Genomic DNA, 144,179 nt, shown 5'->3' on the forward strand with positions numbered 1-144,179 from the left:
TTGTTGTTTGCTTTCCACTTAAAAACTAAATATATTCACTGTTGCTGTCGAAGTAATTCCTAAGGGTAGGTTTAACACGTGACCATACTTGATCACTTATACAGTAGGCTTTATCACCAATTATGTTATTTAGGCTTATATAGCATTTGCAAAGTCATCAAGAGTTAGTTTCAATTCAACCCAGAATTTAAAAAAAAAATTGACAAAACAATATGCCAGGGGTTTCAAGCTTTCAAATGTTATGATATTTTGTGATATTGAATTGTGTTTGGTTGCCAACAACCAAATATCTACCTTTGAAGGAGATGCATATTCTGCTTGGATAGTTACACCTGTGCCACCGACTTAGTCTGGCTTTAATTCCATTTTCTCTGCAAATGAATCATTGATATGTTGCATCTCAACCAAAAAATCAAAGTTAAAGAAAAGGACTGAATCAAATCAAACTTTGATTAAAGCACATGTATAGTTTGTTTTGATTTGATCCTATTCTTTAACTTAGATTTTTTGTTGAGATGGAGACTTGAAAAAAACATAGGCCTATCAATGATTAATTTGTAGACAAATTGGAATTAAAGCCAGACTAAATCAGTGGTACAGATGGAACTATCCAAGCAGGAGATTAATAATGTCCTTCAAATGTTGATATTTTGTTGCTTTGACAACCAAACACACTTCAATATCACTTTTGAAATGCAATAAATAGCCAATTAACTTGTTAACAAATGATATGTTGGATTCACTTCTCCAACTCAACCAAAATGTAAATTGAAGAATGGGATTAAGCCAGTAGCTCAAATGGAACTATGCAAACAGTAGATACAACTCCTTTAATTAAATGTTTATATGTTGTCACATTGTCAACTAAATTCAATATTGCTTTTATAGTAGGCCTAAATAGCCTAAAGTTAAGGCGATCTTACAAACTAATGTAACATTCAACATTAAAATGAGTAACACATCCATGGCCACAATTTGAGGTTACTGTAACTATACATTTCTTCTGTAGGCTAATTATATAAATGGTTCATGTTCAAGATAGCATGTATAGGTTGTCGCAGGTCAGTGAAGTCTTCTCAATTGCTGTAATAATCTGCTCAGAATCTTGAACTGCACACTCCAGCATCCAAACAGTTCACCGTGTACCCACCATTTAATGAATGGAAATAGACATCTGTTACAAAACACCAAAAAGTGATATGCCATTCTGTGATTGTCATTAGGCCTACGGTCTTGGTAGCCTGAATTGATTGATGTGTCTTGCTGACAAGTGGACCTTTCTTGTAAAAAGAAAAGTTGGGACACCTGAAAAGGGTCTGGAATAGCCTATGGGACACAAATACAGCTGTGTCTGTCTGGAGGTCATTGTTGCGGGGAGTAGAGAGTAGAATGTGATTGAAAGACACAGAGCCAACTATCCCTGGTTTAAACCATGAGAGAGAGGTGAGGGGGTTGGTTTAATTTGGAATACGCTTTTGTTTTAATATTTACCACTGTAGCAGTACAACATTGTATTTTAAACAAATAGGATAATGATTCAAATTCGAGAACCCCCCCTCACCCCTTCCACATTGTGTCAATTTCAATGTGATGTAAGAAGCAGGAAAACCATTACCTAGGCTATAGATCTAGGTCTGTCATTCATTTTCTATTTTGTTGTTAGCCTGTAATTTCTGTTTTGCAGGCCTACTGTGTACCCTGATTAAAAATGTAATTAACTTTGTAATGTACTTAAACAAGCATTGTGAGAGTTCATTATTTACCCCAAACATAACACTTTGTATTCAGGACAAAAAGTGAATTGCTTTGCAACATTTTTTGCAGTAATACTTTAGTGATTTGTTGCAAACAGGATGCATTTGGAATATGTTTTATTCTGTACAGCCTTCCTTCTTTTCACTCTGTCAATTAGGTTAGTATTGTGGAGAACCATCCTCTGTTTTCTCCTGTCATAGCCATTACACTCGGTAACTGTTTTAAAGTCCCCATTGGCCTCATGTGCTTCTACATCTGCATTGCTTGTGGTTTGGGGTTTTAGGTTGGATATCTGTATAGGACTTTGTGACATCTACTGATGTAAAAAGGGCTTTGTTAAAAAATTGATTGATTGATGGTGAAATCCCTGAGTGGTTTTCCTCCTCTCCGGCAACTGAGTTAGGAAGGACACCTGTATCTTTCTAGTGACTGGGTGTATTGACACAATATCCAAAGTGTAATTAATACAATGCTCCAAGGGATATTAAATGTCTGTTTTTTTTCCTTGACTTTTTACCCATCTACCAATAGGTGCCATTCTTTGCGAGGTATTCGAAAACGTCCCTGATCTTTGGTTGAATCTGAGTTTAAATTCACTGCTCGGCTGAGGGACTTTACAGACAATTGTATGTCTGAGGTACAGAGATGAGGTAGTAATTTAAAAATCATGTTAAAAACTGTTATTGCACACAGAGTGAGTCCATTTTGACTCAATAGTAAACTTTGTGATAAAAGCACTAAATTTGGCACAGGTAGATGTAGGTAGATGTAAGTACCCTGAAAATATATACAGTTGAAGTCGGAAGTTTACATACACCTTAGCCAAATACATTTGAACTAAGTTTTTCACAATTCCTGACATTTAATCCTAGTAAAAATTCCCTGTTTTAGGTCAGTTAAGGTCACCACTTGATTTTAAGAATGTGAAATGTCAGTCTAATAGTAGAGAGAATGATTTATTTCAGCTTTTATGTCTTTCATCACATTCCCAGTGGGTCAGAAGTTTACATACACTCAATTACTATTTGGTAGCATTGCCTAAAAATAGTTTAACTTGTGTCAAACATTTCGGTTAGCCTTCCACAAGCTTCCCACAATATATTGGGTGAATTTTGGCCCATTCCTCCTGGCAGAGCTGGTGTAACTGAGTCAGGTTTGTAGGCCTCCTTGCTCGCACATGCTTTTTCAGTTCTGCCCACACATTTGCCATAGGACTGAAGTCAGGGCTTTGTGATGGCCACTCCAATACCTTGACTTTGTTGTCCTTAAGCCATTTTTCCACAACTTTGGAAGTATGCTTGGGGTCATTGTCCATTTGGAAGACCCATTTGCGACCAAGCTTTAACTTCCTCATTGAGATGTTGCTTCAATATATCCACATAATTTCCCTTCCTGTTTCCTTCCTGCCTAAACAATTGTTGGAAAGATTACTTGTGTCATGCAAAAAGTAGATGTCCTAACCGACTTGCCAAAACTATAGTTTGTTAACAAGAAATTTGTGGAGTGGTTGAAAAACGAGTTTTACTGACTCCAACCTAAGTGTATGTAAACGTCTGACTTCAACTGTAGATATGGAGCCAACCCCAAAAAATACAATTATAAATAAATATTTAGCTTTCAGCCAATGCTTCTATACCAAGTTGAGAGTGTCATCTTTCAGATGATATTGGAACTGAGTTGATAGCCTATAGCGTTCCAAAATTAGAGATAAAAGATTGATGGCACCGGTGCCCATATTGCATATATCGCCCACATGGGCGGTCATCTTAGGTCATACCGGTATATCAGATGAGCTCAATCACCAATTTCTCAGCCTCTGAGTATCACAGAAACACAAAACTTTCAACAAATAACAGAAAAATGTTCATGACAAGTTGCTATGGATGAAATATATAAAAATATATATCAAAACCTTTTAAAATATATATATATATTTTACATCAAATGTGTCTATAAATATGTGAACATTTAAAAATATATGCTAATTTGGGGAATTAAAACCATTTACTTGTGTTACCAAAGATTAATCCAAGAAAAGGTGTTACTGCTTGACAGACAGTATCTCTGCAATCATTACCAATATGGGGTAAACAATGACCCTTGTTGCCACTTTTAGGGTCATAAATATAATGGCGCTTTTAGGGTCATAATAAACATGAAAATGTTAATGCAACTAATTTGCCACTAGATCTCTTCGCATTAGGATAGCCTACATCTATTCCGGATCCATAGGCCTAAAAGAAAACTGAATTCCGTTTTAATAGGCTTGTAGTTTGGTGAACTGGAAAAGTTCTTAAATGCTCAATATTTAATCAACAAATTAAATAAATTATTTAGATATCTTTTCAAATGGTATTGGCTTTATATTTTTGGTTCATACATATTTAAATTCTAAGTTCATGTTTACGGTTGCCAAAATAATTCACATATGCCTACCACTATTTATGCAATTAATGATCCAATAAAAATCTATTGTAGTCTACAACTAAATACACCAAGATTATGTTTACGGAACATCACATAATTCTAAAGCATGCAAGTTGTATTGATGTCTGTATATGGCAAAATGCTCTAGCTTGATATCAAATAGAACATGTTTAGTATTTGGTCAACTTGCATCTGTACACGTGAAATCAGCCCAAACGTTTGACAAGAAGTCCCTTGGCAAAAGATAATGCAGTCAGGTAAAGTTGTAAAAATTAAGGATGAAATCAAAGTAACTGTGGTAGGCTAATATAAAATACTTTTAAAAAATCTGTGCATTCATTCAAAATCCATTCAGCAAACAAATAATCTTTCAAACATAGCTTAGGTTTAAGAGCAATTTAATCTGATACTGACCAAAAGGCTCATTAACAGTTTCTACCCCCAAGCCATAATCAAATAGCTGTCTTAACTATTTGCATTGACCCCATATTTATTTGCACTGAATCTCTTGCACTGGCTCTATCCACACACTCACACATACTACACTGACAATCCAACACACACACTCACACATACTACACTGACAATACACACACACGCACACACACACACACACACACACACACACACACACACACACACACACACACACACACACACACACACACACACACACACACACACACACACACACACACACACACACACACACACACACGCACACACACACACACACACACACACACACACAGATTACATATGACTACACACACATAAACACTCTTTCACACTCTTCACATACGCTGCTGCTACTTTGTTTATTATCTATTCTTATTACCTAGTCACTTTTACCCCTACCTACATCGACATATGACCTCAATTAACTAAACTACCTCGTATACCAACACGTTGACTCTGTAACCACTAACCCTGTGTCCTCACCAATGTGCCAGCTTCAACAAAAATGCTGAATATGGTTTTCATACCTGGCACACTACTGTACCGCTCACATGAAAGAGCTGTGCGAACTGGAAGCAGTCATGTTGCAGGACTGTGTGTGTGTATTTTTTTTATTTACCTTTATTTTATTAGGCAGGTCAATTTTTAAAAAATCCAATGCACATAGAAGACTCCGCAACGCCTCTCATCTTTCCCTAACCTGACATTTAACACATTATCACACATATGGCACTATAACATGAGATGGATAATTGCTCCTTGAGAAAAGAAAACATGGGAGTCCTTCATCCCTTCAGTTCTTCACAGTGTGAAGTGCAGGCTTTTGAAAAGGGCCTAATCAGCTCATTTATTTATGTTCCAGTGTTGGCTGTGATACTCAGGCTATCGCTTTCTGCCTGGCTGTCACCCGCTGATGGATTAACAGAGCGCTGTGCCGATATGGAAAATCCTGCTGGAAGAGGAACTTGGAGTAGACGCTAAAGGCCAACACTTGTGGTTTCCCCCATCTGCCCGCACGATTGTCTCGCCCTCCCCATCCAATACGTCCATCTATGTTCCTGGACTGGCCAATGTGGATCTATTGGACTCTAGAATAACTGTGAATGGAGGATAGTGAGTTTTACTGCCTGGAGCTGGGATTGGCAACCCCTTTTTGAAGGCCCTTGGATTTATTTGTATTTTTTCTTTAGGAACTCAGTCGCAGTCTCAACTTACTGTTGCGAGTTAGAATAGTAGAATACACTAAGGCTGAATTTTTTTATTTTGTTTTGCATCATCAGTTTTTCTCTTGCTATGTCAGTCATTGATAGTGACTAAATTAGCCTATTTCAGCTAAAAAAATATTGATTGGTAAATTAGTCTAGTGGTCAGCTATCCAAACTTAGTAATCGTGGTTGAATAACGAGCTGGGGCCCCCACTGATTTTGTTAGTTAGTTTCACTCAGATATCATATTAAAAATTGCAATCATTTCTCTCCACCATATGGCAAAATGTGTAGAATTGCAGGGAATTAGTTAAGAAATTACAAGTCTCTCCGCCCCATGGCAAAATGTGTAGAATTGCAGCAAACTTGCTTTAAAACAGCCACATTTTCTCTATGTCCCATGGCAAAATGTGCAGAATTGCACAAAACTAACTCTAAAACTTCAAATGTTTTCTCTCCAATGTCAAGAGGGGGGAAGCTAAAATGTTTTGCTCTCAATGTGGGGGAGGTGGGGTATGGATGTGGGTACACAGACCAGCGAGCAACTGCTGCCCCTCATGATGAGCTCAGATTTTTTGTGGTCACCACCTCCGTAAAAGTTGCCCATCCCTGGCCTGGAGGGTGTGAGGGTGCAAAACCAAGCTGTGTTCCAAGATAAAATGTGATCCCAGCAGTCATCACCCTACATGTTGTACTAAGACAGAAACTAAAACAAGAAGCTCCCACGCTGAGGTCTGTTCAACGCTGGTCTGACCAAGCTGACTCCACACTCCAAGACTGCTTCCATCACGTGGACTGGGAGATGTTTCGTATTGCGTCAGACAACAACATTGACGAATACGCTGATTCGGTGTGCGAGTTCATTAGAACGTGCGTTGAAGATGTCGTTCCCATAGCAAAGATTAAAACATTCCCTAACCAGAAACCTTGGATTGATGGCAGCATTCGTGTGAAACTGAAAGCTCGAACCACTGCTTTTAATCAGGGCAAGGTGCCTGGTGACATGACTGAATACAAACAGTGCAGCTATTCCCTCCGCAAGGCTATTAAACAAGCTAAGCGTCAGTACAGAGACAAAGTAGAATCTCAATTCAACGGCTCAGACACAAGAGGCATGTGGCAGGGTCTACAGTCAATCACGGACTACAGGAAGAAATCCAGCCCAGTCACGGACCAGGATGTCTTGCTCCCAGGCAGACTAAATAACTTTTTTGCCCGCTTTGAGGACAATACAGTGCCACTGACACGGCCTGCAATGAAAACATGCGGTCTCTCCTTCACTGCAGCCGAGGTGAGTAAGACATTTAAACGTGTTAACCCTCGCAAGGCTGCAGGCCCAGACGGCATCCCCAGCCGCACCCTCAGAGCATGCGCAGACCAGCTGGCCGGTGTGTTTACGGACATATTCAATCAATCCCTATACCAGTCTGCTGTTCCCACATGCTTCAAGAGGGCCACCATTGTTCCTGTTCCCAAAAAAGCTAAGGTAACTGAACTAAACGACTACCGCCCCGTAGCACTCACATTCGTCATCATGAAGTGCTTTGAGAGACTAGTCAAGGACCATATCACCTCCACCCTACCTGACACCCTAGACCCACTCCAATTTGCTTACCGCCCAAATAGGTCCACAGACGATGCAATCTCAACCACACTGCACACTGCCCTAACCCATCTGGACAAGAGGAATACCTATGTGAGAATGCTGTTCATCGACTACAGCTCGGCATTCAACACCATAGTACCCTCCAAGCTCGTCATCAAGCTCGAGACCCTGGGTCTCGACCCCGACCTGTGCAACTGGGTACTGGACTTCCTGACGGGCCGCCCCCAGGTGGTGAGGGTAGGCAACAACATCTCCTCCCCGCTGATCCTCAACACTGGGGCCCCACAAGGGTGCGTTCTGAGCCCTCTCCTGTACTCCCTGTTCACCCACGAATGCGTGGCCACGCACGCCTCCAACTCAATCATCAAGTTTGCGGACGACACAACAGTGGTAGGCTTGATTACCAACAACGACGAGACGGCCTACAGGGAGGAGGTGAGGGCCCTCGGAGTGTGGTGTCAGGAAAACAACCTCACACTCAACGTCAACAAAACTAAGGAGATGATTGTGGACTTCAGGAAACAGCAGAGGGAACACCCCCTATCCACATCGATGGAACAGTAGTGGAGAGGGTAGCAAGTTTTAAGTTCCTCGGCATACACATCACAGACAAACTGAATTGGTCCACTCACACAGACAGCATCGTGAAGAAGGCGCAGCAGCGCCTCTTCAACCTCAGGAGGCTGAAGAAATTCGGCTTGTCACCAAAAGCACTCACAAACTTCTACAGATGCACAATCGAGAGCATCCTGGCGGGCTGTATCACCGCCTGGTACGGCAACTGCTCCGCCCTCAACCGTAAGGCTCTCCAGAGGGTAGTGAGGTCTGCACAACGCATCACCGGGGGCAAACTACCTGCCCTCCAGGACACCTACACCACCCGATGTTACAGGAAGGCCATAAAGATCATCAAGGACATCAACCACCCGAGCCACTGCCTGTTCACCCCGCTATCATCCAGAAGGCGAGGTCAGTACAGATGCATCAAAGCTGGGACCGAGAGACTGAAAAACAGCTTCTATCTCAAGGCCATCAGACTGTTAAACAGCCACCACTAACATTGAGTGGCTGCTGCCAACACACTGACACTGACACTGACTCAACTCCAGCCACTTTAATAATGGGAATTGATGGGAAATGATGTAAATATATCACTAGTCACTTTAAACAATGCTACCTTATATAATGTTTACATACCCTACATTATTCATCTCATATGCATACGTATATACTGTACTCTATATCATCGACTGCATCCTTATGTAATACATGTATCACTAGCCACTTTAACTATGCCACTTTGTTTACATACTCATCTCATATGTATATACTGTACTCGATATCATCTACTGTATCTTGCCTATGCTGCTCTGTACCATCACTCATTCATATATCCTTATGTACATATTCTTTATCCCCTTACACTGTGTATAAGACAGTAGTTTTGGAATTGTTAGTTAGATTACTTGTTGGTTATTACTGCACTGTCGGAACTAGAAGCACAAGCATTTCGCTACACTCGCATTAACATCTGCTAACCATGTGTATGTGACAAATAAAATTTGATTTGATTTGAAGACACTAACTTGAATAAAAGTCTGATAAGTAGGTGTGTGTGTGTGTGTGTGTGTGTGTGTGTGTGTGTGTGTGTGTGTGTGTGTGTGTGTGTGTGTGTGTGTGTGTGTGTGTGTGTGTGTGTGTGTGTGTGTGTGTGTGTGTGTGTCACGCCCTGATACATTTCACCTGTCCTTGTGATTGTCTCCACCCTCTCCAGGTGTCACTTATTTTCCATGGTGTATTTATCCCTGTGTTTCCTGTCTCTCTGTGCCAGTTTGTCAAATCAACCAGTGGGGTTTTCCCATGCTCCTGTTTGTCTATTCTCTTTTACTAGTCCTCCCAGTTTTGACCCTTGTCTGTTTTTCTGGACTCCATTCCCACCTGCCTGACCATTCTGGAACTCTGAACTGGTTTTGTCCTTTTGCCTGTCCACGCCCATTCTCTTGCCTACCCCTTTTGGATTGTTAATAAACATCCTGGACTCTAACCATCTGCCTTCTGTGTCTGTATCTGGGTCTCACCTTGTGCCCTTATAGTGTGTGTGTAAGAGGGAGCGAGTAACAGAGGAAGCTTGAAGAGTGCTGGAGAATGAAATGGAGCAGAGAAGGTGAGTAGATTAACCCCTTATTAACCTCTGTTTGGGGAATTTTATACACTAATTTAACTTTCACACTTCCATGTGTGCAGCTCCTGCCCAGGTCATTGTGTTCACAGCAGCCTCTGAGCTTAGCCTCACCTCACCTCAACCTGATATCACACAGACTACTGCACACACACCAACATTCAACAAGTACAGCCAATATGAACCACAGTACTACAGCCCTTGTATCAGCAGAATATCATTCTATATAAATTAGTTATGCGATGTTACAGAAATGTGGATTGTCCACATGCTGTAACACCCGTCGGAAGAATTGGACCAAGGTGCAGCGTGGTACGTGTTCATGATTCTTTATTTCTCAGAACACCAAACAAAAGAATAACAAACGTCACGTTCTGTAGGCTTCACAGAGCTAAACAAAAACATCCCACAAAACTAAGGTGTCAAAACAGGCTGCCTAAGTATGATTCCCAATCAGAGACAACGATAGACAGCTGTCCCTGATTGAGAACCATACGCTGCCAAAACATAGAAATAAAGAACATAGAGTTTCCCACCCAAACAGAGAATAAAAAGATCTCTACGGTCAGGGCGTGACACACGCTCCTATTCCATACTACATTATTTTCGACTACAGTTAATAATGAGCATGCAAGTTGAAGGATATGTTTGGGACAACATAAATATTATTACGTTCTAATGTCACTCACTGTGGTAGCAGATTGTTACAAAGAAGCACATTACAATATTTGGAGCAGCTCAATAAATCGAAACGTGTGGAGAAATGGCCATGGAAATGTACATGTAATTTTACATTATTTAGTACCATATCACTTTTATAAAAGAGTGAATTCATTTGGATTGTCCCGCTCACATGAGATGTTTTTTTTCTCGAGGGTTTCCATGCTGTCAATGTTTATCTCATTGACATTCAGATTAATTGAGGTGGAACACATTGCTTATTATTTAGTTTAGGCTGGTGGGGAATAATATAAAATAGATTATGAAAATAAATAGTGCATAAAAAGAAACAGCCGGGAGGGATGAGTGATGAGGATACAAAATGGGGCTAAATGGTATTCGTATGCACTTTGCTTTCCCCTAGTCAGTCTTCTCTCAGATTGCATTTTAGGCTGCCTTCACTCACTAATGCAGAAAGGTTGTTTTTCACCAGTAAGTAAAGTAAAATCCAATTCTGGCAAGAGGAACATGTTCCCTTGAGACTTGATTCGTACATCATTGAGTTCTGGGCATATAGTCTCTACTGCAGGAAACTGTTGCTGCTGTAGTTTGAAGGAACAAAGATTGGCTACTTATGGAGTTTAACTACAAAGGAAACATTTAAACAGTTCTGCTCAGTTAGTTTCACTAAAGACAGTGTTGGAGTGCAAAGGTGAATTGGAAAGTGTGCAATTCCCAACATTTTAAATGAGAGAGCTTTACAAGTTTGACTCTGACTGCAGTAAATGTTGTTGAAGCTTTATAGTGAACACCGGCAACCCAGGGACCCCCATCATACAATAGCAAAACAGTTTTTTCTCACATCTTGTCTTAACTTCAGGTGAATGATAATGGAAAGAAGTAATCAACATTTTAAAAATGAATAGATTTGGTAGATCATTTTATAATTATTTTGACCTCCCAACACTATAACATAGCCTATTAGCTAGAAATGTAACTCCAAACACATTTTCAATAAGAGCGGCTGTTTAGCTGGTTAAACAAAGGTTAGCCTTTTTGTGTTAGCAAAAATGTATGTCCAAGTAAAAAAAAAAATGCTTACCAGCAGAACTTGCCACATTTGTAGCCTATTCACAGCTGCTTTTTCAAAGTCTACGTCAGATACTCCAGTGAGTGTAATTTGTTCCAATGACTGTAATTGGCTCAATATTACACGATTAGATAAAAAGGTGCTATCTTGAAACTTAATAAAGGGTTCTTCGGCTGTCCCCATAGGAGAACCCTTTGAAGAACCCGTTTGGATTCCAGGTATAACCCTTTTGAAAGAAGATACACACTCTGCATAGACTTCATTTCATAGTGTAGTTTTGGTTTAAATTTGATTGAGTTGTCAACTAACATAAATTTAAAAAAATATGGAATTCCCTAACTTTTTGAAAATCCAATCAGTTTTCCACGTTGATTCAACGTCATCAAATTCCTTTTTTTGGTTGAAATGACGTGGAAACAACATTAATTCAACCAGTTTTTGCCCCGTGGGTATTCTCATCTTTTCTACTGTAGGTACAGTACCCGTCAAAAGTTTAGACACACCTACTCATTCAAGGGTTTTTCTTAATTTTTTTTTTTTTTTTTTTTTTTTTTTTGTAGATTAATGGTGAAGATTACAAAACTGAAATAACACATGGAATCATTTCGTAACCAAAAACATGTTAAACAATCAAAATATATTTTAGATTTTAGATTCTTCGAAGTAGCCACCCTTTGCCTTGATGATCAGCTTCACCTGGAATGCTTTTCCAACAGTCTTGGAGTTCCCACATATGCTGAGCACTTGTTGGCTGCTTTTCCTTCACTCTGCGGTACAACTCATCCCAAACCATCTCATTTGGGTTGAGGTCGGGTGATTGTGGAGGCCAGGTCATCTGATGCAGCACACCATCACTCTCCTTCTTGGTCAAAGAGCCCTAACAGAGCCATCCATTCACCTACTCAGTGTATCACAAAGACACAGTGGTTAGAACAGTAAATCTCAAATTTGGACTCATCAGACCAAAGGACATATTTCCATTGGTCTAATGTCCATTGCTCGTGTTTCTTGACCCAAGCAAGTCTCTTCTTCTTATTGGTGTCCTTTAGTAGTGGTTTCTTCTTCTTCGACCATGAAGGCCAGATTCACGCAGTCTCCTCTGAACAGTTGATGTTGAGATGTGTCTGTTACTTGAACTCTGTGAAGCATTTATTTGGGCTGGAATTTCTGAGTCTGGTAACTCTAATGAACCTATTCTCTGCAGCAGAGGTAACTCTGGGTCTTCCATTCCTGTGGCGGTCCTCATGAGAGACAGTTTCATCATAGTGCTTGAATGGTTTTGCGACTGCACTTGAAGAAACTTTCAAAGTTCTTGAAATGTTCTGTATTGACTGACCTTCATGTCTTAAAGTAATTTCTCTTTGCTTATTTGAGCTGTTCTTGCCATAATATGGACTTGGTCTTCTACCAAATTGGGCTATATTCTGTATAGCAACCCTACCTTGTCACAACACAACTGATTGGCTAAAATGCATTAAGAAGGAAAGAAATTCCACAAATAAACTTTTTAAAAGGCTCCAGAGTGGCGCAAGCCACTGCATTTCAGTTCTCATTGCTAGAGGCTTCACTACAGACCCTGATTCGATCTCGGGCTGTATCACAACCGGCTGTGATTGGGAGTCCCATAGGGCAGCGCACAATTGGCCCAGCGTCGTTAGGGTTGGGCCGGGGTAGGCCGTCATTGTAAAATAACAACATTCCTAGTTTAATAAATAAATAAATAAACCTGTTAATTGAAATGCATTCCAGGTGACTACCTCATGAAGCTGGTTGAGAGAATGCCAAGAGTGTACAAAGCTGTCATCAAGGCAAGGGGTGGCTACTTTGAAGAATCTCACATTTGAAATATATTTTGATTTGATTAACACTTTTTTAGTTACTAGTTGATTCCATATGTGTTATTTCATAGTTTGATGTCTTCACTATTATTCTACAATGTAGAAAATAGTAAAAATAAAGGAAAACCCTTGAATGAGTAGATGTGTCCAAACATTTGACTTGTACTGTATGTAATTCAAAAACATTTTATTATTTTGTTGCTTGTGATATTCATAAAAGCATTGAAATATATATATATATATTTTTCACGGACCGCCTGCAGTACCTCAGGGCCGAGGACCTCCTGTTGAATACTCCTGATGTACACTGCTCAAAAAAATAAAGGGAACACTTAAACAACACAATGTAACTCCAAGTCAATCACACTTCTGTGAAATCAAACTGTCCACTTAGGAAGCAACAATGATTGACAATAAATTTCACATGCTGTTGTGCAAATGGAATAGACAACAGGTGGAAATTACAGGCACGTAGCAAGACACCCCCAATAAAGGAGTGGTTCTGCAGGTGGTGACAACAGACCACTTCTCAGTTCTTCTCACTTCTCAGAGCACTGCCAGAGCCCTGCAAAATGACCTCCAGCAGGCCACAAATGTGCATGTGTCTGCTCAAACGGTCAGAAACAGACTCCATGAGGGTGGTATGAGGGCCTGACGTCCACAGGTGGGGGTTGTGCTTACAGCCCAACACCGTGCAGGACGTTTGACATTTGCCAGAGAACACCAAGATTGACAAATTCACCACTGGCACCCTGTGCTCTTCACAGATGAAAGCAGGTTCACACTGAGCACATGTGACAGACGTGACAGTCTGGAGACGCCGTGGAGAACATTCTGCTGCCTGCAACATCCTCCAGCATGACCGGTTTGGCGGTGGGTCAGTCATGGTGTGGGGTGGTTTTCTTTGGGGGGCGCACAGCCCTCCATGTGCTCGCCAGAGGTAGCCTGACTGCCATTAGATACTGAGATGAGATCCTCAGACCCCTTGTGAGACCATATGCTGGTGCGGTTGGCCCTGGGTTCCTCCTAATGCAAGACAATGCTAGACCTCATGTGGCTGGAGTGTGTCAGCAGTTCCTGCAAGAGGAAGGCATTGATGCTATGGACTGGCCCGCCCGTTCCCCAGACCTGAATCCAATTGAGCACATCTGGGACATCATGTCTCGCTCCATCCACCAATGCCACGTTGCACCACAGACTGTCCAGGAGTTGGCGGATGCTTTAGTCCAGGTCTGGGAGGAGATCCCTCAGGAGACCATCCGCCACCTCATCAGGAGCATGCCCAGGCGTTGTAGGGAGGTCATACAGGCACGTGGAGGCCACACACACTTCTGAGCCTCATTTTGACTTGTTCTAAGGACATTACATCAAAGCTGGATCAGCCTGTAGTGGTTTTCCACTTTAATTTTGAGTGTGACTCCAAATCCAGACCTCCATGGGTTGATCAATTTGATTTCCATTGATCATTTTTGTGTGATTTTGTTGTCAGCACATTCAACTATGTAAAGAAAAAAGTATTTAATAATATTTCATTCATTCAGATCTAGGATGTGTTATTTTAGTGTTCCCTTTATTTTTTTGAGCAGTGTACATATACGATAGTTAATGTAGTAAGCCTAAACGTCTTTAGAATTTTAATACTGTACGTTTATTTCCTACATTTTTTTTTTTAGCCTAAAAACCTTTTGAATACAGCAAAACAACTTCCATCTTGGTCAAAGTAAGCAGTGGGGTAAACACGCATATGCCCAGTTCGATCAGGACGTCTCTCTGGTTCTCGGGTGAATTTGTTTGAAAAACGAAATATACGAGCCATCGGGGAGTGAGATGATTGATGATATATGACTGGGTTTGATTCCCAAATGAACATCTGGAGATCATTCTCCCCCCCATCAACACTTTATTTCCTGTTATGCTTATCTTGCAATAATGGAGCATGTGCGCCCTGCTGAGCCATAGGGTCCATGGGAGCCGAGCACTCCTATAATTACACTCTACAGTGCCTGTTGTGGATTCCGAAGGAGCTTGTTTTAGAATGGTGGATCTTTAGACTAGGCCTAAGATATGCAAAGACAGCCTGGGTATAGCCTACTGTATCCTGTGGAGCTGCAGAGAATTACTAGAGAATTATTATGAGCAAATTCCGTGTTCATTTTACCAGAAATTGAATTCAACTGACTGTACCTTTGCTATGGAATTCTGTATGGTTTATTAGGTACATGGCCAGAAGATTAGTGGTGGTCATTTTTTCCTCCCACCTTTATTTAACCAGGTAAGCTAGTTGAGAACAAGTTCTCATTTGCAACTGCGACCTGGCCAAGATGAAGCATAGCAGTTCGACACATACAACAACACAGAGTTACACATGGAGTAAAACAAACATACAGTCAATAATACAGTAGAAAAAAAGAAAAAGTCTATATACAGTGAGTGCAAATTAGGCAAAATTAGGGAGTTAAGGCAATAAATAGGCCATGGTGGCGAAGTAATTACAATATGGCAATTAAACACTGGAATGGTAGATGTGCAAAAGATGGATGTGCAAGTAGAGATACTGTGGTGCAAAAGGAGCAAAATAAATACAGTATGGGGATGAGGTAGATAGTGTATGGTGATGGTTAATGTATGGTGATGGTTAATTGGTTTTTAGCACAGATGGCTGGAGAGGGTGAGAGATCAGAGATGGAGAATGGCACAGTGTGTGACAGCAGGCAGGTCACCCATGATACAAATCAGTATTCGACATCCATCCCTTTCAGAGGACATCGGGAGATGACGTGGAAACTGGCCACTAGGGGCAACAGTGAGCGCTGTTACCTTCGTGTAGACTTTGGTTTTTGCTAGGGACGGGATGGAGAATGAGAGTAAGCACTTGCCACTGGTTCCAAAGGTTGCATGTTTAAATCCTGCGATAGGAAGTTATTTTTGTTTTCAAGCCTTTCCCAAACCTTAACCCTGATCTTTACCATTCGGAGTTAATGCCTAACCTTAAGAATTCGGTGTTAATGTCTAAACTTATCCTTGGAACGATACAGAGAAGGAACCAAACACTTAGAAATTTGACGTTTGGAATACATGAGAAACAGACTGTGAGAGCTTGTTAGAATAAAATCCATCAATTTAAAAAAAACACATATACACACAGTACACACATTTTAAAAATGTGACAGAGATATCTCAAAAAAGTTAGACTTATTTCCATTGTGGTCCCTAAATGAAAAGTGGTCCTCTTTGATGGTGAGGAGGATTGAAAAGTCATTCTAGCAGTCGGTTCCGGGTGATGTAAATGGAGTTGGAAAATGAGTCTGGAAAAGCAGTATAGCTTGAGTGGAAGGGGCATCGATGGTACAGCCAGAGAGAAACATAGACAGTCTAACAAACAGGCCCTGAGCTCTTTGTCAGTGCACCACACCTGCTTCTCCGACATTCAGTTCCTGCACAGGTACTGGTCATCCATTTCTGAAAATGTGGCAGCCACTTGGGTGATGCCACGGCTGCTGAAAAACTGTTCAAAAGCCATCACGCATCGACAGTGGTTAGGAACAGTCCCTTCTCTGCTATCCCCGGACACTACATGTATTTGTTGTTGTCATTCTCAGCAAATGAAATAAAAAAAGCCAGTGCTGCATTATTTAAATCCAAATACCCTAGCAAGCTATCAAACCAAACAAATAGGCGCTCTCTCGCTCTCTCTCGCTCTCTTGCTCGCTCTCTCTCCCAAACTCTCTCTCTCTCTCTCTCTCTCACTTTTTGCCCAGCTAAGTCTTGCTGTAGATCTCGTTTTAAGGTTATAGGAGTGGTTTGGAGTGGTAATAGGAATGTTTTTGGGTGGTTGTAGGGGGTTGACTTGACTCACCGTCCTGCTGGTGATGGGACAGAGAAAAGTAAAAAGATTTCAGGTACCATGGCCATCGCACAGCCTGTAAACTTAGATGCGCCACTAATTATGAAAACAGACATAAGCCTATTGCTGGATAACTGATGTTATATTCCTACGCAAGATCTTGTGAGCCACTTTACATAGCTAATTCTGAGGTGCTTGATTTCCCATCACAAACTTCTCACAAATGCTTGTCTGAGGATAGGTCAACCAAATAAATCAATAACTTGTCAGTTATGAAAGACTGTTTCCTGAAGAACTGGTGGTTTCGTGGAATGGAATTGTACTGTAATTTGAAAGAGTTTGTATTTTGAAGGTGTTGAGTGTTTGTTAGTTTGTATAACACCATTGCATCCTATGAGGGGACACAATTCCGTCCAATGGTTTCAAAAGTGCAAAGTTCTTCTAACATCTAGAGTTGGACTGGTTCAGATACAGAACATCAGCAGGCAAAGATAAGATGTTGCTATTGTAGGAAAATAAGTTTATGTATGTTTTCCACTATTAGAAACAAGAAATCTGTAGCCTAAGATAATATTTCTACAAGGCCATAAAGTACCGTGAGAAAACAGTACAGTCCCACCGGCCACAGATACCAGTTCAACGTCTAGTTTTGATTTACATTTCGTTGAGTTGTCAACTAATGTGAATTCAATGTGAAATCAATAAAACATTTCACCATGTCATTGGATTTAGGTTAAAAATTGGGTGAAAGATAAAATAATTTTACGTTGATGTTATCCACATTGATTTAACGTCATCCCATTACATTTTTTTGGTTGCAATGATGTGGAAACAATGTTGATTGAACCATTTTTTGCCCAGTGGTGTAAGATTGCTGTATTACTGCTAGTCTCTTCCATTGAAGAAATTCATTCCTCAAGTCATTCTGAAGGCGAGGGCAGAAACTGAATATGACGCAGACTATCTGGGAAGTCTCTATGTGTTCCCCTCCATGATGTAAAGACCCCAAAGTATCAGGCAGCCCTGACTTGCCACATCCACAGACACATAGAGCCATCTGCACCCGCATGACGTTGGGGGCATCTGTAACCTCTCCAAGGGGCCTCCCTTTAAATACTCAACGTTGCCGAACAGCCGAAAACTCACTTTTTGACTAAAGATTCTTATGCCCCTCTAGTTGCATGTGTGGCATTTCTCAGTCACACATTATCAGCAAGACTGGAAATTGGTGCTTATGTGTGTCAGATTTCCCTGAGGAAACGTCTTCACAGTCCTGTGAGAAAGAGAAGGTCTTCGTACACTCACTCACTCATTCCTGCTGCATGCAACCCACCCCATTCATACTGTACGGACCAACTGGCCTAATAGAAAAACAGAAAGTTCCTTGAGCAAATATCAACAAAGAATACCTGAGTGAATTAAATTATTTTGAAAATGCAATTAAGGGAATTAACTGGAATGAACTCTTGGCCTACATACACAGATGTGGAAGCTGATAGTCAGGTTTTTCTATCCACAATCCAGACTACAATAAATGGCTTCCTAAAGAAAATCAAATCCAAACCTGGCCAAAAGAGCACTCTTCCTTGGCTAAATGGAGAAATCTGGAAATTTATGAAAGAACGAGATTATGCTCTAAAAACAGACCTACAATCCAAATTAGAGCATGACAGACGTAGGTTTACCATGTTGAGAAATAAGGTGATGAAAGAAATCAGACAGGCCAAGGCAAACTTTTTTTATTAACATAATTGGTGAAGCAAAGGGAAATTCTTAATTGGTCTGGGAGAATCTAAAAAAGTGAACAGGGAAAGACCATAGTAACACTTCAAAAAGACTAGAAATCATGGTGAATAACAATCTAACACAGGATACAGTCGAAATAGCAATAGCCTTCAATTCCTACTTTATTGACTCTGTCAGGGAACTGACACAGAACCCCTCCACTAGTTTCTTGGGCTCAGTGCTAGCGAACGACGCTCAACCTGTCTTCATCATAAAGGAGGTTTCTGAGTCAAAGGTGAACGACTTGATTAGCTCACTAAAGAACTCTAAAGCCAAAGATGTGTTTGGGCTGTATTCTACCTTTCTTAAAAACTACAAAGAGTCACTCATTGGCACCATTACTAAGGTCATCAACAAATCTATTGGTCAGGGGGTGTTTCCAAGGGTATGGAAGTCAGCCATAATGACGGCCATCTTTAAATCGGTTGACCCTGCTGACGTGAGTAACTACAGGTCCGTTAGTATACTACCTGTGGTGTCGAAGGTTGTTGAAAAGTGTGTAGCAGAACATCTGATTACCCACCTCAACAACAGCCCCTTCACATTACACTCCATGCAGTTTGGCTTCAGAGCGAAACACTCCACAGAAACGGCCAACTGCTTTCTTCTGGAAAATGTGAATCCCAATATGGACAAAGGGGGCGTTGTTGGGGCTGTGTTTCTAGACCTAAGGAAGGATTTTGATACTGTTAACCATGAGGTTCTCATCACAAAATTGTCTAAGCTCAACTTTTCCCCCGATGCCTTGATATGGATGAAATCATACCTTGAAGGCAGAACTCAGTGTCTCAGAGTGAGCAATGAGCTGTCACCCACTCTTAGCTATGATGTGAGCGTGCCCCAAGGGTCAATACTGGGGCCCCTCCTGTTCAGCCTGTACATTAATGATCTGCCTTCTGTCTGTACTGGGTCTGACGTTCAAATGTATGCAGACGATAGTGCATGCAAAGAGCAAACAACAAGCTGCACAAGAACTCACTACTGTATTGGTTCAGGTTACAAAGTGGCTCAGTGACCCGTGTTTGCATCTCAATGTGAAAAAAACTGCATGTTCTTCACAAAGAGGGCAACAGATGCTACTGAGCCAGATGTCTATGTGTCAGGGGAGAAGCTCCAGGTGGTATCTTATTTTAAGTACCTTTACATCATACTTGATTCCAACCTCTCTTATAAAAAGCAGGTGAAAAATGTATTTCAAATAACCAAATTCAACCTAGCTAATTTCGATTTATATGAAATTGTTTGACTACAGACGTAGCAAAAATGTACTTCAAATCTACGATACTCCTCCACTTAACATACTGCTTGACTAGTTTGGGCCAAGCTTGCTGTACAACATTAAAGCCCATTCAGTCTGTCTACAAACAGGCTCTCAAAGTGCTTGATAGGAAGCCCAAAGCCATCATCACCGTTACATCCTCAGAAAGCATGAGCTCCCGAGTTGGGAAAATCTTGTGCAATACACCGACGCATGTCTTGTATTCAAGATCCTAAAAGGCCTGGCTCCCCCTCCACTCAGTACTTTTGTTAAACAGAAAACCCAAACATGTGGCAGCAGATCCACAAGGTCTGCCATGAGATGTGACTGTATAGTTCCCTTAAGGAAAAACACCTTTAGTCAATCTGCTTTCTCTGTGAGAGCTTCCCATGTCTGGAATGCACTGCCATCAGACACACAACTGCACCACCTACCACACTTTCACAAAAAACATGAAGACATGGCTAAAGGTCAATCAGATTTGTGAACCTAATCCATAGCTGTGTATTGCCGCTTTCCATGTTGTCTGTAGCTTGTGAGGGGTGGAAACACTTTGTTGCTTTTATGGATTTTGTTTGGTTGCTTTTTGTGCTATGTTGCTCTGTCTGCATGCTACGTCTTGCTTGTCCTATGTCGCTCTGCATGTGCTCACTGCTCAATGATTGTCTGTATTGTAATTGTTTTTAATAACCTGCCCAGGGACTGCGGTTGAAAATTAGCCGGCTGACTAAAACCATCACTTTTACTAAAACATTAATTCATGTGCACTGTCTCTGTAAAAAATAAACTCAAACTCAAAGGATGAAATACAGGCAGTCCAATGACACAGTTAGAAGAAAACGCAATACTACAAAACTTTCCTAAGCAGGATTTTTTGAAATACCTTTTTTGAGTCTCCGGGGTCCAAGAGTTGAGTCCATTAACAATGTCCATTCCTGCTGTAATGCAGCCCACAGGGTATGAGTATGTAATTTAGCTTGTGTGAAGTCTTGGAGGAATCATACGTACAGCTCTGGCAAGTCAGGGATGTCAAAACGCTTCCTGGTGATAGTGGGGAATGTTCCTCTATACTTGAACTTGACTGATTACACACAGTTGGCCCTTCCTGTGGTTGAATACCAAGGAAATAGCCCCATGACAGTACCAGAAAGTTAAGTCAATATTTGATTTGAAAGGTTATAATATTTGTCATAAAATCTGCATCCGGCAACTGAAAACATTTTTAAAGTAAAGATTGATGTATATGTTGTTTGTATTCTGGGACTGTTCACATGATTTGCATCTGTCCAATAGCTCCTGTAAATTTAGGGGCATGGCATTTGACAAGGGTAACGGTTTAGTGTGTGGCAATATTATAGATAGCCTTCAAGCATCCTCCTCTGTTTCAATGGATGATGATCCATGTGGAATTAATTAATTAAAAGAGTTAGACATAACAAGAAAGATTGGAGATATGTTTCAGTTCTAAAGGGAGAAAATATCTCTCTTTCTAAACACACACACACACGGTGATCCCCAGGGTAGTTTTATTAAAACCTTTTAGAAAATTAGCCAAGTTTATATCGATAATAATTGCACAGCTGCAATCCCAGTTTGCAAGGAAGATTCTTCCATAAATGACCTCGAACAGAGACACTATGCTCTCCTGTAAACATGGATATTGGACAAACAATAATCAGTCTTTCTCACTGAAAGGTTCAATTTACCAAAGTAATGCAAAGGTATTTAACGCATAGAGGGTATTCGGCTTTAATGAACTTTTCTCTAATTTGAAATGTAATTTCTAGGTTACATGAAATCATGCACCACATGATTTAAACTTTTGCGCCTCAGTTGACTTTTGTTTGAATGTGTCCATATATAACTCTTAAATGTAAACTGTGCTGAAATGTAGTGACAACGTCTTTGCACACCTGTGGACACAGGAGTAGCCTACTTCCAGAGAGAGGTCAAATTATCTATGTGAACTGTAAACTTTTCCGCAGTCTGCTGTGTCAGCTAGGCAAGGCCTACATTGCGCAGTGATTCATTAGTGCGATTTTACAACAGTCATTGTGTCGGAAATTATGTAGGCCTTGTTGACGTATAATTCCGATGTAGCCCTGTAGAGCTAGGCTATATTTTGGCGAACATTGACTTTGACCATACACTCAAGCATCGACTTTGACCATACACTCAAGCATCGACTTTGACCATACACTCAAGCATTGACTTTGACCATACACTCAAGGAATGTCCTCTTATGTATATAATTTCACACACAATGGGCCTGTATTAATTAATACTTTAAAATAATACATTTCTAGATCATTTAAAAAAAATATATATAGTCCATTTAAGCTATAAAAAGTCACAAATCCGATGCAGAATTTAAATGTTTGCATAATTTAGGCCACTTTTTGGAGCTACTGATTTTACACAAAGGATATAACTTCACATAAACTGAATATTAACTTAAAGGGTTGAAAATAATGCATGCATTAGATATTTTTTCACATCACATAAATCCATGGTTTTACTTGTGGAAAAAGTATTTTTCTGTATTACATTGACTAAATTGTTCAACTTTAACAATTACATGAATAATAAATAGTGATGGTAAAATAATAACAAACAATGATCCTGATGATTTAGACTAATATACTATTATTATTGTTATTATTAATATTGTTATTATTATTATTATATCTTACTAATAATATTGGTAATATAGCCCAATGCTTCTGTAATAGTGCTGATGTAGGCTACTATAGCCTTGTTAATAATCCACATTCTTGTGTCTAACTTTTGATATCCATTTTTATTGAGTTTAGATTAGAGACAGCCTTCAGTTCCATCTCAGCCTCTGGCCAACCCTGACAGTGCAGCACAGTAGCCCACTTATCCACACTACACCAATTCACATGCTCATCAATAAGGTAAGATAAAGAAAATAAATAAATGCTTGCTCAAGTGTTCTTACTCAGGATTCTGACTTCATGGTGGGTAGGCTATAGATTTGTACTACTTTGGATAGTCCTAAATCAGTGATTGAACGGGATCAGTGAGGTCAAATTGAACATTAGGCCACTGATAAGTGGCCACTGATTAGGCCACTGATAAGCCTTGTGGCAGTATTTCTGGTGCTTTTCAAAGATGCCCATTCAAGTTTTATCAAATGTGCTATCAGTTATGAAACATTGTGAATGATGGTATATAACTGGCTACTGCACACACACATGCATACACTGACACTTTTCTTGAAGTTTTTATTTTAAAAAAATACAAATGTAAAAGCAATATTCCAAGTATAAAGTATTGTACTCACACTAAAGGTAAAAAATCTATATGTTTTGATAAAAATAGCGTTTTTTAGACACACCTGCAAACTTCAAGGAGTAGGGCATTCAATGAGTTGGTCTGATGGTGACTAATGTCATCAGCTTGAGGAACGATAAAGGAGCAATATAGAAGAAAAGAGGAAAGGCCCCCCCCCCCACGTCATGACATACCTGGACCACCTGTTGAGATGTGCCTTTTGTTATGTAAATCAGGTGTTACATGAGGTGAAAAGGAGACTGGAGTAGGACTTTAAACAGTACTTTAAACAAGGGTTCCCCCTAGTGGATACAACGTTCATAATAGCCTCTTATGAAATACATTTTACTGTATTCGGGCATTGTCAATAAATCCACTACTCTTTCATCTTTAATAGGGTAAATGTTTGGAGATCAACATCACATGTTCAACTGCACACAATGTCATAATTGTGGCCTGGAAATCTGATAATGATCCTCATTTAATTGTTACAGAATCATATGACTTGAACTGAGTAATTCCACAAGAGCCAACTTTTGCTGTTTTCCTGGGCAAAACTCATACCACCCTTTTATACCCCTTACACCACGGGTAGGCAGCCCTGTTCCTGGAGTGTCGCAAGTACAGTACTGAAGGATTTTCTTCCAACTAGGCACCACGCCTGGCTAATTGATCAGTTCAGTGATTGCCTAAATTCAACACACCTGGTCTTCCAGGTCAGTTCCATCAAAAACAAGAACTGGCACTCCAGGACAAGGGTTGCCTACCCATGCCTTATACCCTTTTCACATTACTGATCCAAACCTAGCCAACCCAAGTTGAGCTACTGAGCTGGCCTGGTTAAGCATCTGCCATAGTTGCTGTAATCGTGCTGGGAAGAACAATGTGAAAATAAGGCCTATGAGTGACGAACACGTCTGATTGTCTATACACTCTTTTTGTTTCAGTTTCAACCTCTATATTGCCTAGAGGGGGTTGTTAGGTCACCATGCCTCACCTTAGTGTCTCATCAGATAAAACAACTCTCTCGCTCTCTTGGAATGAGTTGGCTGCCTTAATGGTTTTGTCGTTCTGGCGTCCACCATGTTGCTTTTGCCGCCCTCCAGACCCGTGAACACATAAAATAAGCAAAACATGGCTATGTAATGTGGTTATTACAAGCTGTGTTAGTGATGCATTTACCCATCTATTAATCCTAATGATTAGCTAATAGACTGTGCCATGCCTTCCTGGGCCTCAGTGCTAAAGAGCTCCATTGGCTGTTTACGCAGCCATACAAGTGGTCACGGTTTGTTTTTGAACCATTACACTGGTCATTTAGGGTCGTTTGATGAACCTTAAGTGGTTTGCGCCTAATGTTGCAACGCACGCGTTCGTGACCGATAACTAGGTGCTTGGTCGATTTTTCCAATGATGCGGTATTAATTCTCCATAAAGAGTGTCATTTAATTGAAGTCATTAATTCACTAAAGGGATGTAATGAGTAGAAATGTATGGCAGGTCAGGTTTGCACCTGTGCCGTATTATAGGCCCTTTCATGTGCGTGTTGAGACATGCCTGCAGGCTGCAGTGAGGGTTGGGTTTATTGGGGCTGGCCAGCTGGCTTGTGTTGGGTGTTACAGGGTGGACCTCTTTCTCTCTCTCCCTTGCACTCTTTTTCTCTCAAACACACAACCTCTCTCCCTCTCTTACACAAAACACATTCTCTTGTGTCTTTCTCTCACACAAGTTCTCTTTATCTCAGGGAGGTCGATGTCCCTCATCTCACAATGTTAGAGGTGGTAGCCCATCTGTGGAGCATGTGGAACACATTTAGAGCTCAGGCTGTGGAAATCCTGTGTGAATCCAGAACCAGCGCTTTGCCTCTGAACCAACCCATGTGCAAAGCCCTGTCTAATTAGCCTTACTTAACCTCGCCGACGGGGAGTGTGTTTTCACAGACCACAGGCTATTAACGCACACAGAGACACACACAGACACACCATCACACAGGTACACCCAAACTCCACATGCCAGTGTCCAAATGACTCAGGCACTGATCAGAGAGCAGACGACGGCAGCCAGAGCTGAATAAATTGTTTCCCGAATCAGAAGGGAAAATAAGGGAAAAGGAGAAAGACAAATCCTGAAATGAAAGAATGTTTTCATTAGCCCTGCCACACACACACACACTCTGATTGCTGAAGAAAAAAATAGTCACTGGTAACTAATTGTCACTGGTATAACATTTAACAAGTGGTCCTTTCTCTGCGAAGAGCTGGAGAGCTATTAGTTCTGATGAAATCCAGACCCTCCTATCAATACTCTACGGGATGGAAGACTTGCTCTGGAAAATGAAGTTCTGCATCTATAATATTGTGGCCTCTGTTTGATCCTGGGGCCCATACACCCTGGGGAATAATAGTTCTTAGTCAGTTAGGGGGCCCCTAGACCCTGCTCTCCTCCCGATGGCAGACATAGGGCTTCCAGTTTTTTGTGCGCCATACAACAGATGTCATCTTTGGGCAAAGCAGCCCATAAATGAACTCACAGATATCCATGGTGTCTTCATCACTGAAATAGATAAACTCTTGCGCTTATAAACAGGTTTATCAGACTGTTTTAGGATTTATAGAAGAGAAGAAAAAAAATCATTTCGAGCTTATCAATTTAAAAATGCACAAACTCAGATTTATTTTATGTTTATAAACTGTACCTTTAAAAAAAGTAGGTGTGTGGATCAGAAAACCAGTCAGTATCTGGTGTGACCACTATTTGCCTCATGCAATGCGACACATCTCCTTTCCATAAAGTTGATCAGGCTGTTGATTGTGGCCTGTGGAATGTTGTCCGACACTTCTTCAATGGCTGTGCGAAGTTGCTGGATATTGTTGGGAACTGGAACACGCTGTCATACACATCAACCCTGAGCATCCCAAACATTCTCAATGGGTGACATGTCTAGTGAGTAGCAGGCCATGGAAAAACTGGCAAATGTTCAGCTTTCAGGAATTGTGTGCAAATCCTTGAGACATGGGGCCGTGCATTATTATCCTGAAACATGAGGTGACGGTGGCAGATGAATGGCACGACAATGAACCTCAGGATCTCGTCACAGTGTCTCTGTGCATTCAAATTGCCATCAATAAAATGCAATTGTGTTTGTTGTCCGTAGCTCATGCCTGCCCATACCATAACCCCTACGCCACTATGGGCACTCTGTTCACAACATTGACAGCAGCAAACCGCTCACCCACACAACACCATACATGCTGTCTGCCATCTACCCAGTACAGTTGGGATTCATCGGTGAAGAGAACACTTCTCCAGCGTGCCAATGGCATTCGAAGGTGAGCTTTTGCTGCAATCAGGTCAAACTCTGGTGAGGACGAGGCAGATGAGCTTCCCTGAGACGGTTTCTGACAGTTTGTGCAGAAATTCTTTGATTTGTCTGGTCTCAGATGATCCTGCAGGTGAAGAAGCTTGATGTGGAGGTCCTGTGCTGGTGTGGTTACACCTGGTCTGCAGTTGTGAGGCCGGTTGGACATACTGCCAAATTCTTTAAAATTACATTGTTAACAGCTCGGGTTAACATCCCTGCAGTCAGCATGCCAATTCCATGCTCCCTCAAAACTTGACACATCTGTGACATTGTGTTGTGTGACAAAAGTGCACATTTTAGTGGCATTTATTGTCCCCAGCACAAGATGCACCTGGGTAATGATCATGCTGTTTAATCCGCTTCATGATAGGCCACACCTGTCAGGTGGATGGATTATTTTGGCGAAATGCTCACTAACAGGGATGTAAACACATTTGTGCTCAAAATTAGATATAAAAAAATAATTTTGTGCAGTTCAATTTAAATGTCAATGGTGTACCAGCTGGGTCATTCCTATTAGGAGGTGCCTTTTCTGTCCCCAGGAAATATCACTTCTTATTTAGAGTAAAATAGTGTCAAATGTGGATTCCAAAAGGCATTAAACATAAAGGACACCTGACCTTATATCTTAAAAACACAAAAATATGGATATTGAAAAGGAATTTTCTGCATTTAACACTTTTTTTCAGTGGATGTAGATGTTTTAGCCATGTACCCAGGTGTTATTTATCAACTTCAACAAGAAATATAAGACATAAAATTCCTTCATTATTTTATAGTTGTGGTTAAAATCTCTTTAATGGATTTTTTTTGGTCATGATTATTGTTATTGTATTTAGCATTTTCTGTGTGTCTCTAATATCACTTTCCACCCAGACTGACCAGATAAATCCAGGTGAAAGCTATGATCCCTTATTAATGCTGTTAAATCCACTTCAATCAGTGTAGATGAAGGGGAGGAGACCTGTTAAAGAAGGATTTTTAAGCCTTGAGACAATTGAGACATGTTTTGGGTATGGTAGTAGAGGCACACTGGTTTGTGTCAAGAACTGCAAACTGCAAGGTTTGGCTATGTTAAAAAATGGTTACCGTGATGACATAATCCTGTGGTTGAAATTTCACCCTCAAAACAACATTTTGATACTTTTTTCAAATCCAATGTATTTTCCACGTAGTTCTACGTCACAATACATTGAATCAGCATTGTTTCAACGTAATTTGTCAATCAGTTTAATTGAGCCACAGCTAGCTAAAAAATAAATGGAATTGATTTGGGTAGCCATGCAATCAAAACATTTTTTCCAAACGTAGCTTTAATTAAGTCAGTTGAAACGTTTCGTTGAAACTTCGTAACGTTTGTGTTAGGAATAGAATGAATTCCTTTCCTTCTTTACCTCACTTGTTTTGCTTCTCATTTCGACCACCTGCAAATAGTACTTTGGGTTAGCACTGATGAAGACCAACAGTGTATTATCTGTCAGAAGACTCCTAGCACAAAGCAGATGTCCAGATGGAGGGATTTGTCATTGCTCAGACTAGACCCCCAACAGGTAAAGATAACAATAACAGGTCTATAGCCGTACTCAAGCACTCTCCACCCTCCTCAACTGCACTAGCTCTCGCCCTAATTTGGGTCCTCTCGCCCATTTACAATAAACACACAGTGCCTGCTGCTCAGCCTCCCAGATTAGAGAACAAGCCCAGCCATTAAGATTTATTAAGGTTAAAATAAACAGATCATTAAATTACACCAGATCTATTTCCTATAGCCGTAAGTGTGTGTGTGTGTGTGTGTGTGTGGGGGGGGGGGAGATATAGCTGTCAGGCTCATTTTCTGGTTCCTATTCATAAATGTGAGTCCAATTACACGCTGTTCAAAACTGTCCAAAACAGACTTTATTTTTTTGAAACATTTTGACGCCAATTAAAAAGAATGTCTGCAAGAAATTACAGTGATTATCTGCGTAGAATCTGTGTAGTATTTCAGCCCCGGCTATTCACTGTGACTTGACCTGTTCAACAGCCAAGTCTAGGGCATTTTGCCATCTAACTCAACCTGGTCTCAGTGCATTTACTATTATTCCGTACGTAAATCCGAGACCCTACATTTAGTGTGATATGTTACGTAACGTATGTATTAATTTGTGGATGTCCATGATGCATTAAATATATTTTACGAATAACAATTCATATGATATGTTACAAATGTGCAAAACATAGAATGTGAGAACCGTATAATGTGTTACGAATTCCAAATTGTTGTGGCTAATGTTAGCTAGGTGGCTAACGTTAGCTATGCTAGGGGCCAGCGTTAAGGTTAGGGTTAAGGTTAGGAGTTAGGTTAAAGGTTTAAGTTTACATTATATAGACTGACCAGGTGAATCTACGATGAAAGCTATAATCCCTTATTAATGCCACCTATTAAATCCACTTCAATAAGTGTAGATGAAGGGGAGGAGACAGGTTAAAAAATTATGTTTTGAGACAATTGATACATGGATTGTGTATGTGTGCCATTCAGAGGCTGAATGGCCAAAAAAAAAGATGTACGTGCCTTTGAACGGGGTATGGTTGTTGGTTCCAGGAGCACCGGTTTGTGTCAAGAACTGCAATGGTGCTGGGTTTTTCCACACTCAACAGTTTCCAGTGTGTATCAAGAATGGTCCACCACTCAAAGGACATCCAGCCAACTTGACACAACTGTGGGAAGCATTGGAGTCAACATGGGATGCATTGGATTCAACATGGGCCAGCATTGGAACACTTTCTTTAAGTAATGCCATATCAATTGTAAGTCTGCATGGAAGACAGCAGAGGGAGCTCTTCTCTAAAAATATGTTTCTAGTCAACACAATAGCTTGAAAAGTAAGTCAGACTGCAGTTTCTTCTAAAATTAGGATCAGTTTACCCTCCCCAATGTATAACATTAACCGTTAGGTGGAGTGGAGGGAATAAGGACTGCCTTTAAAATGAATGTGCAGTAGGAGCAAATTCATATTACCCCGATAGCAGTGATATCACGAACTGACGGTATGCACTATTCAGGGCCAGTGCTAATGAGAGAATGCATTGCTACAGGCTAGCCGGGCCTTATTAAAAGTAGGTAAGAGATCTTGATCAATAACCGCCTTCTATTAAATGATGACTTGCAGGAATAATCCTCTCTTGTCCCAAGACATTAACGTTCATAAGACACTATTCAACAATACCACTTTACCCTCTAATGTTGCACATTATGTAATTATGTACCATCAGACAGGGGGGAGAGAAAGGATTATGCTGCTCATATTCCATTCCTGGAACTGAAAAGTGATGCATGGAGTAAGCGGTCAGCAGCTTATATTTGTGTTCAAGTGTCTGTCACTTCAGAAGTAAAGACCAAACAACACAAGTTGGTCTACCCAGTAACTCATGACAGTCATCACCCACTCTATTTAATGGCAAAGATAAAGACAGTATTTACTGACTCATAGGCCTACGCCGCTCTCCGTCAAGGGTTAAATTACCCTACCAAGTGGTGGGTACAGCAGAAGGCCTCACTTTGCTACTGGATATTGATGGAGCGTGATGCAGTATGGAGGTTATTAATGGCCGTTGTGACATTAGAGAGCACATCAAATCAAAATTAATTTTATTTGTCACATGCGCTGAATACAACAGACCTCACAGTGAAATTCTTACTTACAAGCCCTTAACCAACAATGCAGTTCTAAGAAATGACCTAAAAAAAAAAGTAAGAGATAAGAATAACAAATAGTTAAAGAGGAACAGTAAATAACAGTAGCGAGGCTATATACAGGGGGTACCGGTACAGAGTCAATGTGTGGGGGCACCTGTATTGAGGTAATATGTACATGTAGGTAGAGTTATTAAAGTGACGATGCATAGATAATAACAGAGAGTAGCAGTCTTATGGATTGGGGTAGAAGCGGTTTAGAAGCCTCTTGGACCGTGCTCCGGTATCGCTTCCCATGCGGTAGCAGAGAGAACAATCTATGACTAGGTTGGCTGGAGTCTTTGAACATTTTTAGGACCTTCCTTTGACACTGCCTGGTATAGAGGTCCTGGATGGCAGGGAGCTTGACCCCGGGGATGTACTGGGCCATACGCACTACCCTCTGCAGTGCCTTGCGGTTGGAGCAGTTCATACCAGGCAGTGATGCAACCTGTCATGATGCTCTCAATGGTGCAGCTGTAAAACCTTTTGAGGATCTGAGGACCCATGCCAAATCTTTTTAGTCTCCTGAGGGGAAAAGGTTTTGCTGTGCCCTCTTCACGACTGTCTTGGTGTATTTGGATCATGTTAGTTTGTTGGTGATGTGGACGCCAAGGAACTTGAAGCTCTCAACCTGTTTCACTACAGCTCCGTCAATGAGAATTTTGAGGGAGAGGTTGTTGTTGAAGGAGATGTTGTTGTCCTTGCACCACAAGGTCAGGTCTCTGACCTCCTCCCTATAGGCTGTCTCATCGTTGTCAGTGATCAGGCCTACCACTGTTGTGTTGTCAGCGAACTTAATGATGGTGTTGGAGTCGTGCCTGGCCGTGCAGACATGACTGAACAAGGAGTACAGGAGGGGACTGAGCACGCACCCCTGAGGGGCCCCCGTGTTGAGGATCAGTGTGGCGGATGTTACCTACCCTTATCACCTGGGGGCGGCCTGTCAGGAAGACCAGGATCCAGTTGCAGAGGAAGGTGTTTAGTTCCAGGGTCCTTAGATTAGTGATGAGCTTTGAGGGTACTATGGTGTGCATTGTCTTGGCTGTGTGCTTAGGGGAGTAGATTTTCATCAAATATCTTTCTGTACTTTGTTTCATTCCTCTTTCCCTCAATCTGACTAGTCTCCCAGTCCCTGCTGCTGAAAAACATCCCCACAGCATGATGCGGCCACCACCATTCTTCACCGTAGAGAATTTGGCATCACGTCCAACAACAGACCACATGTAACCACGCTAGCCCAGGACCTCCACATCCAGCTTCTTCACCTGTGGGATCATCTGAGACCAGCCACCTGGACAGCCGATGAAACTGAGGGGTATTTCTGTTTCTAATAAAGCCCTTTTGAGGGGGAAAACTCATTCTGATTGGCTGGGACTGGCTCCCTAGTGGGTGGGCCTATGCCCTCCCATGCCTACCCATGGCTGCACCACTTCCCAGTTATGTGAAATCCATAGATTAGGGCCTAATGAATTAATTTAAATTGTCTGATTTCCTTATATGAACTCTAACTCAGTAAAATAGATGAAATTGTTTCATTTTGCGTATATTTTTTAAATTCAGTATAGTTTGGGGAATGGCCTCATCTCTGAGGGATGATCCTCAGGGCCAGATGCTTTGATGGCAGGTAGCCATATGCGGGGCAGCTGGCATAGAAACCCCCCGCTGAGAGAAAGGAGTTCCAATGATGGACCTTAGCCGGTGGTGGTGAGGAGGTGGACGGTTGTTGGGTACCTTTTTCCGTAACACAGCAAGTAAGAGAACATGGGTAACATATAAATGCATCCCAAGACTTCTGCCCATTGGTTGAAAGAGGGGAAGGTGATAACTGCAAGAGTGTGCCCATAGGTTAAACGGCAAGCGTGAGGAATATGCATTATTGTGCCGTGCTGATAGGCTATAAGGTAAATAGGTGAATGACATTCCACGTGTTGCTAATAGAAAAGAGGAAAAACATTAAGCAATGCTGATTATGTTAACTTTTGTAATCACTAATATTTATATAGAGAGAATAGGAAACAGTTAATTATAGTATGCTTACTGTATTAGGATAAAGCGAGCTAGCCATTCAGACCAGCCTTACTGATTGAACCATCGTAAACTACATAACACTACCTGTTATGAAAAATACTTGGCTTGATAGAAATATATTCTAGAGGGTATCCTATATTCAATACATTAGTAGGCCTTGTTGTATGCATGTGTCCCAAAATAGCAAATGTACCTTGGTCCAGGGTCAGCTCCAGCGAGATTCCTGGGTTGTCCAGCCTAAGGAGTTCAGGTATTATATTTGTGACAAAAATAAATATACACGGGCTCCCGAGTGGCACAGAGGTCTAAGGCACTGCATCGCAGTGCTAGAGGCATCACTACGGACCCTGATTTGATCCTTGGCTGTATCACGACTCAGAGAAACCCCAAGAGGCCTAGGTTTTCCATGCAAGCCAGAAAGTACCGTACTCCAGTCTTGTGCACGTGCCTTTGGTCCCAAGCAAACAAATCTTGATTGTCACACAGAGATCCACATTTTAAAAGTTGCTTAATAACACTTTCCTGTGGATATTTGGTTGAACATTTAAAAAAAAAACAACACAACAGACAATCGGCAGAGCAAGTTCAAATGAAGTTTATTCAACATTCTGACTTGTGAAGGGACTGTTTGGATTTTCCTTACATAAATGTGCGTGGTGTTGCCTAAATAATTTGAAGGTATTGCCATGTTTTGTGCCTATAACCACATGTAGGCCCAGTCAGTCACTAATAATCACTAGAGGATTGTCTGGGAGTATGTTGGGAATATTGACATATCTCATTTAATACTCAAATGGGGCATAGCCTGTCCTGCCCCAGTATCTGTGCATTAGACATGTCGAAGATGAGTATGACGTGTCTCCTCTCTAACAACCAGGAAGCTCTTATTCAAACTCCCATTAGAACTCTGCAAGCATTATAATGTTTGTTATTCACCAAACATGGAGTTTTGCAGAGCAACTATCTTAATTTACGGACGGTGTGTACTTCCAAAATAGGATTTAATACAAATGTACAAGCAAGCGAATTGCACAGGTCGGAAGTCTACAAAAGCTCAATATATTGGAGGTGCCAAAGAGGCATTTATCAGTTGCTTGTACATTTTTATTTAGATACTATTTTGGAAGTACATAGTGCCACAGATTATCCATTAAATTGATCAGATACTCAAGATGCTGCTCTAACAATGAAAGAAATGTCTTAAAAAATGGAAGACAGTCGGGAGGAGGCAAGATCAGGTGGGACCATTCTAGCCAATGAGAGGGCAGATACGAGTGTGAAGACCAGGCACAACTCCAAGATAAGATGTTTTTTCTCAAAGTTGCAGGGATGTCACGTGTCCTACTTATATCAGTACACTAGTAACAACCTAAGCATTACGAAACTTATATTCGATCAAATAAGCCACACTAGCAAATAAGCCATTACATTTTTTGTTAACTAAATTCGACACACTCTCATTGACGTCCATACAACAACTTCTCGCTCGCTTGGTGAGCAAAAAAAATAAACATCTACCGGAGAAGACGGATTTTAGGCCCAGTTATCCCTCATGCTTCGCCTCTACCTCTCTGACACTGCGGTCTAAAATACCATTTATGCTTTGTCTGAAAATGTGGTCAGAGGCTCCGTATGACGGGTGTGACGCAATCGCAGAGACTCTAGACTTATGCAGAGGCCAAATTGAGCTCCATACTGCATCGCCGTCCGCCTCCCAAATGTTGTAACAATGTGGACAGGGTTCCGTATTGCTCCGTAATGACATGATTGGTTGATCGTAGGTGGGGCAGGAGATCCTGTATAAACACAAACTCACTTCATTGACAAAAGCTATGCGCTGCGCTGCACCGCAAAATGAATGAATGCATTGATTTCTGCAGAGGCCGTATCACTGCACGGTAACAGATTGACCATGTAACGCATTTTTTTATTTAACTAGGCAAGTCAGTTAAAAACATTGTTTATTTATTTATAATGACGGCCTAGGAACACCAGGGGCAGAACGACGTATGTTCACCTTGTCAGCTCGGGGATTCGATTCACCAACCTTTCGGTTATTGGCCCAACGCTCTAACCACTAGGCTACCTGCTGCCTTTAATGGGCGAGACTAGCATATAAGGACACAGCTGCCGCATAAACTGAATAGCCAAAACACAAAACTGAATCTTACCTTTACCAAACCATTAACCCTGAGCTAATTTGTTTGCTATCGGTTTGGGTGTCAGGTGTGTCCTTAAAGCCCTTTCCCTGTTTAATGGACGTTTGAATTGGAGCTTCCTGGGCATTATGGCGCTTTCAAGACAACTGGTCCACTGTTCAAAACAACTGAGAACTCGGAAATCTCCGACTTCAGTGCGTTCAAGACAACAGAGAACTCGGGAAAAAAAACAAGCTCATACCGGGACAAATATTTTTTAACGATCATCCAACTTGGAATTCCGAGTGGGAAACTCCGGCATCTTTCTAGAGCTCCGATCTGAAGATTACCGACGTCATGATTTGACCTCGTTCTTTTCTGAGTTCCCATTTGGCATGAAATCACAATGAAAACTCAGAAAAAACGAGGTCATAGGCTATAATGACTTCAGTGATCAGATCGGAAAGTCGGAGCTCTGAAGATGCTAGAGTTCCCGACTTGGAATACCATACAAAACTAGTTTTCCTTGTCAGAGCTCGTTTTCTTGCTGAGTTCCCAGTTGTCTTGAAAGTACTGAAGTCGGAGATTTCCGAGTTTCCAATTCCCAGTTGTTTTGAACACGACAATAGAGGAGGCGCGTTATACTTATTCATCGTCGACATCTTTAATGCCTCGTTCAACTACTACTCGGAACGTGGAATCTCAAACATTCCTGACTTGAACCTGGTTGTAGTTACAAGCGTGCCACGTTTGAATGAAAAAGAGTCGGAAATGTCAGAGTGTCCTAGTTCCGACGTGTATATGAACGCGGCATACCGTACAGATACTGGGGCAAGCAAGCATGCCCACGCTAACATACTTCTACTGTATGACATATCATTTGAATATGCCAAATAGCTCCTCCCCATTTTCCTATTGCTACAGCGTAGTAGGGGTTGGACTGGAGTAGAGCACATTACGTCCATAATGAGTCGAGACATGAAGGAATTTACGAAACTGTAGTTTTACAAAAATATCGTGGGTCACCTCAGGGACTCGAGCTATTCAACTCCTTGTCCAGATGTGACTGTTTCAGAACTGTTATGTCAAACATGAAAAGACAAAGTTCATGGCAGGAGGATATCGCCCGAAACTTTTCCAGACTATTTCAAAGAACTAGATCTCAAGAACCTGAGAAAACAGAGGAAAGCAACATCAGGTTTGAACCACAAAGTTAACATTGTAACAAATAACAATCCTACTTTAGTGTAGTGGCTTTCCAGCTTCTAGTTTTGGCAACAAAACCGTGCTTGAATATGATGTGAAGCACGAGGGCGAGAGGTTTTGCCGGAACGACAGACAGTGGTCGCAATCTGTTAAATTTTCCATCTACATTGTAACTTCTCTCGAAATCTAACATTATCATTCTGTTTCTATGTAGGCTATCTTCTTCGCTGTTTATATCTATTAACTACATAGCCCAGTCATAGACTCTAACTATCTTTAGCGCCTATTGATGGAGGTATCTTCCCGAGGGATTTTTGTTGAGGCCCAAAGCTTGCTCCAAACGTTGATACTCATCGCTAGATGGATGGTTTTGAAAACTTAAGAAACGTATATTTCACATCAGCTATATAAAAAAAACTAAATGTTACATTCTACACACCTTTATTGGGTCGGTGTTCCCACGGCCATGTTACCGCGCTTGTTTAAGAAGACAGAGGTGACCACCTATGCTATTAGGTATCTAGCATGCTCTGAACACCTGTGTGAAAACATAACTGGGGAGGAAAGTCAACTGGAGGCACACAGCATATGGATCTGTGCAAATCAGATGCAGTAATTGCATATGTTTTATTTGAAAGATGCTGCAATGTACGCCACTTTTCATCCTTGCCTTTCATTCAGCATTTAGTAATAGTAATTTAACAGCATGTGGCCTAATGGTTAGAGCTATGTGCCAATAACCAAAAGGTTGCAGGATCGAATCCCTGACAAGGTAAAAATCTGTCGTTCTGCTCCTGAACAAGGCAGTTAACCCACTGTTCCTAGGCCTTCATTGAAAATAAGAATTTGTTCTTAACTGATTTGCCATGTTAAATAAAGGTAAAAAAAAAAAATGAGTGTGGGGGAGAACCAAAAATCCAACAGGTCTTCTGCAGTATAAAACTAATGTGCACCTCTGGTTTATTCTTCTGACCTATTTTTTTCCTCTCCCATCACCAGTGGCCAGGAGAATCCAGTCAGCAGCAACCTCAGCAGTGAGACCAATGAAGGGGAAACATCGCTGCACCAAGAAGACCTGGAGCTGTCCAAGGTATGGAGGTTAAGCAGAGCTGACTGGTCAATCCATATCTGGTGCCCAGGTAGCACTATTGCTTCAGTCCCTCTCCTTTCCCCACCCTGGGCTCGAACCAGGGACCCTTTGCACACATCGACAAAAGTCACCCACAAAGCATCTGTTACCTATCGCTCAACAGAAATCGCAGCCCTTGCAGAACAAGGGAAACAACTACTTCAAGGTTTCAGAGCGAGTGAAGTCACCGACTCAAATGCTACTAGCGTGCATCGCTAACTAGCTAGCCATTTCACACCGGTTACACCCATAACTGTGTACAAGTAAACAAGGCTTGCACAGAGAGAACCTGTAACACTAACAGAGCTGCTGTCGAATGCTGAGTAGAACAGTTGAAAACATGCGGCATATGCTGAAAGTTGTATGAGGATGATTGCATAAGAAGTGGCCCAAGGTTTGTCTTGAAGCTCTTGCCCTCAGGCTGCTTGTGTGTGTGTGTGTTGTGCATGCACACACGCTTTTGTTTAATACAGTAGCGTTAAGGACAGTAAGGGATCTCACCATCAACCAGAGCGGTTTGGTTTTGCAGTCAGGGCTGTGGGCTTACATTTTCCATAGCCTACTCCTGGCAAATTATAATGCTGACCATGGCAGTATATTATTTGCACGTATCCAGAAATAGTTCTAGCATAGCTTTTAAAGCCAGCTTAACAACAGGATTTGCCCCTGACTCAAGTGGTCCCCTTTATAGTAGGTCTGACTTGAATACCATTTCTGTAGCCACCGTTCTACCAGACATCCTCCAGCCTACAAATACTTGCTTACAAGTTTCTGGGAAAATAAATACACAGTCTACTGGGCTCGTTAGGCCATCAATCAAATGGAGAATTATGTCAGGCTATACTGTATGTGCTGCCCAGTTGAGAGAGGGAAGGAGCTCATATTTCCTCTGCTGAATCGCTCTCCCTCGCTCTCTCTCTACTGTAAATAGTATTGACTTGGGTTGGTCTTGCTAAACAGACATTTTGAGTGAATTGGTGAGTTTATCATTACCTGAAATAAGTGTCTTTGTTCGAGTGACTCCACCTGCCCTGACCTCAGCTTACATCAACAATGTCATGTGACTATGTTTGCACGTGCCTACATGTGCCAAAGCTCTCTGTAGATGTGCCTATGAAAGTGTGTGTGTGTGGGGTTCCTAATGTATGATTATACAGTATATAATGTAGAAGGATGTGTGTGTGCACTTGCATGACTCATGGTCAGGAGGAGCTATATTAGGAGCACTCTATAAAGACTCCAGAGTTTGGGAATGCTGAGAAGTCTTGCTACCGTGGCTTGTCTAGCAATACAATCCCTCGTCCGAGGTGGAAGGTCAAATTTTAAAATGTCAAAATATGAACAACCAAATTGCATTCATAGCCTTGTATATTCTCTTTACCCCTTCATCTCCTCCTCCTCTTGTTCACCTTTTTCCTCCCTTCAAGCCGTCCTCCTCTCTCAAATGGTTCCGCATTAGCTGCTAGCTTCTTTGTCTGGACTGAAAATACCCCTTTAGTCATGTGCTTATTGGCTATGCTTAGAACTCTGTTGTTGTTGTGTTAAGTAAAGTATCTATCCCTGGCAGTCAGACATATTTTGTGTCTCACACATGCTTAGCCTACAGAGGGTGGAAAATACTAACAAAAGACTGAGAACCAGCATCATTGTGACTAGAACCTAACCAATAATAAACACCTCTATGAAGGGTACCTACTATAAGTACCTCATAACCTATTCATAAGCGGTGCGTAAGTATTTAAAAAATGTTTACACTCATGTCTACACTCGCGAGTTGACATTTCCATTATGTCACCTATAGTAGGTATACTGCAATGACCAGTGTTGGGTGGCTGACTTTTATGAAATGCCTATGTTTTTCTTGTGAATGTGTTATAAAGGTGTCATGACATCATTATGTAGGTACCCTTGAAATAAAGAGTTACATACCCCTCTCTCAAACAGAAAAGCAACATTGGCATCTTTCCTTATTTTCTATTTCCTCTGTGTTAGATCTTAGCTATAGCATGCTGAGTTTTCCTTGGCTTGTCACCCTCTTCCTGTGTTAAGGCTGTTGTTGGAAACATTAAGTAGGTCAACGGCAGCAATAGAAAATAGGAAGCTGCTTTTCTCCGTCAGTTTGTTGTCTTTGTCAGCGGGCCAAACAAGCAGAGAATGGGCTCATCAAAACACGTTCCCCCACCTCACGGCCGGCCACCCTCCCAGCCCTCCTGCGGAGCGTCTCGCCACAGAAACAGAGGTAGAGAGGAAGGAAGGAAGGAAGGAAGGAAGGGAGGGAGGCAGGCAGGCATCTGTCTGAGTGTGATGTCTGGGTGTGGGATATACAGTAAGGTCCGAAGTTATTGACACCCTTTATAAAGATGAGCTATAATGACTATAAAATAAATAATTCAAGAAATGTTCTATATTGTATACTAAAAATAATTTGGAAATTATATTATTTTATTACAATTGCTCACAGAAGAGATTTTGTTTAACTAGTAATAAAAAAAATCTCAAAAGGTATGGGTCAAAATGTTTGACACCCCTGAAGATTCTTATAAATGAAGTAGTCCAAAGTATAGTATTTGGTTCCATATTCCTATCATGTAATGACTACAAACTTGTTGGATGCATTTGTAGTCCGTTCTGGTTGTGTTTCAGATTATTTTGTGCATAATAGAAATTAATGGTAAATAATGTATTGTGTAGTTTGAGTCACTTTTACTGTAAGTAAGAGTAGAATATGTTTCTAAACACTTCTACATTCATGTGGATGCTACTATGGTTACAGATAATCCTGGATGAATTGTGAATAATGATGAGTGAGAAAGTTAGAGGGTCAAAGATCACACCCCCAGATATAATAACATCCCCTGTTATTGTTAATGGTGAGAGGTTAGCATGTCTTGGGGTCTTTGGATCTTTGAACACAACCAAAACTAACTGCAAATGCATCCAACAAGTGTGTAGAGTCACAAGCTTGTCATTGCGTGATAGGAATATGGGACCAAATACTTACCTTTTAGACTACTTTATTTATAAGAATCTTTAGGGTTGTCAATGATTTGGACCCCTGATTACTTATTAAACCAAATCTATTTCTCTGAGCAATTGTATTAGTATAAAATAATATAATTTCCCCCCAAAATGTAGCATACAATATAGCTCAGTATTTGAATTATTTATTTTATACAAGTCATTATTGCTCATCTTTATCAAGGGTGTCAATAATTTCGGACCCTTCTGTAGCTAGCGGGCTCATCAACTGACTGGCTCTACTAGATGGTGAGGGATCTGTGATTAAAGGTGTCCGCATAAATGGGTTCAGTTTTCTCCTAGCAGAACTCGGCTAGGCGACGCGACCGTCTGTTCTCGCATACTATCTAAATACCTTTACTTGATTAAAAACATTTTTTTGTTAAAGATAAATCAAGAAATCTGTAATTAATGTTGACATTTTTGCCAAGGAAGTCTCGCAATCTTCCATCTAACTTAAGATGTTTGGTGCAGTATTTCTCAAGTGAAAAAATGGGCATGAAAACTAGTCTCCTCTTGTTGAATGGCAAGACACAGTACCGGAGGAATACATGGGAGTCCAGTAGTGCAGGAGTGACCGTGAGTCCAGTGACGGCCAGAAGGAATGGTGGAGGGATCGTAGAGTAGGTTTGTATCTCGATTATGAGAACATTTGGGACAGTGAGGACTATTTATGTCTTCTCTATCAGTCTAGAGAAAGTGTCTGACTTCAGTGCCCTGTGATGACCTGGACTCACGCCTGCACAAAAAGTTTTTTCTATAAAGTGAGCATGGCTGGCAATGTTTTTGACTTCGAGAAGGCCAGGTCATGGTCAAAGCCGATTTTAAGAATACTTTTTGGGAGTATTAAAAATATACGTTATGCGTCGGATAACCATTTAATATTCATTTTATGTAAGTTTGTGAGTCATGGTGCAGTGCTTAATCCTATCCCAACCAAGTGAGAGAGACATCCCCTGTCTGTCGGTCTGTGCTCATCCTTTGTGATGAGCTGGAGGATAATTTAATGAGGAGAGGTTCAGTTAAGGCCTCCCTGTGAAGGGTGAGGCAAACACAGTGATACCAGAGGTAGTTTACTGGTTGGAGATGTTCCAGGAGAGGCATTGTGCTAAAGGATCATGGGCTTTATGTTCTAATAATTCTAATATTAAATGTTAATATAAATAGATTTCAATTATATAAATAGATTTAATTGATATTCTTTCATAATGTTCTCAGAGAACTAGATGGTGAAAACCTATCCAATCCTTTTCCTGCTAGTGTTCTTGAAGGAAAAGCAAACAAAGAGAGCAGCATGCTGTTGAGTATTGTGATACAAGCCCCCTGCCTTCAGATACAGCCTCCGACCACTCTAATCTATTGTGTCTGGACCTTGACAGCAGCTGTCTGATTGATTTGGTGACCCTAATTCTGCCCGCTCCCCCCCCAGCCCCCACTTCTTAAGATTTGTCATGTTAAAATCTAGTCTGGTAGCACATTACTTTGTCTTCTTGTGGATACTGTCATCTCAAGGCAGGAAGTGAGTAGCTGAGGAAGTAAGAGAAACCACAACGTAAGAGAATGCTCTGGTTGCTGATTGCTAATGGGCAAAGAGTGCAGGATGTCCATACACAGTGCCTTCAGAAAGTATTCACACCCCTTGTCTTTTACCACATTTTGTTGTTACAGCCTGAATTTAAAATGGATGTAATTGAGAATTTATGTCACCGCCCTACACACAAGCAGGTATTCTAGCGGTTGAGTGTTGGGCCAGTAACCGAAAGGTCGCTGGTTTGAACCCCAGAGCCGGCAAGATAAAAAATATTCCGTTCTGCCCTAGAGATTGGCAGTTAACCCCCAACAACAACTGCTTCCAGGGCGCCGATGACGTGGACTTCGATTAAGGCAGCCCCCCGCACCTCTCTGAATCAGAGGTGTTGGGTTAAATGCCGGAAGACACATTTCGATTGATTGCATTCAGTTGTGCAACTAACTAGGTATTCCATTCCGTTCCCCATAATGTCAAAGTGGAATCAAGTTATTTATTTTTTTACAAATTAATAAAAAATTAAAAGCTGATGTCTTAAGTCAATAAATTTTCAACCCCTTTGTTATGGCAAGCCTAAATAAATTCAGGAGTAAGAATTTGCTTAACAAGTCACATATTAAGTTGCATGGACTCACTCTGTGTATCATGACAAAAGGCGAGACCCAGATGCAGACACAGGAGGCAGATGGTTGGAGTCTTACAATATTTATTAATCCAGAAGGGTAAGGCAAGAGAATGGTCGTGGACGGGCAAAAGGGTCAAAACCAGTTGAGTCCAAAAGGTACCTAAGGGCAGGCAGAATCAAGGTCAGGGCAGGCAGGTTGATCAGGCAGGCGGGAAAGTAGTCCAGAGTCAGGCAGGGGTCAAAACCGGGGAGAGTATCAAAAAAAGGAAGAACACGCTGGTTGACTTGACTAACATACAAGACGAACTGGCACAGAGAGACAGGAAACACAGGGCTAAATACACTGGGGAAAACAAGCGACACTTGGAGAGGGTGGAGACAATCACAGGAACAGGTGAAACAGATCAGAGCGTGACACTGCAATAAAGGGAAAGGGGGTGCCTAGTCAGTTGTACAACTGAATGCATTCAACTGAAATGTGGTTTCCGCATTTAACCCAACCCCTCTGAATCAGAGAGGTGTGGGGGGCTGCCTTAATCAACATCTACGTCTTCCTGGGGAACAGAGCGTCAACTGCCTTGCGCGGGGCAGAATGACAGATATTTACCTTGTCAGCTCGGGGATTCGATCTAGCAACCTTTCGGTTACTGGCCCAATAGTGTTTTAACATGATGTTTTCATGACTCTCTCATCACACACATCAAATTTGATCAAATCAAATTTTATTTGTCACATGCGCCGAATACAACAGGTGTAGACCTTACATTGAAATGCTTACTTACAAGCCCTTAACCAACAATGCAGTTTTAAGAAAATACCTATAAAAAAAATGAAGAGATAAGAATAACAAATAATTAAAGAGCATCAGTAAATAACAATAGCTGGGCTTTATACAGTGTGTCGGTACAAAGTGAATGTGCCGGAGCAGGGCTGTCGATAATTGAGGTAATATGTACATGTAGGTAGAGTTATTAAAAGTGACTATGCATTGATAGTAACAGAGAAGGGGGGGCAATGCAAATAGTGTGGGTAGCCATTTGATTAGCTGTTCAGGAGTGTTAGAGCCTTAATGTACTTGATGAAATATTAGGTACTTACCTTTATGATTTATATTTACCTGAATGAGATATATTCATTTGTTAGTGTAATTCAGTTTTTGGCCCTTCCCTCTTGCCCATTCATTGTATTGTGGGAAGTGTGTTAGGATAAAGGCAGGAAGTTGGGCCTTCGGGGGAGGGAGTCCTTTCTAGATGCGGGAGCAGTATAGTTTTTTTGACCATGCAGACATGCATACAGACAGGTCATATTATGTATTTTCCATATCAAGTAATCTATGCTTTAAGTTGATTGGATAATCATTTATTTGTTAGATATAAGAAGAATAAACATTTCTGTTGCACCATATCCCTGGATGTCATTGAATGTTTGGCCGTTTGGAAAACTTGAGTGTGGACTATGCGTACCAAACAACCACGCTTCAGGCTTGGGCAGTGGCTATAGTAAAGAGGAAAGGAAGCTATTACAAGGAGTCTTATGGCTTGGGGGTAGAAGCTGTTTAGAAGCCTCTTGGACCTAGACTTGGCGCTCCGATACCGCTTGCCATGCAGTAGCTAAGAGAACAGTCTATGACTAGTGTGGCTGGAGTCTTTGAAATTTTTTGGGCCTTCCTCTGACACTGCCTGGTATAGAGGTTCTGAATGGCAGGAAGCTTGGCTCAGGTGATGTACTGGGCCGTACGCACTACCCTCTGTAGTGCCTTGCTGTCGGAGGTCAAGCAGTTGACATACCAGGCAGTGATTCTGCCCGTTAAGATGCTCTCAATTGGTGCAGCTATAAAAGCTTTTGAGGATCTGAGGACCCATGCCATATCTTTTAGATTAACTGTGAGGTCCCTCAGTCGAGCTGTGAATTTCCAACACAGATTCAACCACAAAGATCAGGGAGGTTTTCCAATGCCCCCCAAAGAAGGGTAGATGGGTACAAGTAAAGAAACCTGACATTGAATATCCCTTTGCGCATAGTGAAGTTATTAATTAGACTTTGGATGGTGTATCAATACACCCAGTCACTACAAAGATACAGGTGTCCTTCATAACTCTGTTGCCGGAGAGGAAGGAAACCACTCAGTGATTTCACCATAAGGCCAATGGTGACTTTAACAGAGTTTAATGGCTGTGATAGAACTGAGGATGGATCAACAACATTGTAGTAACTCCACAATTACTAACCTAATTCACAGAGTGAAAAGACGCCTGTACTTAATACAAATATTCCGAAGCACGCATCCTGTTTGCAGCAAGGGACTAAAGTAATACTGCAAAAGATGTGACAAATCAATTAACACTTTCCTGAATACAAAGTGTTATGTTTGGGGCAAATCCAATACAACACATTACTGAGTACCACTCTGCATATTTTCAAGCATAATGGTGGCTGTATCATGTTATAGGTATGCTTGTTGTAATCGTTAAGGACTAGGGAGTTTTTCATGATGAAAAAGAAACGAAATGGAGCAAAGCACAGGCAAAATCCTAAAGGAATACCTGGTTCAGTCTGCTTTCCACCAGACACTGTGTCAGAAGGTGAGTGTAGCTGGTGCATGAAGTCAGGCGCAGGAGAACAAAATGAGTGAGCAATGTACTATACTAAAAAAATAAGGCACAAGGTAAACAAACACACTTGACCAATAACCAACGGTAAATATTACACACGGGTGAAAACAGCACCCGTTGGAAAAACCAGCCATCACGAACCGAACTGAACATAGAAATAATCACGCACAACAAACATGGGTGAAACCGAGGGTTAAATACATGAACATGTAATTGGATAATGAAAACCAGATGTGTAGAAAATAAAGACAAAACCAAGGGAAAATGAAAGATGGATCAGCGATGGCTAGAAGACCGGTGATGTCGAACGCCGCCCGAACAAGGAGAGGGACCGACCTCGGCGGAAGTGACACACTGGGAGATGAATTCACCTTTCAGAAGGACAATAACCTAAAACACACTGCCAAATCTACACGAGATGCTTACCAAGAAAACAGTGAATGTTCCCCGAGTGGCCGAGGTATACTTTGGACTTAAATCTACTTGAAAATCTATGGAAATACCTGAAAATGGTTGTCTAGCAATGATCATCGACTAATTTGACAGAGCTTGAAGAATTTTGAAAAGAATAATGGGCAAATGTCGCACAATCCACGTGTGGAACGCTCTTAGAGACTTACCCAGAAAGACTCAGCTGTAATCATTGCCAAAGGTGCTTCTACAAAGTATTGACTCAGGGGTGTGAATACTTAGGGGTGTCTTTCATTTTTAATACACTTTCAAACATCTGTAAAAAAACATGTTTTCACTTTGTCGTTATGGGGTATTGTGTGTAGGTAGGTGAAGGGGAGGGGGGGGGGGGTTCAAAACAAGATGACATAATATCCACCAGTTTTGCCCGCTGGGAATAGTTCAATGAGATTGCTTTGATTTGTACATTTTATGCAGGGTATGCCTGAGTGGTATACCGGGGTATTTGAAAAAGCAATTGTATGATTTTTCCATACCGTCAATACCAGCAAAACTGTTTTAAGTTTTCAATAGACTCGAATATTTGTAGCTACTTTTTCAGTTAATTTCTGCAGACAACTTGTGTAATACATTAGGAGATAAAGCAGATTGCGTTCTTCATTTCACCTGTCACATTATTTTACATTATGAAAATTACCGTAGTTCCCTAGATCAGTTGACCCAGTCACGTGTTCATGTAAAGCGCACAACGGGAGAAAGTGGAGCTGGTGAGTCCATAGCGTTTTATACAGTGATTTAAATGGTTTTTTCCCCCTCATCAATCTACACACAATACTCCATAATGACAAAAGCAAAAACAGGTTTTTAGAAATGTATGTACAGTGGTGAGAACAAGTATTTGATACACTGCCGATTTTGCAGGTTTTCCTACTTACAAAACATGTAGTGGTCTGTAATTTTTATCATAGGTACACTTCAACTGTGAGAGCCGGAATCTACAACAAAAATCCAGAAAATCACATTGTATGATTTTTAAGTAATTCATTTGCATTTAATTGCATGACATAAGTATTTGATCACCTACCAACCAGTAAGAATTCCGGCTCTCACAGACCTGTTAGTTTTTCTTTAAGAAGCCCTCCTGTTCTCCACTCATTACCTGTATAAACTGCACAGGTTTGGACTAGTTACCTGTATAGAAGACACCTGTCCACACACTCAATCAAACAGACTCCAACCTCTCCACAATGGCCAAGACCAGAGAGCTGTGTAAGGACATCAGGGATAAAATTGTAGACCTGCACAATTGTAGACCCGGCTGGGATGGGCTACAGGACAATAGGCAAGCAGCTTGGTGAGAATGCAACAACTGTTGGCGCAATTATTAGAAAATGGAAGAAGTTCCAGATGACGGTCAATCACCCTCGGTCTGGGGCTCCATGCAAGATCTCACCTCGTGGGGCATCAATAATCATGAGGAAGGTGAGGGATCAGCCCAGACCTACACGGCAGGACCTGGTCAATGACCTGAAGAGAGCTGGGACCACAGTCTCAAAGAAAACCATTAGTAACACACTACGTCGTCATGGATTAAAATCCTGCAGCGCATGCAAGGTCCCCCTGCTCAAGCCAGCGCATGTCCAGGCCCGTCTGAAGTTTGCCAATGACCATCTGGATGATCCAGAGGAGGAATGGGAGAAGGTCATGTGGTCTGATGAGACAGAAATAGAGCTTTTTGGTCTAAACTCCACTCGCCCTGTTTGGGGATGCTTTTCTGCAAAGGGGACAGGACGACTGCACCGTATCGAGGGGAGGATGGATGGGGCCATGTATCGCGAGATCTTGGCCAACAACCTCCTTCCCTCAGTAAGAGCATTGAAGATGGGTCGTGGCTGGGTCTTCCAGCATGACAACGACCCGAAACACACAGCCAGGGCAAATAAGGAGTGGCTCCGTAAGAAGCATCTCAACGTCCTGAAGTGGTCTAGCCAGTCTCCAGACCTGAACCCAATAGAAAATCTTTGGAGAGAGCTGAAAGTCTGTATTGCCCAGTGACAGCCCCAAAACCTGAAGGATCTGGAGAAGGTCTGTATGGAGGAGTGGGCCAAAATCAATGCTGCAGTGTGTGCAAACCTGGTCAAGAACTACAGGAAACATATGAACTCTGTAATTGTACCAAATATTAAGTTCTGCTTTTCTGATGTATCAAATACTTATGTCATGCAATAAAATGCAAATTAATTACTTAAAAATCATACAATGTGATTTTCTGGATTTTTGTTTTAGATTCCATCTCTCACAGTTGAAGTGTACCTATGATAAAAAATGACAAACCTCTACATGCTTTGTAAGTAGGAAACACTGCCGATTTTGCAGGTTATCAAATACTTGTTCTCCCCACTGTATGTATATAAAAACAATGGAAATATCACATTTAGGGTCGTTCTGTTGGAAGGTGAACCTTCGCCCCCAGTCTGAGGTCCTGAGCGCTCTGGAGCAGCTTTTCTTCAAGGATCTCCCTGTACTTTTTCCCATTCATCTTTTCATCGATCTTGACTAGTCTTCCAGTCCCTGCCACTGAAAAACATCCCCACAGCATGATGCTGCCACCACCATGCTTCACCGTAGGGATGGTGCCTCCAAAAGTGACGCTTGGCATTGAGGCCAAAGAGTTCAATTTTGGCTTCATCAGACCTTGTTTCTCATGGTTTGAGAGTTCCTTAGGCACCTTTTGGCTAACTCCAAGCGGGCTGTCATTTGCCTTTTACTGAGGAGTGGCTTCCGTCTGGCCACTCTACCACAAAGGCTTGATTGGTGGAGTGCTGCAGAGATGGTTGTCCTTCTGGAAGTTTCTCCCATCTCCACAGAGGAACTCTGGAGCTCTGTCAGGTGACCGTCGGGTCTTGGTCACATCCCTGACCAAGCCCTTCTCCCCCTATTGCTCAGTTTGGCCGGTCGACCAGCTCTAGGAAGAGTCTTGGTGGTTCCAAACTTCTTCCATTTGAGAATGATTGAAGCCACTGTGTTCTTGGGGACCTTCAATTCTGCAGAAATGTTTTGGTACCCTTCCCCAGTTCTGTGCCTCAGCACAATCCTGTCCCGGAGTTCTACAGACAATTCCTTCGACCTCATGACTTGGTTTTTGCTCTGACATGAACTGTCATATGTGGCACCTGATATGTGTGTGTGTGCCTTTCCAAATCATGTCCAATCAATTGAATTTACCACAGGTGGATTCCAATTAAGTTGTAGAAACAAGGGATGATTAATGGAAACAGGGTGCACCTGAGCTCAATTTCAAGTCTCATAGCAAAGGGTCTGAATACTTATGTAAATGATGTATATATGTTTTTTATTTTTAATACATTTTCAAACATTTATTAAAACCTGTTTTTACTTTGTCATTATGGGGTGTTGTGTGTAGATTGACGTGGAAAAACATTTATTTAATCAATTTTTGAATAAGGCTGTAATGTAGCAATGTGGAAAAAAGGGAAGGGGTCTGAATACTTTCCGAACGCATCTCCATAGGCCTTTAATTGCTAGTGGGACAATTTTACCATCCTTATTTAGTGTCATTCATAAACATGATACCTTCATTGTAAAAGTTTTTTAAAGAACATTTGTTGTTCCTTTATCAGTACATTGGATTTTAGACATATCAAATTGTATTTGTCACATGCGCCGAATACAACAGTGTGTAGACTTTACTGTGAATTGCTTACTTACGAGCCCTTTCCCAACAATGTAGAGTTAAAAAGTAAGAAAAATGTCCTAAAAATAACAATACCAAAACTATATACAAAGAGTACCGGTACCGAGTCAATCTGCAGAGGTATAAGGTAGTTGAGGTAATATGTACATGTCGGTAAGGGTAAAAGTAACCAGGCAATCAGGAAAGATAATAAACAGAGTAGCAGCAGCTTGTGTGTGTGTGTGTTGGCGTGTCAGTGTAGTATGTGTGAGTGTGCATAGAGCCGGTGCAAGAGATTTCGTACAAATAAAAAGGGGCTCAATGCAAATAGTCAGGGTAGCCATTTGATGAACTGTTCAGCAGTCTTATGGCATGGAGGTAGAAGCTGGAGCCTTTTCGTCCCAGACTTGGCACTCCGGTACTGCTTGCAGTGCGGTAGCAGAGTCTTTGACAATTTTTAGGTCTTTCCTCTGACACCGCCTACAATTTTATGACCACTTTTATGGAATTATTCTCATTTTACCATGAGGCGTAGAGAAACATTTTCAATTCTACAGCTAATTTCCTGCAGTTCTACGTATTTTGTCATAGGGTGGAGAGAAATGTTTTTATTTTTTAATGTGATAGCTGAGTGAGATTGACTAACAAAATCAATTGGGGCAAACCGGTCGGTAATTCAACCATGATTACTACATGTTTAGATAGCTGGCTAGACTAAGTTACCAATCTAAAATATGTTAGCTGACATGGGCTAATTGAGTGACTGTGGTTGGAGGAACTTGATAATAAAACATTTGTAAAAAATATTTAGCTTCCTCATTCATAATGTCCTTTGGTGAGAAGGATTTGTGTCGTTTAAAAAAATTAAAAATAATCCTGAATATGTTACTCAAACTCCTTTTGTTTTGAGTCTAGATTATTCATTGCTTCTGTAGTACATTTTAGAGCCCGACCAATATGGGATTTTTGGATCGGTTACCGACTTCCGATTTTAGGACGGAAATATTCACGATAACCGATATCTGCCGATATTTTTAATCATTGTCGCTAGAATAAAATGAAAAATTATGTATGGATTGTGCTTAAAACAGCCCTACAAAGCTAATTACAAATCTGCTAAAATTTTAGGAGCACCAGAAATGATATGTTTTTTTATATCCAGATTTTCATATCATCATACCGTTCTTCTCTCATCCCGGGATTTATGCTATTCCCGGCATAGCGCAAAAGGGGCGCTAAAATACGTAAGAAAGGACCATTTACCAGAACGCTAACAAAATTAGCACAACTGCTAACAAAACTAGCACAAACTAATAGTGAAATCATGTAAACCCAGTTAGCTAAATGCTAACAAGCAAAAACGAACAAAACTTATTGCAAAGTCTGGCAAATCCAGCTCATAAAGTTATACAGCATAGCTAGTAGTTACTGAATGTCATTTTCGGTGAGTGTGGACATTTACAAGCTAAAAGTGAACGAGAGAAATTCACAAAGGTTTGATGCATGCTTGTTTCGGGTGGAGTTCATTAGAATAATAGCCAGTGTGTAGAATAACACCCAAACATGCAAAGGAGAATATTACATTTTTCTACCTTTTGTGTACCTATTTAGGATACATCACCATGAAGTGAATGACATTCATATTACACATTTCTGTATAGTACAGATCAAGGACCCATGATGTCATTCTGTTACCTTCATTCTATTATCGGGTGTTGATCCACTTCACTTACTCTAGTTCAATAACCAAAATAGATTTTTTCAAACTCCAGGTCTCATGTCATAGCTAGCACCCCATTCTTTCTGCAGACATCTTTGAATCATAATTTGGAGTAGATATTTAAGAATTTATGGAACATAACAATAACATCACATAAAAAAAACTTATGGAGATTTTACTGTCATTCTGTTACTAAACTTTGCATCTGCACTGTTCCTCAAGTAAATGTGTCTTAGTCAAATTGTCAGTGGCAATTGTTAAAAGTAGACTTCTGCATATAGGTGTGCGGTTTATTAAACTTTGCAATCCATAGTTTTTGCTTGGCATACATTTTGTGTTAAAATGTTAGTCTCAGCGTCACTCTGTTAATGTGGAATTGCCCAAATGCATGTGGTGCTCTTTTCCCTCTGTATGACTCCTCGGTTCACATGGCTATCTGCGGGGACATACGTATGTGCAACAAGCTGTAAACAAGGGCTCTATCTCATTTACGACCCTGGCTGGCTGCTGCGGTGCTGAGAGAGTTAACCGCATTGTGGGCAGGGCTATGGGGGAGGGGAGAGATGTGTGCTCCATAGACACATTTGCATTAGAGTGCCGCTGCTGCCTCTTAGCTGCTTCTGCTATAGAGGGCACAGCCGGTGGAATGAGAAAGAGTTTACCGGAATTTCACAGGAATCTTACTCCTCTCTCGCCCCTTGTTCTACATTTTTGCCAGGGTGCTGCTGTGCAATGCTGTGTCGGCGGCAAGCCTGCTGCTGAGAAAGTTAATCTTATTTGCTCTCACACAACCCTCTCTCATTCTGTGTCATTCTCTTGTGGTTCCAGGCATTCCAAGGCACGGAAGAAAAGGGAGACGGAAGAGAGGAAGGAGTGCCAGGAGAGGCACTGGAGGACGAAGAGAGAGGGAGAAAGGAGAAAGGAGGAGAGGGCAGCAGCAGCATATTGGACGATGCTGGGGGGTCCTCCGAGGACCAGCCTCTCGCCCCGCCCCCCTCAGTGGACTCCCCTTGCTCTCCGGTGAGCCCCCTGGGGCCCGGCTCTCCCACACCTCCCCCTTTAGATGCCTTCTTCAGGAGACTAGGGAGTTTGTTCCACTTCAAGGCTGAACCAACCAGAGGAGCCCAGCCGCAGGAGGAACAGCAGCAGGCAGAGGAGGGAGGAGAAGGACAAGAGGAGGAGGAGGAGAAGACAGCATTAGCAGTGGTGTCTGTTGAGCCAGACCTCTCAGGAATGACATGTGGTGCAGAGGTGGACCAGGACCACTGTGACTCTGCTGGGAGGCTGACGGGAAATAAGGACACTCGGCACACAGAGACAGAGGACAGGAGAGAGGGAGCGTCTGACTTACCTGGTGTAGCGATGTCCACACGGAGTCAAACGCACACAGACCTGGAGACACCGTGAGTACTGTACTTCCTTCACATGCGTGCGTTTGTGTTTATGTCTGCATGCTTGTGTGTGTGCATTCATGAGTGTGTAATGGTTGAAGGGAGACAACTCCCTTCAATGTTGATCTATGTAATTGTCAATGTATGTGAACAACAAACAAGCCATATTTTTGTTAATCCCAAGCCTCAGTTTCTCGCCCTTTCCTGGGTTGTTTCCGGAGTGGCACTGAGTTCCCTAAGATCCAGTTTAGTAATGCGAATCGCTTGAACGCCTTAAAGCAGATTTGGGACAATAACAACAACAGCCAGGAAGTGTAAAGACCGTGGACAAACCTACCATTGTAGCCTGAGCTTAGAGGTATGAACTTCAAAGGCAGCCTTAGCGGATCTGCTAGGAATTAGCACTAGTGGTGCCCGGCCTGGAATCTACAGTGCATTCGGAAAGTATTCAGACTCCTTTCCTTCTTCCACATTTTGTTACGTTACAGCCTTATTCTGAAATTGCTAACCTCTTGAAGCTAGGGGTCACTATTTTTATGTTTGGAAAAATAACGTTCCCAAAGTAAACGGCCTATTTCTCAGGACCAGATGCTAGAATATGCATATAATTGACAGATTAGGATAGAAAACACTCTAAAGTTTCCAAAACTGTCAAAATATTGTCTGTGAGTATAACAGAACTGATATTGCAGGCGAAACCCTGAGAAAAATCAAACCAGGAAGTGGCTTCTATTTTGAAAACTCCATGTTTCATAGCCTCCCATTGCTCCATTTAAAGGGATATCAACCAGATTCCTTTTCCTATCGCTTCCGCAAGGTGTCAACAGTCTTCAAACATAGTTTCAGGCTTTTATTCTGAAGAATGAGTGTGAACGACCACATTGCGTAAGTGGATAGGTGGGGGCTCTGAGTGAGTTGTGCGCAAAAGAGAAAGGCAGCCATTGTTACTCCCGGTCCTAGTGAAAAGCCAACTGTCCCGGTTGATATATTATCAAATAGATATTTGAAAAACACCCTGAGGATTGATTATAAAAAACATCTGACATGTTTCTGTCGACATTATGGATATAATTTGGAATTTTTGTCTGCGTTGTCGTGACTGCTATTACCGGTGGATTCCTGGGCATAACGCACCAAACTAACGGAGGTATTTGAATATAAAAAATATCTTTATGGAACAAAAGGAACATTTGTTGTCTAACTGGGAGTCTCGTGAGTGAAAACATCCGAAGATCATCAAAGGTAAACGATTAATTTGATTGCTTTTCTGATTTTCGTGACCAAGTTAACTGATGCTAAGTGTACTTATTGTTATGTCGAGCGATCGATAAACTTACACAAACGCTTGTATTGCTTTCGCTGTAAAGCATAATTTCAAAATCTGAGACAACAGGTGGATTAACAAAAGGCTAAGCTGTGTTTTGCAATATTGCACTTGTGATTTCATGAATATGAATATTTTCTAGTAATATTATTTGACTGTGGCGCTATGCTATTCAGCGTTGCTGATGACAATTATCCTGGATCCGGTATGGGTGGTTCAGAAAGGTTAAATACATTTTTTCCCTCATCAATCTACACACAATACCCCATAAAGACAAAGCAAAAACAGGTTTTTAGACATTTTTGCAAATAATGATTAAAAACTAATTTATGTAAGTATTCAGACCCTTTGCTATGAGACTCAAACTTGAGCTCAGGTGCATCCTATTTCCATTGATCATCCTTGAGATGTTTCCACAACTTGATGGGAGTCTGTAGTAAATTCAATTGATTGGACATCATTTGGAAAGGCACACGCCTGTCTATTTATGGTCCCACAGTTGACAGTGCATGTCAGAGCAAAAACCAATCCATTAGGTCAAAAAAATTGGCCTTAGAGCTCAGAGACAGGATTGTGTCGAGATACAGATCTGGGGAAGGGTGCCAAAACATTTCTGGAGCATTGAAGGTCCCCAAGAATACAGTGGCCCCCATCATTCTTAAATGGAACCACCAAGATTCTTCCTAGAGCTGGCCCCCTGGCCAAACTGAGCAATCGGGGGAGAAGGGCCTTGGTCAGGGAGGTAACCAAGAACCCGATGGTCACACTGACAGAGCTCCAGAGTTCCTCTGTGGAGATGGTAGAACCTTCCAGAAGGACAACCATCTGCAGCACTCCACCAATCAGGCCTTTATGGTAGAGTGGCCCGATGGAAGCCACTCCTCAGTAAAAGTTACATGACAGCCCGCTTGGAGTTTGCCAACAGGGACCTAAAGGACTCTCAGACCATGAAAAAGCAAGACTCTCTGGTCTGATGATTGAACTCTTTGGCCTCAATGCCAAGCGTCACGTTTGGAGGAAACCTGGCACCATCCCTACGGTGAAGCATGGTGATGGTAGCATCCTGCTGTGGGGATGTTTTTCAGCGGCAGGGACTGGGAGACTAGTCAGGGTCGTGGGAAAGATGGACAAAGCAGAGTACAGATGGATCCTTGATGAAAACTTGCTCAGGACCTCAGACTGGGGTAAAGGTTTTAAAGGACAACGACCCTAAGAACACAGCCAAGACAATGCAGAAGTGGCTTCGGGACAAGTCTCAATGTCCTTGAGTGGCCCAGCCAGAGCCCGGACTTGAACCCAATCGAGCTTGAGGGTATCTGTAGGGAAGAATACAGGTGTGCCAAGCTTGAAGCGTCATACCCTGGAAGACTAGTACTGAGTAAAGGGTCTGAATACTTATGTACATTGGACTCCAAAAATACTGGCACCCTTAACTGGCAATGCACAAACAATACTTAAAAATATATAAACAATATATAAACAATATAATTAAAGAGAAACTCAAAATACCAACATTTGAGAAATACTGTACTTTATTAATGTTTCAATGGAACCCACTAAAATCATCTGATTTAAAAAAAAATCCTCAATCAATGTTTTACAATTAATGGCACCCTTAAAGAGTTTTGTAAATAACATCTACCAAAATTAAACCAGGAGTTAAATTCCACTTATTTAAGTCTTAAGGAACTATATTGAGCCATTACATCACTTCCTGTTTCACTAGGGTATAAAAATGAGGTAACACACATGCAGTATCCCTTTGTCATCCAACCATGAAGAAAACTAAAGAACTGGCAGTTCAAAAGAGACAGATGGTCTTAGACCTTCATAAATCTGGTAATGACTACAAGAAGATCCACAAACGATTGACTCAGCACTGTCAGGGCAATTATTACAACTTTCAAAAGATATGGAACAGTTGAAAACCTCACGGGTAGAGGACGCAAATGCATTTTGCCCTCCAGGATAGGGAGGAAGATGGTGAGAGAAGCAACAAAATCCCCAAGAATCACTGTGAATGAATTGCAGGCGTTGGTGGCGTCTTGGGGTGACCAGGTTTCAAAAAGCACCATCAGATGCCACCTCCACAACCACAGGCTCTTTGGAAGGGTTGCCAGAAGAAAGCACTTTCTGACCCCAAGACACAGATGCGAGCGCTTGGAGTTTGCCAAATGTCATTTAAATTATGATTGGAAGAAGGTGCTCTGGTCAGATAGAGCATCGGCATGTTTGGCTTCAAGACAGAGATGCATACAAGGAGAGGCACCTCATACGCATGGTGAAATATGGTGGTAGGTCAGTGATGTTTTGGGGCTGTTTTAATTAATGAATTCCACCAAGTATCCGGCAATTTTGTCTGACAATCTGGTTGCCTCTGCCAGAAGGCTGGGACTTTCCAACAAGACAATGACCCAAAACATTCCTCAAGACCCACACAGAAATGGTTCTGTGACAACAAAATAAATGTTCTGCCATGGCCATCTCAGTCGCCGGACCTCAATCTAATCGAAAACCTGTGGGCAGTTGATAAGTGCAAACCCAAGAATGCGAATGATCCTGAAAGGATCTGCATAGAGGAATTGGCCAAAATCCCTCCAAATGTGTTCCTTAACCTTGTCAAACATTACAGGAAAAGACTCCATGCTGTTATCCTTGCCAGAGGTGGTTGCACTAGGTACTAAATGAGGAGTGGCAATAATTATGAAACCTTGATTTTGGTGATATTTATTTTGTATTAAATAATTGTATGATTTTGGTTGGTTCCATTGAAACATAAATAAAGTACAGTAATGTCTCACATGTTGGTATTTTGAGTTTATCTCTATAATTATATTATTTATATATTTTTAAGTATTGTTTGTGCAGTCAGGGGTGCCAGTAATTTTGGAGCCCACTGTAAATGTGATTATGAGGTATTGTCATTATGAGGTATTGATGAGGTTAATTTTAGAATAAGGCTGTAATGTAACAAAATGTGGAAAAAATCAAGGCATCTGAATACTTTCCGAATGCACTGTATTCCAGAGGTCTATGGTGGCCCTTGGCATGGGTGTTAGCTCACCTTGGCACCAGTGATGGGCACTGCGTGGGCAGGGGCTTGCGGACGGGCACCATCCCGATATGGATCCTTACACCATCACATGGTGGAATGAATGAACCCTCAAGGCATCACATAATGTTTGGGATACAACAGGCCTGTGTAGTGACTCCCATACTGTTTGACAGTGCTGGCTTTCATGTGGCTACCAAACCAGAAGTAGGACAAAGTCCCACCAGATACTGATCTACAATCAGTTTAGCATTTCCTCCATAATGGTTAAAGTTAGTATTTGGGGGGATGGTAAACTGATCCTAGATCTGTACCTATGAAGATGTTGGGAAATCTAGGGCATTCCCATGGTTGCTGCTACACTTGAAGGAAAGGAGATGGGCTCTGGGATCATATCAGGATAATGCTAACATATTAGCAGGCAGCTTTATGTAAACCCTCAGCCAGTTAAAAGAAGAAGGAGCCTTTCACTTAGATCAAATCCTCCTCGGTTACCTCAGGTTCCCCCCATGGAGAAAACCACTCATTTGTGTAGCTAACCGGTCATCCATATGGCTTTGTCTAAACAATGGACACATTGCATTCAGAGGGATAGGTTACCAAGGTCAGTTGGATGTGCTTCACAGGTACAGTGGCTGATGGGAGCAGTATAGATAAGAGAGGCTACTGCCAGTACAGCAGGTACGTGCTATTTAGCAGTAGACAATGAGCTGTCACTACACCATTGAACACAAATCAAGCTAGTACTCAGAAGGGACCACATATTCTTCCTGGAGACTCTTCTCAAACCTGAATACTGTTGGTCAGTGACCGAAAGAAGCAGTTTATTTTGATTTTTTTGGTTCCTCATTAACTTTTGCAGAAGCAGCGGCTACTCTTCCTGGGGTCCACAAAAAGCAACATACGCATCAAAACACTGATACACTAATAGACAAGCACAGTCATACAAATGTAAAAAAACAAACAATATACAAACAATATAACAAAAATGGTGTGTTAGTGTGTTTGTTTGTCCCCACAGTCTCTGCCGTTCATTATGGTGTGTGTGTGTGTACGCGTACATGTGTGTGTTTTTGCCCACATTGGTAGCTGGGTCTCAGAGGAACAGCTGTGACAGACAGTGGCAGTGTGGGGCTGCGTATGCTAGGGTGACACATGGGACTCTCTCTCTCACTCTCTCTCTCCCTGTCTCTCTTTCTCTCCCCCTTTTTCACTTTGTCTCACTCCCTCTCTCTCTTTTTGTCTCACTCCCTCTCTCTCTCCCTATCTCTGTCTGTGACCTCTGGGCTGTTTTAACACCCTGTCCGTGCCAATATCAGCCAGGAGTGATTTTCTTCCCATGTCTCCAAATATACCAGGCCACAACAAGAGCTGGGGAGTGTTTGAGGTAGAGGCAGATTCTCTCCTGATGTTCGGTTTGTCTGAGGCTTGAGTTTGGAGTAACTTTAGAGATTATGTTGGACTTGAAATGTTCCTCTTAAATGCTGTATTTAAGTGCCTGTTAGGGTTTTTAGCCTGTGGTTATTTAGGTTGGCACAAAGGTGGACAGAGAGCGTTGTCCCTGGACCCTGTAGTGCATCTCTACCCTCTGCCCATCAGCTCAGATTACTTTGATGTGCACGTGTGTATCAGCACTGAGAGGTGACCATGACTATGCACAACACACACACACCAGGGTTTCCATTAGCTGGTACAGTGGCTTGCGAAAGTATTCACCCCTTGGCATTTTTCCTATTTTGTTGCCTTACAACCTGGAATTAAAATTGATTTTTTTGGCAGTTTTTATCATTTGATTTACACAAAATGCTTACCACTTTAAAGATCCAAAATATTTTTTCTTGTGAAACAAACAAAAAAAGCTCTTTGCCCCCCCCAAGGTCAATACTTTGTAGAGCCACCTTTTTCAGCAATTACAGTTGCAAGTCTCTTGGGGTATGTCTCTATAAGCTTGGCACATCTAGCCACTGGGATTTTTGTCCATTCTTCAAGGCAGAACTGCTCCAGCTCCTTCAAGTTGGATGGGTTTCGCTGGTGTCCATCAATCTTTAAGTCATACCACATATTCTCAATTGGATTGAGGTCTGGGCTTTGACTAGGCCATTCCAAGACCTTTAAATGTTTCCCCTTAAACCACTCAAGTGTTGCTTTAGCAGTATGCTTAGGGTCATTGTCCTGCTGGAAGGTGAACTTCAGTCCCAATCTCAAATTCTGGGAGTCTGAAAAAGGTTTCCCTCAAGATTTTCCCTGTATTTAGCGCCATCCATCATTCCTTCAATTCTGACCAGTTTTCCAGTCCCTGCCGATTTAAAAACATCTCCACTGCATGATGCTGCCACCACAATGCTTCACTCTGGGGATGGTGCTCTTGGGGGGATGAGAGGTGTGGGGTTTGTGCCAGACATAGCATTTTCCTTGATGGCCAAAAAGCAACGTTTTTGTCTCATCTGACCAGAGTACCTTCTTCCATATGTTTGGGGAGTCTCCCACATGCCTTTTGGCGAACACCAAATGTGTTTGCTTATTTTTTTCTTTAAGCAATGGCTTTTTTCTGGTCACTCTTCCGTAAAGCCCAGCTCTGTGGAGTGTATGGTTTAAAGTGGTCCTATGGACAGATACTCCAATCTCCGCGATGGAGTTTTGCAGCTCCTTCAGGGTTATATTTGGTCTCTTTGTTGCCTCTCTGATTAATGCCCTCCTTGCCTGGTCTGTGAGTTTTGGCTGGCGGTCCTCTCTTGGCAAGTTTGTTGTGGTGCCATATTATTTTCATTTTTTAATAATGGATTTAATGTTGCTCAGTGGGATGTTCAAAGTTTCTGATATTTTTTATAACCCAACCCCGATCTGTACTTCTCCACAACTTTGTCCCTGACCTGTTTGGAGAGCTCCTTGGTCTTCATGGTTCAGCTTGCTTGGTGGTGCCCCTTGCTTAGTGGTGTTGCAGATTCTGGGGCCTTTCAGAACAGATGGATGTTGTGTGTGTGTGTGTGTGTGTGTGTGTGTGTCAGATCATGTGACACTTACTGTAGATTGCACACAGGTGGACATTATTTAACTAATTATGTGACTTCTGAAGGTAATTGGTTGCACCAGATCTTATTTAGGGGCTTATTTAGGGGCTTCATAGCAAAGGGGGTGAATACATATGCATGCACCAATTTTCTGTTATTTTTTTACATTACTTAGTGAACAACTTCCATTGTTAACTAAGTAAAAATACATAAAGCCTACAAATAAAAACACTAGAAATTATACTAATGAAAATTCAATCACATTCATCTCTTTACTACTAACTACTCAGGTATTTTATGACGTGTCAACTGGATACATGGGATCATCAGATGATGATAGTTTGCTTTTTCACACCAAGGCTTGGTGATTATCGAGGGGGAGATTGCTGGAATGATTTTTCAAATATGTCTACTGTGAGGAACAATTAGGCTATCATTCACAAAAAAACAGACTTCGTTGACTTACTGTGTGAGGTGAAGAAAGAATTACTGAGAAGCTCAGCTTATTAGTGGTGGACATGGTGAGTTAAAACAGTCAGAAATCAAACAAATTGGCACTTTCCTACATTCGCAGCAGGCCAGGTAGTCTACTTCAATGCGTGCTCAGGCGTGCACGCTCCCTCAACATTAACAAGACAGAGAAACCAGACCCATGCTCGTTGCTTACATGGAGCAGACAAAAGACAATGAAAAATGTACCGGTCAACCTCTAGTAATTCTTTGTTTTCATTTCAACAAATGACTATCTGTGATGTGCTAGATGCCTTGCTTATGATTGATGTTAATAAAAATCCACTGGAGCTGATATGCTCAATCCATTTTTGCTGCAGCTCTCTGCCCCCCTGATTGCTGAATCATTAACCCATATTTTTAACCTGACGATTATATCTGGTACTATCCCCAAGGTTTGGAAGGCGGCCCATGTAGTTCCCCTTCACAAAGGTGGTGACCCTTGTGACCTAAATAATTATCGGCCTATTTCTAAACTTTCTTGCCTAGCGAAAATATTAGAATCCTTGATTAATTTTCTTATCTTTGAAAAGTATTCTAAATGTACACCAGTCAGGTTTTAGACCAGGTCATAGCACTATCTCTAGTGCATCCCTAGTTATAAATGACGTGGTTAACTGTATGGATAAAAGGCAACATTATGCTGCCTCCTTCATTGACCTGTAAAAGGCTTTCAGTAATGTTGATCACTCACTGCTAATTCAGAGGCTTTCTTCAATTGGCTGAGATCAGGCTTCATGTAACTGGTTTAAAAATGACTTGACAGATAGAACTCAATTTATATCTACTGATGGTGTTAAATCAGATTTCCTGAATATTACAAAAGGTGTCCCTCGGGTCGATTCTAGGTCCTGTACTTTTGACTGTTTACATTAACAATGTCTCCAAAAAATATTGTAACCAGTACTTACTTTTATGCCAATTATGCTAGTGTATGCTATTGCCCCCACAGTTGACCAGACTCTATCTGAACTACAGTCTGCCTTCATCATATTACAGAAACTTGATTGACCTGAAATTAGTACTGAATGCAGGGAAAACTAAAAATATGTTATTTAGAGCGCATAAAAATAAGTCTAATGATTTGAGCATATGTACTTTGGATGGTGTCCAAATTGATCATGTCCGTGGTTACAAAAATCTAGGCATCTGGATAGATGAAAAGCTGTCTTTTTAAAAAGCATATTGATGAGTTCGTTAAGAAGCTGAGGGAAAAAATAGGATTCTTCTATAGAAATAGGTCCTGCTACTCGCTATATAGTAGACATCGGTTATTCAGTTGACGTACCTATCGGTCAAATACTATGGTGACATCCTCTATATGAACGCAGCTGCCACTTCATTAAAACTGTTAGATGCAGATGATCATAGCGCACTGCGGGCAACAATTTTAGTACTCACCACTGCATTCTCAACCAGAAAATTGGTTGGCCTTCTGTGATGTCACTTAGGTTGATACATTGGTATGTTTTCATTTACAGTTGAAGTGGGAAGTTTACATACACCTTAGCCAAATACATTTAAACTCAGTTTTTCACAATTCCTGACATTTAATCCTCGTAAAAATGACCTGTTTTAGGTCAGTTAAGATCACCACTTTATTTTAAGAATTTGAAATGTCAGAATAATAGTAGAGAGAATGATTTATTTAATATTTTATTTCTTCCATCACATTCCCAGTGGGTCAGAAGTTTACAACACTCAATTCATATTTGATAGCATTGCCTTTAAATTGTTTAACTTGGGTCAAATCTTTTGGGTAGCCTTCCACAAGCTTCCCACAATAAGTTGGGTGAACTTTGTCCTATTCCTCCTGACAGAGCTGGTGTAACTGAGTCAGGTTTGTAGGCCTCCTTGCTCGCACACGCTTTTTCAGTTCTGCCCACAAATGTTCTATAGGATTGAGTTCAGGGCTTTGTAATGGCCACTCCAATACCTTGACTTTGTTGTCCTTAAGCCATTTTTCCACAACTTTGGAAGTATGCTTGGGGTCATTGTCCATTTGGAAGTCACATTTGTGACCAAGCTTTAACTTCCTTACTAATGTCTTGAGATGTTGCTTCAATATATCCACGCAATTTTCCTCCCTCATGTGCCATCTATTTTGTAAAGTGCACCAGTCCCTCCTGCAGCAAAGCACCCCCACAACATGATGCTTCACAGTTGGGATTTTGTTCTTCGGCTTGCAAGCCTCCCCATTTTTCCTCCAAACATAACGATGGTCATTATGGTCAAACAGTTCAATTTTTGTTTCATCAGACCAGAGGACATTTCTCCAAAAAGTACTATCTTTGTCCCTATGTGCAGTTGCAAACCGTGGTCTGGCTTTTTTATGGCGGCTTTGGAGCAGTGGCTTCTTCCTTGCTGAGCGGTCTTTCAGGTTATGTCGATATCGACTCGTTTTACTGTGGATATAGATACTTTTGTACTTGTTTCCTCCAGCATCTTCCTTTGCTGTTGTTCTGGGATTGATTTGCACTTTTCGCACCACAGTACGTTCATCTCTAGGAGACAGAACGTGTCTCCTTCCTGAGCGGTATGATGGCTGCGTGGTCCCATGGTGTTTATAATAGCATACTATTGTTGGTACAGATGAATGTGGTACCTTCAGGCATTTGGAAATTGCTCCCAAGGATGAACCAGACTTGTGGAGGTCTACAATTTCTTTTCTGAGGTCTTGGCTGATTTCTTTTGATTTTCACATGATGTCAAGCAAAGAGGCACTGAGTTTGATGGTAGGCCTTGAAATACATCCACAGGTCCAAGATTGACTCAAATGATGTCAATTAGCCTATCAGAAGCTTCTCAAGCCATGACATCATTTTCTGGCATTTTCCAATCCGTTTAAAGGCACAGTCAACTTAGTGTATGTAAACTTGTGACCCACTGGAATTGTGATACAGTGAATTATAAGTGAAATGATCTGTCTGTAAGCAATTGTTGGAAAAATGACTTGTCATGCACCTAACCAACTTGCCAAAACTGTTGTTTGTTAACAAGAAACGTGTGGAGTGGTTGAAAAACAAGTTTTAATGAGTCCAACCTAAGTGTATGTAAACTTCCGACTTCAACTGTATAAAGCCCTTTTACAAAAAGTCACTGTACCAAACATCATTACTAAACTTTACACTTTTGATTTACCACACCCGGTCTCAGGGATTGCCAACTCTGGAAATTCATTTTGTCTCTAATGAGTTAGGTAAATCAGCTTTTAGTTGTCTTGCACCTTTATGAAAAAAATATCTTTAAAATGTTCTTAAATTTGATGTCCGGGTGCCTCTAGGGCGGGGTTCCCCAACTGGCGGCCAAATTTGGCCCGCAGGTGGTTTTAGGTTTTGACCTCCCCAATAACAACAAACACTTGTTGGTGTTACGTCCGTCGTTAGGAGACCAAGGTGCGGCGTGGTAGGTGTACATTTGACTTTATTTTTAAATAACATACACAAAAAAATAAAAAATACAAACAAACGTAAAGTTCTGTAGGCTCCACAGCAACTATGCAAAAACAAGATCCCACAAACTAGGGTGGAAAACAGGCTGTCTAAGTATGATTCCCAATCAGAGACAATGATAGACAGCTGACTATGATTGGGAACCCTACCCGGCCAACAAAGAAATAGAAAACTAGAATGCCCACCCAAATCACACCCTGACCTAACCAAATAGAGAAATAAAAAAGCTCTCTAAGGTCAGGGCGTGACAGTTGGACATTTAAAAAAAATGTAAAAACACCAGGAAATCAGCACCAAGTGATTTTTATTTGGGAAATCTGTTCCCAAGTAGTTCCACGCATATTAGAGGGACACATGATCATATCCAAATGTAAGCAAGGTTTGAAGTTATTATGTTTTAGTCAAATATTATATCTGTTTGGGCTTCTTGTGGTCAATTTGCAGTCTACAAAATGTTGTAATTATGTTCCGGCCCCGGCCATCCACTCAAAGTAAAAAAACGGCCTGTGGCTCAATCTAGTTGTTGACCCCTGCTCTAGGGCAATTCAGAAAGCTGATTGAGGACGTTATTACTGATAAATGTGTTAGTTTTTGATGACCTTGTTTTTCTTTCTGCTTGCATTTTGCTTTTTTTTTTAAAGCCACGGCTTTTGTGGCACGATGGGTAACGATGCTTCGAGGGTAACTGTTGTCGATGTGTGCAGAGGGTCCCTGGTTCGAGCCTAGGTAGGGGTGAGGAGAGGGACAGAAGTAATACTGTTACATGTGTCAATGACAAACTCTCCAAACAACGTTTCCACTCTGAGAATCAAAACGGTAAATGACTGTAGGCCTAATTAATAATACAATTAATTTACAGAAATTAGTGTATCCAAATGACGGGGATTAAACGGTACATTTACTACTGGTAACCTATGTAATAGGGAATTATACACAGTTATTTTTTATTTAACCTTTATTTAACTAGGCATGTCAGTTAAGAAGAAAATCTTATTTTACAATGATGGCCTACCCCGGCAAAACCCTCCCCTAACCCGGACGACACTGGGCCAATTGTGCGCCGCCCTATGGGACTCCCGATCACTGCTGGTTGTGTGATACAGCCCGGGATCAAACCAGGGTCTTTATTGATGCCTCTAGCACTGAGACACAGTGCCTTAGACCGCTGCGCCACTCGGGAGCCCCAAATGAAACAATAAATGTGCAAGAATTGGCTGGAGACAGCTGAGCGCATGCATTTTGGAGAGAGAATGCTATAGGCTATCTTTGCCAATCACCCCTCCCCTTGTTCTTGTCTCAACATTTAAAATTATACTCAAGACACATTATCTTCACACATAGTTGAGATGTGTTTCACTGACATCCGCAACTCAATAATCAGCTAGGCCTTTTGCCACACACGCTGCCTATGAAAGACTTCCTCATATGCCATTTCTCTCCTGTTCTGTTTGTTTTCATATACATTTTCTTTCGTTGTCCACAATCCTAGTCATATTAGCAACCCATCCTAGTTGTGGCATCTTTAGATTCACCCTCTTTCTACATTTCTAAGGACATTTTTATTTAATTCATGTACCACTCACATCAGGTGCACTGTTTAGAATTGGTGTTTTCCCCCGAATTGCATTTTGGCAAATGTTTTAAAATAACATTTTATTGTCTGCTTCATTACAGGAGTTACATGTTCTGTTAAGATGAATTACCGCAATGTAAATGTGATTTCTGTCATTTTGAACACTGTGGGTGGACACCTTAATGGGTTACGCACCCAATGAATATTGATTCGGTATATTTCTCAAATGGCCGGTAAATTTAAAATTTCCCCGTCACCCTGACACACACACACACACACACCTGGCCCCTAAGCTCATTATCAAACACTATTAGGCAAAACTATACCGCCAACCACTGCACTATTACATTTTCCACACAGTATGTGTGAAAGTGATGGCTTATCGCATATTGAACAAATCCAGGCATTAGGTGCCCATTGAAATGCATTAGCCTGTTGATTTCAATATGGATGAACAGCAAGGCAGATGGATGGAATTTAATTTCCTTAGAAAGATAACTGCCCCGCCCATCCATAGCCTAGAACAGGGATCATCAACTAGATTTTTCTTCTTCTATGTAATATTTTTTGAATACTTGGGGGGCCAAATAAAACCACCTGAGGGCCAAATTTGGGCCGCGAGTTGGGGAACTCTGGCCTATAGCCTACTCTATTTAATTGATACCACATACCTATTCTTGCACGCCCATCTAGGAGAGGAGAGGTAGGCTACTGAACATAAAGCAGCAATAAGGATGAGAGCATGCACTTTCTCTTGAGCTACATTTTACGTATAGGTTTAGTCTTGGGCGGTATCCAGATTGTCATACCTTCATACCAACCTTGTGCCAATCAAGGATATTTGGTAATACCAGCACTGAACACAAGGGGACGCTATTTTCAAACCCCACTGAGCCTTTTTAATCCAAAGGTTAGCTAACAAGTACATGTAAAATCCCATAGAAAATGCTAACCAAATGCTATCAAGTGCATTGCAAACTTTTTATACAGTCTCTGACCTAAAGTATTTGCAGGACAGACATCCCAGCTCTTAAAGTTCTACAAGTAACTAAAAAATGCTACTCACAGTTTGCTGCACACACCAAACAAATATTAGGAAGAGAAAAAGAAAGAGGTGTGTAGAGTGTGAGAGGGACGAGATAGACCGGCAGAATTGTCATTGAAGGTGAAGCTGCTTTTCACTCGCTGGGTGAAGAAGTAGGCCAAACAACAATTATATTCATAGCACAGCAATTAACTACAGGAGAGTGGAGTTGCCACTCAGACGGCTAGGGCTGACGCTGGGGAACCAAATGAAATGAAAATAAATTAAATGGAGGATGTTTTTGTCCTGCAGGGATGTAAGAAGGGAAATGTAACAGCAAGGTTTGCAGAGGAGGGAAACATCTGAGTGCAACAAGGAAATAAAGAACGCTACTTGATTAAATAGGGGATTGGAAAGCCCTGTCTGGGCCAATAGTTATCAAACACCAGTGGATTCTCCTCATCGCACATACGCAATGTCCATGAGCTAGAAATAGAATGAGAGATGAAAGGGAGAGAGTGGGAGCGAGCGAGAGGGGAAAGAGAGAGAGAGGAAGAGACATTGTTTTTCTCGGAGGGGGAGCTGCTGTTTGAGATAAGCCACCGACCGATAACTAAATACAGACCACAGCAGACCAGAAAACCCACAGAGTACACACACACCAAAGGACATGCAGCATCGAGTCCGCAGACAGCATACCAGACATTCACACCACAGTCCATACACCATTGAATCCACATACACGACACACCATGAAGGACACCCATGTATACTTGTGTCATGAAGGCATGTTAAATTTATCTAGCTGCTTACTGAAGGTCATTCCAACATTCCTACAAAGTATGTCATATTTGTGAGATGAAAATCACTGAAACTGAGGGGGAAACATTTCATTGCAATGTTTCACACTCATTCTGGCAACTATGCTGTACATGTTGTAGATGCTGACTTTTGATTGAAAATGAATGTTTTGTGTCACCTCAAGACTCAAAACACAAGAGCAGTTGACTTCTGAAAGTTGAGCATGACTTTGAAAGTCTTGTTACTGCAGGAGATGAACTAGTAGCTTATTTAGAAGCTTATTTTAGAGCACAAATCTTACAGGGCTACATTCTTTGACAATGGTTTCTTGTGATTCCGCCAGTTCTGTCATTGAGTCATGGTAATATGTAGGCTGGGTGTGTATTCAGGAAGCCAGAGAGAGCAGGATAATTGTCCAGTGCAGGCTAGGGTGCCTGGTTATTGTGTGGGTGGGTGGGTGGGGGCGTCTGGCTCTAGCTAAGCCCCCCTGGCAGCCAGTCAGTTACTGGTGCTAAGTCAGGGTGGGGAGGCTATGCATGGAAACACAGGAATCTTGATTCTTTGACACTAGAGCGTGCTTACGTGCTCACACACACACACACACAGTCGTCAGACTGATTCATACAGCACAGCATGTAGAGGGGAAATGTTTGTAATGATTCGTCCCTGTGCGTCCGAGATGCTGGCAGGGCAGGAAGAGCATCACTGGTTGGAATGGTTTCAGCCATTTGGCTGGGGAGCAGGAAGTGTGAGCATGGCTCATTTGCACGAATGAGCCAGCCTGGTTTCCCTTCTCGACACTGACTAGCGATTCGATATCCCTCTGCACTCTACAGACCACAGATCCATTTCAACATGAAGTCACACAGTCATTGGAAAACGTGTTGCAGTCTAGTGGCTTGAGCGGTTCACGCCCTTTAACAAGTGTGACAACTGTCATTTTCCAAAAAGAAAAGTAAATGTACATGGTAGAATCTTACATGAAATATCGTGCTGGTCAAATAAAGACAGAGTCATGTTTTTGGCCCAAAGTATCCACTCCTCCCATGCCACACACCTCATCTTACACACTGTGACAACGTCTAGAAGAGTAATCTATCTGGGCTCCTGTCTATGATGCGTCAAACAAAGCCACAGTTTGTACACGGTGTCCTGTGGGGAGCTGTCACGATACACTGCTGCCCCTGGGGCCTTGGAGCCTGAAAGCTGACAGCCATCAAGACAACGCTACAGACAAACAATCAGCTTCTCATCAATGTACTGTATTTATAGTCCTCTTGAGAATCCAATCAGACCTTGTTGTTGTTATACCAAAGGCTTTCTTTTAAGCAGGAGAAGAACTGATAGTGAAGAATAGAGCTACAAGGAAATATCTATAAATAAGTATCTATAAATAATAATATATTTATTTGAACTCGCTGCAATGGGGTTTCTTATTTTCATTCTGTAGAAGGACCCACTGAAGTGATTTATTGTGACAAGATCTTTGCGGCCATAAACCTCATTCATTGTTTATTAGTTGCAGGGGTAACATCATGAAAACATGACTCAAATCAACCAAAATCACCTCATCACCTCATGACTCAGGCTGACTCATCCAATAAGTTGAACTCTAAAACGTAGTACCAGCCTGCTGTTTTTGTTGACATTGATTATTTAGTTAATCTCAGATACATTTTGTATTATCCAAGCCACTGTCACTCCTTATGAGATGACTAGTTTACTTTGTGGGAGATAACTGCATCTATCTCCCCAGTAGTTTTCTTCTCTCACACCAACACAGGCAGCAATCTTTTTTTTTTTTAACAAAGCCAAGCGCTAATGTTGGTGTATCAGTTGAACACCATCTGGGGCGAGTTGGGGTGAGGACCAGCTGTGAGCTACTTTCTACTAAAGAGGGTGGGGAGGTCATTGTAAAGGCTGTAATTATTTGATGTGTGTTTCCAGGCAGGGAAGCTAATTGAAAACACTGAGCACAATTGTGTTTGGAAGGTAAAAGCCTTGAAAAATGCCTTTTCCCCCTGAACACCATTTATTATCTTTTTTGAAGCATTGTACTATTTGATTTCTCATCAAGCCCTTTGAAGGATTAAGATGGAGGAGGTGAAGGGAACAGAGTAGGTGCTGGTTGTGCGGGTGTCAAAGCTGGTAGATCTATGCATTGCTCTGGGGCATGCCGTATCTTTGTCCAGTAGCTCTCAATTAATATTTGATGAGGATGTTCTTGAACTGCTGTATGAGTGGCTGCTTTTTACACAACACTGCTTATATGCATGAATCACCCCCCTCCCCCCCCCCCCCTCTCCTCACCCAAAGCAGCACTGGGTGATATGTGTGTCCTTGTCTGTATTGTTATGCACCTTGTTTCTCTGTGCATTATGAATAGAGCCTTGGAGGAGACGCAGACGGAAGGCCTCAGGGAAGGATGCGGAGAGGGCGAAACAGCGGCAGACAGCGGCCCGTTGCGCGAAGGTGAGGCGGAGGTGGACGAGCAGCATCAGCGGCGGCTGGCCCTGGCCTGTCTGCCTGTGGTGACGTACGGGACGTACCGTGGCCAGAGAGAGAGACGCAGGATAATGCAGAGGCACCAGGTGCAGGTGGACTTCCCCATCTCAGAGGGGGATGAGGCCCTGCATGAGAGGGGTTCAACCTCAGGGGGGGAGGGCAGCCCCTTGGTTGGGGTGACACCCTCCACTTTAGAACTCACTATTTCAAAGCAGAGTGACATTCAGACCATATCGACCAATCAGATTAGAGCTCCAACCTCAGAGACCAATGAGAGAGGAGCTTGGACTTCCGAAACAGACTCTGCTGTTTTGGGTCCAACTGGACTTGGCTCTAGTCACATTCCACTAACAATGCAGACAGCAGAAAGGGCTGGGAGTCAAAGTGCCTTCCCTTTACACAGGGAGGCAGGCCTGCCTACTGTAGGAGCCCAGGCCAAGGACTTTCTCTCTGGGGCTGGCTCAGTCACAGGCACCCCTCCCCCTCCCACACCCACAGAGGACTTTGTTGATGCCGGGACGAGTACAGCAGGCAGTGAGACCCACAGTGGGGAGCAGAGCCTGCGGGATAGAATCACTCATGCAGAGATGGCCAGTGAGGATACACACAGGGACACAGACAGGGACAGAGACACAGAGCTGAGTGAGCAGACAGAAACCTTATCTGCACACTGTGTCCAGACTGGGTCACCTTCAGTAGCTGCTGCGTGGCTCAGCGAGCCGCCAGGCACCGGGGGGACTGCGCAGCACACTCATCTGCCTGCTGCTGTTTTCGATGTCGATGGAAGCCAGCTGGCTCCGCAACCCATTTCACTGTCCGCCTCGCTTGCATCAGCGGACGAAAGCCAGGGACCCATGCCAGCAACTAGGCACTCCGATTCTGGGGACGCATTGGATTCAGGCACTGGTGCTGGACTGGACTGCTTTGAGTCAGGGGAGGAGGAGGGGGACGTTGGTCCTTCAGACGATCTGTTTGGCCAGGCCCTTCATTTGGAGTCTAAAATGATGGTGGATAACATTGTGAGGAATGCTCTAGCGGCCCTGGAGAGAATAGAATCCTCTGAGTTGGAGGGGGATGAAGCGTTCCAGAAGGCCAGTGAGGAGATTTACCTGGTCCTACCCGCAGGACGAGAGGAGGAGGGCATGGAGCAGTCCTTCGAGACGGATAAGCTCCTGGAGGTAAGGCCTTCAGTGAGGGGTGATGACAAACACCCCTCAGCCTTCCCAGCAGAACAGACCCTCTCGTTGAACCCTAACCCTCTGGCGGAGGGCCCCAGGTCTACCCCCTCCTCGGGGTACGAGTCTATCGCAGGCTCGGACACTGACATCAGGAGCAGCCCTGGGCCGGCCTGTGAGAGCAGTGCACCCACCATCTGTGCCTCAGACCACAGGCAGGGAGAACACTGTGCCGAGGGGACCCCAGGCACCGGTCACCAGTTAAAGGTCAAAGGTCAACAGCTAATGGATGCTAATGCTAATGAGCATCCACAAGGGGAAGAGGATTCCCAGCCAAATGGTGCTATCACATCTGAATACAGTGGCAATAAGCACCAGGGAGATGTGTTGCCTCGCTTGAGTGGTGGAGTGTCCCACGAGAAACCAGGTATCCATGGTAATGGTGGGGATATTATTCAAATAACGAGAGCGAGTCATGAGTATGAGTCTGTCTCAGGGAAAACAAATGAAAACAAAGATCAGGTGCTCGGCACTTCAGGGGACAATGGTTGTAACGCGGTGCTAGGCGTTAAAGAAACACCAGTAGGAGACAGAGTAGTCCACGTAGCCAAAGATGATATCGAAAGCAATAGACATAGTCCTAAACAAGATGGTAAGGCTCAATATGGTCCTGTTTCTGTGTCCAATAACTCTGAAAGTCCTAATAAGCTCAACAGCACTCTGAATGACAATACTTCCTTCAAAAACCAAACAGCATTTCCTGAGACTGATCTGCTTAGGAAAGGTTCCAAACCTGAAGCTAAGGGCAATTCTGAGACAGACCTTATGTCAGTCAGACCAAAACACGCCCAAAACTCCCTACAACCATCTCAAGTCAGACATGCTAAAGGGTTGAGGCCTATTGCCTGTATAACTCTTCATGATGAAAACCAAGAGAGCGGTCCTGAAATAACGCTGAATGTTCCTCAGACTGAGACCAATGGGTCGAATGGCACTATGGTCAGTGGGGATCAAGGCTTTGTCCTGGTTGAGACTTACTTAGCCTCTGTAGTCTCAGAGGGCTCTGACTCTGGAGGTGAGGAGGATGGGGCTGACAGCAGACCCACAGGCACCATCTGCATGGACCCTTATTCCTCAATGAGACTCCCCAAGGACCTGAGCACCTCAGAGGGCCTGGTGTCTAATTCAGCCCCTGGCTCCGGTAACGAGGACATGCCACAGAGGAGCTCGGTGAGAGCATATCGCTGCGATGTCTCTCCGCAACAGCAGAGTCAGGACTCAGAGACACCAGGACACAGTGGTGCAGGTTCAGCAGCTGCAGCTATGGCAGGGTTTCACCAGGACCTGAGCAGCAGGCTCGCTGGACTCCATGCTACAGGGGCTACTGGAGGCCGGCGAGCCCCAGCCCTGGAACCTCTCCTCCCCCTCCTCCCAGTCCCCCAGCTTGCCTTCCATGACATGGAGGTGAGCGGTTTTTCCATTATCGACGAGGAAGAGGAGACTGATGCTGTGTTTGTCAATGACACAGGCCCCATGCTGAGCCCCACGGCGCGGCGGGCCAAGGCCTATCCCTTCTCTCTGTCGCCCATCGTGGAGGAAGACAGTCTCCGCAGCGAGGAAACGGTGGAGGGGGGCCTGTCGCGGGATGACAGGGGACTCATGGTGCCACCAGCCACTGAGGAGCTGAGGAGTCTGAGCGGAGGTGTGGGGATGGAGCAGCTGGCCTCGTCCTCCTCTCTGTCCATCCTGTCCCTGCTGCAGTCGGTCAGCGAGCGCCTGCAGTCCAGTGGCTACTCCGACACAGATGCAGACTTAGAGGAGCCCTTCATCCCTCCTCTACGGCGGCCCCTATGGGACTTCTTTAACAGTGGCCAGGCGGAGGGTGAGGAGGGGGATGGCCAGGGAATGGATGGAGACCAAAGTAGCAAGCAGGAGGGCCCAGGCTTTCTGACACTTCCTACTGATCCATTCACTATGGGACCTCGAGAAGGGTATCCAACGGAGGACGTGAACAATCTGCCCACCCAAAAGCCTGCAGATTCGCCCATGAATCAGTATTTGAAATCAGCGCAGCCAGTGTTGCCAGAGCCTGATGATGACAACGGTGAACATCATGTCAAACTCATTCCGCGCCTCAGTGATAATAAGTGTCCATCCACAGCAACCGACATGGTAGGTTCAACAGCGACTGACATTTCTATTCAACAATGTTTTATGAAAAGCTCATTATGCAGCCTGACATTAAGAACATTAAGAAGTAATATATGCTAATATTTGACTCCTGTTTATATCATTTTAGGGGGAAAATTGGAGTTGTGGAAAGGTCATCCCAAGGCCTACTCTGGTGAGTTTCCATCTTTTACATGACTAGTACTTTCTCACTGTCACGCTCATTTCTGATCGCATCTTAATGACTGTCTTATTGTTTGAGGCAGTCTGCCTCCTAATCACTGTGCTGAATAGATTGGAGATGCCAGACTGCCTTTGAGCTGGACAGAACATTTCTCTTCTATTAGCTAATGATACCTCAGGCTATAGAAAGTAGGGCAGCAGCTCTTCTTTTTTTTCTTCGTTTAATCTCTTCCTACGGCCTGTCATAAATGGAAATGAGATCTCAATTATGCAACTGCCTATTCGTTGCTGTAAAACGCTATCCCATTTACTGATGAGGGCTGTAGTTTCTCAGGATCTGTACAAAAGGAGTGAGGATCTCGTCACTAGCACTCTAATGCCAAGTAAAAAACACCTGCAATGCCAGTCTGCATTCCTGTGGTCTAGCACTGTATATGTGGATTGTTTCATCCAAATAAAACACATCAGGAATGGGTTTCCCCACAAAACAACTTGTATGCAGTTTTACATAGATTGTGAAGTTTATAGGCTCACAACACAGGCAGTGAACAAAGCACTGGGTGCCAAGGATTTTGTCTGCATTGTTGTTTCACACAATCACTAATGGAATTGCCTTGCAACCACACAACCAACTTTTTCTGTTCTGTTATCCGTGGTGAGAAAGTATTTGTTTTTAAGGATGAAACAAAGGGAGCAAACTGTCAAGACTTGAAGCAAACTATCAAGAAGGAAGCTGTATTAAATCGGGCAGAGTCTTGTAGGCTGGTACGATTAACGGATGAAGAAACACAGCGTGTTAATTCTAGAAGAGGCAGTGTTTTATAATGACTGCTTGAGGTAGCTCGTGGGCTGGTTGGGGGATTAAGGGCCTCTCTCCCTTTTCCTCATCAGAACTAAGTCTAGAGGTGTCAGGCGTAGTCACTCAGCACCGGGCTTCATTCTGGAAACCCTTCCCCTCAAGCTTTTGAAACCTGACTGTGTTGACACGCACCCAGCTTATCATGAAAACAACACCAAACCGCCACAGTTCAGTTGTCACTCGAATATGAGGAAACTTTGAAAAAGCATGACTTTGAATTATTGTTTGTTTCCCCTGTATTGAGTCAATAAGTCAAACTCTGTTTTAAGATCATTTGCGGAGGTTGACTGTCAGACTGCGTCTATTTTACAATACAGCCCACGTGTTGCTCTCTACATTTTCCGAATGACTTCCTCTCTGTTTCTTCAGATGAACATCTTTGATGGTGTGACATTCTCTGGGGAGAGGCGGACTATCCACGCAGACCAGGAGGATTCTGGGATGGTGTTTCCACAGGGTGCCTCTGTGCGAGTCTTGGGAGGATGGTAAGAGGACCTTTAGAGCAAGTGGACTTCTTTTTAAGGTTGCTCACTTCTAAAACAGGAAGGATGCTCTTTATGAAGTTGTATATGCATCTTTGAATGACCAACATTCTAGGCTTCCAGAAGTGTTTCTGTCGGATCAAGGCCTAGAGTTTGGTGAAGCAGGTAGTTGAAAATCTGTCAAACTTGTATAAGTCCTCTGTAAAATAGCCCACCTGGTTCAGAAGGAGCCAGCCCTTCATCCTCTACTTTGGACTAATACCCCTGTCTCATCCATTCCCTACCTGACTCATGCACGCTCACTGAAAAATAGCCTTATTATTACTGAACATGAGGCTTAGAAAGTGTAGCTTATGTCAAATCAGAACATTTAGTTTAAATCGTGATTGATTCCTCTGAGCCCCCATATGTTCCTTCCCACTGTGTGTGTGGGGGGGGGTAAATCTCCTGGGCTGGTGGTGACAGACGGTGATTGGGTAATTTATCGCTTTTCGCTCCCATTGATAGACCTGTCTGTTGATTAATCTGCCCTCGCAAGACCTTCTTTTAATGTGACACATGTTCCATCATCAAGCCACAAGCCAATCGCATTGTGAGACGGCACTGTTAATCATAAGGGTTGCGTACTAAGCCACACAAACACTGCCGTCACTGCACTGGTGCGGTGGTGCGCCGATGCTAAATTTAATATAGGAAAAACACTGTACATCAATGTACTATCAGCTCCATATTATCTTACTACTGCAGTTGGAAAAAGACGGTGCTTCCATTTATCTTTCATGATGGAAAAGCTAAAAAGCATTCCTATACAGTGCCTTCGGAAAGTATTCAGACCCCTTGACTTTTTCCACAGTTTGTTATGTTACAGCCTTATTCTAAAATTGATTAAATGGCTTTTTTCCCTCATAAATCTACACATAATACCCCATAATGACTAAGAAAAAACTGTTTTTTTAAAGACATTTTTGCAAATGTATTACCAATAAAAAACAAATATGACATTTGCATAAGTATTCAGACCCTTTACTCAGTACTTGGTTGAAGCACCTTTGGCAGCGATTACAGCATTGAGTCTTATTGGGTATGACGCTACAAGCTTGGCACGCCTGTATTTGTGAAGTTTCTCCCATTCTTCTCTATCGCGCCCAGGCTCTGTCGTAACCGGCCGTGACCGGGAGGTCCGTGGGGCGATGCACAGTTAGCCTAACGTCATCCGGGTTAGGGAGGGGTTGGCCGGTAGGGATATCCTTATCTCACGTCGCACTAAGCGACTCCTGTGGCGGGCCGGGCGCAGTGCTCGCTAATCAAGGTTGCCAGGTGCACAGTGTTTCCTCCGACACATTGGTGCGGCTGGGTTGGATGCGCGCTGTGTTTAAGAAGCAGTGCGGCTTGGTTGGGTTGTGTATCGGAGGACGCATGACTTTCAACCTTCGTCTCTCCCGAGCCCGTACGGGAGTTGTAGCGATGAGACAAGATAGTAGCTACTAAACAATTGGATACCACGAAATTGGTGAGAAAACGGGGTAAAAATTTAAAATATATAAAAATAAAAAAATTATTTAAAAACTCTTGTCAGGTTGGATGGGGAGCGTTGCTGCACAGCTATTTTCAGGTCTCTCCAGAGATGTTCGATCGGGTTCAAGTCTGGACTCTGGCTAGGCCACTCAAGGACATTCAGAGACTTGTCCCGAAGCCACTCCTGCATTTTCTTGGTCATGTGCTTAGGGTCATTGAACCTTCTCCCCAGTCTGAGGTCCTGAGTGCTCTGGAGCGGGTTTTCATGTTCATTCATCTTTCCCTCGATCCTGACTAGTCTTCCAGTTTCTGCTGCTGAAAAACATCCTCACAGCGTGATGCTGTCTCCACCATGCTTCACCGTAGAGATGGTGCCAGGTTTCCTCCAGACGTGACGCTTGGCATTCAGGCCAAAGAGTTCAATCTTGTTTTCATCAGACCAGAGAATCTTGTTTCTCATGGTCTGAGAGTCTTTAGATGCCTTTTGGCAAACTCCAAGTGGGCTGTCATGGGCCTGAGGAGTGGCTTCCGCCTAGGCACTCTACCATAAAGGCCTGATTGGTGGAGTGCTGAGGAGATGGTTGTCCTTCTGGAAGTTTCTCCCAACTCCACAGAGGAACTCTAGAGCTCTGTCAGAGTGACCATCGAGTTCTTGGTCACCTCCCAGACCAAGGCCCTTCTCCCCTGATTGCTCAGTTTGGCCAGGCTGCCAGCTTAGGAAGATCCTCGGCGGTTCCCAACTTCTTTCATTTGAGAATGATGGAGTCCACTGTGTTCTAAGGGACCTTCAATTCTGCAGAAATGTTTTGGTACCCATCCCCAGATTTATTCCTCGGCACAATTCCGTCTCGGAGCTCTATGGACAATTCCTTCAACCTCATGGCTTGGTTTTTGCTCTGACATGCACTGTCAACTGTGGGACCTTATATAGACAGATGTGTGCCTTTCCAAATCATATCCAATCAATTTAATTTACCACAGTTGAACTCCAATCAAGTTGTAGAAACATCTCAAATATGATCAATGGAAAATGGGAGCTCAATTTCGAGTCTCATAGCAAAGGGTATGAACACTTATTTAAGTAAGGTATTTCTGCTTATACATTTTAATTACAAAAAAAATAAAGTTTTCACTTTGTCTTTATGGGGTATTGTGTGTAGATTGCTGAAGATGTTTTTTATATTTTTTAATCCATTTTAGAATAAGGCTGTAACATGACAAAATGTGAAAAAGGTAAAAGGGTATGAATACTTTCCGAAGGCACTGTATACTAGAAATAAGTTTAGTTGTTAATATTCATATCATGCTGCGCTAGGTTGAACTAATGCACATGACAGTACGTCTCTGTGCTTCTCTGCCAGAGGCAGAGCAGGTTTACTTACAGAGAAGCCTGGTAGATGTGTGCTATGCTGTAAGACTGCTCTCATATTTAATGGATGCAGAACGAGAAACCTTCAGTCTCGCAAACATGTTCTGCCGCCGTGTGCTTTTTGTCAAACGACTCACGCAAAGGCAGGCTCACTCGACTCTGCTCGCCATCACTAGTGAAAGTTTGGTGCCTTACGCAACATCTCATACGTAATGGATGGGCCCACCTTCCATTTGTGTACTAGTACGTTGGCCCAGCCACCCTATCCCTAGTCCTGTTGTATTATTTACACCAAACCGTCATTCCCGAACATAAAGTGGGAAAGGCAAAGCAGCTTTCAGACCATGTGAGTGGGAGCTCTCTCCCCTGTCCACAAGAGTGGTGGAGAGAAAGAAAGCGAGTCACGTTGCAGCTTCGTTGTTGTGCTTGTGTGTGTTCTTCCCCCATCCACTTCTCAGGTTAACCAACCGACTGGCGTCCCATTGTTCCCTCTACAGTCCACAGAGGAAGTAATGTGTACGACCGCTTCGTCCTTCCCCAACTAGTTTTGCTTTGCAGTACAAGAGCTACTTTACAGGTTGACTTATTCAAGTTCAACAGATTTTCAACTACCTGACTCAGCAAACTCCTAGTTGTTCTGACAGAACCCCTTCTGGACACCCAGATTGTTGGTCATTCAAAGTTTTGAATTCAGTTCAAGTTCATCAGTGAAGGCGTGAGCCACATGGTTTCTCCTACATGCTAGTTATGAGGGTTTTGACTTTCTCGTGAAATGCTTCCTCCTTGGGCTTCAACCCAGCAGCCTATCCTATCAGGAGCTATTGATCTCTGTCTCTCATGGTGGATGTATAATCAGTGAAAGCAGCCTAAGCCTTTTAGGAGAACCCTGACTGTCTGTCTGAGTCAATATAGACAGATTCCTACCGCTTCAAAGCAGTTCCTGACCATCCACATAGATTATTTATGGAAGGGGACAATGATTAACATGGGAAAAAGTCCCTGAAAATACTTGTTTATGGGCTACTGGTGACACAAACACACACACACACACACACACACAATAGTGTTGTTTACACTGCACACATCACACCGCTGTGTTATTTTCAGAATCCACAATATTTGTTGACTTGGAAAGTTTAACCCCAGATAAAAGGCAGTGTTCTGGTCAAGTCTCAGCAGGGATATTGAACTATTGAAGGACTCTGCTTAGTTTCCCCTTGCCCCCTACTGTGAGCTGTGGGCCTGTCGTTCAGGGGCATGAGTAAGCAGCTTTTAATATTTCAACAGAAGAAAAAAAAACATTTGTGATTGCCAGATTGATTTCCATTACTGTCAGCACAGTGCTGTAATATTCTCTTCGACGTGTAACGTTAATCACCAGCTGTTGTTGTGTTGGGTGTGTGTCTGTACTGGTAGGGTGTGAAGGGGGATCTTTGAATTCTAGGTCCTGTCACCAAGGTTTCCATGGCAATGCCCCTGCTCTGTTTGTGTGTGCTCTGTGCGATCAGTTGGTGGCTGGCGTCTCTTTTTGTGCTTAGTGAGAGAGAGAGAGAGAGAGAGAGAGAGAGAGAGAGTGTGTGTGTGTGAGATTGAAGTGGGTGCTCACACAGTGTGTGTGTGTGTGTCGTAGCTGGCTTCTGTACCTGGAGCCGGGGTTCCAGGGCCCCTGGGTGCTACTGGAGGAAGGGGAGACGGTACTGAGCCACCAACCGGGCCAGCAGCAGGCCAGCCAGGGGGTAAAGAACAAGCCCACCAGCATCACCATCGGCTCCATCAGAAGACTAGTGAAGGTGAGTATTTTTATTACCATTAAATTACAGTGCCATTAGTGATTTCCCTCCAACATTTCTATTGGGAGACAATGGTTCCATTATTTACACCTCCCAGTAGCCTCCGGTCTCAGTCAATCATAAATTGTATTAATTAATCCTCCATCTAAATGGCATGGCTTGAATAGGATTTTGTAGTTTTCAACTAACCTGTCACTGTTACAAATAGAAGAGAGACCAGTTGTAAAGTGAACAGTGTAGCCAAGCTGTAGTCTCAAAGGATACAACAGAGGGGAAATGCCGAAAAGCACAGAGCTGGAAGGACACTGAAGCTTTGGTAGAGGGCCAGGGTCTCTCTGTCTATCCCTCCTTCTTTCATTCTCTCCTCTATTTCTCTGACTTTCTCTCTCTCTCTCACTCTCTTTCTTCCTCTCTATCTTCCCCTCTCTCAGCCTTAGGCATTATAGTGGAGCCTGATAGAGTAGGATTGATAGAGCGGTGTGTGGAGGAATGTCTCCACATGTTGAGGGAATGCTGTTGTGTCTCTCTCACCGTTCAGGATGACAGCACTCCAGAAATTCATCTGCTTCCGATCGGAGCGCCAGGTGGAGCCACGGAGCATCTCCACTCGAAAGAGGACATCTTGGGAACACGTGGTGGACCTATCCACCTGTCAAACCTGACTGTCAAGTCTGGCTGGTGAGGAGCCCTATCCTATTCCTAGCCTGTTAGTGGTATCTGTAACTGTGTAGAGGAACTCACTGCCATTGTGTGAGAGAGAGCTTCAGTAGCTACAGGCTATATAGGCTCAAATAGGAAGAGCCATCAATGCTAAAACAACGGGGGAAATTACTCATTGAGAAGACCTTGCCAACCGGCGTCTATATTGTTTCTACTGAATTTGGGTGGATTGTTCTCTGCTAGCATGCACCTGCTAGGAAAGTCAATTTCCTGCTCAAAGTGTTTATAAAGCACAAACATGGGGTATTACAGGAATGTTTAAGAGAATAGGGTGCTATTATAGAAGTAGAAGTGACGCCCTGTCCAGTTCAGGAATGAACACTTAGAATTGAAGTTTTCGCATGACCCACTTCAGGGTGGAGGTAGTGAGGCAGCCTAGGTATTGAGGTAATTCCTCAATAAAGACTCTGTAAAACTTCACAAACACACCCGCATTTACGGTAGAAGAAAGGCACATTTAGGATCGGGATATGACTGTGATAGTATGATGCAGCAGCCTCTGATAATTCTGACTGATTGATGAACCAACAACAGCAAACATGAAATGTTTTGGAAGCATGCCAGGATTTACTCCAGGTCATTAGCCATTTTACAAGATCATGCGCCTTTGTCAACATTGTCTGGTGTCCATTAAAATAGTTATATATTGTTCAACTACCACCTACTGCACGGTCTGCATTGAAGCAGATTGAAATATTACAAGGTCAAGGCATCTTGGTTGTTCCATATCAACAGATTTTCAGTACAATATTTTTCCTCTCACAGAGAGATAAAGTGGTTTCTATTGTAGTGGAGATTAGTAACACTGACTGTATGACTTTGGACAAAGTATTGTTGTTTCTTTTAATTATGTTTTTTTCAATTTTAAATATATCACAGTCACCAACAACAACAACATACCACACACACAATCACCAACAACAGCATAACACAATACAACATATACACAAAGCACACAAAAAATAGCAACAACAATGTCGAGGTCTTCTAAAAAATCATGTTACAATAAGCAGATTTTAAAAAATGTCACTGAATTCTACTAGTCATTACTCTTTTTTTACAATTACATTTTTTTACTTGTATTTTTTACAATTAGTTTTAATAGTTTTCCTGGCAAATAATGAAGCATCTTCCAAAAAAATAAGAGTGAAAATGTACTGTATACAGTGCATTCGGAAAGTATTCAGACCCCTTGACTTTTTCCACATTTTGTTCAGTTGCAGTCTTATTCTGAAATACATTAAATAATTGTTTTCCCCTCACCAATCTACACACAATACCCCATAATGACAAAGCAAAAACAGGTTTTTATATATTTTTGCAAATGTATTACACATAAATAACTGAAATATCACTTTTACATAATTATTCAGACCCTTTAATCAGTACTTTGTTGAAGCACCTTTGGCAGCAATTACAGCCTTGAGTCTTCTTGGATATGACGCTACAATCTTGGCACACCTGTATTTGGGGAGTTTCTCCCATTCTTCTCTGCAGATCCTCTCAAGCTCTCTCAGGGTGGATGGGGACCTTCACTGCACAGCTATTTTCAGGTTTCTCCAGAGATGTTAGATCGGGTTCAAGTCCGGGCTCTGGCTGGGCCACTCAAGGACATTCAGAGACTTGTCCTACAGCCACTCTTGCGTTGTCTTGGCTGTGTGCTGTCATGACGTGACTATCATTAATGTGATGACTGTTTCATCATATCAATTAACTATGTTTAGTTATTACGTGATTAAATTAATAATGTAACAATTAACTCATTAGCAACCTTGGTGCACCAAGGAAAAAGTTATTTAAACGAGTTACTATCTCCCGACCTAAACTCTAAAAATATAAATATCTCTTATCTCTCAATAACAGTCAATTGTTAATTATTATTACCTCATATCAGTCTCATTCTGGCGTCGTTGACCTCGTAAATCTGCACGAACCCTAGTCTAAATGATGATTCAGCGATACACAAATCAGCTTAATTATTTATTTACTTACTAACTAAATAATCACACAGAAATACATAAACACACACACAGTATAGGTTGAATTGATTACATTATGCTTGTTACACAATGGAAAGGGGTGGGGAAAGAAAGAGCGGGAGAGACACAGAGGGACCCATCGTACATACAGTTGGAAAACTATGGGAATGGGAATGTGAATACTTTGCACATGATTGACCACTCATTTGAAAATAATTGCAATGTATATATTTACGCTTGTATGTCTTTGTCGTCTCTCTCTGTTGAAATCGCCCGGTCCGTCTATGGGGAGTCGTTCGACAGAAGTCTCTGGTTTGTCCACCAGTGGTCGCAATGTCCTTTGTAGTTGTAGTAGGCTACTTTGTCTCGGAGTGTTCGTTAGATTTGATCCTTCAGATGTACCACACGGTGGTCGGAGGGAAATGTTCTTCCCCTCTCGTCTTCGTTAGACTGGGTCCTTCAAATGTCACCCACGCAGTGGTCTTTGGTCGAGTTTACTAGACTTAAGTACTTAAACAGCTGCAGACTGAATATTCCGATGTAGTTTTTTTTCGTCTTCACTCAAGCGTTTCAGAGTCTTACCGTTTTCTGGTCTGGTAGTTTTAAACCATTTCAATGTGTGGATGATCCTCACGTTCTCTGGTCTCAATGGTTCATTATTCAGGGTACAGCTAGGACCACTTTACACACTGGCAGCAACCTGGCATGTTTTGGTCTCTAGAGGTTTTCTTCTTCACTCGTGTCGAGAGTTTCTAACCATTTCGTAACATTCAGCTCACGCTCTTGGTCACGTTGGTCTGTTGTAAATTTCATTAGGAGTCCTTTATAAGCACTCTGGAAAAAGGGGCGTTCCATCCTTTTGGCATAATGTCTGTGCTCACGTGGGCGTGGTTTCTGACTGATTAAAACTGTAAATGACAACAATTATCAAATTTAGAAGGCTCAAATCATATTGCTATCTTTTCACAAGTAGTTTCATATTTAATCATATAAGTTTCACAACATTTAGATATAAATCTGATAACTGGGATGTATACATTTGTAGAGTTACCATTATCTTGCTATACCATCTTTAATGACATCACAAATCAACAAATGATATGACATGATTATTGTTTGGATCCTCACCAACCATTTCCCACATTCTTTATGTTAGAAACATTGTTACATTATCCACTTTTGGATGATGATGGAGTTTTGGCTGCAGATTCTCTCTCTACACACATCAGATTACTTTGTTCAATATTGCAGGTCCAGAGAGAGAAAGTTTACAACCGGTTGTTAAAGTCATAAACCCCCCCTTCCTCTCTGGTGGGAGAGAGAGGGGGCTCTCTTTGATCCTCACCCAGGAGGGAAAGTCATGACAGTGCTTAGGGTCGTTGTCCTGTTGGAAGGTGAACTTTCACCAAAGTCTGAGGTCCTGAGCGCTCTGGAGCAGGTTTTCATCAAGGATCTCTCTGTACTTTGCTCCGTTCATCTTTCCCTTGATCCTAACTAGTCTCCCAGTCCCTGCCGCTGAAAAACATCCCCACAGCACGATGCCGCCGCCACCACCATGCTTCATTGTAGGGACGGTATTGACCAGATGGACAGGGCACATATGCTGTATGCAGCTTCTATTATTAGTGGCCTAAAGTTGATCAGACTGAAAAATCGTCTCGTTTTCATCCCGTACAGCATGTCAGATCTCTGATGTTTAGGTCTAGCATAGGCTGCTGCAACATTTATGTAAAGAGTTTTTGCTTGTGTCTGTTCGGAGTCAAGCTCTCTTTTTAATCTCACTTTTAAAGGATGATGCGATGGAAGTGATCAAATCATTCTGAATTGATTTCGGCGCCCCAGAGAATAACTTCCATATGCTCAGCAGGTAAAGCATCGTAATGAGCAATTACCTCTGCAAGCTCCTGGTAGTTGCCCTTTTTATCTGAACTTTCCCTGTCATCGTGCCCTTCAGTAAAAGCCAACTCTTGCCGATAAGCTGCTTGTGACCTTGTTTCTTCTTACCTTCTTGTTGTTGTTGCGCAGTTTGAATATGCAAACTTTCGTCCATTTTCCAAGGAGATTAAATCTGATCAAATCAAATGTTATTGGTCACATACACGTGTTTAGCAGATGTTATTGCGAGTGTATCGAAAGGCTTGTGCGTCTAGTTTCGACAGTGCAGCAATATCTAACAAGTTATATCTAACAATTTCACAACAAATGCCTAATACACACAAATCTAAGTAAATTAATGGAATATGAATATATAAGTATGTGGATGAGCAATGTCAGAGCGAGAGACTAAGATACAGTAGAATAGTATAGAATACAGTATATACATATGAGATGAGTAATGCAAGATATGTAAACATTATTAAAGTGACATTATTAAAGTGACTAGTGATCCATTTATTCAAGTGGCCAATGATTTCAAGTCTGTATGTAGGCAGTAGCCTCTCTGTGCTAGTGATGGCTATTTAACAGTCTGATGGCCTTGAGATAGAAATGAAAAGGGTTCTTCAACAATTAATCCACAACATTGTTGTTGGCATTAGCTAGCCATTCTGGCTGAGAAAACTGCACTCTGGTAGATAGCTACTTGAAACTAAAGTCAGTTCAATTTATTTCAATTTGGGGCCTCCAGAGTGGCACAGTGGTCTAAGTAGCTGTGAGAGAGAGATCCTGGTTCGAGCTCAGGCTCTGTCGCAGCTGACCGTGACAGGGAGACCTATGGGGTGCCGCACAATTGGCCCAGTGTTGTCCAGGTTAGGGGAGGGTTTGGCCGGCAGGGATGTTCTTGTCCCATCGCGCTCTAGCAACTCCTGTGGCAGGCTGGGCGCAATGCACGCTGACACGGTCGGCAGGTGTATGGGGTTTCCTCCGACACATTTGTGCGGCTGACATTATAAGCGGACGTTATGTCAAGAAGCGGCTCGGCTGGGTTGTGTTTCCGAGTACGCACCGCTCTTGACCTTCGCCTCTCCCCGGAGTCCGTACGGGAGCTGCAGTGATGGGACAAGACTAACTACCAATTGGATACCACGAAATTGGGGAGAAAAAGGGGCAAACATTTATTTTTATTTTTTTCAATTTGCCTTGCTAACTCCACACAAAAATGAAGTTCTAAAACCAATTAAAAATAATATTATCTACCTCCTCCGTCTCCTGTAGTTTGAAGAAGCTCATTTGAATTGAATGATATACTAAAAATGCTCAACTAATGCTTCACTCTCAATCTGCATCCAACATGTCACCAACTCACCAAACTTCTCAACACACAGAACCCCTAAAATGCTCTGTGGCACAACCCCAATACACCACACTAGGTTCGTTCTCTGAACCTAATCCTATGATTGGATGGACAACATGTCAGTTCATATTGCAAAAGCTATGATTGGTTGGAGGACGTCCTCCGGAAATGGTCATAATTACCATGTAGGTCAAAATGGAAGTAGCCTCCTAGGTTTTGTATTGAAGTCAATGTAGCCGGAAGAGGATGGGAAATAGCTGTCCTCTGGCTGCACAATGGTGCTAGCGAAACATTTTGTTTTAATCAGGTATTTGGTGATGTGAATATATTTTGTGTAGTTTTATCGAAAAAGGATAACTTTTTTAATGTTTCATTATTTAACACTGAGTAACTCACTGAGTAGGATGGTCCTCCCCTTCTTGCTCTGAGGAGCCTCCACTGACATAAATGGATCATGTTTACCTGTAACTTGAAAACAATGACACCAGATGCTTGTAACCAAGCATCTGCTTAGAAAACAAGAGAGATTAGATTACCTGGACCTCTCATTTATAATGCCTTAATCTTGTTTTTCCACCTTAGTTGGCTTGCCTATGACAACCCTGGTTTCCATGGGAACTATGCGATTATGGAAGCAGGTGGCTCCCCAACACCTGGCGCTGGTCATCCCCAGGTCGCCGCTGTGAGGTCACTGAGACCCCTCAGAATGGTAAGGTTTGACCGAGGTGACACCACTCCGAGTCATCTGACATTGCTTGGCTGTGGTCGGGTTTGGGCTCAATTCCACTTCAATGCTATCCATGCAGGAAAGGAATTTATATTTGATTTTGAAATTGGCACAGTTTTAGCCGATAAAATTAGCCCATAGGATTTCTTCAATGTAATAGGCTATGTTTCAATGTCTCTCAGAAATATAAAGTGCCTTCAGAAAGTATTCACTCCTGCTGACCTTTTCCACATTTTGTTGTGTTACAACCTGAATTTAAAAAGGATAAAATTGATATTTTGTGTCACTGGCCTACCCCATAAAAATGAAAAGCTGAAATGTCCTGAGTCAATAAGTATTCAAGTATGACAAGCCTAAATAAGTTCAGGAGTAAAATTCTGCTTAACAAGTCACATAATAAATTGCATGGACTCACTCTGTGTGCAATAATAGTGTTTAATATGATTTTTTAGTGACTAAATCAAATCAAAATCAAATGTATTTATATAGCCCTTTGTACATCACCTGATATCTCAAAGTGCTGTACAGAAACACAGCCTAAAACCCCAAACAGCAAGCAATGCAGGTATAGAAGCACGGTGGCTAGGAAAAACTCCCTAGGAAGGCCAAAACCTAGGAAGAAACCTAGAGAGGAACCAGGCTATGAGGGGTGGCCAGTCCTCTTCTGGGTGGAGATTATAACAGAACATGACCAAGATGTTCAAATGTTCATAAATGACCAGCATGGGCAAATAATAATAATCACAGTAGTTGTCGAGGGTGCAGAAAGTCAGCACCTCAGGAGTAAATGTCAGTTGGCTTTTCATAGCCGATCATTAAGAGTATCTCTACCACTCCTGCTGTCTCTAGAGAGTTGAAAACAGCAGGTCTGGGACAGGTAGCATTTCAGGTAGCACGTCCGACTACCTCATGTCTGTACTGCACACATACAATTATCTGTCAGGTCCCTCAGTTGAGCAGTAAATTTCAAACACAGATTCAACCACAAAGACTAGGAAGGTTTTCCAATGCCTCACAAAGAAAGGCACCTGTCTGCTTTAAAAAAACATTGAATATCCCTTTGAGCATGGTGAAGTTATTAATTACACTTTGGATGATGTATCTATATGCCAAGTCACTGCAACGGTACAGGCATCCTTCCTAACTCAGTTGCTGCAGAGGAAGGCAAACATCCAGGGATTTTACCATGAGGCCAAGGAGGCCAAGGATGACAGTTTGCAATGAACATGAGGGGAGACGGGGAGCTGGTTTCAAGCGCAGGGCGCAGCAGTTGTTTATTGCAAAGGACCACAGGAGGAGGCAGGTAGCGGGGTCCAGGGGCAGGCAGAAGGTCATACACAGGGGGTCCAAAAGGGCAACAGTACAGGCAGGGAAAAGGCTAGTAACGTAGTCCGGGAGATCAGACAATAGGTACAGTTGAAGTTTACATACACTTAGGTTGGAGTCATTAAAACTTGTTTTTTTAACCACTCCACAAATGTCTTGTTAATGGCTGCAGGGGCAGTATTGAGTAGCTTGGATGAAAAGGTGCCCAGAGTAAACTGCCTGCTCCTCAGTCCCAGTTGCTAATATTTGCATATTATTATTATTATTATTATTATTGGATAGAAAACACTCTGAAGTTTCTAAAACTGTTTGAATGATGTCTGTGAGTATAATAGAACTCATATGGCAGGCAAAAACCTGAGAAGAGATCCAAACAGGAAGTGGGAAATCTGAGGTTGGTCGATTTTCAACCCAGCCCCTATTGAATACACAGTGGGATATTGGTTATGTTGCAATTGGCTCAGAACAGGGAAGCACGGCTGGGCCTTGGATGTACACAGAGAGCAAACATTAATAATATGCATGTCAATCTCTCCTGGCTCAAAGTGGAGGAGAGATTGACTTCATCACTACTTGAATTTGTGAGAGGTATTGACATGCTAAATGCACCAAGCTGTCTGTTTGTACTACTGGCACACGGCTCAGACACCCATGCACACCCCACAAGACATGCCACCAGAGGTCTCTTCACAGTCTCCAAGTCCAGAACAGACTATGGGAGGCATACAGTACTACATAGAGCCATTAATACATGGAACTCAATTCCACATCAAGTAACTGATGCAAGCAGTAGAATCAGATTTTAAAAAATTGATAAAAATACACCTTATGTAACAGCGGGGACTGTGAAGAGACACAAGCACAGGCACATGCACACACACACAATAACATACGCACTATACACACACGTACACATGGATTTTGTGTTGTAGATATGTGGTAGTAGAGTAGTGGCCTGAGGGCACACACTTAATGTTTTGTGAAATCTTTTGTGAATGTATTGTAATGTTTTTAAAATTGTATAAACTGCCTTAAAGCAGCAGCTAATTGGGATCCATAATAAATACAAATATACACTGGAGTTGCTTACCAAGATGACATTGAATGTTTCTGAGTCACCTAGTTACAGTTTTGACCAATTTGGCACAGCATGAAGAATGTTTTTAAGAATAATTTGCAAATATTGTACAATACAGGTGTGGAAAGCCTTTAGAGACTTACCCAGAAGAACTGTAAAGCTGTATGTAATCACTGCCAAAGGAGATTTTAACATGTATTGACTCATGGGGTGTAAATACTTATGTAAATTAGGTCTCTGAATTTAATTTTCAATACATTTGCAATCATTGCTGAAAACATGTTTTCACTTTGTCGGTATGGGCTATTCTATGTAGATTGGTGAGAGAATTTTAAAAAATCAATTTTGAATTCAGGCTGTAACACAACAAAATGTGGATTACGTCAAGGGGGTATGAATACTTTCTGTAGGCACTTGCAAAGGTATTCAGACCCTTTGGATTTCATTACATTTTATTGTGTTACAAAGTGGGATTAAAATTGATTTGTCAACAATCTACTCAAAATATTATGTCATAGTGGAAGAAAAATTATCATATTTTTTAAAGATGAATAAAATAACTAACATATATTGGTTGCATAAGTATTCAGCTCCCTGATTCAATACATGGTAGAAACACATTTGACATCTATTACGGCTGTGAGTCTCTTGGGTAAGTGTATGCCTATTATTCTTTTCTAAATTCTTCAAGCTCTGTAAAGATGTTTGGGATAATTGCTAGACAGCAATTTCCATGTCTTGCCATAGATCTTCAAGTAGATCTAAGTCAACTGTAACTTGTCCACTCAGGAACATTCACTGTCTTCTTGGTAAGAAACTCCAGTGTAGATTTGACCTTGTGTTGTGGGTTATTGTCCTGCTGAAAGGTGAATTTCTCTCTTAGTCTCTTGTGTAAAGTAGACTGAATAAGTTTTTATTCTAGGATTTTTCCTGTGCTTAGTTCCATCCCATTTATTTTTATCCTGAAAAACTCTCCAGTATTTGCCGATGTCAAGCAAACCCTTACCATTATGCAGCCACCACCATGCTTGAAAATAAAGAAGCAGTTACTCAGTCATGTGTTGTGTGGGATTTGACCCAAACATAAGGCTTTGCATTTAGGACGAAAATTGTAATACTTTTTTTTTTTGTAGTATTACTGTAGTTCCTTCTTGCATACAAGATGCATGTTTTGGAATATTTGTATTCTGTATATTTGTATTCTTCTTTTCACTGTCATTTAAGTCATTATTGTGGAGTCACTACCATGTTGTAAATCCATCCTTAGTGTTCTCCCATCATAGCCATTGAACTCTGTAGCTGTTTTAAAATCACCAATGGCCTCATCGTAACATATCTGAGCAGTTTCATTCCTGTCCTGCAGCCCAGTTCAGAATAACGACTGTACCTTTGATTTGTCTGGGGGGTTTAATACATAATCCACCGCATAATTATTAACTTGACAATGCTTCAAGAGATATTCAATATCAGATTTGTTATTGTTACCCATCTGCCAATCACTGCCCTTATTTATTAGGGTTTCGAAAAGCTCCCTGGTCTTTGTAGTTGAATCTGTTTGAAATTCAATACTTGACTGAGGGACTTACAGATGTTGTATGTATGAGGGACAGAGGAAGGGTTAGTCATTCAAAAACAATTTCAACCCCTAATATTTCACACAGAGTGAGTCCATTTAACTTATTATGTGATTTGTTAAGCCACATTTTCCTCCTGAGCTAATTTAGCCGTGCCTAAACAAAGGGCTGAATATTTATGCAACTATATTATGCGACTATATTTTAGTTCAAAATGTTGAGTATTTTTTCAACATGAGTATTTTGTGTAGATTGTTGACAAAAAAAAAAGTAAATCAATTTGAATCCCACTGTAGCACAATAAAATGTGAATAAATCCAAGGGGTCTGAATACTTTTCAAAGGCACTGTATATGACTGAGCATTGTTCTCACCAAGGTTAGGTTTCATTGTGTTCTGTGTCTCTCTGATAGAGTGGACTCAGAGTGAGGAGACCTCTGGATCCTAAGGTAAGCAAGACATTATCGATAGTGAAAGTACATCATACATCACCCCTATACCCTGCAGTTAAATAATCACATCACTTTGCCTGATGATGACGATGAATTATAATGATCATGGAAGTAAATTAATTAAAAAGTACCTGAGATATAGTTTTGGGTTTTAATAGCTGTTGGTGTTCGAGCAGCCCCACTTCCAGGGGCGGAGCGGAGAGCTGGGAGGCCACACCCCCAGTCTGGGAGCTGTGGCTGGGTTGAAGGGGGCATTGTCGCTACGGGTCATTGGTGGAGTGTGAGTTCAAGCTACATACTTGATTTAAGGTTTTTATAAGGTGTGTCTTTCTGCTGAAAACAGTTTCACAATCTGCTGGTCATGTGATTACTCTGAAAAGCTACCTCTCCTGTAGTTTACTGTCATATAGAGCAAATATAGCTCACCTCCCTGTGCAAACATGAGCCATGCAGAACTGGAGGTAAGTGTGCGTTCATATGGAAGTGTGCGCGTGTGCATGCTTTGGTGTGTTACAGGGAGGGATAACATTTCAATTGTAACATCTCAAAAACCCCAAACATCACGATCAACCAAACAATAAAGATATCACTGTTTTTTGTCCAAGGCATTCCTTTGCAGTAACTCAAGTGGAATATCCACCTCTAAGACACTGTTATCAGCATCACTGTATCATTGACACCCAGGCTCCTATTCAAGCTGTGTGCTTGGAAGTATTTAGCTGTGGTTTGACCTGTGACCTCTGTGTTTGACAGATGGGTGGGCTACACTGGAGAGGACTACACAGGGTGGCAGTATTTACTGGAGGAGGGAGAATACAGTGACTGCGCAGATCTGGGTGGAGCCGATCACCCTCTGCTGCTCTCCTTCCGCTTCTTACAGGCAGTAAGTTACAGGGTTTTAATGATATGGTTATTTACAGTTTAACATGTATTCAGTATATGTGGCCTATGTGGGAATGTGTACCTGTGCAAAGCCAATCCTGGAAGCCTACGCTTGATTTGAAAGAATGAGGGAAGTCAATTAAATGTGTTGGGCAGGGTTTCCGTTAGGAAAATGTGGCTCCGGACATTTGACCGGCAGCATTTTAATTTATCGGACATTTATGAAATTTACCGAACCCATATGCATAACCTCAATAGGGCTTCCACCCACTGTGCTCGGAATGACAGAAATCGCATTTAGTTTCTGGTAATTCATCTTAACAGAACATGCAACTCCAGGATGCAACAGTGTGTGTCCTTACCAAATTTAGAATAACTGTCCGCGTTTACTTTTCCTCAGACAACAAGAGGAGTAATGAACAGTAAAATCGGTAGTAAATGTCAATCTACTATCCACCATAGTAGAAAAGCTTACCTATTCTATTGGTCAGCTTGTCGTTCTGTGTGAGGAAATCAATAGCCTATTCCAAACAGACTCTGGGACAGTTGTGGGATGATAGAGCCCAAATTCCTACAGGTCTAGGCTACATCCTGAAAAAATAAATAAAGCAATGAGGCTCATGAAACAGATCAGAACGTTTAGCTTAAAATGTTGATAAAATGTTATTTATTCACATGATAAGGGCAGCAATGCACACAAGGCAGTAGACTACGCTCAAATGTTTGTTCCATAATGCAATTAGCAGGAAAACACTGTTGTCAAAAGCGCACTGCACATGCAAGCTGTTTCACGAGACGGAGATGAAAATATCCTTTAGAAATGTTGAGAGAGGGGAGATCTAAAGACAACTTGCCTGGGTTGTTAATATGATTGTGATTGTACCTTTGGCTGCTGGGCAATGAGAGACAGTTGATTTGAAAACCAATAGAACATGAGAGAAATAGGAAACTGGTTTCAATGGGTGGAGGAGATTAATCATAAAATAATTGCCTGCACGTTTGGTTGCATTTTGGCTATGGTACTTTGAAGCAAGGTAAGATATGGCTCATAATATTTACTAAAAGATTCAGTTTCAAACAATTAAGTATATGTTTTCTAAATGCATACTGCCTCCAGCTCATTACAAAGTGGTGTGTGACGTACTGAAGCCTGCCTAGTTGCCTATGCACTTGACTGGCAAATAGGAAATGTGCTTCAATGAATGAATGAATTACATTTTAGTGTCAAATTCATTGATAATTCCTCCAGTGTTCTGTGCGCACCACATAAAGACTGAAAATGTAGTCAATACATAATAGTAAATACGGTTATCCAAGCAATAGTTATGTCCCTAGAACAGTAAAAATAATTTGACCAAAATATATATTTAAGTGATAATGCCAGAGAAGCCGGTGTTTGGTGAATATATTGGCACGGGTTTTGTTAGGCCCGAGAAGAAGTCGAGGGCCAGCATATTATATGCATATCCTAGATTCTGAGCCTGAGAAATAGGCTGTTTAATTTGGGTACGTTTTTCATCCAAACATCAAAATACTGCCCCCTACACTCGAGGTTAATTAGATTTTTGAACAACTCTCCACAGTCAGACTATTGGAAAAGGTCAGACATTTTAGTTGCCCAGGCTCCCCCTATGGAGAGAACCCATTGAAAAACTTTGCTGGCTATTATGGCAATTGACATATCCATGTAATGACTACTCAGGGAGAAAAAGGTGTAGATTCACGTGCAGAGCTCATCAGGTGTTTACAGGAAGGCAATGGTCATACACAGGTAGGCAAACAGGCAGGTGAGTCAAAACTAGGACTGAAGGCTATAACTGGTTCTCACAATCGACTAGGAAAATGCTTAGTAGAGTCAAAACGAACAATACCTCACAAAGGCACAAACAGAATGAACTGAACTAAATAAGGAGCTGATGAGACCAGGTGAGTAACTAACACAGGTGAAATCAATGAACAAAAATGAAAGACAGGGTTACATTCAGCAAGGTTTACTAAGAAAATAAATATAGAACCTTACAATCCAACAGTGTATTCCAAGGTCTCACCATACTCACCTTCCATCTCACCTCACAGGGTTCCCAGCCCATGTCCCCAGTTATTGCCAGTATAGGTGCAAACTTGTGCATACCTAAAAAAAATAGCGTAATGCTCTGTTATGGACGTTTTTGAGATACTTCTTAGCACCCCACACTCCTGCTGAATAGTCCAGAACAGGACACACGTCTGATGCAGTTTGGAATAAGTAGAATAACCAATATCTTTGAGTGTTTTTGTTTTTCCTATAACTCCCCCAAGAGCTCTACTTACTGAGTCGGCCAGGGCAGATGTGCCGTATAGAAAGGTCATGTGTTCATAAAAATACTGTTGAGAAATAAAAAATAGTAGCTAGTTTTTAAAACGTGTTTCACTCTAGCAGCAACCAACAGCTGTTTGATGAGCTGAAGCAGCTGCTCTAGTGCTACATTGACTGGTATTTAAATAAATGAATAGGCCAAAATGCATTATTTCGCAATGGGATTATCATTTTCTGGGGACAATTGGCTGGTGGCAATTTTTTAAATCAGCTTTTCATTTATTTATTTTTCAGCTTTTGGCTGTTACCGGCTAAAGGAAACCCTGATGTTGGTGGTTGTGAATGTACCTGCATGTATGTGTGTGTGTGTGTGTGTGCATCTGTGTGTTTTCCAACCCTCAGTGTCACAGGCATTTGTCTGAAACCAGGCCAAATTCTTTAAATTGGCCATTTGTGTGTCCCAGTTTGTCAGCCATCAAACCTCTAGTCCACTCCCTTTCAATCACCTCACTACTGAACGGTGGCTAAGTGTCTATTTTAGCCTCCAAGTATCAGTCAGAAGCGCTAGCTAGTAGAAGCACTCTTACAGCTAACTCCTGGCTAGGATAGGCAAGGCTGTGCTCCTAATGGGATTAAACAGGTAGAGCTAATTGCTAGCTGTTTTATCATATGGCAGGTTAATTAGCATTCCAGTTCCCTCTACTCGTGCCCTGTGGCTGTTAGCGGCACCACTCTTTTGATCAACTCTACACCAACGTGTAGTCGCCAGCAGCCATTTTGTAAAGCTCCCACTATGAATAGTGTTTACAGAGGGGTTCACAATGAACTACGGAAGCTAAATGCAGCAGCTATGGAAATGCAGCTTGAAGAGTTTTTCAGTTTGAGGCTACTTGAACATGAACAGTTGCGTATGTTTTATATACATTTAACCAGCCCACATTTCTTCATATTAACTTTGTTTAAACACGAGGCTATGTCAGTGTAAAAGTTGTTGCAGCTACTTTATAAAGCAGTCTTACTCGTTGAGCTCTTCTGCACGTTGCATGTTTCCCATTGCCAGGACTTCATAGAGCCCTCAGTGTCACTGCAGGAGGAAACTGGCTGTCCTGGAGATGGGGGGAGGAACATTTTGGATCTGGACATCCCTGATCTGGAGAAAGCTGGAGCCACTGAGAAGACCACTGCCATCTCTGTGAAGAGTGGAGTGTGAGTATCAATCAGGTGACCAAGGTTGAGGTCAATTCAGGAAATACATTGAAATTATGTTTTCGTCTTGAATTTAAATGGAATTGACCCCGATCCTGCAGATTGTTGTTGTGAAATTGTTAGGTTAGATTACTCGTTGGTTATTACTGCATTGTCGGAACTAGAAGCACAAGCATTTCGCTACACTCGCATTAACATCTGCTAACCATGTGTATGTGACAAATAAAATTTGATTTGATTTGAGAAGACCAGTTACAATAACATCTCAATCAATGTGCATCCCAACAATCTAAAGTTCACATAGTTTCATATGACTTTGTCATTCACTCCTCACTGTGCCTCTGGTGCTGATGGTCTCTGGGCTTTGCTGGGTTTCAGATGGGTGGCGTATAGCGAGCGATGCTTCAGCGGAGAGCAGTGCATACTGGAGAAAGGCAAACATCCTGCCACTCTGCACTGGGGTGGCAACTATGGAGCAGCTAAGTCTATCAGACCCATACGATTGGTGAGCTCTCTTTCATAACCTATTAGAGGAATAGATCTACATATTTGTATTTGTACAAATAGGAGTGTCATAAGAGTGACAAAGGAGTGACATATGCGGATGATATCCCTCCTACAGTGCCTTGCGAAAGTATTCGGCCCCCTTGAACTTTGCGACCTTTTGCCACATTTCAGGCTTCAAACATGAAGATATAAAACTGTATTTTTTTGTGAAGAATCAACAACAAGTGGGACACAATCATGAAGTGGAACAACATTTACTGGATATTTCAAACTTTTTTAACAAATCAAAAACTGAAAAATTGGGCGTGCAAAATTATTCAGCCCCCTTAAGTTAATACTTTGTAGCGCCACCTTTTGCTGCGATTACAGCTGTAAGTCACTTGGGGTACGTCTCTTATCAGTTTTGCACATCGAGAGACTGAAATGTTTTCCCATTCCTCCTTGCAAAACAGCTCGAGCTCAGTGAGGTTGGATGGAGAGCATTTGTGAACAGCAGTTTTCAGTTCTTTCCACAGATTCTCGATTGGATTCAGGTCTGGACTTTGACTTGGCCATTCTAACACCTGGATATGTTTATTTTTGAACCATTCCATTGTAGATTTTGCTTTATGTTTTGGATCATTGTCTTGTTGGAAGACAAATCTCTGTCCCAGTCTCAGGTCTTTTGCAGACTCCATCAGGTTTTCTTCCAGAATGGTCCTGTATTTGGCTCCATCCATCTTCCCATCAATTTTAACCATCTGTCCCTGCTGAAGAAAAGCAGGCCCAAACCATGATGCTGCCACCACCATGTTTGACAGTGGGGATGTTGTGTTCAGGGTGATGAGCTGTGCTGCTTTTACGCCAAACATAACGTTTTGCATTGTTGCCAAAAAGTTCAATTTTGGTTTCATCTGACCAGAGCACCTTCTTCCACATGTTTGGTGTGTCTCCCAGGTGGCTTGTGGCAAACTTTAAACAACACCTTTTATGGATATCTTTAAGAAATGGCTTTCTTCTTGCCACTCTTCCATAAAGGACAGATGTGTGCAATATACGACTGATTGTTGTCCTATGGACAGAGTCTCCCACCTCAGCTGTAGATCTCTGCAGTTCATCCAGAGTGATCATGGGCCTCTTGGCTGCATCTCTGATCAGTCTTCTCCTTGTATGAGCTGAAAGTTTAGAGGGACGGCCAGGTCTTGGTAGATTTGCAGTGGTCTGATACTCCTTCCATTTCAATATTATCGCTTGCACAGTGCTCCTTGGGATGTTTAAAGCTTGGGAAATCTTTTTGTATCCAAATCCGGCTTTAAACTTCTTCACAACAGTATCTCGGACCTGCCTGGTGTGTTCCTTGTTCTTCATGATGCTCTCTGCGCTTTTAACGGACCTCTGAGACTATCACAGTGCAGGTGCATTTATACGGAGACTTGATTACACACAGGTGGATTGTAATTTATCATCATTAGTCATTTAGGTCAACATTGGCTCATTCAGAGATCCTCACTGAACTTCTGGAGAGAGTTTGCTGCACTGAAAGTAAAGGGGCTGAATAATTTTGCACGCCCAATTTTTCAGTTTTTGATTTGTTACAAAAGTTTGAAATATCCAATAAATGTCGTTCCACTTCATGATTGTGTCCCACTTGTTGTTGATTCTTCACAAAAAAATACAGTTTTATATCTTTGTTTGAAGCCTGAAATGTGGCAAAAGGTCGCAAAGTTCAAGGCGGATGAATACTTTCGCAAGGCACTGTGTGTCTCTCCAATGTAGCTCTGTGGCACAATGAAAAATATACACTGAGTGTACAAAACATTAGGAACACCTTCCTAATATTGAGTTGCACCCCTTTTTGCTCTCAGAACAGCCTCAATTCGTTGGAGCATGGACTCTACAAGGTGTCCAAAGCATTTCCATAGGGATGCAGGCTCATGTTGACTTCAATGCTTCCCACAGTTGTCAAGTTGGCTGGATGTCCTTTAGGTGGTGGACCATTCTTGATACACACGGGAAACTGTTGAGCATGAAAAACCCAGCAGCGTTGCAGTTCTTGACACACTCAAAACATGCTTTGTACATTCAGTGTATGCTATAGATGTTGGAAAATATGACTTGGAAAATATGTCAAGAAGTCTTTTTAAAATTATTGCAGGAACTTTGTGGCACCGGAGAACCAAAGGTCTTGGTATGTATATGGAATTCCACCACATTATTTTCACCTGTCAAAAGACTAGTGAAAGGAGCATTTTTTTTGTAATTAGTTTCAGCTTTGAAGTGTGTACTGAGTTGTGCTTTTGTGTCTCCAGCTGCGGGCCTACAGCCAGCCCCACTACGGGGGAGTGAGTGAGGAGTACGAGGGGGAGGCAGGACACTGTGGATCTCCCTCCCCCATGTCCTTCAGAGTCATCAGGGGAAAGTGAGTACTAGAGGACTACCTACCATTGTACTATTGGATCTGTACTGATCCTAGAGGTGGAGTTATGTCCCCTCTTACTATGTAAAAGTGCTATATTAATCCAATAAATTATTATTATGGGTCAATGCAAATTTGAACTTCACAATTTCCCTTATAGGTTGTTGCATATTAAGGCTCGTCAGTAGCCTGCTGTAGGCATGCCACAATGTATCTTTCACTGTAGTTGCCATATGAACATGTGTCTGTGATGCTTATTTATGTCTAAATCACACTTACTGCTCTTCCTGCCCCTTTCCAGCTGGCTGCTCTTTGATGAGGATGGTTACTGTGGAAACCAGTATGTCCTGGGAGAGGGTCTTTATCCTGACCTCATTTCCTGTGGCTGTGTGGACACTTCTGTCAAATCACTGAGGCCCATTCCCTATGTGAGTGTACCTGGCATGACCTCAGCCCATTTACTGCTAGCTTTAGGTAGCACAACAAGCTAGATGAAACACGTGAGCGCACATACAGTTTAACCGTATTATATGCCATGATAAATAGATTAAAGTAGATTCCGTTCATCCACCATTGCAGTTCATTGCAGTGCCATTAACGACAACCTATTCCCCATAATGCACTACCTTTGACCAGAGACAAGTCTTAGTACTGCTGGCCAAAAGCAGTGGACTGCTTTACCAATATATGTTTTTTTTGTATTTTGCCCTAATATAGTTCAATACAGGCACTTTGAAAAAGGATAGAACGTACGTACAGTACATCCAATGGCGTTCTCATCTAAGATGGCTGCTCTCCCTCCCTGTTGTGTCTATAGAGTTTCTCCGACCCGTCCATCAGCCTGTTCTCCCTGGATTACTTAGAGGGCCTGAAGATGGTTGCCGTAACACCCACAGAGCACATGAAGGACTTCTTCACTCAGTCCCTGCGGGTTGACAGTGGACTGTGAGTAGTGAGAGAGCCTGCCATCTCCTATGTCACTAAACAGCAAACATTACTGCCAGACACTATACAGTACATAGAGAAGGAACACAGTTTCCCGTGTCATGTTCAGTAAGAAAACAAGTGAAACAGGGAGGTACTACCCAAACCTGTTTCAAGACGTTTCTCTACGTTGTGCACAAATGAATGTGTATTTGGCAGGTGGGTGGTGTATGAATATAGTCACTATAAGGGCCGTCAGATGCTGCTGCAGCCAGGGGAGCTTCCTGTGTGGGGAGAGCACAGCGGCTGGGACACCATTGCCTCCTTACGGCCCCTCAAACAGGTACAATACACACACAGAACTGACATTTGAGTCGCTCTCATCAAAGTGTCCTTTGTTACTGCATAAGATTCAACTGACTAGTTTAAGCCCGGGTGTACACTACACGATTTTGGCCCCGATTTAGCTGTCCCAGACAAGTTTTTGAGATCAGAAACAAAATCCCCATGTCGTTGTCTACTCGGGGAGCACGGCCGTCACCGACGCTCATTTAATGTGAGCGGGTCAAAGACGCAAATCTTAGGGCTATCGATCTCATCTTTGAGCAGTCCCAGACGTCCCGATATTACGTCCCTGCAATGCTCTTGCTGTGTGAGATGTGCAACGGCAAGTTTTGAGAATGGTGATGAGCAATAGCCAATGTGAGTTCGCCAGAGAAGGCAATGAGATGATGTTGTTTCGCATCACCCAGAATGTGTAGACTCTGGAGCAGGAGCAATGACTACTACTAGTATGTTTGTATTTGCCTTTAACCAAAGCAAAGTGTCAAATCGTAACAACTCTGGTGTTCACAAGCGATGTTATCCAATTCAAAATGTTGGCTAGATATTTCAACTCTGTATGGCAAGCGAGAATATCTGACTGAATATTTATGAGGCTGCTTTGAGCCACAGCTCGTAGCTTTGTTAAATCTAATCACATTGTTTTAGCGAGACAGAGAATCCTCGAGAATCCTCACGACCAAGTGAAGTCTTGAAGTGTGTGACCCCGTCTGTGCCACATCGTTTAGTGCGTGCACCACTATGTTGGCAACACAAAATAAACTACCTGCAAGACGGTTGTTTAATGTGAGAGGCTCAGCGGATTTTGAAAGTTGTGTAGTGTCCAACCGGCTTTTCCTGTATGTTCACATTCCATTGGGGGTTATGCATGTGTCTGGTGGGGATGTAGTGTAAGTGTGTTAAGGGGTTGTGTGACTGGCACGGTATTATTATTTTAGCTGTGTATGTGCATGCATGCTTGGGTGTGTGTTTTTAGAAGAGAGAGAGTATTGTACTCTTCTGCATGTAGGGTTGTTGAATTCTAGCATGCAGTCAACACACAGAAGCTCCATGCTTGGGACTTTGAGCCTGAAGCCTGCTGGGTCCTGATAAAACCCACTTCCCAGAAAGTTATTTATACCCTTTGAGAGACAGACAAGGCTTAGCACTGACACGTGTGTGTGTGTGTGTGTGTGTGTGTGTGTGTGTGTGTGTGTGTGTGTGTGTGTGTGTGTGTGTGTGTGTGTGTGTGTGTGTGTGTGTGTGTGTGTGTGTGTGTGTGTGTGTGTGTGTGTGTGTGTGTGTGTGTGTGTGTGGCGGAGCACTACTCTCACCCTGTTTGTAGACAAGACAGACAGGATGCGAAAGGGGTCGTGGTGATTTATACCCGTTTCTCACTCAAGCTGATTTGACTGAAGCCATATGCAGCTATCTAAATTCTTCCACTTGCACATATTCCATGATGTGGCATGGGTCACGTTTCCCATTGACCTCTATGAGTGCAGCACTCTCGTCTGTGCAGTATAACATGATACTAATGTGTCTGTTTCAAAATAGCTCGGTATACGGTATGACTGCCCAAGCCTAGTGCTATGTTACTGATGATTCAGTATCACAGTGCCTACAGAAAGTATTTATACCTCTTGACTTATTCCACATTTTGTTGTGTTAGTCTGAATTCAAAATGTATTAAATAGATGTTTTTCCTCACCAACCTACATACAATACCCCATAATGGCAAAGTGAAAACATGTTTTTAGAATTTTTTGCAAATGTATTGACAATGCAATACATAAATATCTAATTTACGTAAGTTTTCACACCCCCTGAGTCAACACGTTATAATCGCCTTTGGGAGCGATTACAGCTGTGAGTCTTTCTGGGTAAGTCTCTTAAAAGCTTTGCACACCTGGATTGTACAATAATTGCACATTTATTCTTTTTAAAATTCTTCAAGTTCTGTTAAGTTGGTTGTTAATCATTGCTAGACAGTCATTTCTTTCTTTTTTATCCTGAAAAACTCCCCAGTTTTTAGCGATTACAAGCAAACTTATAACATGATGCAGCCACATCAACGCTTGAAAATATGGAGAGTGGTACTCAGTAATATGTTGTATTGGATTTTCCCCAAGCATAACACTTTGTATTCAGGGCAAAAAGTGAATACCTATACCACTTTTTTTGCAGTATTACTTAAGTGACTTGTTGCAAACAGGATGCATGTTTTGGAATATTTTGATTCTGTACAGGCTTCCTTCTTTTCACTCTGTCAATTAGCTTAGTATTGTGTAGTAAGTACAATGTTGTTAATCCATCTTCATCTCCTATCACAGTCATTAAACTGTTTTAAAGTCACTATTGGCCTCATGGTGAAATCCCCGTTTCCTTCCTCTGGCAACTGAGTTAGGAAGGACGCCTGTACCTTTGTGGTGACTGAGTGTATTTGATACACCATCCAATGTGTAGTTAATGACTTCACCATGCTCAAAGCGGTAGTCAATTTCTGCTTCTTTTTTTTTTACCCATCTACCAATAGGTGCCCTTCTTTGCGATGCATTGGAAAACCTCCCTGGTCTGTGGTTGAATCTGTGTTTGAAATTCACAGCTCGACTGAGGGACCTTACAGATAATGTATGTGTGTATCAAGGCACAAGGCGATACCCAAATGCAGACACAGGAGGCAGATGGTTGGAGTCTTACAATGTTTATTAATTCGAAGGGGTAGGCAAGAGAATGTTCGTGGACAGCGAAAAAGGTCAAAACCAGATCAGAGTCCAGAAGGTACAGAGTGGCAGACAGGCTCGTGGTCAAGGCAGGCAGAATAGTCAGGCAGGCGGGTACAAAGTCCAGAGACAGGCAAGGGTCAAAACCGGGAGGACCAGAAAAAGGAGAATGCAAAAAGCAGGAGAATGGGAAAACCGCTGGTTGACTTGGAAACATACAAGACAAACTGGCACAGAGAGACAGGAAACACAGGGATAAGTACACTGGGAAAACAAGCGACACCTGGAGGGGGCGGAGACAATAACGAGGACAGGTGAAACTGATCAGGGTGTGACAGTGTGGGGTGCAGAGATGATTGATATTGTCATTCAAAAATTACACTAAACACAATCATTGCACACAGAGTGAGTCCATGCAACGTATTATCTGACTTAAGCAAATTTTTACTCCTGAACTTATTTGGGCTTGACATAACAAAGAGGTTGAATACGTATTGACTCAAGACATTTCAGCTTTTTGTTTATAATTCATTTGTAAAAAATTTCGAAAAACATAGTTCGTCTTTGACATTATGGGGTATTTTTGTGTAGGCCAGTGACACAAAATCTCAATGTAATACATTTTAAATTCAGCTTGTAGGACAATAAAGTGTGGAAAAAGTCAAGGGTGAGAATACTTTCTGAAAGCACTGTACATAGAGTTCTAGACTGGCTTACGTTAGTTAGCCTGACGTGTTATATAGTAGGGTTTCTTACATTACACAACCCTTAGAGAAACTACCAGATAATAGGAAAGCCCCTGTAATTACTTAATTGTTGCAAAAGTATATATTGTCAACAAAAATATAAACGCAACATGTAACAATTTCATTGATTTTACTGAGTTGCAGTTCATATGAGGAAATTAGTCAATTGAAATAAATTAATTAGGCCCTAATCTATAAATTTCACACAACTGGGAATGCAGTTATGCATCTGTTGGTCAAAGATAACTTTTTTTTAAATGGGCCTCACAATGGGCCTCAGGATCGGTATTTTTGTTAATTCAAATTGCACAAAAATGGGGGAGGCACACAATGCAAATGGTCCGGGTAGCCATTTGATTACCTGTTCAGGAGTCTTATGGCTTTGGTGTAAAAACTGTTGAGAAGCCTTTTTGTCCTAGACTTGGCCCTCCGGTATCGCTTGCCATGCGGTAGTAGAGAGAACAGTCTATGACTGGGGTGGCTGGGGTCTTTAACAATTTTTAGGGCCTTCCTCTGACACCGCCTGGTGTAGAGGTTCTGGATGGCAGGCAGCTTAGTTTAGTGATGTACTGGGCCGTACACACTACCCTCTGTAGTGCCTTGCGGTCGGAGGCCAAGTAATTGCTGTACCAGGCAGTGATGCAATCAGTCAGGATGCTCTCGATGTTGCAGCTGTAGAACCTTTTGAGGATCTCAGGACCCATGCCAAATCTTTTTAGTTTCCTGAGGGGGAATAGGCTTTGTCATGCCCTCTTCACGACTCTCTTGGTGCGTTTGGACCATTCTAGTTTGTTGGTGATGTGGACACCAAGGAACTTGAAGCTCTCAACCTGCTCCACTACAGCCCCATCAATGAGAATGGGGGTGTACTCTGTCCTCCTTTTACTGTAGTCCACAATCATCTCCCATAGTCTTGGTTACGTTGAGGGATAGGTTGTTTTTCTGGCACCACCCGGCCAGGTCTCTGACCTCCTCCCTATAGGCTGTCTCATCGTTGTCGGTGATCAGGCCCACCACTGTTGTGTCGTCTGCAAACTTAATGATGGTGTTGGAGTCGTGCCCGGCCATGCAGTCGTGGGTGAGCAGGGAGTACAGAGTGGACTGAGGGGCTTGAGGATCAGCGTGGCAGATGTGTTGCTACCTACTCTCACCACCTGGGGGCGGCCCGTCAGGAAGTCCAGGATCCAGTTGCGGAGGGAGGTGTTTAGTCCCAGGATCCTTAGCTTAGTAATGAGCTTTGAGGGTACTATGGTGTTGAACGCTGAGCTGTAGTAAATGAATAGCAATCTCACGTAGGTGTTCCTTTTGTCCAGGTGGGAAAGGGCATTGTGGAGTGCAATAGAGATTGCATCATCTGTGGATCTGTTTGGGCGGTATACAAATTGGAGAGGGTCTAGGGTTTCTGGGACAATGGTGTTGATGTGAGCCATGGCCAGCCTTTCAAAGCACTTCATGGCTATGGACGTGAGTGCTACGGGTCTGTAGTCATTTAGGCAGGTTGCCTTTGTGTTCTTGGGCACAGGGACTATGGTGGTCTGCTTGAAACATGTTGGTATTACAGACTCAATCAGGGACATGTTGAAAATGTCAGTGAAGACACCTGCCAGTTAGTCAGCACATGCCCGGAGCACATGTCCTGGTAATCCGTCTGGCCCCGCAGCCTTGTGTATGTTGACCTGTTTAAAGGTCATACTCACGCCGGCTACGGAGAGCGTGATCACACTGACGTCTGGAACAGCTGATGCTCTCATGCATGCCTCGCCTCGAAGTGAGCATAGAAGTGATTTAGCTCATCTGGTAGGTTTGAGTCACTGGGCAGCTCACGGCTGCGCTTCCCTTTGTAGTCTGTAATAGTTTGCAAGCCCTGCCACATAAGACGAGCATCGGAGCCGGTGTAGTATGATTCAATCTTAGCCCTGTATTGACACTTTGCCTGTTTGATGGTTCGTCACAGGGCATAGCAGGATTTCTTGTAAGCTTCCGAGTTAGAGTCCTGCACCTTGAAAGCGGCAGCTCTGCCCTTTAGCTCAGTGCGAATGTTGCCTGTAATCCATGGCTTCTGGTTGGGGTATGTACGTACAGTCACTGTGGGGACGACGTCTTGGCAAAAGAGAAACGCTCACTAATAGGGATGTAAACAAATAGGTTTTTGTGCGTATGGAACATTTCTGGGATCTTTTATTTCAGCTCATGGAACATGAAACCTCACTTTACATGTTGCGTTCATATTTTTTGTTCAGTGCAATTGGAATACAATACAACTGGTTAACACTGCACACCTGGTATTCTGTAACCACCTATGTTATTTTAAGTTGCTTAAATGTTTTTCCCTTTTGTGAAAAATGTATTTTCCCCGCAGCAATGTCTAGGGTCTATATATATAACGTTCTGTGAAAGTTGATAACCCTCATTCAGTCTGTACTGTGTGTGGTCTCCCTCCAGCCCAGGCTTTATGTAGAGGTAAGGAGCCGTGCTCTGGGTTCAGTGCTGACCTCTGAGATTGTCCAGGATGACTTGTCCCTGGCCAGAGTGTCCCTGTCCCCGGCCTGCTCTCTGGACACCCAGCGCTGGCTCTTCACCGGAGGGCTGCTCTGCTGCAAGGTGTGTGTGTGTGTGTGTGGTCAAGTTTTGTCAACCTTTAAGCAAAACTAACATGGGAATATTCTAGGAAATATGCAAATAAAAGTGAAATCCGTCAACTATAATATGGATTGACTGTTTCCTCCAAGCTGAGGTCTGCAGCCAGCCAGTGATCACTCCACAGTTTGTCATGGTGTCTCCCAACTGTACATTAGCTGCTGCTAATTATAGTAATTAAGTGGGTGGTTACATTTGTCATATTTCACACATGTACAAGCACATGTGTGAATTGGAAATTTGTTTTTGTTTGCCTAACCCACTCCCTCTGAGAGTGGGGTCAGAGCCAGGGATCAGCCATTATTGACGGCGACCCTGGAGCAATTCGGGTTAAGTGCCTTGCTCAAGAACACAAAGACAGATTTTTTTACCTAGTCTGCTCTGGGATTTTAACCAGCAACCTTTCGGTTACTGGTCCAGCGTACAGTATCTGTGATATTGACCTGTTGTGTGTTGCCTGTAGGCTAGTAAGGCGTGTCTGTCAGTGATCGGAGGGAAGGCCACAGTGGGGGCCAGAGTGGCCCTGTGGGCGGAGCATGGACGCACACACCAGAGATGGAGCCTGAACCACAACGGAACCATCTCTTCCCATCTCAACCACAAACTAGTACTGGACTTCAGAGGTGAGACAATAGAGATCCACTATAATTTATGGTCATTGATAAACACTGACATAGTGCAGATCAGGTTGCTGTTGTGTACTGTTGCTGAACTCAACTACCGTATGCTATACATAGTGGAGGATCTATTTTGAGATCATAACAACCATTCGGGGAGTCGTCTCAGAAAGAGCTAGATATCATATTGTATAGAATTTGTTTTTGGGGGAACCATCATGAAATGCTGTTTGTTTTCCAGTTCTTCTGGAAAGAAGAAAATCTTTAGAAAAAAACATGAACATAACTTATTTTCAGTTGTCTATTAGACACAGTAGAAGAAAGATTGTCCCCTAAAAGGAACAATTTGTGTCATGTCTTTCAGGTAGAACAAGTTTCGAGAGGGACCACCTGGTTGTCAATGAATTCGCTGCTGATCAGGCCACACAGTTCTGGGACATGGAGTTGGTCTAGAAGAAAACTCCTGCCCAAGCCATGAGGCATCCCAGTGCAGTATGGGAGATGTTTGTTGTGGTGTTTGTTTCTATCCTGGCAGAGCACTTCTCCCAGCCATCTAGCCCACGTGTCCATGACAAATGAGCAAGAAGCATCGCGTTCATTTCCTGTGTCTTTTTTTGCTTGATCTCAGGACCCAGAAACCATTGCAGCGGCGCTGACACACAGAGTAACGATACAGAATCCAATCGTCTTTCTCTACTTGAACATGTCAGTGTGGCACTTAATTCTAAAGCTAATGTGTAGACAGTTAATAACTGACAGGGGAATTTAAAGCCAAAACTACAGGATCAAGGCAGTTGAGCAATCACATAAAGGTTATGATAACTACCACTACTACACCATTGAAATAGAATAGAAGTCAGTCAGCCAGTCTTTAACCTAATGGGCTTACTGCTCTGTCTGAGGCAATAGAATGTAGCTTCTTAGCTTCTATTTCTGATATCTTTTCTCAAGCACATTTGCACTACCAAGATTTTCACGTGAAATGCGGCTAACATCTTGTTTCTCTCTCTCGATGATGTCAAGGAATTTGCTGCTGTAAGCTACCCTCGTCCTTAAAATATCATGTCACCACTAACTGCCACTAGCCCAAAGTAAAATAGTCACCGGCCCTCTACAAATGTGTTCAGCGGGAGTGTTTTAAAAGAGCGTCTGGTTATTTCACTGGAGCAAAAGGTGCAGAACCTTAATATATATGTATGATATTCAGGAATAGATGTAATCAAATATTTCTTAAAGAATTGATGTCCATAAAGATAAGATGACAGTGTACAGTTGAGGCAAGCTGATGATTAATAATGAAGATGTTTATGTTTTTAAATCTGTGAATAATATTAAAGGTTAATGTCATATCTGTTCACTGGCTGTAAGTTGTTATTCCAAGGTTCTGACAACAACAGCTGATTGGGAGTAAGCGATTGACAGGTAATTACATTCAGTACATTTTCACAGGATACACTCAGAAATGCAAGATTTTTAAAGGCATTAAATTATCTTAATTCTGATTGTACCAAAGGTCCATAGTTCCAAATGGCTTTTTGCAAATCATAGAGATAACACCACATTTGTGGTGCATTACGTACGCCTAACTGTGCCCTTGCTGCATACATCTTTTGTGCCCTTTTTTTGAGTCACACATTCCAAGCATGAACAATGATTTCTGTAAATGTTTGCCTGCAGTGGCAGTGCATAGTATACACACAGGCTATTCATGTTTCTGATGGAGACCGATCATTTGCCAGTGTGAGTCAGTAGTCCGGTTTGCCTGGATGACTAACGGTAACTTCCACAGTAGTCAGAATACAGTACAGACGTTTGCCTGGGCTGATCCAACTGTGTACCTCATTGTCCTCACATCAGACACTGCTGAACAATAGCAGGCCTTGTAATGGAAAAATACTGTCACTGTATATAACAGACCAACCATGTGCCATCTAACTGAAAGGTTTGTTTATTTAATAAATTGTGTACACACAGGCACATTTATCATGATCAACTTTGAGACGTGGCACCAGTTGAAATGTCACATTATTAGATTTACAGTAATATTTTATCTGTAAGCCTGGAGATTCCATTGTCATTTGTAATGTGTGATAACATCATGTTCTCAAATATCTAACTCCCACGCACTTGTTTTTTCGTGACCGATGAAAACAGAGCCTTCATGCAAGATTTGGTTCTGCGTCGCCAAGATTACACACACATAAACACATGTACCAGTAATTAAACCATGTTTAAATAAATTAAGCACGTGCTCCAAAGTGACAGGGCAAGGAAGACTGTCAACTGCTAGAATTGGCTGATTGCTGGGTTTGCACTCCTCTAGCTCCATCTATTGGCAAGATCTGTTTCTGGCCTACTTCACACTGGTTGAACAATTTTTTTAAGGAACATGATATAACACCCATTCACTAAAATGCTTAAAAGGCCAATCAGCTATTGAAACAATAATGCCTTTTCCCCACTGCTATTTTGGTTTTAAAAAAAACTCAGGGATGGAGAAATGTAACCACTCAAATTCATAGAAAGAGCTATGGATTCTAGGACATCCAAATGATTGTTTTAACCATGGTCTGGAGGCTATACATTGTTATACATTGTTTACAAACATTGGAATTGATAAATAGTATATTTTGGGGTTCAAAAGTTAAACTAAGCATTTATGTTATATTCAAGAATCAATGGGTACATATCAATTTATACATCAAAGAAATGTAGTAACTGCTGATTGACCCTTTAAACTATGGAAAATATTTTCCCAAAAAGATTCAAACAAATTAACGTGCACAAAAGACTTCCAAATCCATACTCCTTTATAAAATCATTTTTACTTGGAAAATTACAATAAAATACAAAGTACAAACTCTTCTCCAAACTACCTTCTTGAAAAATAAAATAATGCATTAGCAGAATAAGCCTACCATCTCCAAATGAATCTGCAAGGTGGTCATTAAAATGTGGATACAGAAGTCATCACATTGTAAATGCCTTCATTTTAGTGGCCCATTCAACATACTGGCATCCCTGCAAATAATCATGTCTTATCAAGAGACTGACAGTACTATGAAATAATAAGACTGAAAATTGTAATTGTTATAAATTGGTAATAACTAGTGACATCATGGGAGTTACCTTTTTGCCTCCCATATTTAACAGCATTTCTTTCATAAATGGCAAACCATTGAATGTGTCCCAGTTGCCAAATGTGTGAAATTGTTTTAGATTGTCAGAGAAAAAAATATATTTTATATAATAAATATAATTGGTTACTATTTAAGTATTATAGTCACTCCCAAATAACATCACATTTTCAGTGTACACGCTAACCTGATAAAATAATTTCACTCAAGTAAAACATGACAAAACAATATCTGAGAAATACAAGTGCTTCCTTGGGTTACTAGGGACAATAGCTCAAGACATACCATTTTAGACTGAGGAAAACAATGGGTGTTCATTTTACAAATGAACCCTAACTTAAATAACTAAGTCAACATCTTTAAGAGATAAATTACAAAACATAAGGACATAGTCATTTAAATTAACTCTTCATTCAGTGAATGTGATGTTCATACCAAAAACAGCACATACAGTACTTGTAATGTTGAAACATTCTCCAATGTTAAACTTAGATTTAGGCACCGAGTGTGTTTGATTTTCTCAAAAGTGTGTCCCGAATGGACAGAGTTGATACTTCATTTATAAATTGGCAGTGCCGATTGTCAACTTTATCTTTCACTGTTGCTGTGACAAAGATCCTGACAGCTAGCATTGAGTAACAAGTGTCAATGGCACAATATGAAACTTCCCTCACAATAAAGCCAATCCTAACCATAGCTGAATTCACCTATTACTTCATAAATGGCCCATCATTGTTTTGCATTCAAATAGATTATGCGAAAAGTTACATTTTGGAGACAGAAGACGGTATTTCCCAAATCCAAGAAAATAAAAGGACAGACCTCTAACCTACCCGACTGCACTACTTCAGGAGAATGCTGTAGTAGAGTCAAAGATTTGTATAACTAAACCAAGATAGACCACAGCCTGTCGTTTCCAATGGGAACAAATGAGTCATAGTGGGAAGAACAAGCAAGGAGGTAGGCAGAGCCAAGCACGAGCTAGCAAGATCCTATTAGCCCGTTCTAGCAAACCACTGCATATTTATTTTAGGGAACGCCTACTCTGAAGTGCGCGTGTGCAATAATTTAATTTGCCTTTGCACTCCTAAACAATGCCATTTTTTACAACTTTGGCAAAGATTAAAGTCTACAAAACATAGTCAACTCTGTTCATAACAGATTCTAGTTTTGGGAACAGAAAATTGTAATTGAGATCAAATGTTTCATTGATGGCAGAATGTCAGCCAAAATCCATCTTGTTGCATGTTCTCCCACTGCTGGCCACTCGGCTTCCTCTCACTACCATATTGGGTAGTGAGTGGAAACGCCAAATGGATGCGTCACAGTTATACATCCTGTGAAATATCTCTCGTTCTATCTGTGGTAGGGTGCTTTGATTTTGTATTTGGCTGTTAATCCATTCAAAATAAAATAGGCTAAACTAAACTACATATTCATAAATCCTTTGAGGGAGAAACTTAATTCAATATATCATCATAACAAGTATGGTGGTCCTTAAAATGGTGTCTATTGCAGTCATCGGAGGATAGACTGGTGGTCGTGCAACTCGCTGACTAAAAGCTAAGCAGGGCCGGGTTCAAATCAATTCAAATTCAGGAAGTTTGTTGAGAGTTCAATTCGTGAACCAGAAGTGTCCTCATTGAAAACGATAATTTTTCCAAATCACAAAACGAGATTCAACAAAATGCCTTAAGTGAATTGGGCCCGACCCGGATGCTAACTGCAGTGTGTGTTAGGTTGTCATGGAGGAGCTCATCATGGGGGAGCTCTGCAGGACTGAGTTCTGCTCAAAACACACTCTCTTCAGTGGTGGCGCTCCAGAACACTCCTCTTCCTCCTGTGTGGGGAAATACAGTCAGGTTAGTTTGAATCCATGTTTTATCAGTTTAATGTATGCTGTTCTGAGTATATTGTTGGACAACCTATGAGTCTGATGTGGTGTATTAAACAGTCTTGAAAGTAAATCGTTTGAGTGACAAAGCTGTGGTGTTAAAGTGGAATGATCATTGAGATGTTAGATGTGCTTTACCTGAGCAGTGAGGGGCAACAGGTCCTCTTTAATCAGCAAAGGAGGTTCGTCAGCCAATTCACTTGGCAATGACGAATCTGAAAACCAAAAATGTATATTTACTTAACCTCTAAATAATCTAAAGATATATTTGATCTTATTGAAATCAGAAAAATTGAATAAGTGTGCACATTTGCATGTGCATCTGTCAGTCTGTCAGCCTATCTCACCCTCCATGATCTCCTGGCCCAGAGTGGGGGGCTGGGAGTCGTCTGTGCGGAAGTCACACAGATTCTTCGGGCTAAGAGGTTCACTGAGCTGGGGGCTGGAGTTACTGCTGCTGTTCACTTTGGGCTGGTACACATCAGACAAGGAGCTCTGGTTACTGTTCTCATCTGGAGAGGAAGAGAGTACAGGAAATAGGAGGAAATGGAGAAAGCTCAAGGCCAAGATATGGTGAGGTCATATGTCACTCAAAACTGTTTTACATCCTTACCATGAAAATCCAGAAGACTTGAGTGTGGGTTTTCTGAGGCTGGATCTGTGGAGAAGCAATTCAGCTCCCTGACTGCCCCAACCGGGACTGCCTTACTCTTCTCCTTCTACAAGAAGATAAATCAAATTAAGACTGCATTTTTAGGTAGCAACACATTAGAAACTGACATAGCTAGCTTATTAAATAAGAAAATAACTTGCTTCCTTTGTATCCACCACTGGCACCCATTTGAATATCCTCAAAGACGTGTCCCCGACAGTCACCCATTTCTTCTCCCTGTAGAAAACAATGTGATTGCGCTCCATTACATTCAAATGGTTCAAGGGTCAAGTGCACCTGTTTAAATATCCCTTCCATAGAGTGAGATGCTATTAGTGAAAGCTGCTACAAATGAGCGAGGATAAACCTCACTGGCTATGGTTGGCTAGCATCTTATTGATTACTACATGACTGTCACTGCATACTTGCTTCCTAGTCTGTCTGTCCATTCATATTAGAAAGCTAGCTAACTAGGTTTACTCAAATCCTACTTTTGGATCCGCCTCTTGATAAAAAGCCACTTGTCTTGAGGGAGAAAGCTTCACAGTGATTCTCATTGGTTGTGCTCTCGGTCTTTCACTGTCATTTTGTCTCAAACCACGCCTCCCTGTCGCTGAACTTTGTATATGCAATCTTTTATGATCTTTCACACAAATAAACAGTGTTGTGCTTACCATCTTCTGACCCTCTCAATGACCGCCATGACCTTCTTCATGTCATCTTTAGCACGGCTTCGTGTCTCAGCGCGAACCGAACGTCCAGACATGTTTGTGCTTGGTTTTAGTTTGATTTGCCTCCGACAGACTGTTAAACGACAGACAGAAGGGGTAACCCAGACACGTCACAGTGGCTATAAAGCTGAAGCATCCGTTTAAAACGTTTTCTCACCACCAAATATGGTAGGGAGAGGAAGTCCAGTAGCGGGTAGTGGGAAAGTATGGAACTAGGTGAAACTGAGCCGTCATTCTGCTAATTTTCTCATCGATGAAACATCTGATCTCAAAATATTTTCCTGTTCCCAAAACTACAATCTGTTACGAACACAGTGCACGAATTTGTAGACTTGACATTTGCGTTGTCTAGGAGTTCAAGGTCGAATTGAGTTTGCGCACTTCACTAAATATGCAAATATAAACTACAACGCGCCAATAGGATCTCGCTAGCTAGTGCTTGGCTTTTCCCACCTCCTTGCTAATTCTGCCAAGAATGCTTAATTTGCTCTCACTGTAAACGACAGATTAACTATCTTGGTTTAGTTATAAATACTTTGGTTTTAGCTCTCCGTCCTGCTCCCTGACTCTCGCGAGCTTTCGGGATCCATTCACTTCATGTTCTCATAGAACGCCCTCCCTAAATTTGCATGTGTTACGTGAAGTTACCAGCTGGGGTCACTTGTTACATTGTAGTTACACTGTGGCATCCCTAAGATTTATTGTTAGTTTAGGAACCATAGAAAGACAAGACACCCCAGCAGGATTCTGGTCCTATTATCAAATTAAATTGCATTTGTCACATGCGCCAAATACCGTGAAATGCTTACTTACTAGTCCTGAACTAACAATGCAGTTAAGAAACATACGAGTTAAGAAAATATTTAATAAATAAAGTAAAAAATAAAAAAGAGCAACAATAAAATAACAAAAACGAGGCTATATACAGGGATTACCAGTACTGAGTAAATGAGCTGGGGTACATGTAGGTACAACTTTTTTTTAATATATATTTTTTAAAGATACAAAGACCACCAGAGTCAAAGCAAATTCTCCTATAGTAGTATTACTGGTCCAAGTAGAGGTAACAAATAGTATTCTTGATTTTTGGAGGCAGGCAGAGCATTCAAAAAACAAAACAGAGCCATATTTCTGTAGAAACACATGATTTATTAAAACCAGCATGCAAATGCCACATCCCTGACAGGAGTCGAATTGCAGGCCCTTCTGTGAAGAGGCAGTGTGAGAAAGATAGAAAGAGGGATCTACACAGCCAGCCCGGGGGGTCTTTAGTTCTTTAGTCCTTGGGTGCCGTGAGCATAGTGTCTAGCGTGCTCTGCGCCTCCTGTATCTGCTGCTGCAGCCTTTGTTTCATACCCTCGTTCTGGGCGTTCTTTAGCATGGCTTGCATGTCCTGGATGGCTGCACGGTAACCTGGCGCATTGTGGAACACACGTACCGCCCGGTCCCCGCTGCACACCAGGTAGCGGCTGTTGATGTCAAACCTCAGCTCGGTGATCTCCTCGCTGTGGACTCCGTGGAACTCCTCCTCCAGCTGACCAGTGGATGTGCTGTACATGGCCACGCTGCAGCCGTTGGAGATGGCCACCACGCGGGCGTCTGGCGACAGGGCCACCCGGCTGCCTTCCGACGACTGGCAAGGCACCGACTTCAGGAGGTAAGGGTCTTGTTGCTTCTTGTACTCCACGTCTGTGTCCCACAGCCGCCAAGTGCCGTCCTTGGAAACGGTGGCCATTCTGGGGGAAATCGGAGACAGTTTCAAATATCAATGGGGAATGTAATCATAATGTCATTCATGGAAATCAACCATTGATGTTTCGATAGGATACCAGGCAATGCATACCTTACCTGCGTGAGTCATTAGAGAAGGCAAAGGAGTGGACCCCTGCTGAATGGCCCTTCAGGTCGAAGGCGCGGCTCACCTCTTTGAAGTCACCACCCTTCCCGAAGCACACCTCCCATACCTTCACGTCAGGAGTGAAGCCACAGGAAGCCACAAACCTGAAGACAAAATCATCCAAAATGTATTTACCCCCAATTACACACACACACACACACACACACTTAGGGGACTGTACTGACCTTCCACAGGGTGAAATGGCAGCGTAGGAGTTGGTCATCTGGTTGGTGATGATAGAAGCCAGTACCTCTCCTTTCAGGTCCCAGATGAGGATGTTGGTGTCGGTGGAGGCACTCATGATGTACTTGCCTGGAACACAGAAAACAAAAAAAGGGAGAGCGATGAGAGTTTAGGCAACAACTGGAACAGGGGTCTCTTCCATAACTTACAACATTCATAACTTTAAAAAAATTGCATATCATGCAGTCACATCTTCCTGCCTTTTAATCGTTCAGCCTGAATACATTTAGCCATCATACCAGTCTCTGCGATGCCGATATTGATGACATTGGCCTTGTGTTTCTTTGGGAAGTCTTCAGGGGCAGCTTTGAAAGTGAAGCTCCCATCATCCTTCTTGGTCATCTTGAAGATGCGAATGGTATCTCCGTTAGCCAGCCAAGTAATGAAGGCCCTTCATACCAAGACAGAGCAAGTATAGAAAGACAAGAGGCTCTATCCACCTATCTATATATACAGTTGAAGTCGGAAGTTTACATACACTTAGGTTGGAGTCATTAAAACTCGTTTTTCAACCACTCCACAAACTATAGTTTTGGCAAGTCGGTTAGGACATCTACTTTGTGCATGACACAAGTAATTTTTCCAACAATTGTTTACTGACAGATTATTTCACTGTATCACAATTCCAGTGGGTCAGAAGTTTACATACACTAAGTTGAGTGCCTTTAAACAGCTTGGATATTTCCAGAAAATGATGTCATGGCTTTACAAGCTTCTGATAGTCTAATTGACATCATTTGATTTGATTTGATTTGGATGTATTTCAAGGCCTACCTTCAAACTCAGTGCCTCTTCACTTGACATCGTGGGAAAATCAAAAGAAATCAGCCAAGACCTCAGAAAATAAATTGTAGGCCTCCACAAGTCTGGTTCATCCTTGGGAGCAATTCATAAACGCCTGATGGTACCACGTTCATCTGTACACACAATAGCACGCCAGTATAAACAGCATGGGACCACACAGCAGTCATACCGCTCAGGAAGGAGACGCGTTCTGTCTCCTAGAGATGAACGTACTTTGGTGCGAAAAGTGCAAATCAATCCCAGAACAGCAGCAAAGGACCTTGTGGAGAAACCAGGTACAAAAGTATCTATATCTACAGTAAAACGAGTCCAATATCGACATAATCTGAAAGGCCGCTCAGCAAGGAAGAAGCCACTGCTCCAAAACCGCCATAAAAAAGCCAGACTACGGTTTGCAACTGCACATGGGAACAAAGATCGTACTTTCTGGAGAAATGTCCTCTGGTCTGATGAAACCAAAATTGAACTGTTTGGCCATAATGACCATTGTAATGTTTGGAGGAAAAAGGGGGAGGAAAAGGGGGAGGCTTGCAAGCCGAAGAACCCCATCCCAAACGTGAAGCACGGGGGTGGCAGCATCATGTTGTGGGGGTGCTTTGCCGCAGGAGGTACTGGTGCACTTCACAAAATAGATGTCATCATGAGGAAAGAAAATTACGTGGATATATTGAAGCAACATCTCAAGACATCAGTCAGGAAGTTAAAGCTTGGTCGTAAATGGGTCTTCCAAATGGACAATGACCCCAAGCATACTTCCAAAGATGGACAACAAAGTCAAGGTATAGTAGTGGCCATCAGAACAAGGCAAAATTGAAAAAGCATGTGCAAGCAAAGAGGCCTACAAACCTGACTCAGTTACACCAGCTCTGTCAGGAGGAATGGGCCAAAATTCACCCAACTTATTGTGGGAAGCTTGTGGAAGGCTAACCGAAACATTTGACCCAAGTTAAACAATTTAACTTCTTATGACTGGGGGGCAGTATTGAGTAGCATGGATGAATAAGGTGCCCAGAGTAAACTGCCTGCTACTCAGGCCCAGAAGCTAAGATATGCATATTATTAGTAGATTTGGATAGAAAAAGTTTATGAAACTGTTTGAATGATGTCTGTGAGTATAACAGAACTCATATGGTAGGCAAAAACCTGAGAAAAAAATCCAACCAGGAAGTGGGAAATCTGAGGTTTGTAGTTTTTCAACTCTTTGCCTATCCAAGATAGTGTAAATTTGGTCCGATTGCACTTCCTAAGGCTTCCACTAGATGTCAACAGTCTTTAGAACATTGTTTCAGGCTTCTACTGTGAGGAGAGAATAAGAGCTGATTGGGTAAGGGGTCTGCCAGAAGGCCATGAGCTCAGTCAGGCGTGCTCCCGTGAGAGGTAGCTGCGTTCCATTGCATTTCTAAACACAAAGGAATTCTCCGGTTGAAACATTATTGAAGATTTATGTTAAAAACATCCTAAAGATTGATTCTATACATCGTTTGACATGTTTCTACAAACTGTAATGGAATTTGACTTTTCGTCTGGCCTGCGCATCATGAATTTGGATTTGTGAACTAAAGGCGCGAACAAAAAGGAGGTATTTGGACATAAATTATGGACTTTATCGAACAAAACAAACATTTATTGTGGAGCTGGGATTCCTGGGAGTGCATTCTGATGAAGATCATCAAAAGTAAGTGAATATTTATAATGCTATTTCTGACTTCTGTTGACTCCACAACATGGCAGATATCTGTATGGCTTGTTTTTGTCTCTGAGCGCTGTACTCAGATTATAGCATGGTGTGCTTTTTCAGTAAAGCTTATTTGAAATCTGACACAGCGGTTGCATTAAGGAGAAGTTTATCTAAAGTTCCATGCATAACACTTGTATCTTTTATCAATAGTTATTATGAGTATTTCTGTAAATTGATGTGGCTCTCTGCAAAATCACCGGATGTTTTGAAAGCAAAACATTACTGAACGTAACGCGCCAATGTAAACTGAGATTTTTGGATATAAATATTAGAGGTTGACCGATTATGATTTTTCAACGCCAATACCGATTATTGTAGGTCCAAAAAAGCTGATACCGATTAATCGGCCGATTTAAAAAAGATTTGTAATAATGACAATTACCACAATACTGAATTAACACTTATTTTAACTTAATATAAAACATCAATTAAATCAATTTGGCCTCAAATAAATAATGAAACATGTTCAATTTGGTTTAAATAATGCAAAAACAAAGTGTTGGAGAAGTAAAAGTGCAACATGTGCCGTGTAAAAAAGCTAACGTTTGAGTTCCTTGCTCAGAACATGAGAACATATGAAAGTTGGTGGTTCCTTTTAACATGAGACTTCAATATTCCAAGGTAAGAGGTTTTAGGTTGTAGTTAATATAGTATTTATAGGACTATTTGTCTCTAAACCATTTTTGTATTTCATACACCTTTGACTATTGGATGTTCTTATAGGCACTATAGTGTTGCCAGTGTAACAGTATAGCTTCCGTCCCCCTCCTCACCCCTACCTGGGCTCGAACCAGGAACACATCGACAACAGCCACACTCGAAGCATTGTTACCCATCGCTCCACAAAATCTGTGGCCCTTGCGGCGCAAGGGGAATAACTACTCCAAATCTAAAAGCGAGTGACGTTTGAAACAGTATTAGCGCACACCCAGCTAACTAGCTAGCCATTTCACATTGTTTACACCAGCCATTAGGCTGATAGGCTTGAAGTCATAAACAGCGCTGTGCTTGCGAAGAGCTTCTGGCAAAACGTACGAAAGTGCTGTTTGAATGAATGATTACGGGCCTGCCTGCTGCTGCTCAGTCAGACTGCTCTATCAAATCAGACTTAATTATAGCATAACACACAGAAATATGAGCCTTTGGTCATTAATATGATCGAATCCGGAAACTATCATTTTGAAAACAAAACGTTTATTATTTCAGTGAAATACGGAACCGTTCTGTATTTTATCTAACGGGTGGCATCCCTAAGTCTAAATATTCTTGTTACATTGCCCAACCTTCAATGTATGTCATAATTACATAAAATTCTGGCAAATTAGTTCACAATGAGCCAGGCAGTCAAACTGTTGCATATACCCTGACTCTGCGTGCAATGAACGCAAGAGAAATGACACAATTTCACCTGGTTAATATTGCCTGCTAAACTGGATTAGTAGTCATAACTAGTGATTATGATTGATTGTTTTTATAAGATAAGTTTAATGCTAGCTAGCAATTTACCTTAGCTTCTACTGCATTCGTGTTACAGGCAGGCTACTCGTGGAGTGTAATGGTTAGAGCGTTGGACTAGTTAACTGTGCGGTTGCAAGATTGCAACCCCTAAGCTGACAAGGTGAACATCTGTCGTTCTGCCCCTGAACAAGGAAGTTAACCCACAGGTCCTAGGCAGTCATTGGAAATAAGAATGTGTTCTTAACTGACTTGCCTAGTTCAATAAAAGAGATATATATATATATATATTTATATATATATATATATACACACACATAAAAAATATATTTTTTTGTATTTTTTTTATTAAATCGGAAATCGGCGCCCAAAAATACAGATTTCTGATTGTTATGAAAACTTGAAATCGGCCCTAAATAAAAATCGGCCATTCCGATTAATCGGTCGACCTCTAATAAATTTCATATTTATTAAACAAAACATACATGTATTATGTAACGTGAAGTCTTATGAGTGTCATCTGATGAAGATCAAAGGTTAGTGATTCATTTTATCTCAATTTCTGCTTTTCGTGACTCCTCTCTTTGGCTGGAAAAATGGCTGTGTTTTCCTGTGACTAGGTACTGACCTAACATAATCAGATGGTGTGCTTTCGTCGTAAAGCCTTTTTGAAATCGGGACACTGTGGTGGGATTAACAATAAGTTTATCTTTAAAATTGTGTAAAATACTTCTATGTTTGAGGAATTTTAATTATGAGATTTCTGTTTGAATTTGGCACCCTGCACTTTCACTGGCTGTTGTCATATCGATCCCGTTAACGGAATCTCAGCCGTAAGAAGTTAAAGGTAATGCTACCAAATACTAATTGAGTGTATGTAAACTTCTAAACCACTGAGAATGTGATAAAATAAATAAAAGCTGAAGTAAATCATTCTCTCTACTATTATTCTGACATTTCACATTCGTAAAATAAAGTGGTGATCCTAACTGACCTAAGACAGGGAATTTTTACTCTGATTACATGTCAGGAATTGTAAAAAAACTGAGTTTAAATGTATATGGCTAAGGTGTATGTAAACTTCCGACTTCAACTGTACCCTTTGTTATGGACAAGAGTGTGTGTGTGTACATATAAATATACCTTGAATCAGGGCTGAAACGGACCAGTGTGGCATGGTCCAGCTCTAAGTTGGCCCTCAGACATTTGTGGTCTCTGTCCAGGAATTCCTTGGTGCTCCATATCCTGACAGTGCGGTCGTCAGCACAGGTGGCTAGGTACTTTCCGTTGCTGCTGAAGTCCAGGGACGTCACATTTCCACTGTGACTCTGGAGAGAGAAAGAGAAAGAGAAAGAGAAAGAGAAAGAGAGACACACACACACACACACACACACACGAGTGAGCCAAGCAATGATCAAGCATCCGATAATTCTGCAACGTCGTCACACACCACTGTCATTACATTATGTTCTGTGAGCATTGTTGGATGAGCACTACACAAGACTGTGGCCTGTGAGATGGTTTTTAGAATTGATTAGATAGGCAGAGTATGCCTAAATATGGCAAATATAAAGTTCACAGTATGTAAAGCGTGGCCCACCTTCAAGGATGATGCTAGAAGAGGGTGGCTGAAGGTGTGCTGCTGGGCTTTCTCCTTGCGAGGACGCTGTTGTTGTTTCTGTTTCTTGGCAGTGGGAGCCTTCACTGCATTTCTCTCTGCTGCAGGGGATGAATTGGCATCACATTACACAAGACGTTCAAGCAGACTTTCTAGTACCTTCCATAGAGACTAACCAAGATACACTACATGACCAAAAGTCTGGGACACCTGCTCGTTGAACATATTCTAAAATCATGGGCATTTATATGGAGTTGGTCCCCCTTTGATGCTGTAACAGCCTCCACTCTTCTGGGACAGATTCCCACTAGATGTTGGAACATTGCTGCGGGGACTTTCTTCCATTCAGCCACAAGAGCATAAGTTAGGTCGGGCACTGATGTTGGGCGATTAGGCCTGGCTCGCAATCGATGTTCGAATTCATCCCAAAGGTGTTCAATGGGGTTGAGGTCTGGACTCAAGGCCAATCAAGTTCTTCCACACCAATCTTGACAAACCATTTCTGTATATACCTCGCTTTGTGCACATGGGCATTGTCATGCTGATACAGGAAACGGCCTGCTTATGAAGATACAGGAAAGGGCCTTCCCCAAACTGTTGCCACAAAGTTGAAAGCACAGAGTCATCTAGAATGTAATTGAATGCTGTAGTGTTAAGATCTCCCTTCACTGGAACTAAGGGGCATTGTCCAAACCATGAAAAACTGCCCTAGACCACTATTCCTCCTTCACCACACTTTACAGTTGGCACTATGCATTTGGGCAGGTAGCGTTCTCCTGGCATCCGCCAAACCCAGATCCGGCCGTCGGACTGCTAGATGGTTAAGTGTGATTCATCACTCCAGAGAACGCGTTTCCACTGCTGAAGAGTCCAATGGTGGCGAGATTTACACCAGTCCAGCCGACGCTTGGCATTGCGCATGATGAACTTATGCGTGTGTGCGGCTGCTCGGCCATTGAAACCCATTTCACAAAGCTCCCGGTCAACAGTTCTCGTGCTGACGTTGCTTCCAGAGGCAGTTTGGCACTTGGTAGTGAGTGTTGTAACCCAGTTCTGTGAGCTTGTGTGGCCTACCACTTCACGGCTAAGCCGTTGTTGCTCCGAGACATTTCCACTTCACAATAACAGCACTTACAGTTGACTGGGGCAGCTCTAGCAGGGCAGAAATTTGACGAACTGACCTGTTGGAAAGGTGGCATCTTATGACGGTGCCACGTTGAAAAGTCACTGAGCTCTCCAGTAAGGCCATTCTACAGCCAATGTTTGTCTATAGAGATGGCTGTGTGCTCGATTTTATACACCTGTCAGCAACAGATGTGGCTGAAATAGCCGAATCCACTAATTTGAAGGTGTGGCCACATACACTATATATACAAAAGTAGGTAGCCTATACCCTGTTTCTCATTATCAAAATGTTCAGGTTGATTTCTCTGGGAACCGTAAGTTGTTGATTAATAAACCATGTACAATTCTGTAACAATAATACAATGTTTTAGTCACCATTTCATTTAAACTTTCTTCCATAACTTTTCCTCCAGCAACAAGTTTATGGTTGGCTACATTTAAACTTTTTGGACCTGGTGCCAATACTTTTAAATGAGTACATATATTGTTACTATCGTAAAGGGCTGATATTACAGTGTGTGTAAATTGCACCTGTTTGACACATTCACAGCTAGCTAAATTAATAGAATAGCAATCCATCGCGACAAGAAGACATTTAATATGCAAACAAGTTAAGAGAGCAACTTACCAACTGAGTCTTCTTCATTCTGCTCTAGTTGTTCACTTATTTCTCCTTTCTGCTTTCCCACTGCGACGGCGACCAAAATTATTAGCATTCCTATTAATAAGGTCAAGGCAAAAAGAGCCGCAAACTCCATCTTCGCCGAGTTTGTGCCACGTTAGCACTAGCTATGCTAATAACACAGCTAGCACGCTAGCTAGCAAACTCCTTTGACACACGAGGCTCTTTTAGCTACTTTCTGTGGCTGCAGCTTTGTTCAGCTAGTAATATAGTTGTTTAAATAGTAACAATATTGTTGTCGTTAATAACTGTATGATAACGACTAATCGAACTTGCTTTACACATGCATTAAAAAAAATCAATTACTGAAGTCAGCAGCAGAGAACTTTGAGTCCTAACGTAAACCTTTTTTTCAGCAAGCCGTAAAGTATATTGTCAGCTTGCGGAAACGTGGGTGTCGTATATTCATGTACATAGCTAATGATAATACGTTCTCTTTTTAAAAAATACGGTAAATTAGTTTTATAGCAATGGCTTTGTACGCGAAAGCTGCCGAGATTCTCGAGAAAGTGGAGAGGAAGCAGGCTACTGTAAAGACTTTGGTTTACGATAGTAAATTTCAGGTAATTACTATTTTACTGAGTAGCGTTCGCTATTATTAGCTAGCTAACTCCTTGCAACATTTACCATGTAAATGGTCATGCCTAGAAGCTAAAAATCCTGTGTGTAAAGAGACTTACAACAGTGTTAATATTGTTATAATGCTCTCACCTCACCAGAATATCAAGCAGCTTTTTGCACTGGTGTGTGAGACACAGAAGTTTTCATCCATCCTTCAAGAGATCATTGAGTCCACCAAGCTCCTCAAACAGACCAAGATAAAAATGAATCTGGCCAAGGTAATGTGAAACACATGGATACAATTATCTTCCCCGTCATGCCTTTTTGAACTAACTCCATTCAATCCCTCCAACAGAGTTCTTCAAGCCTGGTACTGGGAACCCACAGGTCATAATATGCAGGCATTTGTTTCTGCCCATAACAAACAAACCTGATTAACTACTGTAATTGAATCAGGTGTGTTAGAACAAAAGCCTGCACACCCTGTGGTTCAGATTCCCAGAACCAGGAATGAAGAACACTGCTCCAACACTTTGGCTGGTAGCTTACCTCTTGTTTGGTCCTGTCCACACTACGCAGGTTCTGGTGTATGACCTGGTCATTGGTAAGGGGCTGAAGTGTGGCGGGGCCTGGAAGGCACTGATGATGAAACACCGCTCTAGACTGCAGGCTGCCCTAGCCCGCATGAAGATCAAGCAGAAGGTCAGCCGCAACCAGGACCTGCTCTCCTCCAGTCTCCAGCAGCCTGAAGGTTATATTGATTGATCCCTATTACTCCTTTTAGAAAACAAGACATTTGGGCTTCCAAGAGATGAGTGGCATAGGACTGTATCCGCGAGATGTTCTGTAGGCTATAGAGCATATGTGCCAATACCAAAGTGGGCACATTCGCTATATAAACTCAACATTGTTTGTGACAACCATCAGTGCGGTTGAAAATGCGATGGAAACCCATTTAACTTGTATTTGTTTATTCGGTACATGGGAATTTAACCGCATAATTGTTTTTATGTGCGCTACGTCATCACACACCGTATTTTACCCTCAAAAAGTTAATTTGATGGAAACATCTCTGGTGGGAAAATGCACATATTGCTTTTATGCTGATTTTTGAATATTTGCATCCAAATCAGTCGCCAATTGGATGAAAACCTAGCTTGTGACCAGTACGTTGGATAAAGAATGTCATGACAGGCCTGATGGAAACAGCAAATGACAACAAAATATCCGGACAATGAACACAATTGCATTATATTGATGGCAATTTGAATTCTACACATTTTGCCATGAAGCGGAGAGATGATTTTGCAATTGTATAACACATTTCATGCAATTCTACACATTTTGCCATGGGGCGGAGATAAAAGTTTATGTATTCTATTATTCTAACTCTCAACAGTAAGCTGAGACCCCGACTGAGTTCATAAAAGGGTGGCTGCCGGCTGCCCATCCCTAATCTAAAACGACATTGGTGGCGGCTTATGGTAGAGAATTGAATATTAAATTCTCTGGCAACAGCTCTGGTGGATATTCCTGCAGTCAGCATGCCAATTGCACACTCCCTCAAAACTTGAGACATCTGTGGCAATGTGTTGTGACAAAACTGCATATTTTAGAATGGCCTTTTATTGTCCCCAGCACCAGATGCACCTTTGTAATGATCATGCTATTTAATCAGCTTCTTGATATACTGGATGGATTCTTGGCAAAGGAGAAATGCTCACTAACAGGGATGTAAACAAATTTGTGCACAAAATATGGGAGAAATAAGCTTTTGTTTGTGTGGAAATGTTTTATTTCAGGTCATGAAACGTGGGACCAACTCTTTACATGTTGCGTTTATTTTTGTTCAGTGTAGCTTCAGCGTGCTGGTGTGCAACTGTGGCAATATTGTTTTGACTTTGAATAGCTTTGTTAGGGACCGTCAATAATTGTGTTTCATGTTGCACACCTTTAGTTCTCATTAAAGGATTTGAATATGAATTTCTACAATTTATAGTTGGAGGTAATACAAAGTTGGAGCTATTAGAATTAACATATTGTCCTATGTACATTGTGTATTTTACCGATGGCCCACTAACTAATCCCCATAGGGATTTCCAAAGTCAACCCAAATTTACCACAGGTCATGTGCAGCTACACTCAGAATTTATGATTACTTGTGTGCTGCCAGCGTGGGCAGTATTGAAACAAACCCAACCTTAATTTACGCTGTGATGCAGTCAAACCACAAATCTCACAAAACTCTGTTTTGGATGAGACTGACTTTATGACCAAAATTATACTTTTTACACTTTGTAGTCAATTTTGACAATAGAATAAATGTTTGAGTCATATTGATGCCACACAGGCTGTTTTCTAAACAGTGGTAGTTGGTCTTTAAATGTTTCTCTCCTTTTTGTTAAAGAATAGACATTTTCTCCTTCCCCAGGTGATCAGCTCCCAAGGTATGTGCGTGTGAACACGTTAAAGACCACAGTGGAAGACGCCATCGATTACTTCAAGAGAGAGGGCTTCTCCTACTTGGGACAAGCCTACAGGTCAGCCAGGGACGGGCCTTTGATGTTTCTTCCTTCCCTGTTTATTCTATTGACTGAGGATAACATGAGGTAAATGGAATGTGTGTTTCTGATGTCCAGACTCGATGACCTGAATCTGAAGGGGAAATCCTTTGTGGGTGACCTGCACCTTTCAGACCTGCTGGTTTTCTCTCCAAAGACAGACTTCCATGACCACAATCTGTACAAGGCTGGCCACATCATTCTACAAGACAAGGTGAGGACTTTCAATGTGTCCGTTCATCACTGATCTGTACATGATTGGATGAGATTACCTTATCAGATCTATTCTGATAGAAATTAATCCCAGAATAATTTGGAGGTATTCTGAAAGGGCCTATGAACTTGCCTATGTACTACTGTCGACCTTATATCCCAACAGGCCAGCTGTCTCCCTGCATACCTCCTGAACCCTCCTACAGGCAGCCACGTCCTGGACGCTTGTGCAGCACCGGGGAACAAAACCAGCCACCTCGCTGCCATCATGAAAAACAAAGGGTAAAACTGAATTACTTTTATTTCAGAGGTCCCAGACCCAGATTAAGCCTACACCTGGACTAAATGCCATGTACAAAAATGAAGGACACTTTCTCTTTCCATGACAGAGACTGACCAGGTCAATCCATGTAAAAACTATGATCCCTTTTTGATGTCACTTGTTAAATCCGGAGAGGAAACAGTTTAACGGAGTTTTTGCCAATTGAGACATGGATAGTGTGTGTGTGCAAGAAAAAAGATGTAAGTGCCTTTGAACAGGGTATGGTGCCAGGCGCGCACCAGTTTGTGTCAAGATTTGCAACACTGCTGGGTTTTTCACACTTAACAGTTTCCCCATGTGTATCAAGAATGGTCCACCACCCAAAGGACATTCAGCCAACTTCACACACCTGTGGGAAGCATTGGAGTGAACATGGGCCAGCATCCCTGTGGAACGCTTGACACCTTGTAGAGTCCATGCCCCAATGAATTGAGGCGGTTCTGAGGGCAAAAGGGGGGGTGGGTTGCAACTCAATATTTGGAAGGTGTTCTTAATGTTTTGTACACTGTACTTTTTATGGTTCTGGGAAACTATTGTCTAGTAGGAATAGGGTATTAACAAGTTTGTGATGTTAATCCTGAAAAAGAGTAGGTTACAAAAGGATAGCAATTTTGATGAAATTTCAAAGCACGTTGTAAAGGTTACTTGCCTCACCTTTTACCTTTGACCCAAACCTCTTTTCTCTGGCCCATGTTGAAGGAGGCTGTTTGCCTTTGACCTGGATGCCAAACGTCTCTCCACCATGTCCACTCTCCTGCTCCGCGCCGGAGTCACATGTCAGCAGCTGGCCAATCAGGACTTCCTAAAGGTGGACCCGGACGGGCCGCAGTATAAAGATGTGGAGTACATCCTACTGGACCCGTCGTGCAGCGGATCAGGTAACAACACAACCGGTCTGCCTGGTGTCCTCAAAACAAAATATATATATGTTTAGATGCTTGTTTATTACTCCAGAAAGATGTACCTCAATGACCCAGAAGGACTCAAGTCAAAGTGTCTGTATGACCTCTAAAACAAGTACCTTCTTTGTACTCTCAATGTCATTGTTGATTCAAAATAGTATTTGTGTGTTTCTCTCTCAGGGATGGTGTGTCTGCGGGACGAGGCCTCACCCTCCCAAAACGAGCAGCACAAGCGCCGTCTGCAGGCCCTGGCAGCGTTCCAGCTGCACTGTCTCAACCACGCCTTGCGCTTCCCCCGTCTGCAACGCGTGGTGTACTCCACCTGCTCCATCCATACCGAGGAGAACGAGCAAGTGGTGGCCGCCTGCCTGCTGCAGAACCCAGGTTTCAGGTAGGGAACAGAAATGTATATTAAAGCTGCAAGTAGCTTTGCTGGGATTCAGCTGTGTGCCCACTGTGCCACCATCAGGACAAATTGCCCTAGGATGAGCTATTTCTGTACTGTTTACCAAATATCAGAACTCAAAATCAAACATAATGCAATACATTTATGTATTACCATTTTTTCAAATTATGTTGACTACTTTAAAACATATTCCTCTACAGAACCGCTGGACTGATTGGCACCAAATTTGGTAGATACATTCGTGGCTAAAAGGTTTGAGAATGACATAAATTTTCAAAGGCTGCTGCCTCAGTTTGTATGATGGCAATTTGCATATTCTCCAGAATGTTATGCAGAGTGATCAGATGAATTGCAAAGTCCCTCTTTGCCATGCAAATGAACTGAATCCCCCAAAAACATTTCCGCTGCCACAAAAGGACCAGCTGACATCATGTCAGTGATTCTCTCGTTAACACAGGTGTGAGTGTTGACGACGACAAGGCTGGAGATCACTCTGTCATGCTGATTGAGTTCGAATAAGACTGGAAGCTTCAAAAGGAGGGTGGTGTTTGGAATCATTGAACTTCCTCAACCATGGTTACCTGCAAGGAAACACGTGTCATCATTGCTTTGCACAAAAAGGGCTTCACAGGCAAGGATATTGCTGCCAGTAAGATTACACCTAAATCAACCATTTATCGGATCATCAAGAACTCAAGGAGAGCGGTTCAATTGTTGTGAAGAAGGCTTCAGGGAGCCCAAGAAAGTCCAGCAAGCGCCAGGAACGTCTCCTAAATTTGATTCAGCTGCGGGATGGGGGCACCACCAGTACAGAGCTTGCTCAGGAATGGCAGCAGGCAGGTGTGAGTGCATCTGCACGCACAGTGAGGCGAAGACTTTGAGGATGGCCTGGTGTAAAGAAGGGCAGCAAAGAAGCCAATTCTCTCCAGGAAAAACATCAGGGACAGAGATTGGACTGCTGAGGACTGGGGTAAATTCATTTTCTCTGATGAATTCCCTTTCTGATTGTTTGGGGAATCCGGAAAAAAGCTTGTCCGGAGAAGACGAGGTGAGCGCTACCATCAGTCCTGTGTCATGACAACAGTAAAGCATCCTGAGACCATTCATGTGTGGGGTTGCTTCTCAGCCAAGGGAGTGGGCTCACTCACAATTTTGCCTAACACAGCCATAAATAAAGAATGGTACCAACACATCCTCCAAGAGCAACTTCTCCCAACCATCCAGGAACAGTTTGGTAGCGAACAATGCCTTTCCCAGCATGATGGAGCACCTTGCCATAAGGCAAAAGTGATAACTAAGTGGCTCGGGGAACAAAACATCAATATTTTGGGTCCATGGCCAGGAAACTCCCCAGACCTTAATCCCATTGAGAACTTGTGGTCAATCCTCAAGAGGCGGATGGACAAACAAAAACCCACAAATTCTGACAAACTCCAAGCATTGATTATGCTAGAATAGGCTGCCATCAGTCAGGATGTGGCCCAGAAGTTCATTGACAGCATGCCAGGGCAGATTGCAGAGGTCTTGAAAAAGAAGGATCAACACTGCAAATATTGACTCTTTGCATCAACTTCATGTAATTGTCAATAAAAGCCTTTGACACTTATGAAATGCTGGTAATTATACTTCAGTATTCCATAGTAACATCTGACAAATATCTAAAGATATTGAAGCAGCAAACTGTGGAAATTAATGTCATTCTCAAAACTTTTGGCCACGACTGTACCATCTATAGATGCACATCTTCAAACACAATTTTCCAAGACTCTTGCTCAAACAATATGGCCGCTATGAGCTTGCATTATTTTTTTCCCCCTTGTCCAACAGCACCATCATGCAGCCAAACTGAACTATATTTTACAGGTTAGCTCGACATATCTCTGAGCATGTGTACCAAATTTAATCAGTCAAACTGATCAAGAGATAAACGTGCCTGTTGTAGCGCCACCGTGTGGTCAATTTGAATGTGCTTAGATATGTTGAGTCTTGACAGTATTTGATATGTGCTGCAAATTAATATCCATGTTGGAGTTATGCATTTGTGCCAGACCACACCCACATTACTATTTATTGGTCAGTAGCAGCCATGTTGTTTGAGATGCTATTTTGGTCCATAGATGCCAAGTCTCAAGTTTTGTGCATATCGGTCCCAGAGGAGTAGCGTTTCAAGTGTAAACCAAATTCAAAATGGCGGAAAACCCATCATGGGACCTTGAAGCATATTTCTTCCTTGTGAGGAGAGGAACCTATATACTGGATTTCAGGACTCGGTCACACTGGGTGAGGGGCGTGACCTTTCACTTGCTTGTTATAGCAACACCATTTGGTCAATATGCACAGTAATGGATGAGGGTGTGTGGCCCCTTACCGTCATGCATGGTTGCAACCTAGGCCTTACCATCTCACGGGAATTTGCATTTTCACACATTGATTATTTTCACAAAAATAATCAATACCAACAAATACATTAGGGTTTCACCAGCTTTGCTGCTTAACCTCGATCAATTCCCAAATAGATTTATCATGGAACCGACTAAGTATGTGTCCTGTGTTTATGATCATAAGAACAGTATAGCATTGTGTAAACTTATCTGAGACACCGGCTGTTTCTGCAGGCTGGTTCCACTGCTCCTGCAGTGGCCCGAGCGTGGCCTGGCTCCCCTCACAAAGTGTCTCCGAGCCAGCACCACCAAAACCCTCACCCATGGCTTCTTTGTGGCCCTGCTGGAGCGACACACCGCAGAGAGGCTAGAAGAGCAAGCCTCCGAAACACTGTGAGTAACAGTTATACATTCCGTAAAAGCAAGGCAATTTAGAAAAAGTCTAGATTATACCATTGCTGTGTGAAGTTAATGCTTGTCTTCACTGTTATAGCAATCCGGTTGCTGAGATGAGTCCAAGTAGTCCTTCTGCCAGTAAGGACATACATGAGGTTCAGGAGCCGATTAGCACCACCAAGGATATAGACATGGCTGAGGAAGCCAAACCCACAGAGGAAAATACAGAAACCTCAGGAGGAGTGAAGAAGAAGAGGAAGAAAAAGAAAGATGGGGATAAGGAGGCGCTGGAGCCCAAAGCCACTGAGGAACAGACAAATACCTCAGGAAGAGCAAAGAGAATAAAGGCTAAAGTGGAATGAGACTGACCCTTCAAAGGAACACTGGCTTTGGGTGCCTTGGCGGTCATTTAGACGAGCTATATTTTTGCCCCAACTCCAGTCAATATCGAAGCTAGGCTGTGCCACGTTGGGAAAGCTTAGTCATGGTGACAAATGATTGGCTACCTATAATCCAGCAGTGACATTCTACCCAGTCAAGTTCTGATATTGGAGGGTATTGAATCTTATGAAACACCTTTGTATTTGTCTGTCACTTGTACCCATGACCATGTGTATTCCTCAAATAAAACAACCAATCTTTTTTTTGATCGGTTCAAATGTATAGACATCTTCAGACAGACCACTCACTAAGATCTTTATCACATTTTATTTAAAAACAGTACATTTAAGACATGACCAGAGGGGAGAATGTTATATGCTGCCCATGTCTGCACATTTACTCTCCTCTCGAATTGCCCATTGTGAGCCGATGTTTGCGTTCCCATTCACAGTAATATACCTCTCAAACACTCAATTTAAGACATCCAGCTCAAACACTTTCCATGTTATAAAAAGTAATTGTCATTTGAAGCTTCAACAAAATAAACACATGGTAAAACCTTGGTCCTTGATTAAATCCACAAGTCCAAATGTTAAACATGACTTATTTACACAGGTCTGCACAAGGGTAAATTACTGTTTGATTTACAAAATGGGTAAAGCACAAGTGTCAATGGATTATGAACCCAAAAATGTGACTGGTTAAATATACTACATTCAATGTTTCGTGCATACGCAAAATCTGGACCAACAAGATAAGACAAAAGTCCTGTCTATGGGAACAAACAAGGTGGCCAGGCCATTCAATATGGTTTGAGTTGACCTTCGGCACATTGTCCACCCATCTGTCATAAGCAGATATCACAAGAAGTAAAAACAAGCCTGGTAAACTGAGCAAAACAAAAGCCTTCTTTCAAAAGCTGTCAGTCAAAAATGACCACAGGGCAGACTTCATTGATCTCACTTCCAGATAACTGAGGTGGGGTGCTATCAATTGTTTTAAAAGGGATTTAAGTATAACATGGGAATGATACATTAAAATATAATTTAAAAGAATAAACAGGGGTCTTTAGTCCCAGCAAAAATAAACTCACATTCAAGTCAGTCTTTCTATACACACACACCTCACACAGTAACACACAAAGCCACAAATCTCATTCAAGTCTAAAGCAACACAATTCACGTTTGTCAGGCTTGTACTGTACACAATGATCAGACAGACAGCATTCATTTACAGTACCCATACAGTAGCAGACCCAGTATGCTCTCCTATAAAAAAGTGGAGCTCTTACAAAGGGAAACTTTTAGATGCTTTTATTCCACGATTTCATTACGGTTGAGGAAACCTTAACTTGAAAATTCTATAAACTAGACCAATTGTCTCAGTGAGCCAAGCTTGAAGGAATTCTAAAAGGCAACCTGCCTTAATACAAAAATAAAGGTTGTGTACATTGACACTATTTAGCCAAATCAGGACCCCCACACACATTCACACACCTCTCACAATAACTAGCCTAATTGGCTCGACCAGGAGAGGTTCCGATTAAAAATTAGTATTCAAAATCCTAGTTCTGTCTCAAGAGGGGCGGCCCAATTAAGAACCGATTCAACACCCGAGGTAATTTTAACCTACATGGTTAGTCATGTTTAGCGCACAGAGGTTAGGTTTGACTTGAAAGACAATTACCCTCCAGTTCCTTTAGTCCTGAGTTTTGATCCAGCATTAATGAAAAGAACACCTCTCCTGCTGTGCACATTTGTTAATCCAGTTGTATTGTCACACTCAAACACATTCATCAATAAATTGTTAAAAAGTCCCAACAAAACTCAGAACATCACCCATTGAGCGTGCGGGTAAAACCACGTCCGGCACTAGCAATATGCCGCCATTCACCACATTACTTCCTCCAAGCCAGACTCACCGAGGCAAAAATAGTAACAAGCTAAAAACACCAGAAAAGACTTGAGGGGAATCACACAGGGGAGGGGAAAGCGGTTTGACTGCTGAAGGCGCACGTAAAGTATGTCTATCTGCAACGCTTAAGAGGGGAGCATGTACTCCAAATTCAATTCTCTTATAAATGCACTCATCTTGGTTTTGATAGTATACAGATGCATGGGGTCTTGTGGTACAATGCCCAGATGTTTGTGATCAAGCAGGGTCTTCATCAATCAAGACTGACTAGTTGAATCTGTGTTCAGTGCTGGGGAAGACTCCATCCCCTATGGCTCTCCAGGACCACGTTACCCCTCCCTCCCATAGCACACCTGCTCTTAATAACCACGTTTAAAATGCATCCTTACTTTCTTGTAGTAATACATAGGTGGATAGGATAGGTGGAAAGTACAGTAGCTTGCTTTTACCCAGCCAATGTAATACAATCCTCAGGAGAAGTTACTTCAAGAAAAAAAGGATTTTCTAAGATTCTCAACCAGTCCCCAGATCTGTTTTGAAATGCCCCCACTATGGTGAGAGAAGGAGAAGTGGGGATAATGAGATACCTTTCATGGGTCCTTTTTGTCCTAGACTAAGCGGTAGAAGAGATTATTTTGTAGGTCAAACCTTAAGTATTGGCTTTGGTTTTCAGCACAAGTCCAGGGTAACCTATTTACACCAACACAATATTGACCCATTAATGACTACTACCCTGGAACTCCACATTATGTTTACAAGTGTTATGTTTAACTGATCCCATGATGGCATTCTGATAAAGGATTTTATTGTTTAACTTATTCTGTCATTTAGGATCAAACAAGTATAAAAATTACATTGCAGGAATGCTTCCCAGTGTCTGTGATACTGTACAATAAAAGGACATCTCTGGGACCAATACACAAAGCACTCATTCAAAACAGCTAAGGCCTAACTAGTGCAGAGATGCCACATACCAGTCTTCATTAACCCAAATTAAAAATGTCTTAGAATTTATAATAAACAATTCATTATCTCAAAACGGTCAATATCTCCTATATAGTATGGTTACCATGTACAGCTGGATAAATCCACAAATTATACTATACGTGAGCCTCATTTTGACCGTGGGCGTATGTCAGAAAAACACGTTCAGCCCTTGTATAGCCGTTAACACAGCCCTGCTTAGAATTTCATACAAAAACAAGTATAAGCACGCGTCTCAATTCGACTGTCAAAAACATGTCATGAAACGGGCATAGTAGGGGAAATCCAAAAGCTGGGACAGAGTTTTTTAAAAATTGGATATGCTTCCCTCAAAGTCTAAAGGATTTCAATAGTCTTTTCTCTTTCAAGTATAACACACTATCGTTTTGCCTCCATATCCCCCTTTCTTTTCCTCACTGTGAGAGTGGCTACACAATCAGTAGAGCGGTAGACATCCTAGTTGGAGTGTGTGCTCCTCTGCTAACCCTGTACCACAAAGGGGGCCAGCCCAGCCAGGGGAACAGAAAGCTAGGGAGTGCTGTTGGGTCTGACTGGGGTTACAATGTGTTAGCCATAGAAGTATCAGTTCAGCTCCTCTGGAGGATGTCATGGCAGTGCTGAATGGGTAAGGGCTTCCAGGCTATGCCAGATGCTACCACATCCGGCTAGGCTACTTCTTCCTGGGGTGCTGCCTTCGGGCCTGTAGCCTCTGGCGCGCCCCTGATGTTTTGGAGCCAGCGCCAATGGAGAACGAAGGAGCTGCTGGAGAGCCTGGTCACAAAGAACAAGAGAGGAGTTAGTGTGTCAATACAAAAAGGCACCTGGCTGTTGACTAGAACCACCACAGCTTCTCAGAGTCAAAAAGAAATACAGATGTGATGGTAATTGAATTACTGTAACTTATGGAAGACCATGAAAATAAAATAACTCAAAATTCAAATTCGGAACTTTATTTTCATGTAGATGAACTTTACCTAATAGTGGGGGGTTGCACTAGCTATTAAACTTTCTACGTCTCTGCCTCTTTCCTTTGATGCTGGAGCAGCTAATCCGCTAGATGATCGGGGCTGTAGAACGCTACGGGCTGTGGCACTTCAGTATAAAAATTGTTTGACATGTAGACTTTCTTTTATACAACGCATGTTGTTTTCATTGCTTGCTAGTAAATAGTTTTTTTTTTTTTAAAGGTTGGATGTGTGACAATTCATTAATTATTCAACAGTCAATGAGGCCTATAATGCGCTAATGTGTCAAATGGATAATGCGCCAATCCTCTCCAACCTTGCATGATATAATCTGATACGGAATATTTTCTTAAATTTAGAGACTGATAAGGCCTGGCCGCTATGCCAACCTTGACGACACCAAAAACGCCCTCCAATCCACAAAGTAGAATAGTAGCCTAGGCTATAGTGTCGGCAGGCAATGCACTTTTGTGAATGCCCAAGTGGTAGCCTACCGTTTGTGAAACAGGCAATTTATCGTTAATCCCTGTCATTTGGTTACATACATTTCTGTCCCCATTATACTTTCCTTGTCAATAAATTATCTTATAGCCTACTTTCGGAAAGCCTACTTTTGAAGGAAAAGACAAATATTTTTTCATGTCTGACACACGCTAGTGGCTTTGACTGACAGAGAATCGGCGAACACGCACGCACCTATAGGCCTACACACATGCGTGTGTGTACACACACAGCAAAAAGAGAAAAGTCCCCTTTTCAGGACCCGGTCTTTCAAAGAATTTGTTAAAATCCAATTAACTCCATGTAACTTCCTTGTAAAGGGGTTATACACTGTTTCCCATGCTTGTTAAATGAACCATAAACAATTGATGAACATGCACCTGTGGAACAGTTGTTAAGACACTACAGCTTACAGACAGTAGGCAATTAAGACCACAGTTATGAAAATTTAGGACACTAAAGAGGCCTGTCTACTGACTGAAGAAAACCAAAAGAAAGATACCCAGGGTTCCTGCTCATCTGCGTGAACGTGCCTTAGGCATGCTGCAAGGAGGCATGAGGACTGCAGATGAGGCCAGGGCAATCATTTCTGTATTTCAGCCACACCCATTGCTGATAGGTGTATAAAAAAAGAGCACACAGCCATGTCATCTCCATAGACAAACATTGGCCTTACTGAAGAGCTCAGTGACTTTCAATGTGGCACCGTCACAGGATGCCACCTTTCCAATAAGTCAGTTCGTCAAATTTCTGCCCGGGTCAACCAAGTGCTGCCATTTTGAAGTGATAACATTTAAGAGCAAAGTGGTAGGCCACACAAGCTCACAGAACAGGACCTGCCGAGTCACGGACCATGTAAAAATCATCTGTCCTCGGTTGCAACACTCACTACTGAGTTCCAGAAATCTTTTTTTAACCCCCCTTTCTCCCCAATTTCGTGGTATCCAATTGTTTAGTAGCTACTATCTTGTCTCATCGCTACAACTCCCGTACGGGCTCGGGAGAGACGAAGGTTGAAAGTCATGCGTTCTCTGAAACACAACCCAACCAAGCCGCAATGCTTCATCCAACCCGGAAGCCAGCCGCACCAATGTGTCGGAGGAAACACCGTGCACCTGGCAACCTTGGTTAGCGCACACTGCGCCCGGCTCGCCACGGGAGTAGCTGGTGCGCGATGAGACAAGGACATCCGTACCAGCCAAGCCCTCCCTAACCCGGACGACAGAGCCCTTAACCACTGCGCCACCCGGGGGGCCCAGTGTTCCAGAAATCTTAACACCGCAATTACATTCTAGACAATTCTGTGCTTTGTGGAAGGCCCTTTCCTGTTCAGCATGATAATCCCCATGCACAAAGCGGGGTCCATACAGAAATGGTTTGTCGAGATCAGTGTGGAAGAACTTGACTGGCCTGCACAGAGCCCCGACCTCAGACCCATCAAGCAACTCAAATGAATTGGAACGCCGACTGCAAGCCAGGCTTAATTGCCCAACCTCACTAATGCTTGTGGCTGAATGGAAGCAAGTCCCCACAGCAATGTTCCCACATCTAGTGCAAAGCCGTCCCAGAAGAGTGGAGGCTGTTATAGCAGCAAAGGGGTGGGGACCAACTCCATGTTAATGCCCATGATTTTGGAATTAAATCTTTGGCGAGCAGGTGTCCACATACTTTTGTTCACACAGTGCATGTCCACTCAAAAACCTTCCTAATGAAGCCTGCCTGGACTCCATCGCTTTATTAAGATTCAAACACTCCTGTCATGATGTAATCTTGTAAAAAGGACTGTTTCAGTAGCTTAGACTACATTATTTCTCTCATTACAGCATCCTCTGAAGAATATGTCAATGCCACTGCCATCGGATGACCGCAGCAGCAGGGTTGTGACTTTTGCTAATTTTTCGGAAAAACTGGGAGTAACCCATCGAACCTCATTTGAATGGTTTTCTGCTTCGAAATAGGATCTGTACTTAAAATTATATGCAGAAAAGCCAACAGACAAGGCCAAGGTCGGCATACATCTTTATTTGACTCCATTAATGTTGTGCCAATATGACAATGCAACAGATCCTCTCCAACCAGGGAAGTCTTCATTTGTTGACTAATATTTATAAGTATTAACCTGAATAATTACCGTAGCCTCAAATTCCAAGACGCTTTTTGCTACACACTTGAGGCATAATGCGGGAGAATCAGAAACAAGCTCTGGTTATTTTCTTACCGAATGATGAGGATCCCATAGCACTGAATCCTTGGACTGGAGTTCCTGGGCTTCCAAAGGGGACAGGACCTGCAGCTGTGCTCTGGCCAAAAGCAGGGGTAGACGTCCCTGTATATGTGACAGCAATAAATTAACAATTAGGGACTCAAATAAAAAGACAAACTTGTTTGAACTGGCCAGAAATGTAAAGTACTACTTCAGCCACCAAATGCAGAATTGATCCAAATTTGTGAATTCCTGAAATCAGTAAAAGAGTGGGTCTTATATTATACTAGATCTACTAACCAAAGTTGAAGCCTGGTGTCTGTGTTGTGGGGTTAGAGGTTCCAAACTGAGTGCCTGAAATGGCTGCGCCGAAGTTGAATCCTCCGGTGGCAGGCTGGGCAGGGGTAGCAGGGGCCTGCTGTGTGGACACACCACCAAACGAGAAAGTTGGGGCGGAGGCTGGGAGTATGCCGACAGTCTGGGTGGCAGAGCCAAAGGCAGGGGCTGCTGGGGTGCCCGTGGTGTTGCCAAATGCAAAACCGGTGGAGTTGGCTCCAAATGCCAGCTTAGTGGTGGTCCCAAAGGTAGAGGTCGCCGTAGTGGCAGCAGCACCAAAAGCAAAAGGGGCAGGGGTGGCCCCAGTGGCAGGTGACCCAAATGTGAAAGGATTAGCTGCCGCAGTAGCAGCCGGGGCCTGAATCGCACCGGGGAACACCGATGCCGCCGGAGCTTCGAACGACGACTTCCCAAATGTGAAAGTAGACTGGTTTGTAGGTGCAGGAGCAGTGGCTTCGGCTGCAGTGGCCATGCCAAAGCCACCGAAGGATGCAGTGGTAGAGCTCTGGGTGGCTACAGGCTGGCCAAAAGTGAATCCCCCCTGGGTGGTAGCTGAGGGGGTGGGTTGAGTGGCGGCAGAGGTGGTGGTCACCGCACCAAACGAAAAGCCGCTGTTGCTAGTGGTGGTGGCTGCAGTGGAGCTGAGAGTGGGTCCAGGAGCCGTGGTGGAGGCGGTGCCGAACTGGAAGGTACTTCCTGTGGCAGTGGTTGTGGCAGCAGTCGTTGCAGGCAGCGCACTCCAGTTTCCAAACAGAGACTTAACAGATGCCGGGGTGGCTGGGTTGGTGCTATTAGACAGCCCAGTGAACAGGGAGGCGGCTGGGGCCACTGTACTGCTGTTGGTTAGCCTGCTGAACACTATGGCAGACGCACTGGCATTGGAGGGGGCTGAGGTGGAAGCTGGCTGTCCGAAAGCACTGGTGGCTGTGGCACTTCCAAATATGGGTTTAAAGGTGGGAAGAGCAGGTGTGCCCTCTGGGGCTAAGGCCGTGGCCCCGAAGATGGGCTTGAACACAGAGGCCAGGAGGGGATTACTACTGGTTGTTTCTGTGGTGGCGGTTGTGGTGGGGCCCAGTGATGTGGACAGGGCAGTCAGTGGATTGGCCATTCCAAACAGGCTCGCTCCACCCAGGATGGGGACACTGCTGGGGGCCTTGGTGACTTGGCTCAGCGCCTGGGTGAAGGTAGAGGGCATGGTGCTGGCAGACTGGGAGCGGGAGGGTGGTGCAGGCTGGGAGAGGGAGGGTGGTGCAGGCTGGGAGAGGGAGGGTGGTGCAGGCTGGGAGAGGGAGGGTAGTGCAGGCTGGGAGAGGGAGGGTAGTGCAGGCTGGGAGAGGGAGGGTAGTGCAGGCTGGGAGAGGGAGGGTAGTGCAGGCTGGGAGAGGGAGGGTAGTGCAGGCTGGGAGAGGGAGGGTAGTGCAGGCTGGGAGGGAGGGTAGTGCAGGCTGGGAGAGGGAGGGTAGTGCAGGCTGGGAGAGGGAGGGTAGTGCAGGCTGGGAGAGGGAGGGTAGTGCAGGCTGGGAGAGGGAGGGTAGTGCAGGCTGGGAGAGGGAGGGTAGTGTGGCCTGAGGAGCAGTCAAGCTGGTCTTCGACTTCTGCTCTGCAGGCACCAGTGGTGCAGGGGTCGTCACTGCTGTCACCAAGGAGACAGCCGGAGCGGGAGGGAAAACAAGAGAAAAATAGGCTTTTGAGTAACAACTCAGATAAACAACAAAAAAAATCACTCAACGGCAACTATCAAACAAAAGTGGCTCGCAACTTTAAATTATTGATATGTGATTAACCGACCTGTAGGATTGTCAGCAGCAGCACTGGTGAGGGGGTTGTTCCTCATCATTTTCAGAGACTCCAGGAGGGGGTTGGCTGCAGGGGTGTTGGTGACAGGGAAGGCTGTGGAGGTTGGGGCCGTGTTGACGGTGTTTGAGGGGACGGGGTCTAGGTTGATGACAGGGATAGGAGCCGCCACACGAGCAGGCATTGATACGGTAAGATGGCTGGCCAGCAGGGTGGGTCTGGGGTTGTCTGACACGGGAGGCTTAGAAGATGTGGTCACTACCGGAGCAGGCTTCTCTGGCTCTGGAACAAAAGAAATGGCCCAAAATCAATATCTTGTTCTCTTTTTGGGACACTGGTTTAGAAAAGTTGGGAATTCGCAATACTCACCAGGCTCTTTGAGGACTGTGTTGATCTGGCTGAGAGCGGCTTTCTTCTCCTGATCCAGGTCTTTCACCGTGATGGTGTAGCCCAACTCAGGAGGTGGAGGCTGCAGAGACAACATCAATGTTAAGACTCCCTGTCTGTCAGATGATTAGCTACATGTCCCATTTGAGGACATGTTCTATTATGCAGTATTTCTCACCAAAGAGATTTGGTCTCCTCTACGGCTGGACACCAGCGGAATCTTACGTTTCCGTTTCCCACTACCGGCAGAGTCTGATGAGGCTGAAGCCACAGGGACTTCAGGGGCTGGAGACAGCTTCCCTGTAACAGGACATACAGTGCATTGACTTAATGTGGTGGCTACCGTTCTTTTAAATCAAAACTTAAGTCTCTTTTGAGAGTTTACTAAAGCCCTGAACCTGATCTGGATAGTGGAATACGCATCAAACATGTTCTAACCAGTGGTTGGTGCTGGGTCTGTCAATGTCTTGTCAGACCTCGCCAAGGACACGGAGCTGGGTGAGCGAGCGTCCTCTTCCCTGACACGCAGAAAAAAGCTGTCACACACTGCTAAAGGCCATGGCAGCTCTCATTTCATCACAGGACACGGTGTGAACCTAGAAATGTTGTCTAGGAGGAGAGGGTGAATACCTGGGCTTTTTAGAGGCTCTCTCTGGGGTCTGGGACCGGGACGACCCAGGGCTGGAGAGCGGGGAGAGACTGCGGGTGGAGGCTTTTTTCCACTTTAAAACAAACGGGAAAATTAGGTTAGCACTCACCCCGGTTTTCTGACAAAAATACAACTCAGTGTAGGTCAGCTCCGGGGTTTCAATTAGGAAATTATGGCAGTGGACAACGTGACAGGGAAGATAAATTTACCGGCCATTTGAGAAATATACCAGATCCATATTCATTGGGTGCGTAACCCATTAGGGTGTCCACCCACAGTGTTCAGAATGACAGTTAAGAAAAAATGTAACTCCTTTTAAATTGTGGCCAACAAAACAACTTAACATGCGATTGCATTTAGAATTGTTGCGCAATGACTGCACGTTTCAATCCAGCAGCAATGAGCTGAGGAGTTGCAGCTGCTCAAGCTTTGTCTCAGGTGATGTTCCGCTCAAAATAGGCTGTGTTGTGCACGTGTGATAAATAAGATAAATGACAAATGCATACAAGGCTATTTAATTCCACAATTTTGCAAATTAACTTATAGCACGAAGGTCAAATGTATTAGATGAGTAGAGCATAGAGTTGCAATAACAGGCAATGCAATAAACTCCAAGAATGAAAGCTATATAAAAGGTTGGAATATAATAGAGACCTAGACAAAGTATTGCAATAGCGCTCATCTTTCTCGTGTTATGTGCTATGAACCGCTTCGCTCTTGGAGACATGGTAGCACTGCCAGAGGACCCTGATATCCCATGATGCCTCGCATCATTTAAAAAAAAAAGAAGTTTTAATTGAACCTTTATTTGACTAGGCAAGTCAGTTAATTAAGAATTAAGAACAATTCTTATTTACAATGATGGCACTTGTCAGTGGGTTAACTGCCTTGTTCAGCAGAACAACATATTTTTACATTGTCAGCTCGGGGAGTCGATCTAGCAACCGTTCTGGTTACTGGCCCAATGCTCTAACCCCTAGGCTACCTGCCATCCCCACAATAGCCAATATAATTTATTTGCGAGCCCCTGTGAGCACAGATTTTGCGCAACAATGTTTTACTGTGTACAATAGTTAATTGTAAAAAAACAAATTGAAGAAAAGTAATTGCTCTAACTTGGGGTTTAAACCAGTCGGCTTTTAAAAATCAATCATCCATATGAGTCTTGAGGTATGACTAAAGAAGCCATATGAGAAACAGCTCTAGTGCTGTCTGAGGTGATATTCTGCTCAAAATTGACTTATGTGTGAGATAAATAGCATACACCATGAGTAATGAAAATGCAAACAAGCCAATTCCACTAAATGATGCATATTAACCTGTATATCGATAAGCATGACTGTCAAATGTATTTCCATCGACTGGTATTGCCGATCAATGATTAACAGCATTATTTTGTAGTGGGATTGTTTATTTTCTCCAGTTCAATTTGGTCGGAAACAATTTTATTTAGTAGCTTGTTTATTTTATTCCTAAAAACTGCAATTAATGGCTAATGGAAACCCCGGTGAGCTCTCTACTGAACTCATGGCTGTTGATCCCAGAGGAATCCCAGCAGAGGTGTACTGCCCATCCCAATTATAAAAGGTACCTGAGTAATGCCTTGTGAGGAGCTGAGGGAGCTACGGATGGAGTTGCGGACCGAGCCCAGGGTGCCGCTGGGGGTCATGCCACAGCTCACAGAGCTGATGGAGGAGGTGCGTGACCTCTTCATTGTTGACTCCTCCACCATAGCATTCAGCCCTCGCTTCAGAGAACTGGGCCGACACAGGAGAGGAAACAGGATTTCAGGAGTGATTGGAGAGGATACAGTATTGGTATGATAGATAGATACACATGTATAATAAACACATATCTAGAGAGATATCCCTCTACATATCCCTCTCTACATATCGATATCTCTACAGATATCCCTCTACATATCAATATCTCTATAGATAGATATCTATCTCTCTAACATTAAGAAGACACTGAATGAAAGCACATTTGTATTCAAATTTAGTATCAGGACTTGAATCACTGAGACAGACAACTTTTTGTACAGGCATTGCTCCTACTCACTTCAGCACCAGCTTAGATGGAGCTCCATTGGGCAGTAGTGGCTCAAATGCCAAGTGAGCACTCCCACTGCTGTCATGGCGCCTAAGTGAACAAAGAGCAGGTGTACAATGTAGACATGGTATTGTGTGGCTCTTGAAGACTAAGAGACACTAAAGTGTGAGAAGAACAATGGTACATTCCATACAACAACATTTAATCCTGTGGTAGTCACATACCTCCTTTTGCTCTTTTGCCCTGCAGTGAAGCTCCTGTCATCTTCCACCACTCTTTTGCGACTCTCTTTGAGCATGCTCAGAACAGTCTCCCTGGAGCAGGGGTCTGCAGGGGCCCCCAGGCCTGGAGAGCCAAGGACTCCCGGGGAGTTCAAATGATCAAATCTGCACACACACAGCAGCAATTACAGAACAAATGTCAGTGGGGCCAACCAACAGCTAAGGATGTTTTCAAACTTCACAGACACTCAAATAATATGCCACAGAACGATGACAGTAGTGTAAGATAAAGCTGCTTGCATTATCACTAACAGATCTTCAAAAATGTCGATATAAGAATTCAAACGAGGCAAGACAGGAACAATATGACTTACAACTGGGATTGAGTGGTGTTGTGATCTGGCCTAGCGATCTTCACTGTGACTGGACTGTGGACTGCCGGAGAGTTGCGAGGGGTGAGAATATTCTTCTTTCTGAAGCCGTCCCACTGGGTCGGGGGCAGGACGCCCACAGAGGAGGTGCCCGTCTGCTGGAGGGGGTAGTGGCGCTGGGGAGTGATGGTGAACCTGCCCATAGTGCCAAGGGGCTCGCTGTACACAACAGTGGCCACAGGTTTAGGTCAATGCATTCCATACAAGAAAATGTCTGGCATAGATCATTGCTAAACTGATTTCATATGCCACACAAGGACTTTAAAGTAGCAAAATAGGGTACATTTCCTCTGTCAAGAGGGAGCTCTGATCAACCATTTATTTACATATCGACATTCATAAACATAATGTTTTGAAAATGACCGTAAAAGTTGCAACTGCAGTGATCATTACAACTTTAAAAAAGTGTAGTAATCTAGTAGCTAGCTAACGCAAGTTCAAAACAACATTGTTACCGCTAATCTCGTGCCATTCAGGCGTCTAAAGTACGGTATGGTCTCAATGAGGAAAAGAGTGGGAAGGAACACTCCCTTGGAGCCCGATAGCAACTCCCACAATTTTCAAATCTTGGAGGGAATGCTAGGACGCGTTGCGGCGAAGCCGCAAGTCTTCTCAATACATTTCAAAACAAATGTTTTTATATTTACTGCAAGTTTGCAAGTTTAAAATCGTGTAACTACACCATGTGTTCAACATAACCAGCAATCGAAACATTTGTTCAGAATTTAGCACGTTGCATTGGCAAACCAGCTAACGTAGCTGATGTGTTAGGATAACTAGCCACTGGTCAGCGAAATGTTATACTAGCTAAGTAAATATTATTTCAGTACTCACCCCCCGAATGACAGTCGTCTGTTTGGAGTAATGACAGCCTGGTTGGGTCGCGCCAATCTTTCGCGTAAAGTTAACTGTTCTCGTGCGTTGGTGTTAGCACCCGAACTTGCACCCGCTCGCGGCCTCCCCACAACTGAGGCAGGACTTTTTGCCTTCCCAATGTAACTTCCCATGAGTATATCCCGAGGACTGAGAATAAATGAGTCACTGTGTGTCGCGTCTTTCCGACAAATAGCGCTATCGGAACGTCGTTGGCCAGTAAATACTACTGATTCCCTAACATCATCCTTGACGGTGCGACTTCTAACTCTTCCCGCTGTGGGTACTCCGTTTGCAATCCCTGGCAACCAGCGTCGCAGCACGGGTGGAATTGTCAGACCACGGCGTGGATGAGGGCCTAACCTAACGTAAAGAGATTCTCCGCTGTGATAATAACAGGCAACGCAACAAACTCCAATAATGAAAGCTATGTAAAGCAATGTTGGAATATAATAGAGAACTAGACAGAATATTGCGGTAGCACAGACCACGAGAGAGATAAGCGCTATTAACCGCTTCTCTCTTGAAGACATGGCGGCACCGCGCCGCCGGGAGGACTTTGATATCCCATGATGCCGCGCGTCAACATAGCCAATATAATTTATTCGCGAGCGCAGATTCGTAAAATAATGTTTTACTGTTTACAATATTTTATTGAAAAAAATACACCCAAGAATCAGATAAATGTAATTGCTCTAACTTAGGATCGCACCAGCCGGCTTAAAAAACAACATTATTCCTTAGTCAATCATACAGATGTGCCTTCTGGAGGTATGACTGAAGAAACAATGAGAAACAATGAAGTCTACGATGAGAGCCACAGTCCTGAACCTACAACATTATGCAAATTCCAGTGGTGTAAATTACTTCAGTAAAAATACTTTAAGGTTCTACTTAGGTACTATTTTGGGGTATCTGTACTTTACCATTTATATTTTTGACAGCTTTTACTTCACTCCTAAAGAAAATGTACTTTTTACTTCATACATTTTCCCTGACACCCAAAAGTACTCATATTTTGAATGCTTGGCAGGACAGGAAAATTGTCTAATTCACACATTTATCAAGAGAACACCCCTGGTCATCCCTACTGCCTCTGATCTGGCGGAATCACTAAATACATGCTTAGTTTGTAAATTATGTCAGAGTTGGAGTGCCCCTGGCAATCCGTAAATACAAAAACTAGAAAATGTGTCCGTCTGCTTTGCTTAATATAAGGAATTTGAAATGATTTACACTTGTACTTTTGATACTTAAGTACATTTTAGCAATTACATTTACTTTTGATACTTAAGTATATTTAAAACCAAATACTTTTAGACTTTTACTCAAGTAGTATTTTACTGGGTGACTTTTACTCAAGTATGACAAGTGGGTACTTTTTGCACCACTGGCAAATTCTGACTGGTTCATGACAGTGTAGGACATACACACAATTTGCTCAAATATCTCATCGGGTCTGACTTATTTCTTGCAGTGATTATCAAATATGTATTTTGCCAGTGTAACATTACACCTCGGTTTAGCCAAGCAGGCTCAAACCTTAGCTACATGTCTAACTTGTCTGAGTACAGGAATCTAACTAACTAGAGCTACCTCAGTTCTGAGAGTAGAGAAATAAACAATGTGGCTTGGTCTTGGGGGGTCATGTAAAAA

The 144,179-nt window shown here is 42.4% G+C and overlaps 5 protein-coding genes across 7 annotated transcripts; 2 read left to right on the forward strand and 3 right to left on the reverse strand.

The window, feature by feature from the left end:
- Positions 1 to 35,570: 35,570 nt before the first annotated feature.
- Positions 35,571 to 106,471, forward strand: LOC112257955. Of its 2 annotated transcripts, none has more exons than XM_024431924.2 (22): positions 35,571 to 35,846; positions 36,854 to 36,944; positions 51,420 to 51,994; positions 69,113 to 72,578; positions 72,706 to 72,750; positions 73,987 to 74,102; positions 78,614 to 78,773; positions 79,312 to 79,451; positions 85,287 to 85,413; positions 89,822 to 89,857; positions 90,019 to 90,140; positions 90,614 to 90,743; positions 94,099 to 94,244; positions 94,623 to 94,749; positions 96,886 to 96,918; positions 97,040 to 97,149; positions 97,448 to 97,574; positions 97,964 to 98,091; positions 98,290 to 98,413; positions 104,276 to 104,461; positions 104,961 to 105,120; positions 105,479 to 106,471. In XM_024431924.2, exons 1-22 carry the CDS (start codon positions 35,731 to 35,733, stop codon positions 105,565 to 105,567), a joined length of 6,354 nt encoding a protein of 2,117 aa, XP_024287692.1. In that variant the 5' UTR covers positions 35,571 to 35,730; the 3' UTR covers positions 105,568 to 106,471. The 2 variants fall into 2 exon arrangements, with proteins under 2 accessions (XP_024287692.1, XP_024287693.1); XM_024431925.1 differs by having other exon boundaries at positions 35,572 to 35,846; positions 104,303 to 104,461.
- A 1,449-nt stretch (positions 106,472 to 107,920) lies between these two features.
- Positions 107,921 to 112,029, reverse strand: LOC112257956 (B-cell CLL/lymphoma 7 protein family member B-A). The gene is made up of 6 exons (XM_024431927.2): positions 111,472 to 112,029; positions 110,959 to 111,034; positions 110,759 to 110,864; positions 110,493 to 110,657; positions 110,284 to 110,360; positions 107,921 to 110,091 (listed from the first exon to the last, which is right to left on the reverse strand). The coding sequence occupies exons 1-6, from the start codon at positions 111,561 to 111,563 to the stop codon at positions 109,987 to 109,989; spliced, it is 621 nt and encodes a 206-aa protein (XP_024287695.1). The 5' UTR covers positions 111,564 to 112,029; the 3' UTR covers positions 107,921 to 109,986.
- A 627-nt stretch (positions 112,030 to 112,656) lies between these two features.
- On the reverse strand, positions 112,657 to 121,414 carry LOC112257958 (transducin beta-like protein 2). Its single transcript, XM_024431930.2, has 7 exons — positions 121,037 to 121,414; positions 119,266 to 119,384; positions 118,809 to 118,993; positions 113,908 to 114,059; positions 113,611 to 113,737; positions 113,377 to 113,529; positions 112,657 to 113,264 (listed from the first exon to the last, which is right to left on the reverse strand). Exons 1-7 carry the CDS (start codon positions 121,164 to 121,166, stop codon positions 112,805 to 112,807), a joined length of 1,326 nt encoding a protein of 441 aa, XP_024287698.1. The 5' UTR covers positions 121,167 to 121,414; the 3' UTR covers positions 112,657 to 112,804.
- On the forward strand, positions 120,682 to 129,776 carry nsun5 (NOP2/Sun RNA methyltransferase 5). Of its 2 annotated transcripts, none has more exons than XM_024431929.2 (10): positions 120,682 to 120,722; positions 121,810 to 121,929; positions 122,231 to 122,402; positions 124,083 to 124,191; positions 124,291 to 124,426; positions 124,592 to 124,707; positions 125,447 to 125,625; positions 125,830 to 126,040; positions 128,671 to 128,829; positions 128,930 to 129,776. In XM_024431929.2, exons 1-10 carry the CDS (start codon positions 120,696 to 120,698, stop codon positions 129,192 to 129,194), a joined length of 1,494 nt encoding a protein of 497 aa, XP_024287697.1. In that variant the 5' UTR covers positions 120,682 to 120,695; the 3' UTR covers positions 129,195 to 129,776. The 2 variants fall into 2 exon arrangements, with proteins under 2 accessions (XP_024287697.1, XP_024287696.1); XM_024431928.2 differs by lacking the exon at positions 120,682 to 120,722 and adding an exon at positions 121,464 to 121,653.
- On the reverse strand, positions 129,522 to 143,101 carry LOC112259132 (nuclear envelope pore membrane protein POM 121). Its single transcript, XM_042327852.1, has 14 exons — positions 142,485 to 143,101; positions 141,594 to 141,809; positions 141,223 to 141,384; positions 141,008 to 141,088; positions 140,538 to 140,703; positions 138,928 to 139,019; positions 138,736 to 138,815; positions 138,476 to 138,597; positions 138,280 to 138,379; positions 137,905 to 138,192; positions 137,553 to 137,749; positions 136,081 to 137,443; positions 135,796 to 135,903; positions 129,522 to 132,882 (listed from the first exon to the last, which is right to left on the reverse strand). The coding sequence occupies exons 1-14, from the start codon at positions 143,054 to 143,056 to the stop codon at positions 132,782 to 132,784; spliced, it is 3,648 nt and encodes a 1,215-aa protein (XP_042183786.1). The 5' UTR covers positions 143,057 to 143,101; the 3' UTR covers positions 129,522 to 132,781.
- Between the last annotated feature and the right edge of the window lie 1,078 nt (positions 143,102 to 144,179).

This window comes from Oncorhynchus tshawytscha, linkage group LG09 (genome assembly GCF_018296145.1).
Source record: "Oncorhynchus tshawytscha isolate Ot180627B linkage group LG09, Otsh_v2.0, whole genome shotgun sequence".
NCBI lineage: Eukaryota > Metazoa > Chordata > Actinopteri > Salmoniformes > Salmonidae > Oncorhynchus > Oncorhynchus tshawytscha.

What these genes read in the sequence shown, in the direction of transcription:
- LOC112257955 (XM_024431924.2), top strand. Translation starts at nt 35,731, where the DNA reads ATGTCAAACATGAAAAGACAAAGTTCATGGCAGGAGGATATCGCCCGA. An exon ending in TCATCCCAAGGCCTACTCTG is followed by an intron (nt 72,751 to 73,986) that starts GTGAGTTTCCAT and finishes CTGTTTCTTCAG; the next exon opens with ATGAACATCTTTGATGGTGT. An exon ending in CTGACTGTCAAGTCTGGCTG is followed by an intron (nt 79,452 to 85,286) that starts GTGAGGAGCCCT and finishes TTTCCACCTTAG; the next exon opens with TTGGCTTGCCTATGACAACC.
- LOC112257956 (XM_024431927.2), bottom strand. Translation starts at nt 111,563, where the DNA reads ATGTCTGGACGTTCGGTTCGCGCTGAGACACGAAGCCGTGCTAAAGAT. An exon ending in ATTGAGAGGGTCAGAAGATG is followed by an intron (nt 111,035 to 111,471) that starts GTAAGCACAACA and finishes TGTTTTCTACAG; the next exon opens with GGAGAAGAAATGGGTGACTG. An exon ending in CAGTGGTGGATACAAAGGAA is followed by an intron (nt 110,865 to 110,958) that starts GCAAGTTATTTT and finishes ATCTTCTTGTAG; the next exon opens with AAGGAGAAGAGTAAGGCAGT.
- LOC112257958 (XM_024431930.2), bottom strand. Translation starts at nt 121,166, where the DNA reads ATGGAGTTTGCGGCTCTTTTTGCCTTGACCTTATTAATAGGAATGCTA. An exon ending in TTCTAGCATCATCCTTGAAG is followed by an intron (nt 118,994 to 119,265) that starts GTGGGCCACGCT and finishes TTCTCTCTCCAG; the next exon opens with AGTCACAGTGGAAATGTGAC. An exon ending in TTCTCTAATGACTCACGCAG is followed by an intron (nt 113,265 to 113,376) that starts GTAAGGTATGCA and finishes GATTTCCCCCAG; the next exon opens with AATGGCCACCGTTTCCAAGG.
- nsun5 (XM_024431928.2), top strand. Translation starts at nt 121,561, where the DNA reads ATGGCTTTGTACGCGAAAGCTGCCGAGATTCTCGAGAAAGTGGAGAGG. An exon ending in TAAAAATGAATCTGGCCAAG is followed by an intron (nt 121,930 to 122,230) that starts GTAATGTGAAAC and finishes CACACTACGCAG; the next exon opens with GTTCTGGTGTATGACCTGGT. An exon ending in CAGTCTCCAGCAGCCTGAAG is followed by an intron (nt 122,403 to 124,082) that starts GTTATATTGATT and finishes CTCCTTCCCCAG; the next exon opens with GTGATCAGCTCCCAAGGTAT.
- LOC112259132 (XM_042327852.1), bottom strand. Translation starts at nt 143,056, where the DNA reads ATGTCTTCAAGAGAGAAGCGGTTAATAGCGCTTATCTCTCTCGTGGTC. An exon ending in GGGCAAAAGAGCAAAAGGAG is followed by an intron (nt 141,089 to 141,222) that starts GTATGTGACTAC and finishes TTGTTCACTTAG; the next exon opens with GCGCCATGACAGCAGTGGGA. An exon ending in TATGGGATCCTCATCATTCG is followed by an intron (nt 132,883 to 135,795) that starts GTAAGAAAATAA and finishes CTTTGTGACCAG; the next exon opens with GCTCTCCAGCAGCTCCTTCG.